Consider the following 127725-nt stretch of genomic DNA (forward strand, 5'->3'; position numbering starts at 1 on the left):
GAATAGAATATATTTTTTCTATCAATGTTTTTTGTAACGGTAATAATTTGGTCATAATTATCCCATTATTAATTGTATCATATGCAACATTCAATTACATATATAAATACACTTGTTAGGGCCCGAGCATTGAATGGCAGTAGCCGAAGCGGCTCCTGGTATGAATTTTAATTACAGTTGTCCACACTATTGTTTATGTAACTCAAAATAAATGTCTGTTTTTGATATTAATACATTAATTTAGCATCATAAATAGCATTACTATTACATATAGTATATGTGTGACATCATGATGCAATATTGTGAGGAGTTTTTTCCCCACTTTTTGTTCTCTAGCCCGGTCCCCTCTTGACCATGATAGCATTGGCCCCCAGAGTTTGAGACCCCTGGTCTACAGTTTTACTCTGTGCCCTCTGAACTTGCGTGACCACTACTGCATAAGCAAGTCTCATCAGGTCAGTCTTGGTTTTGATTTTACAGAAGAACAGGACCATATACACTGTTAGAATATGAACAAAAATCTACAAATGCCGTTCACTTTTGCATGTAAATGTTTGTAATTATTCACTTTAATTGTTTTGGTGTGTGCGGGGGACATGGTTTTGGGTGCGGGGCCCTGGTTTGCTTTGGAAACAAGTTTTCCTTGAAAAAAGGTTGGGAACCACTGCTCTACAACATGTGCGGTTTTAATGCTTATTTGATAGTGTCCCTGTTGATTTTCCAGGCCTTGCAGAATCATAAAATCCTAAAGCTGGGTGATTTATCGTTCCATTTATGGGCCATCACCACTGCTGGAGGAAAAAACACTCAGATTTCCTCTCTGTATCGCCATGTATCGTATCAGTAATATGACATGTAATCCTGTGGACTTAAGATCTCAGACAGTACGTGTCCACAAGTATCAATGTCAGAAAGACCAACATGTGAAATGTGGAGACAAGGTCAAGAGATGGCTGGACTGAAAGAAAGAGAGAGTTGGAGTGGAGGAGGAAGTGATGGATGAAGGGGAGATGGAGCAGGATCAGAGAGACGGAGAGGTCGGATAAAAGGAATGTTATTTGCGTGAGGAAAGAAAGATGAGAATAAGAAATTAGATGGAAAAAAGCCTAAGACAGGGAAGAGCAGAGGAGCGTGAAAAGATAAAGCAAGGGCTCAAAGATCCATCTTAGAAACACACACAGAATTCGATATTTTTCTTTTGACATAATCTGTAATACATCAGTGTATCATGGTCTGGTAAACACTTCAAACTAAATCTGATGTATCTCACAGATGAACAATGTTCTGGATCAAACATGATCCCTATACGTGACAGGCGGCAAACCTATGGTCAGTGCTCTCTCCAAAAATACAGAAAGAAAGAAAAGTGGATATTGTGCTGTGGTGTTTGCAAATGAGGTCTGTAATCCTATTGTAGACAAATGAAATTCCTGCAGTGCTCATTATGAATTTTTTTTTCAGGCGATTATATAAAGATTATTCGCCTGCATGGAAAATCGTATTAGTGCAAAGCTGCAGTCTCTTATTCGTCCTTTGGCCAAAATCAAGTGTGGAAAGTCTAACAATTGTTAATCTCAAGTTTGTGTTCAGTGTTGCAGCTGCAGCTCAAATGAGGTGATGGGTCAATCTATTTGTGTTGCATTAATCCAAACTATTTAAGGCGTAAGTGCTGGTACACAAACCCGTATCAAAACGAACCCACTATATTGCCAGAATAGTATTCCTTTTTATTTGTTCTTACATCTGAATTTAGATCAAACTTAGATATGACATATGAATCTATAGCTAGCCAGGTATCTAGCTAACTAAATGAATATGTGACCAGGTATTTTTTTTTGGAGGGGGGGGGGGTCACTTCTATTTTGCAGTTTCAGAGATAGATAGATAGATAGATAGATAGATAGATAGATAGATAGATAGATAGATAGATAGATAGATAGATAGATAGATAGATAGATAGATAGATAGATAGATAGATAGATAGATAGATAGATAGATAGATAGATAGATAGATAGATAGATAGATAGATAGATAGATAGATAGATAGATAGATAGATAGATAGATAGATAGACGTGTTATTGGGTCTCAAGTTTTTAAAAAAGAAAATAATTCTGAACATCGATCCGGTCGTCCAGAGGAAATTGTAATCTGTAGTTTGCTGTCAAATGTTTGGCGATACTGTATGTGGTATTGGTCAACAAGTTTATAGTTATAGTGATACATGATTCTAATGTATCTATCATGCTACTGCATATAAGGAGTATAATAATCTTTATTTAATACAGTTTATATTTATTTGCTCCTGGTTTCTCTCCCCCATTTCTGTCCCCCTATTTTTCCTTTCACCACAACCGGCCGAGGCAGATGCTGCAGAGCTTTGAGTCTGGTTCTGCCAGAGATTTCTTTCTGAAAAAAGAGTTTTATTTTCTCTCTAACAGCGTAATTCACTCACTGTTCTGCTGCCATTTCAATAAGTGGATGAAATGACTCTAGTTGCACTTCTGTCTTCCTCTGGTCTGCCTGTCAGCGACACTGCCTCGGTCCAAACTCACACCACCGTCATCTTTAATATCGAGTCTAATGCATAGCTTGATCAAAAGCTAAAGTGACGCTCTGAGGTATTGAGTTGGTGCCTTAGTTATTATTAGGAGGAGTCTGAATCTCTAAAAGTCAAAACACATCACAGACACTAACTATATTTATGTAACTTAAGATTAGTGTCATCTTCACGGGCTAGTGGCTGCCATCTTCACCGAGGAAGATCCATTGACTTTTGATTGAAATCCCTCATATGTCCCTGCTCACTCGATCAACCAATGGCTGTCAGGTATTAAAACCTGCATGAAATATTGATCCTCTTAGCTATTCTTAGACAGTGAGAACATGGTTATTGATCAGGGCCACCTGTTGGTGCAGTGGCTAGTGTTTTAGGCTGAATCCCAATTCCACCCCTTAGCCCTCCCCCTTCCCCCTACCCCTTTGTCGGAGTTCCCCTTGACCCTCAAAACAGAGTTGAGGGAGCTAGGGGTACGAACGTTCCCCTAAGAAATGAGACACACCTCCATTACGTCATCACGTCGTCCGGACTTGACGCTCGCGGACTGCTACATCAACAAGCCGATGCGATGCTTGTTGATGTAACAATCCAAAAATGCCGTCCTCACAAGTAATGTCTGTTGCCTGGGCTATTTTTAAGACTGTCAGCTGCTAACCAACAACATCGGCGGCGACGCTGTGAGGAGTGTTCACACACACAATTACAGCGACTGCAGACCCGCTGCATTACCATAGCCACACACACACACACGGTGCAGAGGGAGAAAGCTGCTCGCAGACAGAGCGGAGGAGAGCGGGGACAGAATCTCCTGTTCTGTCCTGAAGACGTAACTGTGCACTCCGGCACAATTTGTTCATGTTAAAAAAAATAGCGATAGCAGCTAGCTAACCACTTACGAAAGGAACGCCGGAATAGTATCGGCTACGACTAGCTAGTAATTCAAAACAAACTTGACTAGTGATTCAGAAACACCGTTGACAATTGAAGAAGACCACAATACAATCATTACACATGACTGTCGTTATTAAAATACTGAAAATACATTTGTGCGAGTCTTTAACGGCCGGCTTTCAAACTTCGCTGACAGGTGACGCAGCGGAAGCTGCGAAATTCCTCAAAGCCCTCCGTTTCAAGTGTGGTCCTGAGGAAGCTTCGTTTCAAGGGCTACGTAGCCCTTCGGCTTGGCCATAGCCCTTCGGTTTGGCCATAGCCCTATAGCCCTTCGGCTTGGCCATAGCCCTTCAGCTTGGCCATAGCCCTATAGCCCTACGGCTTGGCCATAGCCCTATAGCCCTTCGGCTTGGCCATAGCCCTTTGGCTTGGCCATAGCCCTTCGGCTTGGCCATAGCCCTTGACCCTTATGAGAAATGAGACAGCCCTACCCCTCACATGAACGCACAAAAACAAGGGGAAGGGGGAAGGGGGAGGGCTAAGGGAACGCCGAGAACGTCGCTGCCAAACACAGGAGTCTCACAGGAGGAAGATCACCAGTCCCAGTTCGACTTACATGTGGAGTTTCCGTGTCTCTCTTCTTCTCTTATTTGCTCTTTCCAATTCAATTCAGAATCTAATAAACAGTTAATTAATTCATTATTTGTTTTATAGTCTCATTAAAACAGGGGTTTTTTTGTTTGTTTTTTTGGACATTTGAACATCTATTCTGGTCAAGAGGGGGGCGGTCTTGTGAAAAAAAAGTGGGAAATATTAAAATATTTCTATATATATATATATATAATAAATGCGATCACACAATAATATAACAATCAAAAATAAAGTTTAAAAAAAAGCCCTTGTCCTACACCGACAGAAAGAGTCATTTGACCATAGATCGAGTATTATGCCCATAGATTGTAAACACAAATGCGCATATCTGATTTATTTAAAGATTTCAATTGTGTCACTTGCACCATGCAGTACAATATAATTTTAATATTAGTATAGGGATTCACTTGGCAGGTAGTTCACTGGGATTGTGACCTCTTGCCCTTTGTATCTGAGGTCTTCACTGGATAGAACACTTACTGTGCAACATCTAAAAACCTGCTCATTCGGAATCATGGTCCCTTAGAACTGCTCGATGCTGTTTGCAGCTTTAACTTCTCTTTGAACCCAGGATCAAAGCTTACCATTTTGCAAACATGAAGCCTTTGTGAAACCCTGCAGTCATTTTGCTTCTAAAACAGTCGCACACAGCTCAGACTGCAGAGACTTGACAAAGCCTTTAAAGGGGATGTGGAAATGACAAATAGGTTCAGTGAGATCATCAGTGGAGCCAATTTCTGCCAGAGAAATATAGACATGAATATCAGCTTGACCTTCAGGCCCAGTTCAAACATTAGCCAGTTTAAAACATAGCTTTTTCTGCATGTTTTTGGTCTTTCATACACACACAAACATTTTAGGAAAAATCATGACAGAATGAAGATCTTCACAGTCAAATTTTTGGTTTCTCACATTAAACTGAACACCATTGTCTCCACATTTTCCTATTATGTTTACATGGAGCGAGTTGTGAAGTGGCGGACATTGCCAAAGTTGTGCTATTTTTAGCGATGTTAACTGGACGTTTAGCCCGCACTGGGACATGTAGTGCCATTTTTGCCTATCTCTCTTCTGATTGGCCAACAATGCTTTAACATTACGGTTATATCTCTACCTGCTGACTTGGCATATAGCAGACAGTACTTTTGTAAATGACTACTAAATGACTGCACCGGTCACTTCCTGGTTTTCAATAATTCCAACCATGGATGTATTAAATGAACTGGATAGAGCACCGCCCCTTGCTTCCGTTCATTCCTATGAAGCTGCTCACCCAGTGCATATGCCAAAAAAGTTTTGGACTTCCGCGTTTATTTCCGGGTTATGGGACCCATAGAGCATTCGCAGAAGTGTCACTGCCATATAAAGATCTATAAAAGCCCGTGTCCATGTCTCGAGGTGTCCTGTGGACACTTTTACAGGTGTCTCTTTTACTATTGTGGTCAATGGGAAAATTGCTTTTGGGTTCTATGGGGTTTTTTGTTGCAGTACTCACAGTGGCCACCATGTAAAAATTGTCTTCAACGCAGAGGCGGCTGTGCTCTATCCAGTTCATATTATACATCCATGTCTCCAACACACCTGATTCAAATGGTCAGCTCATCATCAAGCTCTGCAGCAGCCTGATAATGAGCTGTTCATTTGAACACCAAAGTCCTTAGAGGATATCTGTGAGTAATCTGCTGGTCTACTGCTGCCTAGTTTGGTTAGTTTGTGTCACCGAGGTAAATCTGAGCAAATAATTCCAAACGGTGAGGTCACCAAATAACACTTTTAAATTTACTGATGGAAGCACCAGTAGATCAGCAGCTCCTGTGTCCTCATGAGTTGTTGTTTTTTTTCTCCAGACTGGCCCCTTCTTGACCAGACTGGTTGCTTATTGGCTCCCAGATCACTTGAGTTCAACACCTCTGATAAAGTCAATTACATGTGTTTTTGCACAGGAACTTTAAAAGTACCCACCTGCACCTGCATGTGGACTCTGCTTGAATCAAGTGAGTCACAGCAGCGTTCATGAAATAAACCCAATAATTTTCCTTGACAGTGAAGTAAAACTCCTGTGACCATAAAAATGGTGAGTCACAAGTAAATGATTGCAACTCATGATGATATCATTCATTTAAAAAAAAAAAAAAAAAATGTATTGAATAAAAAGTAGGTTTATGGCAATAATAAAAAAAAGTAGGTTTATGGCAATTATTCATTTGTTTATTTTTAATGAAATATCAGCGCCGCCTCCTTTGTTCTCCTGATGTCATTTGACTGGACGACCTGGTTGTTGCTGCTGTTTGCATATGCACGCGGCCGGCACCTCAGGATGTGGCATGTCACTACAAATCAGTGGGAAAGTGATTTAATCTCATGAAAAAAGGGGGCTCGTTGGTTTCATAACTTTAATCTCATTACAGGCTGGTTGATATTACCTTAATAAATGATGATAAATATCACAATAATGATTATTAGGAGAGTATGAAAGCATATATCAAGAGCATGTCTTTGGAGGATCACACTAGAGCTGAACAATATGGTTCATATTCATGGTTAATAGATCCAGGACTGGTCATTTTTGCATCTTGAAAAAGAAATCATCAAAATCACTATCATGGGACACGTATGTCAACAAACATACGTATGCATTTGAGTGTATGCATACACTCATCTGAAGAGGAAAATGTGTGAGCCAGAATTTCATCATAAAACATTATTTTGTGATAAACTGTGCCGCCCTAAAGCATTCTGTGGCCTTTCTATGCATTTGTATGATCTTATTATTTGATTGTCTGCTACAACCAAGTAATAAAAATAAGACATTTTCAGTTTCTTGTTATTTTTCTTATTAGTTTTCCCATTTCTGATAATCAATAAGAACGAAATTGAAATTTCCCCCTGTGAATTCACATTCAAAACATTAGGATATGTCTTTCTTTTTCACAGTCAAGTCCACTTAACACCTCAAGAGAGTGAATGAACCAGTGAGGGGAAAAACACATTCATCTGTTTTCATCAATTTTTGTCAATAAAATATACAATCACAATACATTTGATTTTTTTTCAATCATTTTGAATTATTTCACCTACCCCCATAGTGACCCAGACTGATAATGTTGTTTTGAATTTAATCATTCAAACATTACACAAGGACATCCAAGGAGACTGAAGGAAATGGAAACTACTCCACCAAGTGTTGTATATACATTATTACACAACCATGAAACAATTCTGACAAGCTTTAGGTGGTGATGTGTTTGATTTTATTAAAGCATATGAGAAAATCATTTGTATATTATAGTTAATTATTCACTAAAACATTTATGTCCAACGTTTGAACAACGTACATAAAAAGGTGTGATTCATGTATTGGAAATAGCTAGTTTATCTGAAACTGAATTAGGTGCTACAAAAAAGACAATTAGCCAGATTTGCTAGTGTCATGATTTATATTGGGTCATAATGGTTTGCCATCTTTAAAAAAAAACGAGTGCAAATGTAAAAACAAAGTAAACCTGTACCTGCGCCTTAACAGGTACAGGAAAATCTTTGCCCAAAACACAATACAGCACAATAACAACAGATACTCAATGTCTACTTTATTAAAAAATAACATTTAATATGCAATGATACAACACTGTACAGTAGAGTGTGTGCCGGGGAAGTAAAGGTGTCCCACAGAAGACGTGAAGGGCTGCTGGTCAGCTGTGTGTGGACATGCTGCGTTGTCTCATGCTGCATTTATCACATGAAGAGGAATCACAACAGATAATCACGACCTTTCATTTTTATCCTGTTTTCTTTCTTTCTTTTGAAGACAAGCTGAGATAAATTCAGAGTGGGGAAAAGCCTGAGTTTCTGACATGGTGTGATGGCTGTGATTAATCAGACGTTACCTTACTACACAGTATCACAGTGGACAGCCCTCATGTAATGAATGCAGCATTAGTCCTGAGAGGAGAAAGTGTTAATGCAGGCTCTTAATGGGGTGCAGTCAGTCCAAGACAGGCAGAGGAAGATCCTGATTCCATGATAAATCGACCACATCTAAGGCGAATTCAAAAAATAGCTTGCATGTAAATGACCTCTATGGAGTAAACGTGGAGGTGGACATGAATTGTTTCAGACTGAGACCCCTGTGGAAAAAATACTGTATGGCCATACTATAGAGTGAATTTCTGCATCATTTGATAGATGCCCATAGTGCTTGTCATTTAAAAAGAAAGATATAACAATAGGTCTGTCACTTTCTAGCTGAAATTCACAAATATATTCTAAACTCATGGGCAATGTTCAAAATTAAATTTAAAAAACCCAATAAGTTCAAAATATACAGCCGAGAAGAGCATCAGGGCGATCTGTGCGCAGCCCAGTAGCGTATAATACATCAGAGTGGGTTGATGGAGATATGTTGCTTCCTTGCTTCTTCCAAAAATGTAGCTCATTGTGCACTGTGTTGTCTTCTTCCTCTGTTTTGTGGAATTATTTGAATGGATGTCACAATGGAATGATGTCATGCTAATAACGTAGCTGACACAGCTATTATTGGGGTACGTTCCATTTGTCAGAACCAGGATTTCCTACTGGGAAACACGGAGCCACCTCACATATAGGGGTTGTTATCGACTGGTATTACAAACAATGGCTATGGGTTTTTGGCTGAGAAGTCAGAGGTTACTGGTTACTGCCAGCTCTAGATTCCAAGTTCTGATGCAAATGGAACGCAACGTTACCATCTGGTTCACAAAACCTGCAATGAAAACGCCTCCAAAAAGCCCCACGGAAGAGCTCAAGTGCTCTGAACCACATGGTGGAAACTCGGCATTTAAACGTCTGAAATCAGAATATCTCCAAAGGATTACGGTGTCATGTGACATACATTACAATGTAAAAAGTGACAGCCCTACACCACAATATTCTTAAATGTATGACAGGTTGAGAGTAGTGGTATCTTTTTTTTCATTTTTTACAAAGATTTCACATTATTTCACAAAAAAAGTGGAGCAGTCTCGGAATAGATTTGTCCAATTTCCAATGGACAACATGAACGGGCAATGTCAGATGGCAGTATTTAGCTCTGCAACAATAGAAAAAGCACTGAGAATAAAAACAAACTATCATGAGGTCTAAAAATTTAAACAAGTGCGAAAAGAGTCACCTTCTTTGTTAAAAAAATAACAACAATAAAACAGCCAAGTTCACTTGCTTTTTGTTTGTTAAAAATGCTACATAAAACAGAAATACCTATTGGCAGTGTTAGACAAACCTAGATCTCACAGGTTTTACATTCCAATCTTTTTATCGAGCAGACGATTTCACGTACATCGATTATTACTTTTAGGTCCTAAAATAATGTTAACGATACACGCGTAAGTGGTGCAGAAGTGTGAATTTATAGATTTGAAGTGATAGTAAGTGGTGACTATGCTGGACATTGTTGCATTACTTATTACATCTCAGTTTCAAGGCATGTGTGGAAGACTTCATCATGCTAATTATGCGATTAAGGGGAAAAAAAGGCTAGATTATTCAGAGGCTAGCTAATAACTCAAATTGTGTCTTGGAGATTTAATACTCAAGTACAAAATTAAGTAAATCACATACTAAATTGGCTAATACAAATTCTAATGAGGAGCTATTGTGAGGAGAAGCATTAGAATAGATTACAAAAAAAATATTTCTCCAAGAATTGCAGAATCCCACGTTCATGGGATCCAGAGAAGAGACAAAAGCCTTCATGGCAGCCACTTTAGCTTTTTGAAGAAAAGGTTCCCACATCGTTATGATTCACAAACTTGTTGTTGAACAACACACTTGCATCATCATTGCCCTGAGAAATATGTTCCCTCACGGCTATGGGTCTGGAGATGCCTTTTAATTTTGTCGGAGCGGCTGAAGCACTTGCCACACACAGGACAACTGTACGGCTTCTCCCCAGTGTGGATCCTCATGTGAACTTTCAGATGAGCCATCTGTGTGAAGCCCTTTCCACAAATCTGGCAGCGGAAAGGTTTTTCTCCTGTGTGGCTTCGCTGGTGCTCCTGGAGTCTGCCGGAGGAGCTGCAGCACTTCCCACACACGCCACAGCGGTACGGTTTTTCCCGCGTGTGCACTTGTACGTGCACATGCAAGTGGCCAATGTGACTAAATGCTTCCCCACAAACCTTGCAGCAGAAAGATGACATGTGTCCTTGTAGTGGGGATTTCTGATGGGGACACTCTACAGCGTTAGCTCCCTGGTTACGTATGTGAGAAGGCTGTGCTCTGTTTGCTCCAGCTCCCTTAGCACCAACCATCTGTCCACCATTATCCACTCCAATAATGTCAATGTTGTTTTCATTAGAGCAGTTTGGGTTGACTGGCGCGAGAGGCTGAGCGCCACTGTTGGAAGAAGTACAGCCTCTGTGTCCACCGCCACTCTCTGCCTTTACATGCCTTGAGGAGCCTCTGGAGTTGGGATCCCTCTCTCGGTTCTCCACGCCCTGACTCTGAGGGTGGTTGGACGTGTGAGGACCATCTTGGGGATACTCATTTCCAACACGTGGAGTTGTAAACATGTTCTCTGATGTGCTGCAAGATCCGTGACCCCGAAGTTGATCGTCTCCTTGGTTGGCTCGCAGATCTCTTTTGTCCTTAATCTGGATTGGAATACGCTCTTCATGCCCCATGCTGGGACTCCACTCACGCCGTGGATGCTCACCATCCTCCTCCTCTAACAGCGCCATGGACGGACGATCTAAGAACACAAGAGAAAAAGGGTTCAGCTGGAAATGTTCGGCCCACAACAGCAAACACACCTGTGTCCATGACACTGTCCAACTCACGCAGAATGTCATCGGTCAGAAAACATTAGGGCAGAACCTAAAGATTATTTTCATAACCATTTAATCTTTCAATTATTTCCTTGATCATTTGATTACTTGTTTGGTCCTGAAAAGGCTAAAAGGGTTTATGTGCATTTCCCGAAATTCAAAATTATGATGTTCTCTAATGTTTTTTCATCCACAAACCAAAATGATTAAATTTGAATGAAATGAAAATATAAACATCTGAAAAATACATGCTTTACTTACTTTAAAACATTAATACCAATTAATCAATTATTAATATGGTTGATGATTAATAATCGATGAATTGTTGCAGCCCTACAAATTGTAAACATCTCTATAACCAGATAAGTTTCTCCACCGAAGGAGAAGGTAAAGCTGAACTCGTCACTGGTGCTGACTGATCAACAGAAAACGTGTTATTAGTGCTTTAACACCAGTCACTTGGCACATGTTTTCGCGCATTTTGTAAGCATTTGTCTATTTTTGTTAACAAGGATATAGCTTAAATGCAGCTATGCTATATCTGTTGTGAGGTTTTTTGTTGTTGTTGTTTTTATGTATTAACAGTATGTATTTTCTTCTTTACCATCCACCTGCCTCAGGAACTGACATGACATTAGCTGCTGGCAATCTGATGTTTACTCACTGATGTTTATTATTGTGCTACGTCATGGCATTTGCTGTGCTTCAAGGCACATAAGACATGTTGTGTATTGACAGTGTATTTTTGTGTAACATTTTTCCTTGTGTTTTTTATTGTATTTACTTTCACACTTGGTGTTGGCAATTTTGTGACTTTGCCTTCATGTTCTCTTATCTATGTCCCTGATTATCCCGATTTTTTAAAATTTGTTTGTTAAGCACTTTTTAAATTGTGTTTCTAAAAGTGCTAAAAAGGAAATAATGATGACAGCTGTACATGAGAGTTAGTTGGGTATCTATAGAGCTTTTAGATTTAAAAAATAATACAAATAAACAAAAATGTATAGTTTTTTATAATTGTACAGTGTTAATTTGAGCTATAACAATTTTGGAAGCCCAAAGTATTTAAAAGTAAATGTAAAGGAAAAAGATAAAGAAGAGTGGAAGGGAGAAAATGTCTACAGAGCCTTTAAGCATTTATAATTCTTATCTATGCATTTAAATATGTATATTAATTATGTTTTACAATATCCGTCTCTGAAAATTAAGTGTATGATTAACATCATAACAACTAATAATGACAGTTTTGCAAACACTTTAGCAGCGGTTTTATCTGCGGGTCTGTTTGTGTGGATGTTTTTAAAAGAAGAATAACAAACAATGACACGCTTTCCACAAAGTCCGCGTTACTGCTCCAGCCACTGTCAAGTTTTATAATGAATTGTCACGGTGAGTGTGTCAACATTCAGGCGGAGACTTAGAAGAAGCTGGATGCTAACTAGCTGCCGGCTAACCTAGCTGAGCTGCTAACGAACAAAGGTTGCTAGCGCGCTCCCCTGCAATAGTTGCTAACGTCAAGTGGCTCGGCTAAGGCTAACTTGTGTGGAAGTGGGGCGTCGGTATCTTCCAATGCTAGTTGTTGTGTTATTGTGTGTGTACCATACACGTAGCTATTAACCAGCTCTCACTCTGCCTTTAGCATGAAGTGCTTAGACCGTTACTAGCCATCGGCGCAGCTAACCTGGCCATATTTCAATCCCAGCGTCTCGCAGCCTGCGTCTCAGATGGTCGTTCTCCCGCTCCCGGATCGCGATCTCCTCCTGATACTCCAGGATCGTGTCTTCCACAGACTTGTAAATCTCCTGCGCAGCAAGCATGAGGCGCTCAGTCAGGAAGACGTTTAGAAACTGCAGTTTGGTCATTTTCTTGGGTTGCACTGAGCCTCTCTCTCTCTCACTATTATCCAAGATGGACCAAAAAAGATGCTCGACCCAGTCACGTGACCCGGACTTTTCTTCTTCTCGTTCTTCGACCTCTTCTTCCAATCCCCCCCCTTCCCTCCAACACCCCACTCCTCCCCCGGTGTGGCAGATGGGTGAGTGCTATAAACTTCATACTGAACTTTCAACAAACAAAAGAATGACATACACAGCCAATGTATTAGGTACACATAATAACCAAGCGAATCAGCCAGTCATAAGACAGACAGTGCATTTATCAAACCCCCTGGTTTCCAAATGGACAAAAACATTGCAAGCTAAAGTCTTTAATGGTAAAACAAAAAAAAAGACAAAGTGCCCGACTGGCTGCTATTTATATGTGGCATTAGGTGCCCTTATAATTTTGACCCTGTCCCTCCGAATGTCTGTGCACACCACTGCCTCCACTCCAGTCCTCCACTAGTTGGGTGGTTTGTTTATCTTTTTCTTTGAATAAACTTTATTCTGAACATTCAGCAAACAATATACACCCACAGGCCAATGTATTAGGTACACCCGTTTAACTGCTTGTTAAAGCACACACAAAGTAGTACTCAAGTGCCCTCTCAAGTCACAGGAAGCACACAAAAGTACCCTCTAGTGTGATTTTAGTATTATTATTATTATTATTATTATTATTATTATTATTATAATAATTAATAACTTAACAAACAACAAAAAACATTAGGCAGTGCCATACTGGCTGCCATGTGGGCTCTAAAGCAAAATATCAATAGACAAAAAATAATTTAGAATTTAACGAAACGACAGCTTGTCTGACCAAGCAAGGGACCACACAGGCGTAAACATCGAAGAGGGTTTTATTCATCCAGGCATGGAAAATATATATATATATCCCAAATATTTACACGCAGTATATCTTGTTAGTTGATGCACATAGATGGCCTTTGATATTAGAATGTGTTTACACAGCTAGTGAATTATACTGTATTGTTTGCACTCTTGCCTTTGGAGCAAAAAGACCCAGGTTCCCGATCAGAACAAGGACCTTTCTGCATGTTCTCCCCATGTTTGCAGGTTCTCCGGCTTCCTCCCACAACTAAAAACATGGAGAGGTTAATTGGACACTCTAAATTGACCGTAGGTGTGAATGTGATAGTGAATGGTTGATTGTCTCTGTGTGGCATCCTGTCCAAGATGTACTTTGTCTTTTGTCCTATGTCAGCTTGGATTGGCACCAGTGGCCCCACGACCATCATGTGGATGATAAAGCAGTAGATGAGTAAATACAGGCATGAGAGTGTCATATAATAAATAAAGTGCAGCAACAGATAGTTAAATGTAATAGAAATAATATGGGGGAAAAATGTGCCAAAAGTTTTGCTGATTGTACATCATCAGTTTTCACCTCTGCAGGTTCAACCTGGAAGACATTTTATCAAGACAATTCTGATCTTTTGAGAATTTTTTTTTGTATGAGTCCATAAAACAGCAGACATACCACACACACCATAGTTGATTTGAAGTCTCTCCAGAGGAGCGCTATCACTCCAGGTCAACAGGTGGCGCACCACCAGCTCCGAACTAGCTGAAGCGGAAGTGACAAATCTCATACAGACTTGTGCCTTTTTCCACGTGTGTGAGTGTCTCAGTCACGTCGGCCGGACCACAGCAGCACCATGAAACGACCAAGTAAGTACTTATAGCCAGCGTCATTTATATTAAACACGTGTACGCATTTAAAACAGCTTTATTAGTTTTATGGCTTGTGAAATAAAGCTAACGGGCTCACTGCGAACGGCCGTCGTGGTACAGTCTGTTAGCTTCGCCTTTAGCTTTGTTAGCTGTTCAAATGTCGTTAAACTTCTTTTCTGTTTATGTTTTCAGAGTTAAAGAAAGCGAGTAAGCGCTTGTCATGTTCGAAACGTTATAAAATACAGAAGAAGGTGAGTTTATCCACATTTCTTATTTCAAACGGGGTTGGTTAACACATGCCTTCCACACTCTGCTCGTGTAACCTCGTGTGATAGTAGCACTCGTAAATCGTGAACTAAACTTTTTAAGTCAACTGCGTATTGTCGAAAATATGAGGCTTTTCAGGTTAGTAATTTATTAAAATTATAACTGCAACAAACTAATCTTTTATTAGCCCGAAATCCCTTAAATATGAAGATCTGCCTTTTTTTGCCAGCCCAATTTATGTATAAATCAGTAATTATCTATTAGGGGTGAAATAATGATTTATAACTAAGTTTATCGTCAGCTATTTGGATAATCAGTTTTTTTATATATATACATTTTATCACGGTTATCCAATGTCTTTCTTAAATGTGAATAGGCTCTGCTTTCTTTGCTCCATATAACACCTTAATTATTAAAACTTAAAATGAATCATGTATGATTTAAAAAAAAAAAAAATGGAAATATGATACCATAGATGGTGCAGGGTGATTGTTTTTCAGATTTCCCTGTCTTATGTACTTGTTTGTATAATGTACATGAATAAGGTTATTGAAGCAGAACATTATTAAAAGACCCAATTTAAGAAACGGATGCATTTATATAGGATGTGCGTAAAACGTTTGCGTGAAATTAATGGAGTTTGTGTATAAAAGTTAATTGCATAGATGTATATTTAGGTTTTGTCCATAGATATTTTTTAATTGTGTTACATATTTTCACTAAATATTTTTGTACTTTCATGCAATCGTTTTTGTCTATTTTAATTATTGCCCTTATTTAAACATTCTTTTATTCAGTTAATTTATTGGTGACAAGACACTTTTTGTTTCTGTTACTATGCATAGTTCAACCCCATTTGAGTTGCACGCCCTTGTTTTTTTTTGTTATCTGTAGGTCCGTGATCATGTCAGAAAGCTGAGAAAAGAGGCAAAGAAGAAAGGGGTGAGCAAACGAGTGAAAAAGGATAGTGGAGTTCCCAGCTGTGCTCCCTTCAAAGAGGAGGTCCTCAGGGAGGCAGAACAGAGGAGGCTACAGGTTGGTAAATTTTTTTCTCTCCCATACTTTGTCAGAATAATCATCCTTTATTAATAAAATGATATTTTCCTACATGGTGCTGGTCTGTACACAAACCCCAAGGGCACCTTGTGGAAATAAGGCTAGATGGTGTGTTTGTGACCTTTTGTTGGTATTGTCACAACAACTGGTTGTTTGATTGCATGTTTTTGTTTCTGAATTAATGAATCCCCCATAGATTGAAGAAGAAAAAGAGAGAAAGAAACAAGCTGCAAAAGAGGAGCGAGCCAAGAAGAGGAAGCAGGATAAGGAGACTACTACGAAAGAAAAGGAACCCAAGGCCAAGAAAGCTAAAAAGGTTAAAAACAAAAAAAAAGCGTAAACCAAGTGTAAAAATGGTTAAACAATTTTATTTTCAACAATGGATCAAACAACCTTTTCTCTTTAATGTTTAAGGATGAGAAAGGAAAGCTGTCAGGGAAATTTTCTACCCCAGACAAAAATTCAAAACAATTTCTCTGTGGAGAAATAAATAAGGTACAAAAATCAAGCCTGACATTGTTTGACAGTTGAAAATACTGCACTAAAGCTCATGTTAATACTGCTGTTGGTCTCCCTCTTTTCAGGTAATTGATGCATCTGATGTTGTGATTGAAGTCCTCGATGCCCGTGATCCTATGGGGTGCAGGTGTCCACAGCTGGAGGAGGCAGTGCTACAGAGAGGCGGCAACAAAAAACTGCTCTTTGTTTTAAATAAAATAGGTAAATGATGACACAGGATGCCATGTTCGTTGTTGTGCACACAGTAGCTAGCTTTTGCAAATATCTAAGGATGATCCTGATACATGGTCGTTTTTTATTGTTGTCATATTTGCTGTTTTTGCAGAAATTTGTGGTTCCTACAGCAGTGCACGCATGCCTCTTGCTGAACATTTCCTTTGCACTCATTTGCATTTACTTTTTATCAGTTAGCCATGTGTAAAAGCTTTAAGGTGATAATTCAAGACTTATACACATATCTAAATTTGATTAAAAACAGGCATATGGAAACTTGCCTACTAATAAACAGGTTTTTGTTCTGTCGGTAATGTTCTTTGGACTACACTGAACATAAAATCATAAATTTTTTGTTGTAGACCTGGTACCGAAGGAGAACGTGGAGAAGTGGATACAGAGTTTACAAAAGGTGTTTCCAGTGGTGGCGTTTAAAGCAGCAACACAGATTAAGGACAGAGCAATGGTAGGCGTTGGATTACATATATTATTAAAACTAGTGTTTTAGTATGTAAGGAATTTGATCTGTTGAACCTCTGCTGCTAATTTTATTGCAAACATCTCATCACAAGCGTTGGAGCTAAAGTAAACTATACTTGTTTTGCATTATGTGCTACATGACATGTCAACCAATAATTTACACAAGATTTACATTGTCTCAAAGAGCTGCCAAAATGAGTTTTTTAGGCTTACTTACTCAAACAATTGATGCTGTGTCAGTCACTGAAATGTGGAGGACTGAGAAGGTTCAGCAGCTTGTGAAGTGCTGCTAAAACTGGTTATAGCCTCCAAGATTAACCAACAAACCACAAATTTACTGGTTCTGACATAAACGGAGCTGGTGTGTGTGGTTTGTGAACAAAAATAAAATTGAGTTTATTGATATGTTAGGCAGTGTTGGACAATTCAAGCACAGTATTAAGTGTTTTTTAAAATGATTGAATATGTTCCTTTGTTTTGATCAGGAACCTGCAAAGACCAGGATTGTGGCCTCCAATGAAGTCGTGGACAGTTCCAGGGGAGCATTCTGCTTTGGAAAGGACTGTCTCACCGAGCTCCTCACAAGTTACGCAGCTACCACAGAGAAAGATGTAATCAAAGTGGGAATCGTTGGTAAGCACAGTGATTCTCACACACTTCAGTAAAATAGCTGTGCTTCTACGATGGTCTCATAGTTCACATCCGCACTGCACTATACCCAGTATGTTCTATAGAATAATGCACATGCTATGTTTTATATAAGAATTGTGTTTTCCTTCAGGCTTCCCTAATGTAGGGAAGAGCAGTCTCATCAACAGTTTGAAGGAAATCCGTGCCTGCAACACCGGGATCAACAGAGGCACCACAAAGTGAGTGACGAGCATCGGGTTGGTTTAAAACACTGGGCTGCAACACATTTCTTCCCCTTTTTACAGCTCAATGATGACATGTTATGTACCACTCTGCAGATTCATGCAGGATGTGCTCATCTCAACCACCTTGAAGCTAATCGACAGCCCTGCAATCGTGGCGTCGCCGTCCAACCCTCCGGCTTCGATGGCTCTGAGGAGTCTGCAGGTGGAGGAGGGACAGGAGAGTGTGTTAGAGGCTGTTCGGATTCTGTTCAAACAGTGCGACAAGACGCAGGTAGAAGTTTTTCTTGACAACAGTGAGTTGTATCTTGCCTCTCCAGAGGTAAAAACATTATCTGAGATCCTTCTCACTATGCACTCCATGTTTTTGAACCGTTGCCCTCTGGTAGAAGATACAGAACTGCCAAATCATATGCAACCAGACTCGGTAACATTGCCATGATAAATAAATGGTAAATCTTGCTGCACCTTGCACTGCGCTGCACTTTTCATCAGTGGCAATGTGTTTAAGTGGCGTTCATTCCTGGGTCTAATGACTCTGAAATACATGCAAGTTGTATTGTCTTTTGCTCTAATTATCATGGTGAACATGGTTTTGTTTTTCAAGAATAATTGTTGGAAATATTGTATAATATTCATTTTAATGTACACTTCTAATGTGTGATTGTTCCAGTTCACCAGAGTCTGTTACGTTCTTTTACAAATCAAGTAAAAAAAATGAATAGGATGGAATGGAACATAACGCTATTGAGATAATCAAATATGAAATATTAATACTTAAACATATAATCACAATTCGTTAAAGGGTGATGCAGCGGTAAATGGATGAATGTAATCCCTTAGAAATTAAATGTATAATGATCTGTCTTCACTGTTTCAGCTCATGCTTCGGTACACTGTCCCAGACTTCAGAAACTCTGTGGAGTTTTTGACCATGTTTGCCAAAAAGCGAGGTTTTCTTCAGAAGGGTGGAGTCGCCAACACGGAGCAGGCAGCCGCAGTCTTCCTCGCTGACTGGACAGGGTGAGTTTAGTTATATTTCCCTAAAGTTATGAAAGATTGGTAGCTGCGGTACATTAATGTGGAAATGAGGACAAAAACGCATTTCTGCATTTTAATATGGAGACTTCTAATCCAACTCTGATCACATTATGCCTAGAATAACTGCAAATATCTAATTGTAGTTGCTGACCTTGATTTACAGTGAGTTTTTTGCTTTTCTGTTTTTATGTCTCATCAGGCCTAAGCTGAAATACCACAGTAAACCTTCAGAGGACAGCTTACCTGCATACCTGTCAGAAACTTTAATTTCTGACATGCAGAAGGGCTGGGACCTGATCAAACTTGATAAAGGAAATGCTGAAACATTGAAAGGTAAATATTTATATCATATATTTTATTGCCTCCAAATTACTAGTCTCTGCCAGGTACAGAGCTGCACTGAACACCATTTTCTCTTTTAGGTGAACAAAATTATAAAAATACAGTTTGTTAAACTGGTGTTTGAGCTGTCACTATTATTTCAATTATTGAGTATGAAGTTGTAAAGCTGTCAAGCTGTAAAGACCTGCTTGGAATGTATGCGACTTCTCTTAACCTCTTCTTCCCTGGCCCTCTTTTTGGAGTCCCTGCTCGAAAATGACATGCCAAAACTAGAGTAAATCTCTGCAGTTCCAATCTCTATGTGAATTATCTTGATATCAAAATAAAGATAACACTTGTGAGATTCCACCAGAGGTGTAAGTTTCACTGTAGATGCCACTGTGTCAGAGTAAATGTACATGGAACACAGCATAAATGAAGGATTTTTTTCTCTCGCCTAAAAAAATATTGCATTTTAAAGCAAATATCACCTTTAAAATATGCAGTAGGAGCTTAAAAACACATGGAGGTCATGTAACATGTGGACATGAGCTGTGCAAAGTCTGATGCTGCTGAAATGAAGCAGAGTGAAATTACAGAGGTTTTATTAAAGAGATGTCTGGGCGTCCTCACTTTTGGCTCAGCTTGGCACCATCTGTGCCATTTGAGATTTCTTAGGTACCAAATTATTAAAAACCCATTTAATTTTATTTATATGTCACTACAGATCTAAAAAGAACTTGTTTTGAAAAAAAAAAGTATGATAAATTGATGCTCCCTGTGCGGTGCGTTATAACTCTGAGTCTGCAGCACCTTCAGTTACACAGCGCCATAGCTCTGGCTTACCTTGGTCAATTAGGGTGATTGACAGCTCGTTTTAAACATCTAAACCAGTAGAATCAGACCCCGATGTGTGTGTGAATCACTTCATTAGCGAGTCAAAAGGATATAAATGCAACCCTGCGGACATTCGCCCTTCTCTAATCAGAACGATCTAATGTTGCTCTGTAATGATCAATCAGACCGGGATTTGTTCCCAAAGCATGCTGGAAAGTGTAGTTATTCATTAGAAGCTGTGGAAATAACTTGTTTTGATAAACGGAAGAAGAGGTTAAGTGTCCAATTTGAAGTAGTTCCTAGGATCCAGCAGAGGGCGCTCGTAATGAGATCCTGTTTATGGACTTGTATATCTGTGTGTAATCTGTGCACTCTGTGTGTTCTCTTCCATGGGTAATATTTTAAATAACAATAGAACTGCTCTCAATCCCAATCAGGTTCAAAGACCATTGTTTCTGGCAAATATTAGAAATTAAGTCGGGCTGTTTGCCTTAACGATCGATGTAACATTATTACCATTTATTTAAAAGCTCCCCCTGTTCAGATACAGGAATTGTAAACTAGCAAATGGCTACATACTGTTTGTGCAGTGATGGTGTTTTTTGTCTGTATTAAAAACTAAATAATCCGTTCTGTTCCTTTTACTAAAACTGAAAATGTTTGCTCTTAAAGGTGTTAAATTTCCATATACATCCAGCTGCATCAGCTTCATCTCTAAAGGCACGACTGCAGGTCTGCTGAAAGTCAGTGAAATCGTGGAAGAGAAACCTGCAGCCCCAGTCGAACAGAAAATGGAGGTGGAGACTGATGAGGTAATTAACTGCACTATAGACTATTTGTTTTTTTTGTTGTTGACTTAAATGCTGTTCGAAGTACAGCAAACGGACTGGTCAAGCATGGAAGTGAGGATAAAAACGCAAGTCTTGATTTGTTTATGAAGACTAATAATCCAACTCTGATCCTGCTGAATGAACATTCACTTGTTTTCCCTATAGAAAGCATTTTGTATCTGGAAGATAGTTTGAACATTTCTTCTTCTTGCAGCCTGAACAAATTCCAGAGGAGCCAAACGTAACGGAAGAAACAGAGAAACTAGAACCGATGGAGCAGACGGAGGAGACAACACTCATAGGTAATCATTGTTATTGATTTTTGTTCTTCTAAAATCTTAAAACCAGTCTGTCAGATTTTTAATATCTTACCGTGTTTGCAGTAAACCCCAAAAAGGTGCATTTTCCTGTCGACGTCAACTTTACTGCAGCTACAGCTTCAGCAGACGACGCCTACGACTTCAACACAGATTTTGAATGAGCTTCATTTGTCTTCTGACTCGCAACTAACGCTCCTGTGTGGACACGAGATGCAGATTTGGACTTGGGAAAACCCACATTACATGGCTCAAGCTTATTTGTCAGTGTGGTTTAAGCCTGGAAGACACCTGAAGTTTTCTAAATTAAGTTTATCATTGACTGTTGGAGACGATCAGTGGCCTGAAAATACTGATGTCTTTTTCTGTATTTAATTAACGACATCTCCTTTTAAATGTCCATGGGTCATTCACAGCGTCTTGTGTCACTGCAGAATAATGTATATAGGTGATTTACTGTAAATGTATTAAACCCTCTATGTATGAACTGACATCAGTCACTTTGTGTTTTGTTCTTGAAATATTTCTATTCAATTATTCCTACTTGCCTTTCGGTGTGTTTTATGAGGAAACTGAAACACAGGCAACCTTGAACTGCTCAGTCTTGGACTTATAGTACACAAATTCGCTTTGGACATCCTCAAATGGTCCCAGCTGTTAGTCTGGTGGTCTTTTGAAGGTCGCGGGGAAGCTCGAGTCGATCCCAGCTGATGTGGCGAGAAGCTGCACACGGCTCTTAGTCGAACCGGGATCCGAAATGATGGTGACTTTGCAGGGAGACAGCAATACTAGCCACTGCACCAATGTGTGTCCCTGTACAGACTTGGCATTGTTCATACGCACAATCCATGATCGACTTGCGTGATACATCACAATAGTAATTGACTGGTAATGATACGACTCCTGATATAGACCTCTTACAGGTGTACCAAATCATTTTTTCATTTGTGTTGAGTCAATGATACAATTAATAACAATTAATTGTACATGTCATATTTAAAAAAAATAAAATAGGTGTAGCAATAATTGTGCAGAAGTTGGGAAAATTGACTGTTTATCTTTTGTTTCTGTTCATAGGAATGAGCCAGGCAAACTCGCACATTCAAACCAATTTCTTTTCTTTCTTTTTTTCCAAAGAAGACTTTTTGCTCAGGTGTGCTTCAATACTTATGAAAAACATGTATATATAATTTGATCAGATTACCTATTGGTTGTGCTGAAAAAAGGATATAGAGACAGTAAATTACACAGCAGACTAGTGTAACTAAATTTTCCCCATGGTCCAACAAAGACCAATCAAGTCTAAACATTTCTACAAAACACAAATAAATGCTAAATAATGATAAAATGTTACGTTTTATTTATGGACTGTACAAAAGTATTTACACCAGCACGGTGAAGGCATTTCAATGTGTATCAAAACTTGTGATGGTTACAAGATGAAATGTGGAGGACAAAACATCAGGTTTTTTTCTTTTCTGCAGAGACGGTGTTTGCTCAGTGATCTGCAGACAGAGTAGTGATTATTGTTCAAAAACATTATAGCCATTAATTAGCGCCGCACCATTAACCTTTTTAATTTGTAAATGTTAAGGAGAAAATATTTGAGCCTAGTAAACTACTGCGTGTAATAAAGAATAAAAAAAAATCTGCTTTAATGGCAAACTGAGGTGTGTTTTTAAAGCAGGGCCACACAGAGGAGTAGAACAGCCATGTGACCCTGTAGTAAAACTCAGTTAAAGTTAAATAATCTAGCTGCTTTTGAACATAGTGATATTTATGCAAGTGGTATATAGTGATTGGACACATCATCGGTATCTAAATCAGTTTTAATCATTGATAAGTGTTTTTTTTAAATGATTATAACAAGTTTTTTTAGCTGCTTAAATGTGAATATATTCTGGTTTCTTTAAAATCGCTCAAACGGAATCATTTTGGTCTGCAAACAAAACTAGACATTTGAGAACATCGTTTCAAGGTTTGAAAAACGTTGATGAACATTTTCTGGATCAATGAATAGATTAATCAGAAGGAAAGAATCACTAATCTCAGCAAGCACTGGGTTATCAACTTCCATACTTTGGCATTGATTGGCAGATTTTGTCTGTATCAGTTGATATCAAATGTGTTTAAAAAAATTAAATAAAAAAAAGAGAGAAAGTGAGACGAGAGTCCCCTCACACATTTTATCATGAAAGGTTTAAACTGCCTTTTAGTGTTAAAGTGGAAACAAATGCATAGGTGCTCACAGTAGCGCTGAAAAACTTAGTATAAACTTAGTATTGATGTCCAGATATTGATATCATACCAAGCTCTAGCTGTGGCAAAGTATCTCATCACTGCAGAGTGGAAACGATGCATATGTTTGTGTTTCTTCAGGTGCCACAACTTTGTTAACATCAGAATGAAGCAGTGTCGTCACAGGGAGAAAAATACTGTCAATGTCTCTTTAGAAAAGGACTGAATGACGCTCGAGTTGCTGCACCTGGTACTGAGAAAAAGTCCATTCTGCTCATTTAAGGGAAATACACAGGTTTGCACGATCAGTGGATGATAATAATAATTCAAACATAAATCTGTAAGTCTTACACAGTTCCTGAGATATCAAAGTGTGTGTATGTGTGTGTGGTCCTGCAGTAACACGGCTGGCCCAAAGGTTCCGTCTAGCGGTCGTCTGCGTGACGTCGCACAGGGTGAAATTTTCCCGTCGGGTCCGGAATTAACCACTTGTCCCACACGTCGGCGAACGCGGACGTTCTGCCCCACGGTTTATAATGTCCGTTCCAGTGGAGGAGTTTGGCGGCGTTTACAAACTGTGGCGAGTATCGGTTTCCAGCTCCCGCGTTACCTGGAAACAAAGATCAAAGCATAATTAACCACTTCTTCCCTGACCCTCTTTTTGGAGTCCCTGCTCGAAAATGACATGCCCAAACTAAATAGAGTAAATCTCTGCAGTTACAAGCTCTATGTGGATTATCTTGGTATCAAACTACAGATAACACTTGTGAGATTCCACCAGAGGTGTAAGTTTCACTGTAGATGCCACTGTGTCAGAGTAAACGTACATGGAACACTGCATGAGTGAAGGATTTTTTCCTCTCCTCATAGGGCTGTAACGATACACAAACTCACGATTCAATTTGTATCACGATTTTTGACCCACGATTCGATACATTCCACGATTTTTTTTAAATTTAAAAAACATTATATTTAAACCACATTAATTAATTATATAGCAACTTAATGTAACATTTAATAACAAATATTTTGGAACACTGAACAGATTTGAACATAAATAAATAACCGAAGATTTCTCTCTTTTCTGTAACAAAACAATACTGTTGAAAAATACAAAGTAAATGATCAATCAGACTGGGATTTGTCCCCAAAGCATGCTGGGAAGTGTAGTTCTTCATGAGAAGCAGTTTTGTTCTAGTGGAAATAACTTGTTTTTGATAAACAGCAAAGGTAAGACAACATTTCTGCTTGTATTTCTTGAAAGTCAGTTGTTCTTCTGCTCTTATTTTGGGGCTGGATCCGTGAATCTTGGTCGTAGAGTGATAAAAATGGTACGCCGACGCTCCGGTGCCGCTTTTCAATGTGTGCGCTGTAACATTTTTCTTCACTCCTGCTGGTTTGATCCATCGGTGTTTTAACTGTGTTTCGTGAAACATAAGAATGGTTTATATGAGCTTTTAGTCGAGTTTCTGCCCTTTCTGTTGGTATGCAGCATGTCTGTGTTTGTTAAAGTTAGACATGGTTTTATGACGCTTTTGTCGCTGCGTCTGACGCTGCCCCAGTATCGTGGGCAACCATGAAGAAGAGGTTAAATCATTTAGTGTCCAATTATACATGATTCAGTCATTTTATTAAAAATATCAGAGCAGCCAATTGTATGACAGCCACTCAAAGAATTAATAAAATGTCTCAAATAGTAAATATAAGAACATGGAAATCATAGCTAAAAACAGAAAATGATGTTACTGAAGGTGTACTTCCTGTTGCCAGTAGGTGGCAGAATGACTAGCTACGGAGGTTATCCCATTGTCCCAAAAAAGAACAGCGATGGGGCGTATATCTTCTTTAAGCCATCCCTGCTAAGATACTTTTAACCACTACCATTGTTGCCGTGGTAACCGCCACACAGATCTAAGGACATTCCAAAACTCAGCCAAATCGCAATTTCCGCATGTCCTGATGTGCACACCAGGTTGGGTGAGTTTTTGTGTGTACCTAACAAAGTGACCAGTATTGATGACCAGTGAGTGGACAACCAATGGTTAGCCCCCCCAAAAAATCCAATTATATTAAGTAGTTGACAACAACCACAATGGTTGACATTAAATTCAAGGACTTTTCAAGGACTTTCCAGGACCAACACCGCTAGTAATTAAGACGCAATGTTTGTCCTGCGTAGGCCTAGTCTACGTACATCAAGCAATGCAGGGCATGAAACTGTAACAAAGGAAGACTTTTACCTAAATATCAACTTAACATCTTTCTTGCACAAAAGTCGACCACTTTCAAAGACCTATGTCTACTTAGGGTGATTTTCCAAAACATATTTCAAGGATCTGAACAACTCACCCAGGTGCCTGACGTGCCACATGGGGTCGATGTTGGAGTGACGTTTGTAGAAAACGATGAGCAGAGGAGGAGTGGTGATGCTCTCTGCTAGTGTTTTACTGTACAGGTCCTCCCTGCAACAACAAAGACACTAAGCTCACCACAAACGGGACGAGTGAAGTGAAGGAGTAAAACTGCGTTCAACTGGATTTAAACGAAACAGAGATGTTTCCCAGTGTGAGAAACACACTTTGTGTTGAGCTCCATCCAGTGCTCCAGCTGCTGGCTGATGTTCTGGTTCTTCCACTCCGTCAGGTTGGCCACGATGACTCCTGGGTTGAAGGAGCACGTGTTGGCTCTCATCCCCAGCTTTTTGATAGGCGCCTTCTTAAAGTCCAGGAAACCTAAGTAGTTATTCTATTGAAAAAAGTTTTCCTTACATTAAGTGTGGCCATAATACTTTTGACAATGTACACATTATCATGACTGTTTTTAATGCTACTTAAAAAAAGGAGTTTATGTAAACCTGACTTCCTGCTCCTCGGACGATGCCTTTGGCAGAGGCGGAGTCACAGTCTTCTGAAAAAGCAGCTGCGTGTCCTGGTTTCAGGTTGGTTTCAAAAAGCTCCTGAACGTCTCCTGAGATCCAACACAAACAGAAATCTCATCTACAACATCCTTCTTATAGGTTTTATTAATTATACAGTTTGAGTCACTGAATAAAATAGTCAAAAAAAATATATTTTTTTTAATTACAAATAACAAGTAACATCATCTCTATCAGTTTTATTGTGTTGATTATTCTCTTTCTTAGTGAAGAGGTTTTAAAAACAACTGTCCCTGAAGAGAAAAAGGAGGATTTTATTTATTGCTGACTGAGCATATTTATTTGATTGCTTATACTCACTGAAAAATTTGAGTATGTGATGTTGTGATGCATCATGGAATCAAACAAATCTACTCTTAGAGCTACAATGAACTACAATTATTATTATTTTTATTTATCATTGATTAATCAAGTACATATTTGGTCCAGAAAATGTTGATCAACCTTAAAATGGTGATGTTTTCAAATGTCTTATTTAGTCCACAAAACATGAGGAGACTGAAAAACATGAAGCTTGTTTTAATTCTTAAAACCAATCAAATCAATTACCAAATATGGTCATTTTGATGCCAATTAATAACAGATTAAACGTTGCAGCCTGACTGCTTTTATATAGTGTCCTAGTTCTTACCTTGTACAATGATGTCGTCATCCAAATAGATGGCTTTCTCTGCTGTAGGGAGGTACGTAGGCAGGTAAAATCTGGCAAAAGCCAACTGCAAAATATAAAGCAGAAGAACAAGAAATTAAATCAATTAAAAAAGGATAACACTGATAATTATGCTGGGATTACTTTGAGTCTTCAGTTTGCTGACCGGTTGTACAGCCTCTCTCGTTTGAGGATCTTTAGAAATCTTCCCATTGAGAAGCTCAGGTTGGAAAAGAACGATCTTGTACTTGATGTTTTTCATCTTCGTCTTACTCAGCCAAAATCTGTTGGTAAAAAAACAACAACAACAACAACAACTGTGTCAGAATCATCACATGCATGTGAAGACTTGACTTGCTTGTCTCTTACTTCAGGTGATCTGCCGTGTCATTCATGGTCACAATGGTGAAGACAACATTGGCTTTGCTGTTCTGGTACACACTGTTCATGGCAGCAACCACGGCACCGAGCCTCTCCTCAGCAGCAGTGATGAGCACAGGAATCTCCTCCCCTTTCCTCGCCGACTCCAGTCTGATGGCGGGAGAAAAGTCCGCCTCAAAGGGAAGAATCATCCCTGCATCTGCAAAACACAAGTACTGAAAGTTAAAATCTGATTCATTTGAATGTCTGACGGGACACAAGAGTGGGATATTCAGTGGGAAATAGTGACGTCGTCATAGGCACAGAGCAGTGATCGACGCCCTGAGGGGTCTTTGAATTGGTGACATCAAATGCTGAGACTGCAGATTGTTAAAAAAAATGATTTTCCATCAGTGATAGTAACTGATACTTTTTTCCCCAGTACCTGCTCTGGTGAGGTTCCAAGTGAGCTGAGTCAAAACTAAAATGTGACGTGGACAGACAGCCGGCCACTGATTGGTCAGTGTCGTCACTGGAAGAGTCATGAGCGCGACACAGGAATCAAACCAAACAATGGCGAATTGTAGATCAGTTAAAAAGACTTAAAGACCCTGAAAACATGCGCTAATCTAAAGGAAATGTCAAAAATGTGTATTTAGAGACAGCACTGCTGAAAGCCAGCGATCGAATGAGCCATATTTTAATTCAGTGACTGTGTTAGAGTCTGTGCTCTAGTCATACAGGAAGTACTGAAATATTCTGTGAGCAAATCTTTTTAATTAACTGATTCTAATGATTAAGTACACTGAAAACAACTGCTTTGACCATCACTAGTTTGTGTGTATGTGTCCGTGCCATGACGACCACATGGAGGAGGTACTGTTAATTAATGGAAAACAACATGACTGATGCCAAACAGAGTAGCACTGAGTAGCTATAACTGTATAATGGAAAAGCTAAATGGAGGAATCCTCTGTTTACTGCTCTTATTTGCAAGCCTATTAGGGAACTACAGTGGCCTTTGCATAGAAGATAAAATGCCGTTCTTCTTCATTTGAGTAGTTAGCTTCTACACCAAGAGGAGAGGATCTAGACCAGGGGTGTCAGACTCATTTTCACTGAGGGCCACATCAGCATAATGGTTACCCTCAAAGGGCAGATGTAATTTCTTACAGAATAAATGTAACTAAATGTCACCAAATATAATGTAAAATAAAGGGAACTACTCCATAACATATTGCTAAATAACTTTCTGTATTTGTTACTTATTCAAGTTACAAATATGATGCATTATAGATGTAACCTAGTCCACGATGGTGTTTCTTGACAGTTTTAAAAGTCTGTATCTGGTCAGGGCAGACCTGCTCACACACCTTCAGCATGCACTGCTTCAAAAACACACCCCCAGAAAGACTTTGAAGCACAGCTGATTTCTTCAGCCACAATAAAGCTAGCTTTCTCTGCCTCATCGTTTTTTTGGTTGTGGCTTTTGTGAACACATTCTGCTGCGATCACGGTCTCAATCGCTCAATTTCACTCGTCACATGACGCATTTACAATGATGCACTGGGATCTAGTGGCAGGAAATGTAGTTTATGGTCAACGCACGCCTTAAAGGAGCATAGAACTATTTTAATACAGATTTTTAAAGACCAATTAATCACTGCCGGGCCAATAAAATGACGTGACGGGCCACATCTGGCCCCAAGGTCTTGAGTTTGACACATGTGATTTAGACACACGGACAATTTAATAGTTGTGAAATTTCTGTCCTAATTCCATTTTCATTCACAGGAAAAGTGAAGCAACAGTCAAAGGGAGTGAGACAGACAGAGAGACGTGAGCCAGAGCCAAACACTTGTTATTTTCATTATGTAAATGTAAACTATCATTACACCAGGAGCTGCTAAGTGTGCCTTTAGTCAGTCTGGACCTGCTTTTCTGGAAAATGTTGATTGCTTTACACTCAGTAAATACTGTTTCTACTTTTATGGCTAAGCTAAGTTTATGAGCCATGTGACAACCGTTTGTATAATTGTACTATAATTACATATATAATGAGTATCTGTCCTGCTTTTCAGGGATTAGTATTGCTCTACAACTGTGAGGCAAGTCTTGTGCACATTATTTTACCCATATTATTTAGCCTTTCTGAAGCTGTTCCACGATGAATCAAGACATTTAATTTCATGAAACCATACAGACCTGCTCTCAGTGCAAAGACAGTGGAACTTATACTGTACCTGGGTTCTCCTTGTGTAGAAAGTCACTGAGGTTGAGGAGATTTCTCTGAACTATGATGAGAAAAGCTACAGCCAGCAGCAAAAGGATGACCACGTTGACTGGAAGACACAGTGAGAAACTCATGTTACTAAGTAAAAGACGTAAAAACCCATTTTCTGGCAAATTTTATAACAGCAATATTACCAATTTGTCCCAGTTTCAATCACTTAAAAAAAATCCCCATTGACCTGTAATCTGCAACCTACGATTCTCAATTAATCGAGTATTTGTTTGGTTCATCACATGTCAGATTGGTGTTTCGCAGACATGAAAATTATGAGGTTTCTGAGATGTCTTGTTTTGCCCACAACTCAACATTTGAAAGTTATTTTTAATAACAAATTTGAACAAGTTATTTGTCAAATGGAGCAAAGAAACACACAAATATTCACATTTAAGAAGCTGAAAATCAGGAAAATATATAAACTCATCGAATAATCACTGCAGTCCTATCATGACCTGCCACATAGACTTAACTGCAGAGTGACTCACCTCTCCTCAGTGTCATCTTAACAGCCGCATCCGTGTCTCTGATTAAAATAAAAACATAAAACCAGATGTGAACTGGATTAGCTTGATGTCCAGTGATGACACTGCTGCTGCTGCAGCTGTTGCATGAGAGGCAGCATCAACATACAAAAGTCCTCGACTGCAAACCGGTGTCTTTTAACTGCGACTCGGTGCACTTCAATTTAAATGATATACAGCACAAAGCGGAGTCACAACTAAAAAGAAAAGAAAACAAACCAAACACGACAGCAAATAAGTAATTCACGCTTTAGCCAAACTGCCACCTCAACATCTGCAAGTTTATCCTGTATCCTCACAATTGCACAAAGTGATAGCTGCCCGCGCGTTTGCCTGACTTTAAAGGTCGCATGGCTTGCTCTCTTTAGCATTCAAAATTGCTGACGAGTTGTGTTTCATTGCAAATATGTATTATTGACGGAAAATATCATGCGCGGGATTTCTAAAAAATGTATTGAGGAGAAAATACACAAAAACCAAAACAGGCAAGTCATTCTGGCAGATAAATCGTTCCACTGATCACACATTTAACTTCTAATCTGAGCGTGGCACTTAGCCCCATCCCTAGTAGTTATAGATCTATGATCGTGCGACACTAACGGAAGTGTACCTACTTTAATGTAAAAACGGCAGATTCAGAGATTTTAAATAAAATGTCATATCACTATATATTTTTTAAGAAAAGGAAAAAAAGTGTGTTATGATTATGACACTAATATGCATTTTTAACAGGCTTCCATGTAATTACTTTGCCCATGTTACACATCACTACTTCCTTTCACCCTGGCCTTCAAAATAAGAGCCCCCGGCTTCGGCTGTAACTGCCATAACACTCTGCAATAAATATGTCATAGATTAGTTTTTGTAGTCTTTCTGAGAAAAGTTAAATTTTTCATTTTATCTTTCGTTTTAGTAGTCATTCTACATCTGACAAACATTAGCAGTAACGTGACAGTCTGCACATGCGCAAAGCAGGGGTTTCCGTTAGAGTTCGGTTGACGTATCTCTATCAGACCGGAAGTGGAATTGCTTCAGTTTCCACTCGTTTGGACAAAACTGTTAACATATTTACTTTCTTCATGTTAAGTGAGACGATGCTGTCGATATTTAAGACCATACCTTCGCACATGGTAAGATTTAACTCGTTTGTTTTTAATGTGGAGTTCTATTTTTGGGTGTGTAAGCCGCGTTTTATTTGTGTGTTTTTTGTCAAGCTAGCATTAGCCGGCGGATGCTGTGGTTGTATAATGAGAACAGCTGCTAAGAGATCATGATGTGTTTTATAAATAACCGGCAGAGTTTTTTATTCAGCAAAGCCCTAAATCACACAAAGCATGTGTTACACTCACTAATGAATCATTATATATAACTTGTAGAAGTATTCAGGGGAATTTCCATGCAAAGATTCGTGAGGCATCATAGTAGTAGCCATTCATCCACATGTAGTGTCTTTATTTGTTTGGTTGCACATTATGATTAAATATGTCATAACTATTAATATACAAGTTGAATGAATTGTGTAGAGAATATGAAGCGTAAAAGAAGGCTGTGACGTTTTGTTTTTGTTGTCTTTAAAAAAAAATAAAAAAAATCAAGGAGATAGGTACATTCTTTTTTAAATGATTTATTTGTTATATGGAGCAAATAAACATAACATATCACATTGAAAGCTTGTTCTTATTTATGTTAAAAACCCTGAAATTTTCTCAGATTGAGCGGGGTAAAAAAATAAAAAATAAAAATCGTATATCAGCCATTGGCAGCCCTGATTTCTAAAGATTGGCATTGTTCACATCAGTCGCCCTCTATTTAAAATAACATTAAACTACAAAGTGAGAAAGAGTTGAAATTGTTGTTGCAAACGGAAACAAATGAGGGTCACAAATTGGAGTTGATTAGAGACCATTTCAGGTGTGTTCTTCTTGATAATGTAGATGTATCTATTGTAGTGATGTAGACATCCTGTTATAGCTTGGTCTCACTGTAAAAGAGTCAGTGTGATGTCAGTGTAAAATCCCAGTGAAATAAGGATGACCAGGTTTCAGTCCTGTCAAATGAAGGCAAAACATCCAGAAAGTACCTTTTAAAATAAAAATAAAGGTTTATAGTTTAGACACATGGTGTCGGACATGTAGTCATAATGTGTTCTCATCTTATTGTGTTGCAGGATTATAAAGGCCAGAAGTTGGCTGAACAGATTTTCCAAGGAATAATACTCATCTCTGCGGTAGGTAACCGGCCATCATTACACATAACATATGGTACACACATGCAGTAGCAGAGTTTGTCATGACTTTTAACCTTTGCATGTTGTCTCCAGGTGATTGGATTCATGTTTGGTCTGTTCCTTGAGCAGTTTGGGTGGACAGTGTACATAGTCTTAGGTGGCTTTGCCGTGTCCTGCGTGGTAAGTTTTTGCCATATGTTGTTGAGCAAGTTATAATATATACTAGGGATGCACAATATCGGTATGAGCGGATATTGCCTTTAAAATGTATTATCTGATATCGGCAAACACACCAAGATCTGTCGATATAACGAAATACTAATCAGTAGGCTTCATAGGCCGCTACCTCCTTGATCCTACATCTATGCTTGTGCCCTGTAAAACATTTATTTATTTTGCTCATTGAAGAAAATGTATAACTACATCTGCTGGGAAATGAGTAGGCAAAATATGGTGTTAATTTCACTACAGAAGAGGAAAAAAAAAGGACCTCTGCAGTTGGGCACAGTATCGATTATTGCTCGAAGCAGTCGGATATCTGCAATAAGTCCAATATCGTGCATCCCTAATATACAGAAAATTATGGTTGACATAGTTAGGCATAATATCTACTGGTGGTTTTAAGGCTGCAACTAACAATGATTTTCTGTTATTCGTAATCGATGAACTGGTTGGTTGTGGTTGAAAAATGATGATCAGCGTTTCCCTAACCTCAAAATGATGATTTCCTCAAATATCTTGTTTTGTACACAAACCAAAATGATTTTCTTTTGATTTCTTTGTTATATACACAAACCCTTGTAGACCTAGATAAAAAGGCTTAGTAGGGTGACTGGGGCACATGTGGCCATGAGTTTGCCACCTCTGAACTAGGGTTTCTAGGTTACATAACTTGTCTGTTTGTTTCCTCGACTGTAGTTGACGCTGCCACCATGGCCCATGTACAGAAAGAACCCTCTGCCGTGGCAGCCTGCACTGCCAGAGATGAGCAGTGAGCCCACTCAGAAACCTCAGGAGAGCACCAAGAAGAAGAAGCACAAGTAACTCGCATAACTCAACTCAACCGTCTCTGTCTGGCTGTGAATACAACTTTTTATAATAGTGCAAAATATTTCAAGCATTTAGGATGAAAGCTTTGTTACAGTGTTTATCAGTCGATAATGAAATGCTTGTGTCCAAATAAACATCTGATGCTGTCTGCGTCTATAAAGTAGATTTTTTTTGGGAAAAAATAAGTGTAAACGAGAGAAAAAAAATATTGAGAATTTAATACAAATTAAAATGTTAATATCTACAATTAATCTACATTACAATATTTGTGTGTAAGAAAATGCAATAGACCGAAGTGAGGCCGTTTAAAAAAAAAACAAAAAAAAACGGGTGAATCAGTGATTGAAATTCTGTCTTGCATGATAAATAAATGAATATCCAGCAAGTAGAAAGTCAAAGTGCTGTAACACGACTTAAATCATTGCATAGGCATCCTGAAAGGTGTAGGCAACATGTCTGTACTGTGATACAGTGAACAACATTTACATCATTTTACAAGTAAGAGGATTGGTTTCTAAAATGTCTCCCCCCCCCCCCCCACACACACACACACACACACACACATTACCAAGTTTCGACTTATTCTGTCATGTAACTGTGGAAATGATTGCCTCTGCCTTCTCACGTAATATCAACAAAATGGAAAGGTGTGTTCTCTCGCATTTACGCCAGGCTTCTCTAAACTTTGAAGGCGATATCCTCAAAGAACTTTAGCTGCCTAACCATCACAGCATACGCTTGGTACTTCTCGTCTCCCATCTGGTTACGAAGAAGCAGCTGTAGAAACAGGAAGGAGAAAAACAAAAAGGAACGACTGACGTTAATGAAGAAACAAAGGACAGATGAGTAACAGGCAACTATTTACACTGAGCAGGTAAATAGGTTGGTCTAAACATAAAGCTGAGACGTTTGCACAGTGGTGTAAATCTAGGGTTGAGGACACGATCTCTTTGGTGTGTTGCGTTTTAAAACTGTACTTCTCGTTTAGCGTCATCCTCCTCCTCCTCCATGATTTCCAGCACTCTGTCCAGCAGTTTGACCCCGAGGCCTTTCACCACGTCTGTCCTCAGCTGTTCTATGGCTCTCCTGATCTTGGCTGGACCAGAGGTGGAGCCTCCTAAAGACACAGGCTCGGTTAATAAACACAAGGGAGCTCCAAAATGGATAAGACATGACAAAGACAGGAGTGTTTCTCACCCATTGGGATTTCACCGAGTGAGAAGTTCTCTGCTTCCTCTCGAGCCTTCCCATGAAGCACCAGGGTGTCCCTGTACTTCCTGTTCAGTTTAAACTCAGGCAACGCAGTGGAGCCAAATCTGCTTTTGTCCACTTCGTTCACAGGATCTCCGATATCCATTCTCAAAGTCTGGGTCATCATGTGGACTAAATCCAGCATCTCGCAGGATTCAGTTTTCCTGTAGACGAAAAAGTGGTTTATGGGTTTAGTTTCACTTAGGAACGCGTCTTTCTGTCTGAACCCAACAAATATCTGACACGGGTGGTTGTTGGTCTTTATTCAAGTTTATGACAAACGAGAAAAGTTATTGTTATTGTTAACTACGATGACATAATGTGTCAATTATCTTCTCAAAATCCAGTACTTGTTTGGTCCGTTAAATGTCAGAAAATGTCGATCAGTGTTTCTCAAACCTGGAAATGATATCTTTGTTAAATGGAGAGAAAAAAAGAAGAAAATATTCACATATAAGAAGTTGAAAAATCAGAAAGCTTGTTTTAATTCTTTAAAAAAACACTAAAATCAATTATTGACGATCAATTTACTAGTCGTTTAATAATCGATTAATTGAATAACCGTTGCAGCCCTACATCCCAGCATAATGGTCTGTTTTAAGGTTGTTGAAGGAAAAGGATAATGCCCACCGTGAAAGGCTTCAATAGCCCATGTGTTGTGTTCACTGTCCTGTCGTGAATAGTAAACTCTGGTTCTAGACGGAACATATTACCACTTATTTTTACTTGTTACACTGAGATCTATATATTAAATGTTTGCATTGTATTTTCAATTAATTTAAAATTTAAATTCACCATATTTCACTCCATGTTTCACTAAAAGATGTGTGTTGATGTGTGAATTGATCGATGTGCTAAATGACGAAGTAATGTAAAAGAACTTGAAATTAAGTAATTATAATCAGAGGTGAACTCGGAGCTGCCCACTTGTAATCAGCATGCTCAGGACAGGTGCTAACACCGGGTGTTAAAACCAGGTGTTAAATTTGGGTGAGGATAGGATCAATAACGGCATTAAAATGAACGTTCTGAACTCGCCTCTCCCTGCAGTCTCCCTCTGAACGCTCAGTGGAGCTCGTGGATGAGCTGCATTCATCGTCGTCCGACCTTTGCTCCGACTTCTCCTGCTGCAATGAGACACGTCCCACATTCTGCTGTGACAGAATTCTGACCGACAGTAAATTCAGTGGAACCGTAACTCATAAGGGTGAGAGTGATGGGAGTGTACGTACCTTAGTGTTGGTCCCGGTCATTATGTCTGACACAGATCTGGTAAGTGGGCCAATGTTGTGCTCATTCTTAGTGGAAGAGACGTCATAAGATGCTCGTCTCACAGCATCGACACCTGAGGAAAAAGCTTTAAAGTATAAAAGAAAAGGATCCAGATTACTGATTTGGCAGCAATTTAAACTCAACATAGAAGTCCCATTTAATTCCCATTCAGATGTGTATGTCTCAGTGAAATCTTAACAGATCAGGATGAATTTTGTCACATATATGTAAGATGGTAATAGCTATAAGCAGGTAGTTCTATACAGATCCAGAAAGTCTTCAGTATTCAGTGAATCAAAGGTAAAAAAATAATAATAATTCAAGTGGCAGTGTGTAAAACTTGATTATTGTAACCTATACAATTTTTTTGTGTTTCCCATTAAAAGTCAGACTTTTATTCATCAAAAGAGTTGCAAAATGAATAGAAAATATCGTCAAGACATTGACAAGATTAGAAATAATGATTTTTTTTTTTCAAAATAATAATTTTGCCCTTTCGTCAAAGAACCAGCAAAACTGTTTTCAGCTGTGCTAACATCATTGGACAAGGGTTTTCAATGGTTTTCTAATCATCAATAGCCTTCTAACGTACGCAAACACAATGTACCATTAGAACACTGAAAATGGGCCTCTATACACCTATGTACATATTCCATTAAAAACCAGACTTTTCCTTCAAAAATAAGGACATTTCTAAGTGACCCCAAACTTTTGAACGGTCGTGTATAGTTTTGGGGACTGTTGGGATTTGTCCTTTGGGACAAATAACATTGTCTTTTTCTCCCTGCAATAATGACGTGCATGGTGCTGGTACCTGGTTGACAGGGACTCTCTTGGGATTGTCTCAGCCTCCTCCTCTCTCTGGCAGACAAAGGACGATCCTGAAAACACATACAGTATATTACAAATATAAGATTTAGCTGATGTCGTTGGTATTGCCTTCATGTACTTTGGTCATATCTTTCAAGTGTGAGCCACTCAGAAAAATCCTGGGAGATTCTATGCACACAGAATTTAAGTCGTATTCACAGCTAATAGTCCGTAAATGTTTGTGCTTGTAAATTCAGTGGTTCTTGAGCAGCAATGTGGCCGTTTGTGAGTGGGTGAGCTCTCTCTCACCTGGGGCAGTAGGAATAATCCTTTCTTACAGGAGCTCACTGAAGCAGAGGGGAGTGCCACGTCAGCTTTTTTGCTCTCTGTGTTCCTCCTGTACTTCTTCCTCGCTTCCACGGCTGTGGTCTGTGCAGGAGGTGGAGGTAAAGGTCTAGGAGCAGCCGCTTTAGACTAAAACACAACAAGAAAAAAAGATATAAAATAAGCCGTGAATCTAAAAAGGAATGATAACTGGGATTGGGTGTTTTTTCAGGAGATAAAGAAATGTTCCTCTTACGTGTGACATCGCGGGCTCTAATGAAAACTGCTGTGATGGAGTTTCCTCCATTTCAGGTTCCTAAACAAACACAATAACACATTTTTTTTTACCAACTGTGATAAATAAAAGCCAATAAACATGAAAGTGGCGATATATTGGGAGAGCTTGGGCCAATATCTATACCTGTGTCCGACTGCAGGGGTTATTTTGGTTAGTTTCTCTTCTGTAGTGAAAATAACTTATTATTTTTCAAACTCATGTCACAGCAGCTAATTATCTTCATTACGCAAAATTAATACTCAACAAATAATAGTTATAGAGAGCACCAGCGTGTTAGTTATAGTTAGTCATATCGGGGGGTTTTGGCGCATTTGCTAATATCAGATAATACGTTTTAAAGCCAATACTGACCGATACCGATATCGTGCCAATAATATTGTGCATCCCTCACGGAAAGCTTTCTGTAATTTGTCCAATCAGGGGAAAGTTTGCAACTCGTAAAACATTTTGATACTAACCTGCAGGTTTTTTGTTGTTGTTTATTATTCATTATTTATTAATCTGCCAATCACCCATTTTGTTTGCAGAAACCTAAAACCTTATCTTTTCATCTAAAATTCGTTTTTTGTTGTTGTTTCATGAAGATGTTGCAGACCTCAAATGTAGATTGGCGAGACAGACCATTCATGTTGTGCAATAACTGGTTACTGAAGCTCGTTGTATTTTATCAGATGGAGGTTGAAAAACCCCCATTGTTGGACCTCTTCTTACCAGTGTTGGAGTAAATGGCTCTAACAGCTTTTCTGTGGATTCCAAGTTGTTCTACGCAGAAATAAAAAAAAGGAAATTAAAACAGAAAAAAACAGGATAAGGTAAAACTCAGTTGTTCCCATCACTTACTTGAATATCTGAGGTAAGTATGTGCAGTGCTGGAGATCCCTTGAAAATGGTAAGTGTGTCCTTTTTATCGTCCATAACATTGGCTTCCTCCACCACTCCACTGTTTTTTTCTGCATTAGATTTGTGTGTCGGTGAAAAAGCAGCTCCTTTCTCCACGTCTGGGACTGGTTCCTGCATTTCAGCCTCTTGAAGTAACTCCATGGTATCGTCCTTATCGTCCACATCTGACATCTGCTTCTCCACAAAGACGGGAAAAGTATCCCCGGGCTTCGGCGTGGCCTTTGGTCGAATGTCCAACGATCCGTTGGGCGCTCGTCTCTCATCTCCTGCTCTGCTGTTAACACCTGATACAGACGGCGGCGGATGTTTGGCAGGTGAACGAGACGGAGAAGGATCCGGTTTCCCTCTTCCTTTGGCGTCTTTGTGCGCGCAGTGAGTCCCGTGATAATTTACAGCGGGGTGGCGCGGCACAACTGTCGGCGGCTTCTGCGCCGGCCTCTCACTCTCCTGCTGTGGGACATCGATATTGATGTTGCTGACAGTCACCATGGATACACAGCTGCTGCTGAGAGCTGCGTCAGGTGAAGGGGGTTTGGGTGGCGGAGGTTTTTGGACTGGAGTGCAGTCGTCGACGCCGTTACAGACTTTATGCTGCTGTTCTTTCTCTTCTCTCTGAGGAGGCAGGGGAATAAATATAATAAATTAAATTAAATTAAATATACATGCACTGTAGAGAACATTTCTTTATAAAACCAGAATTGCCACTGGACTAATAACTCACCCGTTTCACCCTGAGAAGAGGCTCTGGCTGAGGACTCGGCGGCTGCCTCTCAGGTTTTGGCTGAATTGACGCCGCAGACACAGATTCACAGTTAACTCTACTGTCACCACTGACACTCGCAGCTTTCTTTCTTGACTTGGCAGTTTTTCTAGTGTGGAAAGAAACAGAACGGAAACATCTATAAACAGCTCAGATGTGTTTTCTAATACTAGAAGCAACAACAAATACTGTACATAAATCCAGAGAGTAACAAAGACAATGATGGTAAAACAAAGTAAAACAAAATAATAATCAGAAATAATAATTAACTTTTGCTCTCAGTGACACATACTCTTTGGTGGCCTCAAGGAACATGGCGATTTGTTTTTTGATGTAAGGCTGCCGGAGGATAAGTTTGACGTCGGGTCTGTCTTCAGGCTTCTTACACAACATGCTCTTGATCAAATCTCCCAGCTGAGGATCATATCTACTGGGCATCTGTGGCAGCTGGAAACAGGGAAAATGTTATCATTGTTGTTATTATTGTCAGTGTACGTTCCCATCATATTTCATTGAGGTTGGATCCTAAAAAACATCAGCAAACTTCAGACATATAGACCTCATTCAGACATGGTATTAACATATGTCCTGAGTGATCCAATCACATACAGATTTCAGGTTTGAACCCCAATAACATCCATCCTGAATTTGGCCTCAGATCCAGTCACGTATCCAAATTCCCAAGCATCATGATTGCAATCTGTCCACAGGACAGATTAGGGTCTGGCTGCAGCATTTTCAATGTATTTTTTTATTCTAATCAGTGCCCATACATTGATTTACTGTATATGTATCCACCGTCACAATATTAACACTAACCACCATATTATGTCGTTAATCGATTATCTGTGCAGTCAGACTTGTTGAAATCCTAATTTTGTTCTTGCGAGCAGCCATGACAAGCATTTGTTTGGGAGTTGGAAACCAAATCCATCCACGTCTCATGTGGTCACACAAAATCCAATTTAATGCCAGGTGTCAACCAAATCCAAACAGGACAAATCTATGAGGACGGATGTTAATCCCAGGTCTGAACAAGGCCAAACTGTATAAATAAGTACAACAATATGGTTTATTTTAAATATAAAATCATTTGTGGAAAAACATAATACACTGTTTAATAAGTTTCGCTCTTAACCTGAATTGCAGATTTGACATGAAACCAACCTTTCCTTCAACTATTCGATAAACCAGCGAGTTCATGTCCTTGGCGTTGAAGGCGTGTTTGAGTGTGGACATTTCATACACACAGCAACCCAAGGCCCAAACATCTGACTGAAGAAAACAAACAAACACATCCAGTGTGAGGCAGTTTTCATTCAGAAATGAGCAGCAACATTAAGCGGGATGATCATTTAAATACCTTGTAGTTATAAGGTTTATTAGAGAAGAGCTCAGGACTCATATAGTATGGAGTTCCTATCAGTGTGCTGGCCATGTCATTCTGGTTCTCCAACACTCTCGCAATGCCGAGGTCTCCGACTTTGATAATGTTGGTTTTTGTCAGGAAAATGTTCTGTGTTTTCAGGTCCCGATGGAGAATGTTCCTCTCATGTAGGTACTGAAAAGAAATTTTTTTTTTTTTTTTTTAAACCAGTGTAAAGTAAAATAACTGTCTGACATCTAACCGTGTCTCACATGGAAGTCGTATACCTGGAGAGCCATGGCTATCTGGACAAACCACTCCACCACCTGCTTCTCGGGCAGGAGTTCCCCCTTCTGCTGTTTGAGTCTGTGGTAGAGGTCACCGCCCTCACAGAAACCCATCACGATGTACAGCTGACGGTCATCTCCTTCCCAGGACTCCCTGTACGTCACGATGTTAGGATGACGCAGCTGGGACAGAAGCTGCGCCTCCTGCTCTGCAGCACGCCGCTCCCGTTTGGAGGAGGTGGTTAAATTCAGCTTCTTGATGACATACTGAAACACACATGAAAATGTAATGATAACTGTAACTGAAGATACAGTATCTGTGTGAAATCCAGTGAAGAGAAAAGTACCCTACTGCACTGCTTGCGGACCTGTTCTGTCCTGAGATACAAAGGAAAAGGTGTCATAACAAACAATTTACCTAAATATCAACTTAACTTCTTTCTTGCACAAAATTCAAACACTTTCAATGACCCATGTTTATTTAGAGTCGTTTTCAAATCTCAAGGATTTCAAGGACCCGTGGGAACCCTGTCAAATCAACTTGAAACCTATCCCTAAGTGCCCTGAACTTTTTGTTCTTAATCTGTTCCCAGCAGATTGTTTATTAAGTAGCCAAGAATAAAAAAAAGGTGGGCTTATGTTTAATACAAGCATGACTCTTGATCTCTTTCTGCTGGAAAGATGACAAATGTCTTCTGTCGTTCTCTGACTTAAAGAGCTGTCAACATGTTTGGTCCTTGAAAAACATACACAGTGAAAACGAAATGTGCCAAATTCCATGAGATCTGGAATCCATGTCTTACATTCCTGGTAAGTTGGGGAGGAATTATAGAGACTGAGTGTTGGTTTATTTGTTATGAACACTGATGTTACCTGCTGTTTACTGCTGTATTATTACCATTTCACAGAAAACCATCTGTCTTGAGTTTTTTTCTCCAACTTTTAAATGCCAGTATTTTCTGGATCAGTAGAAGTGAATAATTTTGTTTTTTGTACAAAATAAGACATTTGAGAATAATCTAAAGGTCTGGGGACACAGCAATAGACATTTTCAGACATTTTATGGACAGACAAATAATTGATAAAACAATCTAAAGATTAATGAATTTTAATCGCCATTCATTTTTGATAATGATTTGAGTTGGAGGGGTTTATAATTTAAACAGCTTCTTAAATGTGAATATTTTCTGGTTTATTTGCTCCATATTACAAATAAATCGGTAAAACTGAAGAAATTTGATAACATCATTATTATCATGTTTGAGGAACACAGATTAACTTTTATGGACCAATCAATTAACTAATCGAAAAATCGACAAAATAATTACCCGATTGTAAAAATAATAATGATTGTTAGTTACAACTCTAAACGTGTACTTACGTCGTATTCACGCGATAATGCGCATAAGAAAATCGTATAACAACAAATCTGAGAGGCTTTAGCCGACTTCAGCTAACTCGGGCTAACTCATTGTAGCATCACTCGTGTCCGTTATTGAACGTACAGCGGCTAAAAAGGCGTTTATGGCGAACACTTAACGTCAACTTTACTGCAACATGACACATTCTTGCCATGACTTACCTGTTTTCGGTCAGATTTATGTCTCACCAGGTTCACCTCTCCATAGCTGCCTTTACCAACGACCCTGATGAACACGTAATTATTCATCATCCTTCACTTCATGTCGCGACGTGGGGCGATGTGTAAACGTGACACGCTCCTCCCCGCGAGGTTTTTACGTGTCGTTCTGCACCATCGTCCACGCGTGGGGACGAGACAGACAAACTGTGGGGGAAAAGTTGTGTGAGAGGCAGCGACGAGATTTTTTTTGAGAGCGCAGAAAGCCAGCTCACAGAAGAAGCTTTAGTTTTTCGTCACTAGGCAACTGGCGGCGGCTCAGCGCCAACGACGACGAGAGGGTCCTGCTGGACCAGAACACTGCTGCGTCTGCACCACAGCGACACCCAGCGGCCACATAGAGAGGCACAACTGTAAAGTGTTCTCAGCTTCGAGTACGTTTCACTTTCACAGGGAAAATTAACTTATTAGAACAGCATCTTAAACGAACTATAAGTAATTAAGAACACGTATACATTTAAGTACTTTATATCATATTATCTATGTTTTTGCTGTGAATTTCTCTCTGTAAAACTGTGATATGAATTAAATTCATTATTATTATTACAACAACAATTATTATTATTCATCAATAATGACTTGAATCAGCAATAATACAAGATAAAAAAAAATACAAAGTGGAAATTTAATAAACTTTAAAACAGGGCTAGGCAGGTAAATTTGGCTCAGGCAAAATATTTTCTGAGCCAAATTTACCTGCCTAATCATGTATTGTGGTCTGAGATTAGTTTTTTTTTAATGGTTATTATTTTGTTCATTTCAAATAAATATTGCTGATAATTACTGTCTATATCTTTTTTATTTTGGCATGAATGAAGAGGTTCATTTAATCCATTAGAGGGCGCACTAAACCACAACATGCTGACACTGCACATGGCCATTGAAGGGTCGATGTCAGGAGTGAGGAGAGAACACACACCCATATATATAGATAGATATATCTACATATCTATATATAGATATATATATCTACATATACACTAATATACTTCTTTTTAAATTCTTCATGACCCCTGAGTATAGCTTCACTTCTTATAAACGTATCACTTCTTTAACTTTTTCTTTTGTCTTGTTAGTTTCCTCTTTTATTTTGTCGTTCTTCATCGTGTGTGCACCTTGTAAAGTTTTACTCCCTGTCCTGATGAGAACTGATGTTTAATTTTCTCTGTGCTCCCCAGTGTCTTTGTCAGTTCACCCTATTCATTACCTCCACCAAGGAAGTCATGTTGTCATCAGCGTGGGTTTGTCCTTCTTTTAGCAACTTCCTTTCTACAGTGTTTGACGGATCAATCTGAATTTTTCTGTAATGAGTAGATGATTATCCAAGTGATGTATCCCCATCGATGATGTCAACAATTCCCTATCTCTTATAACGTGCAAAATTGTAAATAAATAAATAAATAAAACCCAGTTAATTTGATCCAGATTATTGGATTATATCTCAGGGATATCTGCACAGCTCAGTTAAAATGACAATAAGCAGCTAAAGTTCTCTCCAGGTCCAGAAAGTTCCTCTGGATTAAAATGCACTTTCCCACAGACCAGCCAGCAATGCAGTCATCCTAGATATATAAACTACAGATTAAAGTGGTGTTCATCTGTGCCAATAAGTAAAATAAACAAATTTAACTCACTAACTCATGAAATGGTTATGGTTAAGAAGTGATACGCTGTCCAAACTTATGCAAGTCAGGGAAGTGTACTAACAAGAATAGCAGGGAAAACCTGTGTGTGTTCATTTTTCTTGTCTCTTTAGGACATTTTCTGGTATAAACACTGACCCTGTCAGGACCAGTAGTCCTCATGGAGACCCAAAGCTGGTCATAATGAGGCAGAACCTCATTTCTGAAGAACTGGTTAAGTTTAGGGCGAAGATTTGAATTGTGGTTAGGTTAAGGTTAGGGTTATACATTAACTGGTTAGGGTAAAGGTTAGGGATAATGCTTTGTTTAGGCTGTCCAAGTGAATGGAACTCAATGCAGTGTCCTCAGAAGAATAATTGTGCAAACCCCTGTGTGAGTGAGTGAGTGAGTGAGTGAGTCAGTGAGTGAGTGAGTGAGTGAGTGAGTGAGTGAGTGAGTGAGTGAGTGAGTGAGTGAGTGAGTGCTGCTGTACAGGAATGTGTGTGTGTATATAAACATTGTTTTTACCTTGTAATAATAATAATAATAATGCATTATATTTGAAGGCGCCTTTCAAGACACTCAAGGTCGCCGACCTTTTCTGTTCATAGACTGACCTTATCAGGACCAGTAGGAGACCAAAACCTGGTCCTAATGAGGCAAATCTCATTTCTGATTTACTAGATTAAGATTAGTAGTATGGGTTAGGCATTAACAGGTTAGGCAGTAATAGGGTTAGGGTTATGGTTTTGGTTAAATTAAGTAAATTAAGTGCCCTAGCTAGAATGGATGCACTAACCTGTGTGTGTGTGTGTGTGTGTGTGTGTGTGTGTGTGTGTGTGTGTGTGTGTGTGTGTGTGTGTGTGTGTGTGTGTGTGTGTGTGTGTGTGTGTGTGTGTGTGTGTGTGTGTGTGTTCTTGTATGTTTATGTTCGTGAGGACCAAAATACATAAACCAGAGGGAGTGAGGACATTTTGTCTGGTCCTCGTAATTTTAAAAGGGTTTTAGCCCTGTTTTAGGGTTAGAATTAGGTTTAGGTTCAGGGTTAAGATAAGGCCTTTAGTTGTGATGGTTACGGTTAAGTTAAAGGTGCATTATGTAATAAATCTAAAGCAACTGGCCGCAAAATCCTCCTAATATGTCACAGAGACTCAGGAATAATGTTCATATAACAAACTGAACTCACCAACAACAACAGTACAGCCAATATATTTGCAGACTGCAAATCCTGTTTATGTTTTGAAATCATGTTTTGGCATGTGGCGCTACCTACTGCCGTCTACAAATCATTGCAGTCAGAAGAGTCTCAGCTGCCGAGCAACCATGGGTTGCCAGGTACGTCAGAAAACGAAACGTAAAATATCTTGGTATTTTGAATTTGAATGTAGTAACCGCCACATTCTTACATATGGCACCTTTAAGGGGCTAGGGAATGCATAATCTATATGAGTGTCCTCAATAAGACCTCTGTACAAGCGTGTGTGTGTATATATATAGACATTGTATTACGTCTTTATGACCTTTTCTGGTATATAAATATTGACCAGTAGTCCTCATGGAGACAGAACCTCATTTCTGAGGAACTAGTTAAGATTAGTTAATAGCTGCACTAACCTGTATGTGTTCTTGTATATGTATGTTTGAGAGTGAGGACATCAATTGTCTGGTCCTCGTAATTTTAAATGTGTTCAAGTCCTGTTTTATGGTTAGAATTATGTTTCGGTTAAGAGTTAAGATAAGGCATTTGGTTGTGATGGTTAAAGTAATGGTAAAGGGCTCAGGAATTAATTATGTTTATGAGAGTGTGTGTGTGTTCACCTCCACGGCGGTCTGCGTCTTTCATCCTACTGTAAGGACAGCACGCGGGGAGTCGCACGCGAGCATCGAGGCGGCGACCAATGGCGTCGCAGAACTGTTTACCTGTGTTCGGCAGCTCGCACGCTGATTGGCCCGTGGGCCACGGTGACGTCAGGAGGAGTGCTCCTGCTGGTGAGGTTGTCAAGTACGGATTCAGTCAGAGTGAGAGAACGGCACACGGAGCTGGAGACACACAGAAACACTCACGCAGACACGCAGGGACAGTCACGGACGGAGAGTGGACGCCTGAAGCCGGACACTGGAGCTCATTGACCGCCTCTTTTCAGGTAGGAGCGAGCGCTAGGGTCAGTTTTGACCCGGTCAGAGCTGGTGAGAAAGATGTCGGAGCGCGGTCTCAGTACCGCTGTTTTTTTTTGTTTTAACAGCTCGTTTAACAGTTAACAGTTATCAGTGACGGTGACGTTTGATGTCGTTAACATGATGTTTACTGTTTACTCTGTCAGTGTGAAGAGTAAACACACACAGTCTGGACTTTCAGTTTTACTTCGTATTTATTTATTTTTTTAAAGTGTGTTGTTGTAGGAGTTAGCAGGAGTCCTTCACTGGTGTCATGGAGATAAACCTCCTCTCACACTACTCTGTCTAGCCCGATACTAAAATCACAACAGTCCCGATTTTCCCTCTTTTATCATCATTTTGTCATAAAACCGGTGGAGCCACATACTCTGCTCTTGTGTTTTGGAGTCAGTCTCTGTTAAATTTTCTCTCAGAAAGTATGTAAAACAAACACATTTTGTGTTGGGTTTGTTCGTTTGTACGCCCTAAACAAATGAATTAAGAACAATAACAAGTATGGGTATGATAAGCTAGTGTCCTAAAATATATAAATAAGGAAGCTGCAGCACAAAACATGAGGAATGAAAAATGCAGCGTTCCATTTATGTTGGAAGTCGGAACCTCATAGCAACATGTCCACAGATAAAGGGCCAATTCCAATTCCTATCTTAACCCTCAATCTTAACCCTCAAGCTCAACCCTTAATCTTAACTGGCCCTCAAAACCAAGTGTTGAGGGTTATTTTGTCACTTAGAAATGGGACACCCCTTAAATGCAGATACGTCTTCAACGCAAAAGCTGCGTCCAGTCTGTCAACTCCAAAAAACAAGAAGAAGAACACATTTACGTCAGGATTATTTATTACGATCCGTTTGTCAGTCGTTATTAGGTTGTCAGTTAGTTAGTACGGCTTATTGAAATAGCTGATAGCAAACCATCGCGTGTGCTCACCGGCCGGCTATTGACAAAAGATCGTAAAATAAAAATAAATGTTACGCAACAATGACGTAAGTAATCCATAATATGGGCCTAAACTAAGATAATACAATGGTTTTCATAATTGTTATATCTATATTAACAAAGAAAATACTTAATTTGTAGCGTACTCGTATCGCTGCCTTCGGCGCCATCTTTGTTATGTGAAAACACGCAATGCATTCTGGGTAGCCCTTGCTCCCAAGGGTGGTCTCAGAAAATCTTAATATTGAGGGCGATACAGCCCTTAAACTTGACCCTCAACTTAATTTTTCGGAGAATCGGGACAGCACTTGCACTAGAGGGAGCGCGTTTTTGAGATTGAGGGTTAAGATTGAGGTTTAAGCAAGGAATTGGAATTCACCCAAAAATTAAACAGTACTATGTGTACAACCCATTTGCTGTGTATATATATAAATTAATACTATTGAGGGTAAAAGAAGCAATGTATATTTGGGGGCAGCTAAGTCAGTGCATGTGAGGTCGCTTCTGCTGTAAATGAACGCACCCTTCTGGTGTTGTCCATTTACAGCAGAAGTCAGAACTCTAAACACATTCCAGGCGAGATGTCGGATAAAAAAACATGGATGCAAGCCATTGTTAGCCACTGTTCGCAATACCACTGTAGCAACATGTCCATGGATTGAACTGGAATGGTACAGTCTGAAAAACTGATTTAATTGGCGCTTCTTCACTACACAGCCCCGCACGCATTACCTCGGCATGGCACATCTCAACTCAACATGGTTTGGAATGGTTTTCCATTATTGTATAACCTCCTCAATGAGGGCGGAGTCATCATAGCACGGCTGAACAAAGCAGCCATGACTTTGTTGTACACACGACACGCAAACTAGCGACTTGTAAAGCAGTTGTTTTTGGTTACTGGATTAGAATCACTGAACTGATCGCCAGTGCTCAGACCTGACTAAGGGAGCGTTTGTGTATACAGCAGCAGCAGTGGAGGGGCGGGCGGAGACATGAAGTATCCTGACTTATCCATAGCGACCACATTTTTTAAGTAGAAGTATTCACTTCTGAAAGTTTTCATTATGTTTTTAGACATACTCTGACATGTTTGCAGTCTCCCCACTTTACTCCTGCAGTGTTGTCGCACTGCTCGTCTCTCTTGACATAAAACGTGACATGAGAACTTAACACCACTATAGTGACAAACACAGAGAGAGTCATGTGGAGCTGATAGACTCTGTGACTATGAATACAACAATAATTTGTTTACGTTTGAATGTTACTCACCGCAGTTTTAAAGTAAGCCAACATAGCTCTTATGATCACTGTAGTATGACAGACATTTGCATTCTTCTCTTAGTTCATGACTGTCACTACCTGCTTAGTGAAACTATGTGGTACTTAGGGTTTTTGGAACTGGTTTTTTGGAAGTTTTCCATTTCAGTGATTTTGACCAGGATGGGACCAGTTCCCCGATACTGAATATCATAGCCACTCAAACATGAGATGCTAACACGTCAACACTACAACACACGATATTATCATAGAATTAGGGAACATTTTGAGGGTCACCTGCATTTACTAAGTCCATGGTTCTCAAACTGTGGTACGTGTACGAGGTGAGGAATTTTGACCAGAGTGCATAGAATATGAAACATTTTTTTTATTTTTTGTAATAGTAATTAAAATAACCTTATCTAATTTTTTTAACTTCACAAAACGTCTTCCAAAAGCGTATAAGTACCAGCTAAACGAAGGTAGTAAGGACTGAATGCTCCACCTATTTTCAATTACAAATATTTAAAACAACTATTTGAAATCATAATTAATACCGATTGGAATAATTTTTTTTTGGATCACAAATATTTTGGTCATTGTGACCTTGTATGTTTTGCACTGAAGTCATACTTCCTGACAACCAGTTGCCAGTAACCACAAATAGATTAAAGAAGGTTTTATGCCCAGTGGTCTGATCATTATTTTTATAAATATCAGTAATTCAATTCTTGATTGCATGTTATTATTATTAATCTTAAGAGCATAAAAGCTTTTGTCGGTAAACATGACATGTCATTTTCCACTGCTGTCCTTTCCAGTGCCTCAAGTATTTTTAGTTTCTCATTTAGTCTTCCCCATTTCTGTTGATCTATTTCCCTTTCAACTCTCTCTCACTCTCCCCCCTCTCTCCATCTCTCTCACACACACATACACACACGCACGCACACACGCACGCACGCACGCACACACAGTTTTTGCTCTTCTTCTTCTTCTACTGAGGACACTGCATGACTTACATTCATTTGGGCAGCCTAAAGAAAGCATAATCCCAAACCTTAACCATAACCAGTCCTGCCTCATTATGACCCGGTTTGGGTCTCCATGATTAAAACTACTGGTGGTGACAGGGTCAGTGTTGATGCCAGAAAAGAGGCAACAAATACAAATACACACGTACGCACGCACACACAACCCTGGATGTTTAAAGGATCATTCTGCTGATCAATTAAAAGCTCACTTTGAGAGGAGATTTGCTGTGCGTCATGGACAGCAGCTGACCAATCAGACAGCTGTTAGTAAATCTCTCTGTGTCAGTCATGCAGGCACCAGGTCGGTGCACAGAGGCACCATCATATCAGGCAGTTGATGTTTGTATATGAGAAGTTAAAGGAAGCTTTAAAAAATAAAAATAATCATAAAAATATTAATAATAATTATAAAAAATGTATGCCCTTGTCAGTTAAAACATACAAGAGGAACCTTTTATTTGTCTGCAAAACGTGAAGTCAAAAGAGAGCTATGTTTACACTTTTTTTTCTCAAGAGAAGCAACTTTTATTTATTATTTTGAAGTGTTTTTGAAGTCGTACTGTGCTACAGTCCGAGAGAGAAGTGGACTTTCTCTGATGTAATATGTTCTAAAATAAAAAGGGGGAAATAAGGACCCGGGATGTTGGGACATTGTTTTGAAATGAGTTAAACCAAAAGCTGAAAAAATACATTTTCACACTTCTGTTGAGAATGACAGAGCCTGTCATTTTGCACACAAGATAAATCTAGGTTTGAGTTTGGTTGCAAGTGAAAGTGTGTACAAAATCAATAAATGCTGCCCTTGTGTTTTCATGTATACAACCAATTTGCAACCTGATGAGGAAGACATGTCATATCCCTATAGTTTGTACATAGAGCCACATCTTCTTCTCTGTTTTTGGTGTATTTCTGTGGCAGCGTTACAGCACCACATACAGGCCTGGCGGATAAATAGTTTGGTGTAAAATAGGCCATTTTGTTTTCTTTTACTGTCCAATTTCAATGCTAAGTCCTTGCTAATTATAGCATCCCTTTTATCTCACCATTGGTACTGATAGTTAAATATAAATTGTATAATATTTTATTTTAATGTTTGGCAACCCCCTGTTGAGGTCCCGACCCCGAGGTTGAGAATGATTGCTCTAGTGAAGAACAGTCTGCATCTGAAGTGCTTTCTCTGTGTGCTCATGCTCTGAAACACACTTTCAGCCTTGGGATCTTTGACCTGATGAATCATTTTTATTTGTTGTGCTGAGAATGATTTGTATTTTAATCATATCATCTCTACTGTGTCTGCAAGAATTATTGCAAAGCCTCAGATTTCCAAAGAGCACGTTTTACAACAGCTGCAGAAGTTTGTGTGTTTGTCTCGTTGATTCTCTGTGTGTTTTAGCGTTGCCTTAAGTCTTAACACCATCACACTGAATGTCACGCCTACAAAAAAAAAACACAGCTGCATATCATTTTGTCACGTCTAACTGTGGTCATGTGTATGTGTATGTGTATGTGTGTGTTTCTTCTGTTCACTGCACATCACAGAGATGGGGAATCAGTGAGTACAGCATCCCTCTGTCTTTTATATCTTTTAATTTTATACCTTTTCTGTTGAAAAAAAAAGTCTGAATGCTGCATGTCACACTGTACAGGGAATGTGGTTATGGTATTGTATCCTCCTGATTTCAAACCTTGTCACTCCTGTTGCTTCTTGAGTTATGACCAGCTTGTCTTTTTGTTTTTTTTTGTATTTGTTTTTTTACACTAGCATCAGTGAACATGGATGTGCTGTTCTACATGTTTATCCATGTCCTGCATGTGTCTGTCCTCTCCTACATCTTTTAACCTCACCTCTATCTGCCCCTGCGTGACTTATACGTGAACCTAACGCTGCTGTTTACAGAAGCGTAATGCTGCCATGCCAGAAAAATATCAGTATCAGTATCACATGGTAATGAGAATAGTTTCACATTACAAAACAATGTCTTTTTTTCATCTTATTTTGGCATACAACCGTAGACCGTGCACTAAAAGTGGAAGTAGTCTTCCAGTTTGCAGGGTGAGTCTAAGCAGGAAATAACAATTTCTTAAATAGCTACTAGGGGACAATACTGCTGGTTGTGAAACAAACTCAATTTGAATTTGAAGCCTGTGGGGAAATTAGCTTTTACTTCTCACTTGATTTGTACCATCATTTAACATTTACCTAAGGAGTTAATGGTTTCAATCAGTAGTTTCAGTTCTTGTTAAGTAGAACATGTCAGTTTTGTAGAGGACATTAAAGCACATCACATATGAATGGTCACCAGTGTGAATGACAGCTGATATTCTTCCATAGAGCTCTGGTAGCTGATGCCTCATGGAACAGTCTGAATCAAAATAACGCCATTTTGGCAGGCAGCAGCATTGTTCAAACCCACAGACTTATATACCAGGCAATGTGTCAGGAAACTCGGCTTTCTGTTGGCTGTTTGCATACAAAGTGAAGGTGGTGGATAGCTGTTATGCCTCGGGATGACACGACACATCACAACAGATCCTGAGTGAAGGCAGAGGTGGATCACTGCCATAAATGCACTTTAAGTGAGCATAGAAGACGGAGTGATGGGAATCCACTGGCAACAGTTTCTGCTTGTGTGGTGATCACTTTCTCCAGAGGTTCTGAAAGTTGAGGATGTCAGAATACTGCAGGTCTGGGATAATGTCTAATCATACTGTTTCCATGCTTGTGAAAAGCATCAGGGGTAGGGCTGGGTAAAAATAATTGATTCAATCAATTTCGATTTCATTTGAATTTTGCAATATCGATTCATCGGGGGGGTCGAGATCGTTTTTTTTCCCCATGAACCCTAGTAGTCTTGTGCGCGATGAAGCAGCGGTGTGTTAAGTCTGGTTGACGTTCACAAGCGTGCATACGCGCAATGGCTCCACTCAAGTTGCTCCAACTTAAGTCTGACCTCTGGAATCATTTTGGATTCACAACAACACAGGGCAAAGAACTGGATAAAACCAAAGTGGTTTGCAAGATCTGCCAAGTGGAGGTCAGTTATTGTAGAAATACTACAAACCACAGAAACCTCTTGACAAGGCATCACGCTACGCTAACGTTAGCTTCCGAAAACAAGCTGTCCGGGACAAAACAAAAGAACTGAGGGAATCACTAACATTACCTGCCCATTCTCTGAGGTCCACAAAGATAACAGAGGCCTTTGCAACTTTTGTTTGCACAGATTTACGCCTGTATTCGGTAGTGGAAAACGAAAGCTTCAAGTGGCTCGTCGTTCAGATGCTCGAAACACACTACGTTATGGTGCATCGTAAAAAACATCTGACTGAACCTGTTATCCCCATGATGTATACATGTGTGTTGTGTATTTGTTTACAGTTCAAGTATAAACAATCCTTAAACTGTCAGTTTGCACTTGTAAAAACCTGTTGTTTATGGTGAAGAGAAAAAAAAGTATATGTATTTTGTAACACAGTTGAGCCATTTTCATTATTGAAGAGCAGATTGAGCAACTTAATCAAAACAAATTGTGATTAATCAATTCAGAAGTATATGAATCGAAATTGAATTGATTTAGGAAATTGGCCATGATACCCAGCCCAAATTTGGGCAGTATAAGGGTCATTTGGGTTCAATCTCTCAAGTTCTACAATATATTGCTCAATCTCTGTGGATTTAATGTGCACAGTAATCTCAGGCGGCTTGAAATAGACACTATTATGCGATACGTATTGAATATTGCAAATAAGAGATTGTTTTACAACTACAGGACTTCATCTACTTTTTATAGACATTCTATGAGTACACTCTTAGAAATAAAAGTGCTAAGTAGAACCATATAAGGTTCTTCTGCTTTCCTCAGGAGAACCATTTTTGGCTCCAGGTAGAACCTTCTTGTAAAGGTTCCACCAGGAACGCTTTTAAAACCCCTTATTCAGGAAAGGGATTTAAAGGGTTCTATGGATCAAAATGGTTCCTGGAACCATTAGTGTTACCAAGAACCCTTGAAAAACCCTATCTTCGGGAAAGGGTTTTTCAGAAGCAAATGGTTCCAGGTAGAACCTCAGCCCTTGTAGAAGGACACTTTTGGAACCCTTATTTCTAAGAGTGTATAACATGAAATCCCTTACATATTTTCTCATTATTATGTTGAGTTTCTCAGTAATTCACTGTTTACGTCATCTGCATTTTGGAAAGGCACAGTCGAGCTATATTCACCAACAAATTTAGTTCATATTAGCACCAATTACCACTATTGGGGCTCACACTCCTTTACTGTACTACGTGACATAGATGCACTGTTAGTTTTGTTGGTGCAGATAGCTCAATATTTATTTTACAAAGTTCAGATGGTGTGACCAGTGAAATACTTAACTATATATTAATATATGAGGGGAAGTCTACCTTCACGAGACCAACTTGCCTCATTATAACGTGAAAATTGTCACGTAATAATGAGATATATTTTGGTTTATGTCAAATAACATGAACATATGTTGTTATAATGTGAAATTCTAAAGTTTCATTTGTTTTTTTTATTGCATGGCAACATTAGACATTCTTGCTTAACTTGTAAATGTTCTGTCTACCTAAGTCTACCTATAGAAACCATACCCAGATGTTTTTTTACATTTAAACACATGTTATTACAGCAGCTCTACCTGCTGAAATGAACCCAGCTGCAGCCAAGCAGAGGTTGACATGCATTTTAAACGACTTTGATGTTCAGCATCACCCATTCTCTGTGAATGAATTTACATGAATCTCCATGAATCACCACCACATGAGCAAAGTGAGATGCTACAAACCAGCAGAAGGATAGAGGTGTTTTCTCCGGCCACGGTTTTGTGCTGCCGCACTTATTTTTAGCCTGAAAGTCGTTGCTTTTTAAACACAACAGCAACTCCCTGCTAAAAATAACACCTGACAAATAGTGAAAACACATAGAGATGCAACTGTTACTTTTATTTGGGATTGAGCCACATAGACACATTTTCAGTGTGTAATTAATAACAATATACCTTAAAAGAAGATATTTCTTGAAAACAACACCATGTTTACATACAAGCATACATCGATGCCATCTATTCATAATCAAACTTGGATCTGGCAGTGATTTCTTAATAGGATTTTGCCCTGATTTGTAATCGTTCAACAATGAGTTGTATGTATGGGTACCGAAAGAGCTCCTCAAAAAACTTAAGCAAGCGTCCATGGTTATTGTCTTCTTTGTCTCTTTCTTGACCAAAAAAACAGTGTGCCATAAACTGGACTGGAATGTGTTGTACTTTAGGAGTGCTATAAAAGAGTACATGTGGTCACAAAATGTAGGGGTGCTAGCATACGTCCACATACGGCATTGTCATGGCAGTGACATGGCAGTATGATTTTGTCCTAAAGTATTTTCTCAAATAGAGTTGACCAGTGTGATCAGTTGATCAGTAATATTTTCAATAATTATCCTGGATTTTTTCCGTATAAGCCAGATAATTTTACTCTTATTTAAACACGAATGCCTCAAAGAGATCAACGATCTCCTGTGCTGGCCAAGACAGGTAGCAGCACACTTAACATGGTAACAAACAAATTACAATGTTATTTACGGAGACATTAGATACCATAAATGTCCATAATCTATAAGAAGAATAAAAGGCATGATTAAATGTGAAAATATACACGATAAAATGTATTCAGCAATAAATCAGCTACATATCCAGTTATTTTTAAGAATCAAATTTCAAATTGTGTGAGAACAAACACACAGAAAATACTCTTATTCTATCCTATTCCTTCCAGATAAACTGTCCTTTATTATCTTGCACTGTGTATTTTCAGACAATGGTTACAATGATCTACACTGCAGATTATTTTTCAGTGACATTGTAGGAAAGAAAAAAAATCATGCCCGGTCATGTATCTTCAATTTACACAGTACAAGACCGGTGTCAAGTTGAAGACGTTCTCAGGAATAGAGTTACAGTCTACTATGAATTGTTTTGTTTGTCCTCTACAGTGTTTTTAGACCTCAGTGGCAGAAGCTGCAAGAGTGTAGATTTACTAACAAAGCTTTTACACAACTTGACTGGACTTCCTCTCACTGTTTCCTCATTCTGCACATTACTCTGCATGTTTTTTCCCCATGTCTAATTACTTCCTTCTGCCTCAACTGCTTTAAACGGTACTCAAACTGTAGCAGAGGAAATTATGTGTTTACTGCCCGTCCTCTGTGCTTTATTGTTCAGTATGTTGAAATCGCATGCTCAACAGTGGTGGTTACTGATCTTTGAAACGGCTGAAGCTCAATTCAGTATCAATTATTTCCAATAAATTCGTTAGAGATTTTACAAATTTCCTTGCTAAATGTTGGAAATTAACGCATGTTTTCAGGATTTTTAAGTCTTTTGTAACTGATCCACAGTTCGGCATTGTTCAGTTTGATTATTGTGTCGGATGTCGCGCTCATGACTCCTGTAGTGACGACACGCTGACCAATCTGTGGCCAGCAGCCTGTTGACGTCACATTTTAGTATTGGCTCAACTCGCTTGGAACCTCGCCAGTTCACACAGGAGACACAGGAATCAAACCAAACAATGCCGAACAGACTTAGACCATTCACTTGTATTTCAGTTCAGTGACTGTCTTTGCTCCGGTCATGCAGGAAGCACTGAACGATCCTGTGAACAAGTCTTTTTAATTAACTGATTGTAATGATTAATTTACACCAAAAACAACATATTTTTGATGTCACTAGTTTGTGTGTTTGTGTCGCATATAAAACGATGTCACAACAGTTTTGTGCAAGCGTCCTATGAAGACCCCGCCCATGTTGAGGAGGGACTTTAGTAATGGAAAACAACGCGATTGAGTTGAGTAGAGCCGAGTAGTGCTAGACCTGTTTAAGGAAAAAAGCACCCCAGCATAGTTGATCGAGTTCCAGCGAACTTTAAGTAGTGAATTGTAAATACAGCAGTACATATTTGACCATTTATTTATGACATTTTAGAGGAAGCAGAGCTTCCTTTGGCGTCATAGAGCAATCGCCTCTGATTGTCATTAATAAAACAGTCTAAGTACTAAAGAGACACTATAGACTGATGTAAGCACATCAACAAAAGTAAGTACGTCCTCTATATTCACTTGGAAGCGTAGCTAATCAGTTGTACTGCATGTATGGAATATACTCGAGTCTAAACCCTTAGCACCTCTATTTTATTTATAAGACAAAACATTAGATTCTTCAGCCAGATGTCGAAGTGACTGAAATTATTTCCACATTAGCTTCCACCTGCCATTAGACGCTGAAGCCATTTCGACTCTCAGATACCATAGCAGGTCCTTTGAGTTTCCATGACAACAAGTATGAAGCTGACTCCTGACATTAGTGAAGGCAGCAGCAGGGCCAGCGGTGTGTGTGTGTGTGTGTGTATGTGTTACCTCTTTTGGTCTTTTTCTGACATATTTACTTACCTCGTCAGGACCGGTAGTCCTCATGGAGACTAAAACCTGGTCCTAATGAGGCCGAACCTCATTCTGAGGAACTGGTTATGTTATTAGCTCAGATTTTAATTGTGGTTGAATTAAGGTTAGGGTGAGGCATTAACTAGTTATGGTTAAGGTAAGGGATTACGCTTTGGTTAAGTTGTCTAAATGAATGGTCAATGCAGTGTCCTTTATAAGATAGCTGTGTGTTTGTGTAAGCGCTACCTCTTTAGGACCTTTTCTGGCATAAACACTGGCCATGTCAAGACCACTAGTTCCCATGGAGACCAAAACCTGCGCTTAATGAGGCAGAACCTCATGTCTGAGTTGTTGGTTAAGGTTCGAGGTAAGATTTGAGGTAAGAATTGTGGTTAGGTTATGGTTAGGGATGAGGTTTGGTTAGGTTGTTCAAATGAATGGAAGCCAATGCAGAGTCTTGAAGCGGAACTCGACCGGAAGTTCCTATTAACACTGTTTTTTTGGTGTGTATCTGCATCATTACCTTGTTTATGAAGCCCTGAAGTTTCGAAACAAACAGTTCAGCCATTGCTGAGAATGCTGTGTTTATTGTAATCTCGGGGCTCAGCGAGAGGGCACTAGTCCGGGCACATCCGGTTGCGTACATTGAACTGCAGAAGAAGAATAACGTCCGTTGTGGAGGTGTTTCACGAGCGACAGTGTCTTCTGACTCTGGGTCTGACTCCGGGTCAAAGTCATAAAAGGGACTGTGGCGGGGAGTCGTGACGAAGCTATTTTTAAACATTGTTAAAACAATGTTTTGATAATGAGTAGCAGTGTATCCACCTTTCCAGAGGGGGGAGCTGTGCTTCTGAGAGCTGGTGTGCTGAATAGTACTGGCCAATCACAAGACTCTGTCTTCTGGGGGTCAGAGTTCACTCTGAAACATCGCGGCTGACGAACAGCGTCAGAAAAGAGGATTTCAATCGGCTCGTTTATAGCAACTAGGAGGTTTTTGACCATAAAAACAAGTTAATATATGTAAGTAGACCTCCATAACTAACATTTATTTGCAACAGGACCACTCTATGTGACCTTTAAGAAGGAACGTGTCCACATGTCTGTAATGTGGTTCGGAACCAATCATTGTTTGTCATTGGTAATTTTGACATTATGAGGAAATTTTATTTTAAAGGTTATCACAACTTTTTTTAGGGTTAATAGTATTACAGTTAGAATTGTATTCAGGTTAGCGTTAAGCATACTCCAGGTTGTTAATGTTTGGGTATTTAGACTTACTTCAAGGTTGCTGATCTGACAACTGGGCACCGCTCATTACACAACTGCATTACTCAATATAAACAGATTTTTAGGTAGAAGATGGATGAATGGATACTGGAAAGCAGAGAAATAGAGCATTGCTCCCATATACTTGTCATTGCGGTAGCCCTCACGACTTCTGCGGAAGGACCGTCCAGTCACAGACAAGATTCACTAGTGCGTCACACGTTTGTGATGTCAGCTTCTCAGTGCCGTAAATCCTAAATCGCTGAATAACTGCCAGATGTAGAAAGTGAAAGTGAAAGAAAAAAGGGGCGGAAGCACTCACTCATTGAACATTTTTGACAATTGTACAGCCATAAAATCTGAATAAATCCAGGCAGCCTTATTATCATGATGGTCATAAGAGGGTTAAAGTTCCCTTAGTCGTCAACTTTGTGTTCTAGAAGATTAAAACGGTTTCTTGCCTTCCTTTATGTGTATACATGTGTGTATACAAGTGTGTATTTGTGTAGTTATGTGCAGCTGCAAGAAGCCATGTCCTATTTATCCTGTTTTCACTACAGCGCAAAGCCAAACCTGTCTTTCCTTTAATGCCACTCAATCATTCACAATTTTCAGAAGCTCAAACTTAAGTTACTATATGGAAAAATTAATAGAAGGTGAGGAAGTGCAAAGGGAAAGATAAAGGGGCAGTAATACATTATTGAAACATCAAGAAGAAACAAACAAATTAACTGAATAATTGTTATTATATCACATTTAACAATACAGCACACCTACAGCCCAGAACAATGTGTTACATCATCTCATATGTAGACAGACTGTGAAGTTGCCAGGCAGGCAGCAGGAACAGAGGAGGAGTGAGGCACGCTGATATGAACAGGGCTATTTTCGTCTCCGAGGTCTTGAGTTATAGGCACTTTCTGCGTTTAGACGATGATAGCTGTGACAGCTAGGTCTACTGTGATCCCTCCCACTCTGGAGAGTGTGCTGAGGAAAAACATCTGGACGTTAAGTTCTCCTCAGAGATGCGATGTGAGCAAGCCAGTCAACAAGTGAGAACGGGAAGCAGCCAGAGTAAACACTGTTTGTGTAGTTTTCTCCCAAATGGAGATGTTTGTTTTTATCCTTTTTATCTTGATATACAGTATATGGGAGTGAAGTTGGGCTGCAACTAACTATGATTTTCAAACAATTAATCTTTCGATTATTTTCTCAATTTATTGAATGTTTGGTCATAAAATATAAAGAAATGTTGACTGGTGTTTCCCAAACCTCAAAATGATGATGTTTTTGTTTCGCCCACAAACAGTTTTAATGATTTATTTGTCAAATGGAGCAATGAAGCAATTAGCATGAAGTAATTAACAATTACTTAGGTTTTATCGGCCTTAGCTCTAAATGACATTAACGGGAACACAAGACCAGAATCAGAATTAGTTTAATGTCACTTCTCAATTTTTGGCAGTGACCCATCAATTCCGGCACAACGCTATGAGCTCGACCGTGTCTTTTTTTTGTACCTTCTTCTCCAATTTCTTCAGTTTGTGGCACATAGTGAGTTGTGACATAACAATGATGTCACAACTCACACACAGGTGATGTAGAGGTGGAAACAAAATCAAACTGACTACTGGCAATGGGAATCGCGTCAATTGCCTTTTTAGCAGCTGATTCAGAGCTGCTAATGTTGAGTGTGCAATAGGCTCTAGTGACATCTATTCTTTTCCCAAGTGCATCAAAGAGCTACAATGGCTTTCACATACTGTACCAGAAAGGAGATTGTTCTTCTTCTCCATTTACGTAGTATGCCTTCAACACACAACACTGTGTTTTGCAGAAACAAGGCGGGGCAATATGACGGCGTTTGTAAAGGTCTTTACCTGAGTTCATATAAAAGACTACAACTACAAAAGCCCAACAAATTCTATTTTAAAATGAATATACAAACATTTATATTGGTAATATACTCAAATTCTGCCAATAAACCTTTCTAAATGTCACTCACTGGACCTTCTACCTAAAAAGCCCTTAAAATCTCAGTGAAGTTACAAACAAATTCCAGAATAGCTCTCATTTCATGGACAATTCAGCTTTGTATTGTGTCTTTTTTACAGCGTATTTTTTCAGACAAAGTTTCAGTCATCAACACCATTGTCACACCATATAAACACATGGGAAACACCTCTGTCTGTTGTTCTTGTCATGTTGAGTAATGTGGTCTGTGATCACAGCACTTTTAAACTCCTATATCTCTTATAGAGTAAATTGTTCTCTTTACTTATTAACCGAACACACACCGGCCATTACTTTTAACCTCTCTGCCATATATTTTACACTTGTTGATTCAAAAGACATTTGAAAACCACTGTGGGGACATGCAGTACTATGCCTGTCTTAGGTTAGCATTAGATTTGTTGTTTTACTAATGCTATAATGACCGTACACTACAGTATGCAGAAAACATGGTTAACGTAATGTATGCAGTTTTAAAATGACAGCTTCTACAGGTTTCGGTGTGAATTATTTAGTGCGACCTTATGTGTATAAAAATAGTATTACAGAGGAAGAAGGGTTTTTACCACATTCTTAACAGAGAAATCTGCAGATGTCTGTTTGTCAAGAGTGGTTCCTTTTTTATTTACTCCTTGTTTTGTATCATGAAAATCATATGATTTGACATAGTTACACATGTATACATACTTCTTCTGCAGGAAGTGCTGCTTGTACCGTAACCATCCTATATTTACCCATAAGGCAGGTGCAAACATCCTTTGTTGACCACATATTGACCTGACGCACAGAGCCTTTCACCAGCTGTCAAATATTGCCCATGTGAAGTCATGTTAACCACATTGTTACCGCTGTGTTTGAAAGATGCTTCACAAATAAACCTGTCCCTAGTGGACAAAAAGGAAACCAGTGCTGTCCAGTCCTTATCCACACCAAAGTAGAACTTTCCCTATATGAACTTTTCTTTTTCTTTTTTGTTCTTTTCTGTAACCCAGTTTAATTTCAAGAAATATTGTCATATACATGAAACACCCTAAAATGACAAAAAACAAGATGTGGAGAGGTTGGGCTGTGATGATAAACAGCTGATATATTAAATATCGATAACACAACCATAAATTCCTAACAATACCAATGTCAGTCCGATAGTTTGCTACCTCTCATCTGTCTTTACAGCATGTTGTCTGTGTTTTGTGAAGCATTTTCTTTATGTTTAAGTTGGTTTCTGGATTGTTTCATATTTTATAGGGCTGCCAAGATTATTACTAAATTAATCGTAAAACTATTTTGATCATCGGTTTGAGTTTTCAGATTTTTCAGCTTCTTAAATGGTTTCTTATAATAATGTGAATAATAATGAAATTATTAAAACTTAATTATTCTGTGGATATAACAAGACATTCATCATTTCCAGCTTTAGTTTACACCAATCAAAATATTTCAAGATTTTCTAACATTTTATGGACCAGTGCATGATAAATCGATAATGAAAATAATAGTTAGTTGCAGCACTAGTATTTTACTTTTCTCCTTTGCTGATATCTAACCCAGTAATTTTGTCTTGTATCAGACCAAGGGTGAATTCCAATTCCTTGCTTAACCCTCAATCTTAACCCTCAATCTCAAAAATGTGCGCTTCCTCTAGTGCAAGTGCTGTCCCGAATCTCAGAAAAATTAATATGAGGGTCAAGTTTAAGGGCTGTATCGCCCTCAATATTGAGATTTTCCGAGACCACCCTTGGGAGCAAGGGCTACCCAGAATGCATTGCGTGTTTTCACATAAGAACGATGGCGTCGAAAGCAGCGAAGCGAGTGCGATACAAATTAAAATATTTTCTTTGTTAATAGAGATATAAAAATGATGAAAACCATTGTATTATCTTAGTTTAGGCCCATATTATGGATTACTGACGTCATTGTTGCGTAACATTTATTTTTATTTTACGATCTTTTGTCAATAGCCGGCCGGTGCACACGCGATCGTTTGCTATGGTTTACTTTTCAATAAGCCGTGGTGTGTGGTAACTGTCAGCTGAATATGTCCGTGGTTGTGGTATTTGTATGAGTATCATCTTATAACTAACTGACAACCTAATAACTTGACTGACAAACGGATCATAATAAATAATCGTGACATAAATTTGTTCTTCTTCTTCTTTTTTGGAGTTGACAGACTGGACGCAGCTTTCGCGTTATTCTGCCCCCCCCAGTCTGAAGACGTAACTGCATTTAAGGGGTGTCCCATTTCTAAGTGACAAAATAACCCTCAACACTTGGTTTTGAGGGCCAGTTAAGATTAAGGGTTGAGCTTGAGGGTTAAGATAGGAATTGGAATTGGCCCCAATACTGACACTGATAAGAGTCCCTTAATATTCACATCATTCAAAACCTGGTTCCACCAAGGGCCTTGTGTGGAGTTTGCATGTTCTCCCTGTGTGCGTTTGGATTTTCTCCAGGTTCTCCAGTTTCCTCTCACAGTCCAAAAAGACACAGAAGTCACTGTATGTTTGCCCTGTGATGAACTGGTGACAGAGTGTACCCCTCCTTTCACCCTGTGTGAGCTGGCTCCATAGGGCTCCAGCTTCTCCGCGACCCTCATGTGGAGGATAAAGCTGTAGATAATGAGTGATTGAATTGATGATGTTGAAGTGTTTGGTATTGATGAGCATTTCCTCTGTGATCTCTTTGTCCTCACAAGTATTGTTCCTGACCGTAACAACAAGAAGATGCCACTGGGTGAAGAGTGCCATGCGTGGAAAAAGAAGACCACAGACGTGAAGGAGAAGTACGACTTCAAAGAAATCCTGGGAACGTAAGTGTGTAAAAAAAAAAAATCTCACTTTCTCACACTCTGGAAGACATTGCCACAGTTTACCCGTGTTTTTGTTAGGGCTGTCAGTGTTTCAGAGTACATCTTTTTTTTTAAGACACCACCGTAAACATCCATCCATTGTCTAGCTCTTTATCTTCCCCCTCTCCTGGCCATGTCTTTAGCTGTAGATCCATGTCCATGCCAGTGGAAGAACAGCCAACAACCCACCTAAAAACAAACGTTTACTTTGCAACAATAGCAAACACGTTTCTTTGCATTCATTCAATTTAAAACCGAGTTAAACGGGTAAGAGTTTTACATTGGCAATATGGATGCAAATGCTGTTGAGAATTGTAAAATAATAGAATTTTGAACAAAATAAGATAAAATTTGTTGTGATTACTCATTCACATTCTGCAATTAATTGCAATAAAGTAAAGAATATATTGTTTGACAGCCCTAGTTTTTAGGTATGTGATTCATATTCTCTTTTGTTTCTTTGCTAAATAGAAGTAGTTTTTAAATAATGATGCCAGTAATGCTCACATTTACAGTAACCATTGAAACCTTATTGCCTGGTGGAGCATCATCATAGATCTAGTTTGTTCATTTGTTTCTTAGGGCAAATCTATAAAACATCCTCTTAACTGGCCAATCAAAGGGCTATTTTACTATCAAATAAACAGGATCATTTGGGAGCAGTCCAGTGTGTCTTTTCGCAATATCCCCTGCTGTAAATTTTCAGTACAATACATCTTTGTGGAGCTTGTGATGTTTGCGTTTGAACGTTTGCAATGCCTCTTAAGGGAATGCGGTTCTCAGTGAAGCAGCACCACTGAATATACAGCCTCATAAAATACCATGGACTTGAGTCAACACCTCTGACACACTGTCAACACAAACTAAACATGAGACAATCAGACTTATTGCCTGGTTGCTATATTAGATTAGATTAGATTCTACTTTATAATTAAGTGATGCACAACAATGACTTGTATTATTTTATACTAGACTTTTGTAGTATTTTAGTTTTTGGTGCTTTTGGGATTTAAACCTCTTTACAACGCCACAATAAGACAAAACCTTTCTGTAACACATTTTGAGGAAAAGGCATTTTTCATGTTCAAAAGATCAAAGGTCAGGATTAGCAGTTGTGTCTCAAAATGGTCTTGCTTGGTTTTTACGAGTGCCCTTCATGATGGTATGCCTGTGCTCTTATCATCTACAGAACTGTAATTCACTCAAACTCTGACTTTTACTGCACTCCCACATGTGCTCTGCTTTATTATCTATTGTCCGCCTGACGGAACATAATTTATAAAATCGAGACAATTTTCTTATGAAGAAAACCCAAAACGAGTGATTGAGTTCATAGACTCCTTGGGAAAATGAGAATTGGGCTCATTTTCCCATCGACTTCCATGCGAGTGGATTATGTTTCACAAACAGTGGATTCTCCCCCTGGGTGGTGATATTTTTACCGGGTTGCCTTCAGGGAGTAATCTTTGAGATTACATACATTTTACATATGGTCTATGATAACATCAGTCTTTTTCTGATGGGCCAAGAGGGCATTCAAAGCACTCACAGCGCCTCCTGCATGTTGTAGCTGACAGTCTGATGCACTTCAAGGCTTTATATTGTCCAGTTCACCAATGGATTTTTTATGGTTTGGATATTGGATATCCCAATTTCAGATAAAAAGTGACAGTCTTAGTGCTTATTATACTGTGCACATGTCTAAATATAACTGTAATTAAGATAAGATAAGATAGTCCTTTATTAGTCTGGCAATGGGGAAATTGACAGTGTCTCAGCAGCAAAGACAATAAAGATAAAGGTAATAAATAAACATGCATTTTCATATCTGTTTATGCACAATATAAAGAAAATACTGACAATACAAGACTATAAAAAGGTAAATACAGAATATTCATTATAGACATTAAGGTAACAGTAATGTTTTTTTTTGCCATATTCCATCATGAAGACATGGCAATTTCTGTCTGGTCTCCATGTCTAAATGTCCCTGTCGTCCATCCCAAAGGAATACTGTATATCTGCCCAACGTCACAGTGCAGTTTGGATCAGAGTTGGTTCTCAAACTGTTAAAGAGAGTGATCATCAGTTCAAATAACACTTTTAATCCCTCTGCACTTTGTTTAATGCCTCTTAATCATGGGTGAAGAGTGTCATAAGACAGGATGTTTATTAAAGGTGGCTTTCTTAAAGCACCTTCCAGATACACCCACATCCTTGTTAGTCAAGGATTAAGTTGTGTGGACAAGAACTGAAATGTCGAGCTTGTCTTGTGAGCTTATAAAAACTCTCCATGCCTATGAAGCGCAAATGGTTTAACAATATTTTTACAATCTCATGGAAGTCAGTAGATTGTTTTTCACCTGTCTTTAAAGGAAACTTAAAATTTAGAAGTTACCAAAAGCCAAAGAATCTGTGGCTAATTTGCAGGAGCGTTGTTTAAAAATGTGGAATCATCTGATATTTAAATTCAACTGACTCAGGATTATTGGCAGCGTATACCTAACACAGACAAACATCAGCAGAAATATGAATAGTTATCATTTAAAATGTTATATAGACGAGGTATCTGTGGATCATTAAAAAACAGTTATATAACAAGTTATTAAAAATTACAAAAGACTACACAGACGCATTTGTATCAAAAAGTCTGTTGTTTGGAAGTTTTTTGGCTTTAAAAAGTCTGAAATGGTCCAAACTCCAATTCACTGCAAATGTTGCTGAGCTGAAGTCGTGGCTGGAGGCGGCAACATGAGTAATTTACTGAGCAGGAAACACGTTTTAGCATAACAAGAAAGTATGCAGCTAAACTATGTATGCAACTGAACTAAGGCATCGGTTGTGATGATTATTATGATAATATTATTATGTTCAGTTATTATGATCAGATAAGCAGAGATATGAAGGTCGCTTTGACGTCTCAGGGCGCTTTCATACCACTAGTTCGATTATTTGATCCGCACCAGGCAATACAATTGTTATTATGTAACATACGACACAGTGTGGTCCACTTTCACACCAGCAAACGAACCAAAATTGGCCCGATAGACATTTCATCAATGTGTATATATCTTTTGGTAGAAAATCGCCAATTTTGACTCACTATGGAGCAACACGTTCGCACATTGCTACTTGCTCTGATCTTCATTTATTACATTCTCTGTATTGGCCATTTTTGGCAAAATATCCAATTTGAGAATGAGTCGCGGCTGCGTCTGGAGAACAATCAGCTGATGCGCTGGAGTCGGCGAAGACGTATAACGTGTCATTTCAGGCAGAGGAGACGTGCTATTTTCATGAATGTGGTCGTGCTAACTATGAGACGAAGATTGCTCCAAAGACCTACAAGGTAGGCTATGTCCATGGCATTTACTGCAGAATATGGTTTGGACCCAAGTTCGCGTTCTCACCAGAGGGACCGCACCAGAGTCTGACATTTGGTGCGGAGTCAAGTGAACCGAGACCACCTCTTTTTGGCGGTATCGGTCTGCTTGATTTGGTGCGGACCCGAGTGCGATTGATGCTTTCACACCAATGAAAACGAAACAAACTAGAGTTTTTGGTTCGAATGGATCGTTTGGTGCGCACCAACTGCTGTTGGTGTGAAAGCGCCCTCAGTCTCCTCATTTTCACTTCAGGTCACTCATGCTCACGTTTTCATCTTCTCTCTCTCCTTCTGCCTTGCTCCTGATGGATGTTCACAAGAAACATCATGGTTTAAGGTCAAAATGTCATGGATTAATGCGTGACAAGAAAAATTAACGACTGCTCTGCTACTAAGCCAAAAAACAAAAATAATTGCAATAAACAGTACTATTGTTATAATGGAAATCCATGGATAGTGGAAATATATATATATGTACATATATATCATCCAACCACTGATACAGAGTGGTAAGCACTGTAAGCTTCCTTAACCCTCTTAGGACCATCATGGAAATCAGGCCGCCTGGATTTATTTTGGTTTTATGGCTGTAGAATTGTCAAAACATATTCAATGATGAGTGAGTTTTTCTTCCCCTTTCTGTCCATTTTTCCCAAGATAACTTTCACGTTCGATCTCTGGCAGGTATTCAACCGTTTAGGAATTACGGTACTGAGAAGCTGACGTCACAAATGTGTGACGCGGTGGTGAATCATGTCTGCGATTGGACGGTCGTTCCGTGGAAGCCCCGAGGGCTACCGTAATGACAAGTATATGGGTGCAAAGCTCTATTTCCCTGCTTTCCGATCCATCCATCTTCTAGCACTTTATCCTGTACGTAAGGGTCACAGGGTGTGCTGTGCCAATCAGCTGACATAGGGTGAAAGGCGGGGTCACACCCTGGACAGATCTCCATTCCATACTTTATGGATCCTGTCATGTCATATATTTTAAGTCACCTAAAGTGCATTATTATGCACAGGTAAACAGGAATATTGTATGTAAAAAATGTTAATGAATCCTTTTAGTCGTGTCACTGTTATTCCTCCAGATCTTCACCTGCCCACAGTTTGGTGCCGTGCTTGTTTATGGAGACATCACCAGCTCACTGCCTCACTCAGCTGTGTGCCACATTCGTTTGCCATTGCAGAGTTGTTGTCTTGGTAACAACAGGAGACACTTTCCATAATGGACTCAAACAGTCACTATGGAAACAAAGTTTTTGATTTGCTATTAATAATCCAGCACCGGGTAAATTGTGCAAGAGATAAACTTGCCTCTCTTTTGCAGGAAAATACTGTAAAACAAAAGAAAAAAATCCTACAGTATTTAATATTTAATTTCCATCATGTCTTAAACATTCATGGCCGTCAATGTACCTGCCCCTAATGTAAAATTCAGTTTTTAAATAAATAATGTTAATGTTACCTCTTTATGTGCATTAAATAGAAAAGTTAACATTTACTGAAAAAAAAAAGGTTATTCAATTATATAAATATATATATATATATATATTGTTTTTGTGCTATTGCAAACAGAGTAGGGCTGTCGCTTTTTCTGTAATACGTTATTTCTACAAAGATATTCAGAGATTCCCCTGCTCGCACACACAAACGTGACGTTATTCATTATTACACCCACTATTAGTAATGTGAGGTTGATCACATGTCTCTTTTGTTGCTTCAGTCGAGTGGAGCTAACTAAGAGTCGGCAGATTTGATCCTTGATCCATTTTTCATTCACGCTGAAGAAGCTGAAATACGCCGCTTTTCAGATGCTTTGGGTTTCACGATTGTTCGCTCTGCCGGAAGGTTTAGTTTGCTTGTGTCCTCCATTTTCTGTGAACAACATAACATCACTTTCTTATTTGTTATTTGCACTATAGTATCAGCACAATATTGTTATCAGCCCATATTGACTTTCAAATGTATTGAAGGACACGCCAAGATCCCCCGATATGAAAAATGACTCAAACAGTTGGCTGAATAGGCTGCTAAACTCCTTGACTTCTCACCAAATATAATTTATCGATGTTAATTTATTTTGCACAATATTATGTTAATTCCACTACAGGGGAGATTAATTTGCCTCTGCAGTTAGGCACAGAAAACAAAGTATATATATTGGTATCTATATCAGCCCAAACACTTGCGATATGGGCATATCAGATATGGGCAAAAAGTCCAATATCGTGCATCCCTAATTCAAAGTGGTTGTAAGGCCAGGCTGCACTCACTGCGCTGCGGGGTGATGTGCTTCGAGCCTGTATATTTTGAACTCAAACACGTTTTTAAGGATTGAGGATTGATAGTTTGAATAGAATGTCAAATTTAAGAAAAAAAGAGACTGCCTCTGTCACAGAGGGCCTGATTTACTAAGATTCCAAATAGAGGGCCTGATTTACTAAAGCTTTGCGCGTGCAAAAACGTGTGCAAACTGGATTGCACACGCAGATTAGCGTTGATGCTGATCTACTAACAGGGCGCAACGAGGAGCGCATCCCTCAGACGGGCAAAATAGCACCCGCAACCCATTTAGCGTTCTTGCCTTAATGCATATGCAATATGGGGCGTTTACACGCTATTTTGCGTGTGATGGGAGGAGAAAATGTAAATATGTTATTTTAGCACGCGCAAAGTGATTTATCAAACCTGAAACTGATTGCGGTGTTTATTTTTGCGTCTATATTTAGCACGTTTGAAAGGCAGGTCTTAACTGGCACAGCGGTGCGCGGCGCGCACATGGCTGCGGTTATTTATAGTTATATATATTTGTAAATCAGGAAATTACGCTTTCCCCAACTACGCGTTCACAGATGACGCACATTCGTTTCTTATTTGGTATATCTGAATAAATTAAATATTGATATCCAGAGGAGAAATGTATGTTTGTACTGGTATGGGCTTACCTTGGTCTGCAGTTTGTGGTTCAAGGAGGGCTCGTACCTATGTTACCCGGTTAAGACCGGAGGAACGGGGAACCCCGCTTTACCTTAACGTGTCCAGCTCTAACCTGGTCTACACGGCGAAGCGCAGGTGGCACAGTGCGCACACGTCACCAAAACCTCACAGGCAGGTTACCCTAACCCTAACCCTTCCAGTTCCAGACACATTTAAATGCAATAAATAATCACAACAATCACTATTTAATGTAATTATATGAATCAGCTATAGATATATCATCTATATCGACTGTCCCGTCGCCTCTGACGTCAGATCAAAGGCTGTTGGCACGCGTAATGGAAACTCAGCCTGACTGAATGAACACAGATCCAGGGACGGACTGGGACTAAAAAGCCGTTGTGATGATCCGCTTTATTTATTTATTCACTTATTGATAAGAAAGTCACTCATCCATTAGAGCCATAAAAACAGCAGAACTCGCTCCCTGGCAGCTGTCAGTGAGCTGCAGGTGAGTCAGGAGGAGAGCGCAGCACCTTCTTTCTTTTTTTTTTACGGCAACATCCATAGTCCATAGTTTTCTTTGTTTGATACGTCAGGTAATGATGGAGCTGTCCAAAATACCGACGCAGGATTATAATAATAATAATAATATAAAAAGGTCCTATGGACCCGGGGAACAATATGTCATATATGCCTCGATCCCAGTTATCTGCTCATCGCAGAACGTCACTTTCTGTTGAGTGGCTTCAAATTTAATTCAGCGCTTCCGTTGAGTCTGCTCTTTCTCCATGTGGACAACTCTTGACTCGCGCAAAATCCTCATTTAAATAGGGCGGTCTTAACCACTTCTGCGCCTGTAGTCAATTGCGGCCGCAATGTTAGTAGTTCACCCGCAAAACGTAATCCAGTAGCGGGCGCAGTCTTTCTGCTCGCGCAAGCAATTTAGCGCTCGCTATTTGGAATCTTAGTAAATCAGGCCCAGAGAGCGCTAAATTGCGTGCGCGAGCATAAAGACTGCACCTGTTACTGGATTACGTTTTGCGGGTGAACTACTAAGATTGCGACCACAATTGACTACAGGCGCAGAAGTGGTTAAGACCGTCCTATTTAAATGAGGATTTTGCACTAGTCAAGAGTTGTCAACATGGAAAAAGAGCAGACTCAAATAAAAGCGGAATGACATTTGAAGCCACTGAACAGAAAGCACAGCTGACGTTCTGCGATGAGCAGATAACTGGCAGCATATGCTCCACGTCAGTGTTGTGATGTTTTTTTGTTGTTTTCGCAGAAGTTAGTAAAGAATCTATCTTCCATTCCCACTCATGGAAACCCTTTTTCTCCCCTTTATTCATTCAGTAAAGTTCAGTTAAGTTGGCGTCCTGTTTCATTTGGATGTAGTTGGATTAAACTACAACAGTAGGTTTATACTGTGGGTTCCAGCGGCATCCACATGTTTTTGCAATTAATGCAGATGCATGAACCAGCATCAGCATTCTGACTGTAATCAACATAAATCCTCTCTGGCTTTCCTTCTTTTCTCATTTTATGTTACTTAAGTTAATCTGTCACTCACTCCATCCTGGCTGGGGGAAATCCTGCTGGAATAAAGCGGATTGGACCACTGTCGTTGTCTGAGGGCGCTTTCACACCACTAGTTCGATTATTTGATCCGCACCAGGCAATACAATTGTTATTATGTAACATATGACTCCAGTGTGGTCCGCTTTCACACCAGCAAACGAACCAAAATTGGCCCGATTGATGTTTCATCAATGTGTATATATCTTCTGGTAGAAAATCGCCAATTTTGACTCACTATGGAGCAACACGTTCGCACATTGCTACTTGATCTGATCTTCGTTTATTACATTCTCTGTATTGGCCATTTTGGCAAAATATCCAATTTGAGAATGAGTCGCGGCTGCGTCTGGAGAACAATCAGCTGATGCGCTGGAGTCGGCGAAGACGTATAACGCGTCATTTCAGGCAGAGGAGACGCACTATTTTCATGAATGTGACGAAGATTGCTCCAAAGACCTACAAGGTAGGCTATGTCCATGGCATTTACTGCAGAATATGGTTTGGACCCGAGTTCGCGTTCTCACCAGAGGGACCGCACCAGAGTCTGACATTTGGTGCGAAGTCAAGCGGACCGAGACCACCTAGACCACGGTCTCGGTCTGCTTGATTTGGTGCGGACCCGAGTGCGATTGATGCTTTCACACCAACAAAAACGAAACGAACTAGAGTTTTTGGTGCGAATGGATCGTTTGGTGCGCACCAACTGCTGTTGGTGTGAAAGCGCCCCGAGTGTACAAGAACTAGCAGGTTAGGTGGTGATGTGCCCCCTTTTCAGCTTGTTAGTATTGGGTCGTTTTCACATTGACCTATTACGTGACTGACCCAAATTGTGGTTAGTTGGTCACATGTTGAGTGCCATTTTTTGTCTTGAGAAAACTGAGAAAGGTTAAATTCTGTCTCCTAATCTGAATTCCTTTGCCATGTTTTCTCTTCTCTGTACCGAATTCTTCTGTGATTGTTGGGTCAAGTTCTGTGAAGTATGTGCTCTACACATTGGGTCCAGTTGAGTATATTCAGTACATCCTTTCGACCACATTATCTAAAATTTGAAAATCTGATTTAGCCCAATTTCAGTCAGACTAACATGTTAACACGTCTTCAGGCATAACCTGACCTGACCTGTTTTGTACCTCACAAGCAGGATTATTCCACTTTCATTCTCTGCATTGTCTTTGCTCTGCATTAATACATGAACTCACTTGGACATTAAAGCGGAACTAGACCGGAAGTTCCAATTAACAATGTTTTTTAGTGTGTATCTGCGTCATTACCTTGTTTAAGAAGCCCTGAACAAACAGTTCAGCCACTGCTGAGAACGCTGTGTTTTATTGTAATCTCGAGCTCAGCGAGATCTCTGAAAATCCCGTTATAGTTACGTAAACAGCCGATCGTCCTGCTCCGGGCACTAGTCCGGGCACATCCGGTTGCGTACATTGAACCGCAGAAGAAGAAGAATGTCCGTTGTGGAGGTGTTTCACGAGCGACAGTGTCTTCTGATTCTGGGTCTGACTCCGGGTCAAAGTCATAAAAGGGACTGCGGCGGGGAGTCGTGAAGAAGCTATTTTTAAACACTGTTAAAACAATGTTTTGATAATGAGTAGCAGTGCATCCACCGCTCCAGAGGGGGGAGCTGTGCTTCTGAGAACGGATGTGCTGAATATGTCACTTCCGGGTTGAGAGATTTGAGTCTCAAGTCTTGCGGCTGGGAAACACAAGAGGATTTCTATCGGCTTGTTTACAGCAACTAGGAGGTTTTTGACCATAAAAACAACTTAATGTGTGTAAATAGAACTCCATAACTAACATATGCAACAGGACCACTCTATGTGAGCTTTAACTGGAGATAAAACGTAATAACACAAAATAATCTATCATGATTGGTATGTGAAGTACAACGACTGCGAGTTTGAGAACCCTGCTTTAGACCGATCATTCCCAAAGACTGGGTCAGGGTCTTTGAAAACTGTTTTATAAAAACAAACCACAAATGACTAATAAATGATTCATTTTACTTTGCTTTTATTTTCCCTTGTGGGAATTTGTGCCAAATTTTCCTGTCGGGTTAAAGTGCAACAATATACAAGCATATAAAAGATGACATTGTAAACAACAACTTCAGTGGAAAACAGATTTTCATTCAGAACAAATCCTCCTAAACAACAAATGCAAATTGAATCAATAAAATTAATTCTTCTCCCAGTCTGAGCAGATACTGAGTAACATACTCGACCTCAATCCCTAATCTCATCCCTAATCTGAATATTTGATCCCTATATTCTGTGCATTTGCAAATAATGTCTTCCTTTTAGTTAAACCCCACAATTCTCACGCTGTATACTTGCTTTTGTTTTTAGGTTGCATGGAAGTTGACATTTATACAGAAATACTAAGTGGAAACGGACTTGGGTTTTCCTTTTTTCTTTTTCTCACTACACTGTTCCCACACTCAGTTTCCGACTTTGAGATTTCTCCACACTGACAAACCGCACAAATGGACCACATTGCCTCTTCTGACATTTAAATGCCCGCACTGGTCCTCATGCCGCGAGCAGTGAAGGGACATTTTCTCTGCATTTTTTGCCCAGAATACATTTCACACAAAACACAGAGGGGGTGGATCCACATGGGAAAGAGTAGGAGGGAGTGAAGAGTAATTATTTAAAATCGTTGCAGCTGATGGACCGGCCCCGGCCTGTCTCTGACAATCACGTAGAACGGTGACCCAGTGGCTGAAACACTCTGTGGTCATGTGACCGGCTATTGATCTGGGGAGAAAAACGTTGCGTCTGTGAGTTTGTGTGTGAATCTGTGCACGTGTGTGTTTAAGGGAGAGAGAGAAAAAAACAGCCCTTATGCCAAATATTCTTAAATCTTTTTTTTTTTTTTTAAGGTCACATAGAGTGGTCCTGTTGCACATAAATGTTAGTTATGGAGGTCTACTTACATTAAGGAGGAGGTTAATACATATATTAACTTGTTTTTATGGTCAAAAACCTCTTAGTTGCTGTGAACTAGCCGATAGAAATCCTCTTTTCTGACAGTGTATTTCTGCTGCGAGATTTCAGAGTGAACTTTCACCCCCAGAAGACAGAGTCTTGTGATTGGCCAGTACTATCCAGCACATCCGTTCTCAGAAGCGCAGCGCCCCCCTCTGGAACGGCGGATGCACTGCTCCTCATTATCAAAACATTGTTTTAACAGTGTTTAAAAATAGCTTCGTCACGACTCCCCGCCACAGTCCCTTTTATGACTTTAAACCGGAGTCAGACCCAGAGTCAGAAGACACTGTTGCTCGTGAAACACCTCCACAACGAACGTTATTCTTCTTCTGCAGTTCAATGTACGTAACCGGATGTGGCCGGACTACCGCCCGGAGCAGAACGATCGGTTGTTCAGGAGAACCGCTGCTTACGTATCTATTACGGGATTTCAGTGATCTCGTTGAGCCCCGAGATTACAATAAAACACAACGTTCTCAGCAATGGCTGAACTTTTTGTTTCGAACCGTCAGGGCTTCATAAACAAGGTAATGACGGAGATACACACCAAAAAAACAGCGATAATAGGAACTTCCGGTCTAGTTCCGCTTTAAATAATCTGTCAACGAGGTAAGCACATTTTTGCTTGGCTAGAAAAGCTGTAAATCTGTCTGAACTTTCAGACTGTAATGTCATTCAAATGGGCCAAAAACTACACAAAATGTATACGTTTTAAGCAAAAGCTCTCCCTTTATTTGATTAAGCTAATTTTGAGAATTTACTAGTTAGAATTTCTTATATTTGCACACGCACCAGTATGTACCAGTGAAATTTACTTCTTTATTCAGCAAATGCTTAATAAACACTTAATTAAAGCTAAAAGGATGCTGTAATATCTTATTACGACAAATTCAGATTTTTTTCCCCTCAAAATTAGATTTGCGAAGTGCAAAACTCAAGTGCTAAGATTACTTTTCTTTTTAATTAAAAATATAAGTAAGTGTGTAGTGTAAGTAAGTGTAGCAGTGCAACCATTTGTTCTGCAAAACAATTTGTTTTCTTTTCATGTTCCAGTCTTATTGTTTTTTTGCACAAGGACGTCAAAATGAGCTCATTTACCTTCCTTATTATCTACATTTAAATAATACACTCCGTCCTAAAAAGACCTCAAAAAGGAAGTACAACTGGTTTTGGCAAGTTCACACGGATCTTTGCAGGATTGTGTTACGGAAAGTGTAGCAATGAGCTAGGGGCACAATGTGGTCGCCCAAGAGGAACCTTTTGCTCCACTTGTTCCCTCTCACTCATGCCTCTCGGGTCTGAACACTGATTTCCCACTCTGCTGAAGGGCTCTCTGTTTCTGAGTGGAAGGTTCAATAACACAGCAACGCCCACTGGGGCGTACATTTGTGTGTGTGTGTGTGTGTGTGTGTGTGTGTGTGTGTGTGTGTGTGTGTGTGTGTGTGTGTGTGTGTGTGTGTGTGTGTGTGTGTGTGTGTGTGTGTGCGTTAGACTGTGTGTGTGTCTGCCTTTGTGTCAAACGCACTTGAATTAAAATATGACATGGTGTGATATTTAAAGCTGCATTGCGTAACTTTTGCTGCTGTTTAGACAACATGACATTATTTTTATGCCGCATCCTTCATTTGAAAACAGATTCTATCAAACAGTACTTTCATACCTGTCTGAGGGAGTGTTTGGATGTATACAGCAGCAGCACAGGGGTGGGCAGAGACAAGAAGCTTTTTTACTGATTAACTGCTGCTAAAAGCAAACTTTTTATTGCTGCGTCTTTGTGTTTTCAGTCATACTTTAACCATGTTTGCAGACGTCTCACTTTACTACAAGGTTGCTGCTGCTGCTGCTGCCGTCTGTCTTGACCTAAAACAAATAACTTCCTGTGTGCAGCGTGGGGATTTCACTGGGTGAAAAAGGATCTGAACACTGCAATAAATGTGTTTATATTTAAAAGTGATACACTTTATTTTCAAAGATGTTAAAAATGTCCCCTTGATGTGAATGCGATATACATAAAAATGTAATTTATAGGCCATAACAGGTTTCAAATTCTATACCTAAGGCTACAGCCTCCTTCTATATTTTAGGATTATTCAACAGACAAATAGTCAAGTGTGAGTATTTAATCATTACTTTGATTTAATCAGGTGTCACTAACTGAGATTTAAAAAAATCTTTTACACAAGAATTGTGGCCAAACGGCACATTTAACAAGGTTACAGACAGACAAAATAAAGTATAATAACATGTGATGTCATAATATTCATAAAATATCAACCTAAAAGAAGAATACAATTAAATATCATAGAATTTCAAAATATATACAACATAGGATCGTCAGCAATCATTTTAAACATCTACAGCCAAATTATTCCATTTAAAAACACCCAGTTAGATTAGGCTCTCTAGTCTCGAGCCACTTATACAAAATAATAATGATAGAGCGGCAAAGTGGATCAGCCTCTTATTCCCAATTCAGTGCAGAGATGTCTATTTTTATGTAGAATCGTACGTATGTGCTGGGAATAAAAATAGCCAGGTGAGGTGACAGATATTACATTTAATAAAGTGCGGTGACACAGTAATGGTAGAAATTGTAGTTCAGTGCTTTTTTTTTTAGGAGTGACCTCCCTCATTTATGCAATTTAAATGGATTAAATCCGGTATATTGTACCAGTCGCAAGTGTCTAGAGGAGACGAACACTAATTATGTCAATTATGTTAAAGGTAGAAGATTATTTTTCTTCATTAATTGAGTAAATGTTGTCGGTGTTTAACAACCCTGGAAATCATGATGTACTCAGATATCTTGTTTTGTTCACAAACCAGAATGATTCCGTTTTAATGATTTATTTCTTATATGGAGCAAAGGAACCAGAAAATATTCACATTTAAGAAGCTGATATATCAGAAAACTTAGTATTCGATTAATAATCGACTAATCATTGCAGCCCTAGAAGCGTCACACTTTTTTCTTCATTGTTTTGTCTTTATTGAACATTATTTCATGTTACTATAACACAACAATTGTAAGATAAACCACTTTACGTTGGACAATGCCTCTAAACTTATGTCGTATGTCATAAAAAGCTCCTGTGACCTTTCATTTTTCTGTCACTCGTGCTCTCGTTTCACTGTGCAGTTTAAAAACTGAGTTGACGTGCAGCCACGGCGATGAGTTTCAAAAGGACTGTTTGTTTTCTTTTAATTCAGTATTTGTTTGTTGCTGAATCAGAATCGAGTGAACTCAAAATAGCGATCAACGGCAGTTGATACAAAAGAAAACAGCTTTATGGAGCAGATGAGTCTCTCAGCATGAGAGCTGTCCCACTTCATCTATTTTTCATCTGTCTCTCACTCTGTGCTTCTCTATTTCGGTCTCTTTTTGTAGCGCTCCCACTTTATCATTCAATCGTTTGGCATATTCATCGTATCACTGACATCTCACCTAGTTCTCTAACCAATTTTTTTTTTCACCAAATTTACATAGATATTTGATTTTTCAGAATGATCTGGTTTGTTTGTTTGAGAGATTTATGGAAATCCATGCACTATCCATCAAATGCTATTCCTTCAAAGATTCCCCTCAGACAGTCTGGTGAACTTCAGTGCTGTATATTTTGAACTTGTTTTAAAGGCGCCAGAATGTGGCCAAAAACGGTTACTACATTCAAATTCAAAATACCAAGGTCTTTTAGGTTTCGTTTTCTGATGTAACTGGCAACCCATGGTTGCTCGGCAGCTGAGACTCTACTGACTGCAATGATTGGTAGATGGCGGTAGGTGGCGCCACATGCCAAATCATGATGAAGACATAATCATGAATTGCAGGCTGCAAAATATTTTTTTTTAATGCAAATATTTTGGCTGTACTGTTGTTGTTGGTGAGTTCAGTTTGTTATATGAACATTATTCCTGAGTCTCTGTGACATATTAGGAGGATTTTATGGCCAGTTGCTTTAGATTTATTACACAATGCACCTTTAATGTTTGAATTTGAAATTCAAATTTACAGATGACTACGATGTTTCAGTTTTGAAGGAATAGAAAAAAAAGTATTTTATCTGTCCCGCAAAAGTTGACTATATGCACGGAGCATCGCTTACAACTCACTACGGCTTTTTTTGAGGTAACTTTATTGATTAAAACTTCCGATGTAGATCGAAAAAAGGGTAATGTTATCTATTTTTTAGTTGTTTTAGTATTTTTTTATTTTTTTTAATCCTGAGGGATTCAAAATGACCTAATATGGAATTTGTGTTTAAATGTCATCAGAAGGGGACTTTAGTGGATCACTGCTGCATCTCTCTCTGCTCAGCCTCCGCTAGATTCCATAGTTCGTCACTAAATATTCTTGGTAAATTCTTCAGACACCGACAATAGAACATCTCTGCTACCCAAAAAAGCCATGCTGGTTTATTAAAAACCACATAGAGACTGTGTATAGAGTCAACTCTTCCTGGGCTTCTTCCCCACCTTCCCACCAAATATCAAGAAAACCTGACAGACCTGGAAACATAACATCCACAAGACGCACTAAGACTAATACACATTCACTGTGACAGTGATCGCCAGATGTTAAAGGATTAAAAAAAAAAAAAAACCTCTTCTGAAGATAATTCTGCCTAATGCCTGATTTTGAAAAATGCCAAGAAGTGGGCTGAGAGCTAAATGAGGGAGATGAGGAGGGGGCAGTGTAGGGAGGCGTTGTCTTGTCGTGAAATCTGACATAGATCACTCTCAATCACACCGTGCTTCAGGTGTTGGAAAGAGAAATACAATGAAGTGGCACCGCTGATGTTAACTAAAAAAAGGTGGAGGAGTCAATGAGCCTCACACTGATTAGAAAGCTTGTACTGGTGAAGCAAGAGAGTACTAAGAAAGCCAAAGGCAAAATGTGCATACAGTAGATACACCTATTTTTATCATGTGTATAATTTCAATACTTTACACTTTACTGTGAAGATTTGCGCCTTGATCAACAAATAACATTATGAGATACTCCTATACACTGGAAAAAATTGCAGTTTAGGCGTTTAGTTACACTTTAATCGGTCCTTGGAAAAATTACAACTTCGTACCGTTTCCAAGTCTGACCCAATCCTGAAAATCCATCCCTCCTTATGGCACCATCAGCCCTTCAGCTCTGCCCTGACCTAATTCGCCTCAGCACAACACAACACAGCTCAGCATGGCACAGCCTGCAGTTCCTGGAATACACGCACACACGCACACGCGCACACACGCACACGCACACACAAACACACACACACACACACACACACACACACACACACACACACACACACACACACACACACACACACACACACACACACACACACACACACACACACACACACACACACACACACAAACACACACGGTGCCCACTGTCTGGCCCACTTATGTGTCTCCATCTGCACACACAGCAACATCCCCCATCCCTCACAGTTTTAAGTAGACTTGCAGGCTTATCGCGTGCATCTTCCCACACTCTTTCTCCATTGTTGTAATCTCCCTTTGTCCATATTCTTTCACAACAAGCTGTTCTCATATCAGCAAAGGACTTTTCTTTTTTTCTTTTCATCTGTGGTCACAGAAATCCTTTGGAAATCCTTAGTCGCCCTGGCTCGGTTCATTCGGTCTCTGTCTCTGTATTGCATACATGGTAATGGACACTTATTTGAATAGAGCTTGATTTAAAATAAAACGATTTCATCACAGCTGCTCAACATCTTCTTTTCTGATTTAGTTTATTTCTGTAGCAGCACTACAGTGTCACGTACAGGCCAGTCATACTGTATGTACTACAGCATTTATGGAACGAGCACGTTTGTGCCCCCACATTTACAAGGAAATGTCTAAAACCTCAATATTATAATAATGGAGGAGTCTGGTGTATTAATCAACAGAGCCAAATCACAACCCGTTTAGCCATATTTGAGTCCAGTGACTCTGTCAGGCCGAGTCTGTGCTCTGGTCGCTCAGGAAGTACTGAACGATTCTGTGAACAAATCTTTTTAATGAACTGATTCTAATGATTCAGTTACACAGAAAACAACGGCTTTGCTCGTCACCAGTTTGTGTGTTTGTTTCACAGATAAAACGACGATCCCGCCCATGTTGAGTAGGTACTGTGAAGTAGGACAAGGACAGTTGAACCATGCCTGAGTTCAGTATATAGTGGAAAAGCACCATTACAGTCGATATGGGGGGTTTGAGTGGATGAAGACATTTCCTGAAACCTAAACGTTTTTTAAAATGACAAAGAAAAGGATGTGTTAATGGTGTTAATAATTATGCCAGATTGTTTGACTAATCACTAAGCTTCTTCTCATGAGCACCCATATGTTGCCAGCTTTTTGCGCAGCACTGTTTCCTTGATATGATCAAGAACTGTCCTCTCAGTGTGGAACACGCTGAGGTTTTTTCAGCCAAGTGTAAACACTTACTGGCAGTGAGTCAAACATATCATGTCACCATGGTAACACTTAAATTAAGGGATTATTAAGATGGGATGTGATAAAACCAGAAGATTATACTTGTTTTATTTTAAAGTCAACTAAACGTGTGCTTTTTATATTACAGTTTACACAAGTATGCACCCTCAATGTGCTTTTGCACTGCTCAGTTGTATTTTCCTAAACATATTAAAAGAATATGAGTTATTTAACTGAATTAAACTAAGTAAACAAATGGCACCTGGGGCTACGCAGCAAAACAACGTTGACGCACAGTGTCACCACTTTGTAATGTGGATCAGCCCAAACTCTGCTCTTCTGTTAGCTTCTTCACTAACTATCTGGTGCTTTGCCTTCTAGATCCACCCATCCATCCATTATATACTGCTTTATCCTCCACCGGAGGGTTGTGGGGGAGTGCTGTGCCTATCTCAGCTGACATAGGGCGATAGGCGGGGTACACCCTGGACAGTTCTGGCTTCTAGATATTCCACTAAATTCACCACACACTACCTGTCTTTGTCTGTTTGTTTCTTGGTGCTAGGCAGATAGCGTTTGGTTTGGTTTGTTTTTTAATAAGCGCATGTTGGCAAAAATGTTTGGCCTGCTGTGTCTGGGAATGTGGTTGATGAGAGCCGTGAGAATGAATCACAACACTGAAACTGAAGGCTGTCACATGACAAAAAACACAAAATCTGTGGCTTTACCAGGACAAGCAACCTCTTACATATTACAGAGTCCCTCACAAATGTCTTTTTATGTTCCAGTATATCACAGTTGGGCATCTCTCAGCTCTGATTGGACCAGATGGTGTTTTCCTGTGCCTCTCTGACCTTTCCACAGTTACCATTTTGTCATCTGTTTACATAACTTCTTGACCACTTTCTCAGCAGGACAGATGGCTCCAATGGCTGTCGTGTGAGAAAACACGGGACTTGATAGGGAAACAAAATGCGTTGTGAAGGAAGGTTGTGATTGCACATTGAAGGCTTTCAGGAATATTTAATGATTGTTTATGGTCTTTATTATCATTGAAAATGGGTTTATCTTGGTGTGTGTCATTATAACCTTTAATATGGTCTGTTTATATATAATTATTTTTATGGTATGTGTCCACGTCAGATTTATAGGGGTGAGCACAAAAGTATGCAAGATGGCATTTGAGATCCCAAGTCTGTGGTTTTGAATTTCCTTCATGTACTGTGTGATGCATTGTGGGACTAAAGTTGTATTGCGTAAGTTTTGTGTATAAACAAATGTCCACGACATTCCAACCTCTGTCAAGTGTGTTCACACAATGCTGTTTAAGCCTATGAACTCCACACCACTGTTTCTCAGTAAAGCTGTGTGTGTGTGTGTGTGTGTGTGTGTGTGTGTGTGTGTGTGTGTGTGTGTGTGTGTGTGTGTGTGTGTGTGTGTGTGTGTGTGTGTGTGTGTGTGTGTGTGTTCCTGCACTACAGACAGAGTGACGCATTTTATGTCATAACTGATTAAGGCGAGACAGAAACACTGAGTTGGACGATAGTTCAAAACAGTGAGAAGCTGCCATGTACGCATAAGTAGTCATTTCAGGTCTAACTATTGATCTTTGTTGTACCGTCAGAAAATCACCCTCAAAAAAAAAAGGCCACAATTCTATAGTATAGCCCACTGCTCCCTTTTAGCACGGCAACTCGCTCTTTTAAATTGGAAGAATGACAAACCCCCTTCCTTTGGCAGATGGATATGTGATGTCATGTTTTTCCTTAAAGGGGACATATAATACCCTATTTCTCCAAGTTAGCATAGTTCCCTTGTGTTCTAATGAACATGTCTGTGACATGCTTTGGTCAAAATACCATAAGGATGAAGCACCACAGCAGTTCAATCACCCTGCTAAAACAACCCTGTTCAGAACGCTCTGTTTTGTAATATCTCTTTAGGTCCATGTTAAAGGGCCACCTTAAAAAAAGTAAAACAAAACTTAAGGGACAGGAAATGACATCAGCCAAAGGCATTTAGAGAAGTGATCATTTGCAGGCTTTAGCGGGCACATTGCTGTCATATATAACATGTATCCACTGGACAGATAAATCCTCTGAGGCTGGAAGTTTGTGTAGAACTCTGTGCTGCACTGTGGAGCCAATCATTTCGTGGACTTCCAGTTTTCAGATACCGTTGCCCTCGCCGTTGCCACTCTCACATGTTTTACAGACAAAGCAGAGCTCCACAAGACAACAATTCCATGAATTTGGCGCAGTGTGACGTCCCAATGAGCGCGGAAGTCAACATTGCATGTTTTATCTCCTGTACTTAGACTGAGGAGGACCACAAAAACATGAGTCATCTTTTTCCACACTTTGCCGACTGATAGGACCTCCAGAGTCCCATATAGATTTTGCATAATATGGGACCTTTAAGATTGAAAAGCTCAGATACTGAGAGGATCAATGGGGAAGTTTGATGTAGAACAGCTGACAATGCACCTTGACTCTGGATAAGATAATGTGTGTTGTGTACAAGATAACTAAGTAACTAACTAACTAACTACTCTGTGGACTTCTTTTTAGGTGTCTTCTACCTTTGTTCTATGTCTTAGACTTTGTCTTCAATTGTTACTTTCTCTGTAAATGTTTGAAAGCTTGATAAAAATACACTGACCCAAAAAAAGGAGCACTCATGAAAAGGCTTAGAAGTGGATTTCACTGTGAAAAGTAAACCTGGACTAGAATAGAATATAAACTTTGTTAACTTAACTAAGGGGTGACAGATTTTTTTTCTTTGACAGGGTCTGTCAAAATTTTTTAAAATATTTACTGAATAAAACCTGAGTAAACAACACACATTGATACTTAAAGAAGGAAAAGGACCAGCAGAAGAACAATTCCTCTGCTTGTTGAGGGTTGTGAAAAGCAGTTGGAATGAATGATTTTTGTAGATTGTTTTTCTGGCCAGTGACTTTATATCTCCTGTCTGATGGGAGGAGACTGAATGAGGGGGTGAAAGGGTTCCTCTGTGATCAAGGTGGCTTTCCTGATCACAGAGCACTCATACAGATAGGACAGTGGAGTTTGTGGTGAACCAATTATTACTACACAATCATATTTCAATCACTATCATGTGCCTCCATGTTCAACCACAGCTGCTGCTGTTCTTGTACCATGCAATGCCAGGTTTGGTGAATTAAGTCTGGACAAGCAACGTTATATTTAAAGACAGATTTTCAACACATGACATGACCAAAGTATCTAAACTAAACTGCTGGAGAAGAGCCCTGTTTTTTTCTCTCCCTGTCTCTTCAGTGTAACAAACCATTGTCAAATGAGTTCACATGATGGCGATTAAGGCCCTCAGCTCCACACGACTCTCTACATGTTTCTCACTTTAGCACAGTCAGCCTGACAAGTCCCGAGGAAGCTGGTGGTAAATCTCAGCCTGACCCTGGCCCTTTCTAAACTCTACTACATACCTCTGTGTCTTTTGCGTTGGTATGGACATTTACACCAATTCTTCCTCTTGAGGACTGAAACACAAGTGAATTTTTTGGCGGTGGAATGTAAGACCACTGAATGTAAGTTGCCCCATTATAAGTTGGGAATATTACTCATCGGTGTTTGGAGATGGATGACGAGTCCCACATTGCGCTGCCAGTGATTGAAGTTGAGTGCCTGGCAGTCACTCTCCGTTTTCAGGTTGCAGGGATGGCTATAATTGTTGAATCATCACTTGTTGAAACCTTCTGCAATTTTAAATAGTCTGTTTATAGACTCTTTTTTTGTTGTCTTCCTGACTCTATACTGCCCCCACCATTTCCGGTGGTACTGCTCCATTTTGTCAGTCTATTTAAAGGGAACATATTTTGCAAAATCAACTTTTTAATCATTTAAATCCTTATATTTGGGACTCTGGAGGCCCTATCAGTTGGCAAAATGTGAAAGAATATGAGTCATGTTTTTGTGGTCCTCCTCAGTCTAAGGACAGGAGATGAAACACGCGATGTTGACTTCTGCATTCACTGGGACATCACAATGTGCTAAATTCCTGGAATTGATGTCTCGGGGAGCTCTGTTTTGTCTGGTGTGGGCAATGGTATCCGAAAACCGGAAGTCCGCGAAGTCCGCGAAAAGTTCTATTCTTGGCTCCACAGTGCAGTACAGAGTCCTACCCAAACTTCCAGCCTCAGGGGATTTATCTGTTCATTGGATACATGTTATATATGACGGCATTGTGCCTGCTAGAGCCTGCAAATGATCACTTTTCCAAATGCTAACTGCTGTTAGCTCCCAGTAGCCTCTGTGGCTGATGTCATTTCCTGTCTCTTAACCACTTCTTCCCTGACCCTCTTTTTAGAGTCCCTGCTCAAAAATGATATGCCCAAACTAAATAGAGTAAATCACTGCAGTTACAAGCTCTATGTGGATTATCAAACTACAGATAACACTTGTCAGATCCCACCAGAGGTGTAAGTTTCACTGTAGATGCCACTGTGTCAGAGTAAATGTACATCGACAGAGCGTATACACAGCATAACTGAATGATTTTTTTCTCTCACCTAAAAAAATATTGCATTTTAAAGCAAATATCACCTTTAAAATATGCAGTAGGAGCTTAAAAACACATGGAGGTCATGTAACAACATGTGGACATGAGCTGTGCAAAGTCTGATGCTGCTGAAATGAAGCAGATTGGAATTACAGAGGTTTTACTAAAGAGATGTCTTGGCGTTCTCTCTTTTGGCACAGTTTGGAACCATCTGTGCCATTTGAGATTTCTTAGGTAGCAAATTATTAAAAACCCATTTAATTTTATTTATATGTCACTACAGATCTAAAAAAAAAAAAAAAAGTTTGATAACTCGCTGTAAATGGATGCTCCCTGTGCGGTGCGTAATAACAACTCTGTGGCTCTGTAGCGTCTTCAGTTACGCAGCGCCATAGCTCTGGCTTACCTTGGTCAATTAGGGTGATTGACAGCTCATTTTAAACCTCTAAACCGGTAGAATCAGGCTGTGGAGATACTTGCAGTGTTTTGGCGACAGGAGTTACACACTGGACCTTTAATGGGTTAAGAAGAATGAAAGTGAGTGTGTGAAATTGAGGGCGCAATTTATAAACTGTTGTGTAACAGCTGTAAACATCCGACATCACTGGGTTGTATTTGCCTTCTGATGGATTGGTTGCAGACTTTCATCTGTTTGCTTCTCTCTTCCATTCTGTGCTCACATTGTTTATAGTATATTCAAAATGAAGCTGTTCTCAATTTCATGTTTTACGTAATACTGGTGACTGTTCAATGGAAAATAAGGCTCACGATTTTCAAGAAATGTGCTTGTTTTTCGTCTCCACATGCTTTTTAGAGAACAGTGGGTCTAAAAAGTCGACATCACTGCCTCTAAATGTCCTCAGTGACATTTAAGAAGACAGAGGTTACTCCTCATTAAACACTCGCACAGCTTTCAGCTGGTTTAATAACAATATCAATCAATCGCTCACTCGTTCACTCACAAAGAAAAAAAAACTGTTGCTCGTAGCTATAGAAACCAAGCATCACAAAGTCAGTATTTTCACAGGCAAACATGTTTATATACAGCTTGTGTACACAGTGGCACGGTCTTAGCTAATAAACACAGTTTCAATTGTATGTAAATATGTACCCTGTTTGAGGCTGCTCACATTGACATTTTTTGCTTTGTGTCCATGTTTAAACGCTTGCGTTTAGTATTTGCATAGAGAATGTCTACAAACAAAGAACACACCTTATTGTTTGAATAGCTGCACTGAGCATGTCTGGCTCGAGGCTAATAACTGCAGTGTGGGTGTGTATGTGTGTGTGTGCGTGTGCACATCCTCTTCATGGACACATGTCCCTTGGTGGTGATAACAATGTCCTGTTAGGAACAGGAACTGCTCAGTAAACACAGTTGTTTACTTAATAATCCAACCAAAACTTGTGCTAGCATTAAGCTGTCACCACACGACTCTGCTGCTCCCAATCTAATTATTCATATCATGTATTTTCCTCATGAGCCTCGCACAGTGTCAGGTTCAGGGTGGCTTTATGGAGGATATATTTTGCCTTTATGCTCGATTTTACTGTCATAGACCAGGTTTTTTTTTGTTGACGTATTAAGTAATTCATAGGAGAGCTGAACAATAAATGGTTTTCAAATCGTAAATTGAAATATTGCACTGAAGAAATCGCAATGACGGCATGTTCTGCAGCATATGTAACCAACATATGTAACCACAATTCACATTTTAGCCATTTCATTTGAGGTGACTGATTAATCGGGCTGATATTTTCCATTCTTTATTAATTGGCATTGGCAGTAAATATTACTTATTCACAAAAAAAAAATTGTTTCTTTTTTCATGACCGCTTTCATATATTCAATATGTAGCGCACTAGTTCACAATGCCTTGTTTTTATTGAATATACTGCATAATGGCACTGAAGCACAGACACAAAATGTGTATTGAGCAACAGACCATTAGTGTTGTTCGATAACAAGCAATTTATGAATTATTTATTATTATTTTGGCTATGGCAAAAATGTCTGCTCTGATTTAAAAAAGTGAATAAAAAAAAAAAAAAAAATTAAAAAAACCTGGCCATATAAACATCTATATTGGTCAACCCTTTAAATTGTTCATATAATATTGCAAATCTGAGAGACAAGATTAGTTATATATATATATATATGTCTCAATTTAAAGCACAAGTGCAATATCTGTCAGAAAAAACACAGGTTTAATTGTTCAAGCCCTAATTCATAATGGTAAACTCTGGTGAACAGGTAGTAATACTCAAGATGGAAATCTCCAATGGAAATACACAAACAACAATTATCTGACTGTCTCTCCATCGCCACGGTGTAAGAGATTAAACTAGGTGTCAGAAAACATGAATATGCCAAAATATTGCAATATTTCACAAATCGATATGTCAATATGCTAATATTCTTTACAGTGTTTTTGAGCCGTATTTAAAGGGATAGTTCGGAATTTTGAACATAAGACCTATTTTCCAACTCAGCCGGTGTGATGGAGACGTCTGGAGGCGTTTTCAAGAAATTTCATTCAGTTCTTCTAGTTGCCGAGTTCGCTGATGCTATGGCTAGCGCAAGTCAATGATACAAGTTAGCATGGCATTAAAAACACTCATACCGACTCCACAGTGCACCCGAGGCAAATCGATTGTAACGGCAGACTATCGATGTACATATCTGTGTTGATAGAATAATATTTGAAACAAAACTAACGTCGCATCGCATGAATTTTTGAGGGACTACTTTCTCAGCACTATACTTCCGGCAGCGGAATCAGTCTGCCGCTGCCGGAAGTATGACGCGTTGCTGCTGCTGCTGAGACATAAATCCTTCAAATTGCAAGGTTGGTTTTATTTCAAACATTCTATCAACACAGATATGTACATCGATAGTCTGCCGTTACAATCGATTTGCCTCGGGTGCACTGTGGAGTCGGTATGAGTGTTTTTAATGCCATGCTAACTTGTATCATTGACTTGCGCTAGCCATAGCATCAGCGAACTCGGCAACTAGAAGAACTGAATGAAATTTCTTGAAAACGTCTCCAGACGTCTCCATCACACCGGCTGAGTTGGAAAATAGGTCTTATGTCCAAAATTCTGAACTATCACTTTAAGCCTCCAACCACTAGCTGGCAGCACGTTTTTGGAAATTTTCTTAAAATATACTAGTTTGGGGGGAAATTGCAATATATCACCTTGATTATTGTATCCCATTGTACTACGATGTGTAAAATACAGATTCTTGCCAAAACACAGCCCTACGTCTAACCAGTGAGGTACATAATTATGATCTCACACATATTATACATAAACATTCTGCAATAAAGAGTTAACCCTAAATAGTTTATTTGGGGAAATGGTTTACATGTGGATTGATGATACAGATAAGACGACTCTGCCTGATCAAAGACACTTCAGTGTTCCCACATTTTCTCAGGGTTTGTGTGAGCCACTGTTGACACTTCGCCACAGCCCCATGGCCCATCAGTGGGCTGCATGGAGAATGTCAACCAAATCCCCCAGACGCTACAGAGGAATTTGCAGCACTGACAAACTCCTCCACATAACTGGACCCCTGCCAAAGCTACAGTGTCCTTTCTGTGGCAGTTTTACCTTCTTGTTGAAATTTGACCACAGCACCACACCTCCCACTCACTCCCAAGGTAGTTAATAGTCAGTGTGATCAAGCATTGTTAGCACTGCGTATAGCGGGCAATCATCATTAGATTATTTCGATGAGGAGTTGCTGTAGGCTAAACACGGGAGCTAAGTGAACTACACACGAACGCATGTAGTTCTCTGTGGCTCTACCATTCTTTTATTATACAGTGCTGCACAGTAGACTCCATAAGGTTCTCATTGAACTCGTGCTAATAACAAAAAAGGCAAATAATACACAGAACACTGACGCCAGCAATCCTTTATCGCCACATACTCCCGTTAGTGACATAACCATCACCAATGTACCAATCCCAAGTGCTCACCAATTCCAGCATCAATCGACACAGAATGAACATATACAACTTACATGTATGGCTCCTACACTGCGTTTAATAAAAGTATGTAGGTCACTTTATGTAAAATCTGTTTGTTTCCAGGGATGAAATGTGATTTCTAAGTAAAGCCCGCCACACACAAGAGGATAATTGGCCAGATTTAGGTTTGGATTTGGTTTGATTAGATATCTGTCTAAATAATCCTGTAGTGTGAGGAGTTGAAAGATTTTAATGTCATCAGATGCATTAGAGTCTTCCCAATTTCAGGAGTATTGAACATAAAACGGTATTACAGCTGACCAGTGATTGGGGGCGTGAGCAGAACTCTGCAATAACCAATGACAGCAAGTTGACCGGGAAACAGATACTTGCATACTTTTGTTTAGAACTACAACTTGTCCATAGCCAGGTTGATTCCATCTTCTCAGCCATCACTTTAGCACAAAACATCCACAGCAGCAACTAACTGACGACGCTGAAAGTCTGCCTCCATGTCTGTTTATTTTCTGAAGTCACGTTAAATCACAAGAGCTTTTGTGAGATCCCAAATCCCTGGAATCTCCTCCTAGAAATAATTTGATTAAACGCCTAGTGTGTGGTTCTGCGTCTTGACTGGATCGTCTAAGTCTGTGCTTTCTCAGGATTAAAACATCAACGAATCGGTTACAAAGTCTGTTGTGTCTGTGGTCTCCCGTCGTCCCACGTTTTTAAAATCAAGTCAGATTGGAAAATCCTCTAGTGTGGAGTAGGCTTAAGGTGTGATATTCAAATGTACAGTGTCCTTATGTATCCGTTGCTCCTCTGTAGCTTCTTTCTGTGCTGTTTAAACTCAAGTATTTGCAGAGGTTTCTCCCTAGATTCCCTGGTTTCCCCTGACAGCCTCCTAGTATCATTTTAGAATAATGTCTAAAGGAGCTCATGTGAGAATGATAGCAGGAGAAACTCAAAGTTTCAAAGTTTTTCAAAGAAAGTCAATGTGTGAGTGTCCTGTTTCCCTGTATGCACTACCTGGATCCTCCAGGGATTCTTCTGCTATTGTGAACACTTCTCACTCAGAGACTGTATTTAAAAAACAAATGGACATAGTCTTCTGGGTTCTTCTTAAAGGTGGTAACTCTGCTGATTGCAAAAATAAGTCAGTTTGAGTGAAGTTCTATGAGGGAATGAGCGATACTTGATTTAAAACATCAGTAAACATTTTCCTGAGGAGTTAATGGTCTCATTTGTCATGTTGATTCCAAAGAGCCCTGTTTGGTCTGGTTGGTCCTCCTTGGTAGCAAATAGTCTTCTTCCCTTTCTCTCCCTAAGTTCCAGCATGTGTGTTTGTGCTGGAGATTAAGATTAAGCACTGTTCTCATATCAGCTGATGAGATAACGACCTGATCATACATGTCATTTTTTTATCATGAGTTGATATAGAATCTGCACCAACAGCAAAAACATAACGAAGTCTGATCTGATGCACAAACTCTCCCTGTAAAAATTAAGTAAAAAAGTGCATTAATCCAAACCTATTATTCCCCTCAGTGAATTCAAAAGCTTCTATCTTTGACTTTGGCCTCATCTGACGGGTTTTAAAACAGCTTACACATAACCTTTAGGGAGGGAGTCTTATTATTAAAACAAATAATATACTGCTGCTGTATTTGTTTTATTTAACGTTTGTTGTGTAATCCTGTTCAGCTCAACTCTGGCTTATTTTAATAAAACAAAGTACTGACCAACAACAACAACTGCTGACCATGAGAAACTGTGAAAAGAACATGTTACTCCTGTTCTTTTATCTCTACACTGATGAGTATTGGAATTGATTTTAAAATGGTGTTAATACCTTTTAAGGCTCTACTGGGTAGAGATTAGGGCTGTAACGATACACAAACTCACGATTCGATTTGTATCACGATTTTTGACCCGCGATTCAATACATTCCCCAAAAATTTTTTAAATTTAAAAAACATTTTATTTAAACAACATTTATTTGTATAGCAACTTAATGTAACATTTAATAACAAATATTTTGGAACACTGTGAACAGATTTGAACATAAATAAATAACCAAAGATTTCTCTCTTTTCTGTAACAAAATAATACTGTTGAAAAATACAAAGTAAATGATTAATCAGACTGGGATTTGTCCCCAAAACATTTCCGCTTGTATTTCTTGAAAGTCAGTTGTTGTTTTGCTCTTATTTTGGGGCTGGATCCGTGAATCTTGGTCGTAGAGTGATAAAAATGGTACCGTTAGAATATGTGTCCAGCCATGGCAAAAGCATTCACAAGTCTACTTCGGGACATTCATTATTTACAGATTCCGAAAGTGTGATTTCTAAGCTTTCCAACAATGTCAAACACATGTCCATCTGATCATTTTTTAAGAAGATGTGGCCATTTCAATGTAGGCACTCCTCAAACTGCTTTAGGGAGAATTTTAGCCTCAAAGATTTACACCTTGTGAGAGCCAAGAGACAGAATCATCACATTTACATAGCACAACCCGCTACACAGAACAATATATATATACAATACATGAAAAAACTGGATATAATATCCTCTTAAGATTTGAAATGAAATAACCTAAAAAAAATGGGGGGGGGGGGGGTAGCTTATTCTGTTATCATTTGTGTAGTCATACAGTGGTATGCAAAAGTTTGGTCACCCCGTAAATCTTCATGATTCTCCTTTATAAATCATTGGTTGTTTGAAAAAGACATTTCAGTTAAATATATCATATAGGAGACAAACACAGTGATAATTGAGATGTGTGAAATAAAGTTTATATGTTTACAGAAAGTGTGCAAGAATTATTCAAACAAAATTTATGATTTATAAAGGAAAATCATGAACATTTACAGGGGTGCCACTACCATACCACGCATACCACTGTATTTCCATCATCTGTTTTTGTTGTTACATGAAAACAAAATATACTATATATACTTAAGAGAGAAGGATCAAAGACAGACACATATTTCTAATATCAAATCAGACACTAATGAAATACATTGAAGTGGCTCTGTGGTGCAGTGTGGTCTGTCACTGAATGAGCTGAGAATGTCCTAACTCACAACTCAAATCATTAGCATCACAGTCAATACTTCACACACAAAGCTGTGTCATTCACACGTAATCCAAGCACTTCAGCACGTTTGTGCTAGAGCTAGTGAAACAATAACAAGAAAAAACGTCCCTGTATGTGACTGAACACTAGCATTACGTATATAAAAACTCACCCATAACAGTATATCGCGGTGCTGGCGTCACGTCATCATCTCAGACAACTACCGTGTGTGTCCTGCTCTCTTTCAGCCGCTGAATAATCCATCTGTTTTTTGTTTTTGTGATGATGAAGTCTGCTACACGTTAGCATAAAGATCGCTAGCTTAAAATGCTAACAGCAGTCTCTGTGCTTTCTCTGTCCTTGTGAAGACGTTCAGCCACAGTTCAGATATTGTCCTGTTCTCTTTGCCTTCCTTTGGTCAACAAAGCTTTGATGATGACTGCTTTGATGATAATCACACTTTAATTTCGCACTGCACACACACACACACACACACACACACACACACACACACACACACACACACACACACACACACACACACACACACACACACACACACACACACACACACACACTGCACACACACACACACACACACACACACTGCACACATACGCGCAGCCCAGGCACTCTATCTCTCCCCCTCCCCTCCCTCTCTCTGTGTGTGCGTGCATATTAATTAGCCATGTGTATTCTCCGTGATCGTCAGCTGATTGGCTGAAAAAGCAACAAAGGCTCTGGAATGTGAGATCGCCACAACCAAACTAGGAGTGATTCACAGCGATAAAACAACCTTAATTCAAACACAAAGTTTATGGTTTTAAGACCCACAATACTGTGATTTGAAGCATGTAGTGGCTTCTTCAAAACTTCAACTTGTGTAATTTTGAAAAAAACGGAAAACCCTCATTTTGAAAAGAAATTTTTTTCCTGTTTTTTCTCGTTTTGCGCTTTGCCGACTTGTTCCCGCTTGGTCCGTGGCGGGTCACATATGTGAAATCTCCGCTGTTTACATAATCACGCTGACGCTCCAGTGCCGCTTTGTGCGCTGGAACGGGTTTTTTCCGCTCCTGTGGGTTTGATCCATCGGTGTTTTAACTGTGTTTGGTGATGGTTTATATGAGCTTTAAGCTGAGTTTCTGACCTTTCTGTGGGTATGCAGCATGTCTGTGTTTGTTAAAGTTAGACATGGTTTTATGACGCTTTTGTCGCTGCGTCTGACGCTGCCCCTGGTAGCGGGGACATCAGTTAAGAAGAGATTAACGATTAAAAAACATAACGCCTTAATGATGACTGTAATTAATTAATCACAACTAAAGCAATAATTTGACACCCCTAATAAAAATAAGTTTGGTAGCTCTAACAGCTCATATCATGTGGCTGACTGGAAAAACAACTGGGAGTTAGAAAGGGCGTTTTTTGATTCTGTTTTCTCAGCCACGACACAGGTTCGTGGCTCTGAGTATCCGATTTCGATACGCATATAGTTACAGCCCTAGTAGAGATGCTACCTGTATAAAATGCAAAAGAGTTACCTATACTCTTATAATATAAATACGGGTTTCAAGGGTTCCTTCTACAAGGGCTGAGGTTCTATCTGGAACCATTTGCTTCTGAAAAAAAATAATGGTTCCAGTAAGAACCATTTTGATCCAGAGAACCCTTTAAAACCCCTTTGTTGAATAAAGGATTTTAAAAGGGTTCTTGGTGGAACCCTTATAAAAAAAATTCCACCTGGAGCCAAAAAGGGTTCTTCTATGAGGACAAGCAGAAGAACCTTATATGGTTATACATAGCACTTTTATCTCCAAGAGTGTATGAGCCAAAAGTCATCTGAGATCTTCAAGTGCACGTCTTTTAAAACTCACTTTTTTTTAAAAAGGCCTTCCTATAATTAAATATTTGTTATTTTTATTCTGTTGTTTTATTTGATTAATCTTGATGTTCAACTGTGTTCAAATGTCTGTACTATTGTTGTTTTTGCATTATTCTATGGAAAGTGCTTTGTAACATTACTTTCAAAAAGTACTAAAGTAATAAAATGGTTATTACTAGAGCTGCAACTAACGATTATTTTCGTAATCGATTAATCTGACGATTATTTTCTCGATTAATCGATTAATCTGATGATTATTTTCTCGATTAATCGATGAATCAGTTAGTCCATAAAATGTCATAAAATGTTAAAAAACGTTGATCAGTGTTCGTCAAACCTGGAAATGACGATGTTCTTGAATGTCTTGTTTTGTCCACAGACCAAAATGATTCAGTTTTAATGATTTCTTTGATATATGGAGCAAATAAACCAAACAATATTTACATTTAAGAAGCTAAAACAGTCAGAAATCTTGTTTTAATCATGAAAAAAGCTTCAAACCGATTATCAATTATCAAAATAGTTGCCGATTAATTTAGTAATCGATTAATAATCGATTCATCGATTAATCGTTTCAGCTCTAGTTATTACTGTAATATAAAGACCTATTGATCTGAGGCGAACAGTGGTGCACAGAAAACACCATGTTACATGTTACAAAAACATGGAACAAAATAAACATTTAAAGGAATACACATTTCAGAACAGCTCAACGTAAGACACTGGTGTCTTGGGGAATCCACCTCCATTTCTTAAGCACCTGAAAAGAAAAGAAAAAGAGTGTTTCTGAGTGCTTCAGTTTATGTACTTTTCACAAATTGCTGTATAAATATATTTACTTTCTTCGGTAGATTTCACCTTCATATGCCCAACTCTACTTCCCCACAACACTTGTCTGACACTAAGCCTTGCAAGTCATTAATGTGAGAATCTTTTCCATCTCTGAAATCCATCACTGTAGACACAAACACACCATTAAATATTGTTTGTGGGAACCCAATGTTTTTTGCATTAGCACTAATTACTGGAATGTCCATACAGTATATACACTTGAGTGGTCCTTCAATCTCTGTTTGCCCCGAGGGTCCATTATTACCAAAAGTAAATGTAATAAAATAGAGTCAGCAGAAGGAGGTGTGTGGAAACTCTCCTCTGAACAGACAGTGAAATATAGCAAATAGTGCAATAAAACAAATAGTGTGCATGCTATGCTTAAATAATAATGATAAATCGTTAATTGTCTAATTGCCAGCTGACATAGGGTGGAAGGCGTGGTACACCCTGGACGGATTACAGGGGAAACATATCGAGACACCAGTTTAAATGAGTTCAAGTCTTTTTTTTTATTTATAATTTGCATCCCAAACAAAAATGTTTTCATTGTGAACTATTCATCATATTCTATTAAAGGGACACTGTGTAGTATTTATGGGTTTATATAACCCAAAATCCATCTTTTTATACATATTATGTGCTCCTGCATTGTCTAGTCGCTGTATAATAGTTTGTGTGTCATTTTCGTAGTGTTTCAAAAAGTCATGTAAAATATAGGGGTGGGAAAAATAATCGATTCTTCGATGCATCGCGATTCTCTCTAGAACGATTCCGAATCGATGCGGATAAGTTAATAATCGGAATTTTAAAAAAATTTAATTACTTCGCCTACTGCAACATTCTGTTCGCTTCGCTCGCTGCAGAGCCAGGGTTTTCCCCAGTGTATTAAAAGCCTAGCGGGTTGCCAGGCTTTGCCTGCCCCCGCCAGGCTTTGCGTTGCTTGTTTATTTATTTAAAATAGATTTTTTTTATACACCACTGCTTTTTCTATACCGGGGAACAAGAGCGCACCTTCCCCCATGTAATCAGCGCAGCACACGCTTGTCCAGGTGCAGATTGAAACCCAAGTCACACTATCAAGTGCGTCATTATTACAGTTACATCGTTCTTGTCAATAAAGATGTTATATTTAGGGATACACCGATAATTCGGCGGTCAAAACACAGCTACAACACGGGGGAACAGCTGTTAAACGCTGGAAAGTCTCTGCGCAAAAGCGAACCTTGGCTAAGTGCGGTACAGATTATGAACTCCCCGCGATATTGACTTCACACCAGAGAACGAGGACGACATTTGACCGGCTGCGGACACTGTAGCGCTCAGGGAAGGGAGGGGGTGAGCAGAGGAGCAGTTCTTTGTTGTAAATTTCAGCCTCTCCTCTAGATGGCACTATAAACTACTTACTTCACCTTTAAATATCGTCACAAACATCGTTTTGCGATATATTGTGAGTAAATGTTACGCTCATTGCACCCACCCTTACTGAACACTTCACGGACATTCAGTGACTGAATCATTTTGGTTTGTGTACAAAACAAGACGATTTTAAAACATCAATATTTCAAGGTTTGGGAAAATAATGGACCGATTAATCATGAAAATGACAAAGATTATCCTATTATGAAAATAATAGTTTCAAAAACTCCACAGAATCATAAACATGTTTGGTCCAGTGTCTAAATTTAACACGGAGGCAAACATTAAATTGGATGTTGTTTCCAAATCATCCCACTGAGTTGTAGCCTCTCCAAACCTTGACTCAGCAGCAGGGCAAAGACTTCAGCAGGAGGCTGAAGCTAAAAATATACACCGCCTGGATTCAGTAGGCTACAATTCTTCCAGCACTCATTTTTGAGTGGCCCATTTATCATCATTTCGCATCAAAACAGGATCCTTCTTGTTATCATTTATAAGAGATCTGCCTATAAATGGACGCTGTCTGAGAGACTGGTCTGTGTGTATTTGTGTTTCAGGGGAGCGTTCTCTGAGGTGGTCCTGGCTGAGGAGAAGAGGACCCAGAAGTTGGTGGCTATCAAGTGTATCCCCAAGAAGGCATTAGAGGGCAAAGAGAACAGCATTGAGAATGAGATAGCAGTCCTGCACAAGTAAGTGGACTCGACTGATTTAAGGCCACATTATACTTCTCTGACTGCGTAATGCGTTATCCGGCTGCATCACCACAGAGACCCCTCGAGCCTTCATACTTCTGCGTCGTGGTGACGGATACGCGCTGCAATTTCCCGCCCGATCAGTAGGGGTCGATGCGCAAGGTTGTTGCGCTTCTGGCTACAGTGAGCAATGACGTCTGAGAGAGAAAGAGAGACAAAGACTGTTGTTGTTGAAACAGTGGCCCTTTCTCACTTTTCTGTGTCACGGAACGCAGTTTAAGATAATTTGAGGCGAGAAATTGGCCATTTAGAGTCTAAACATGTGCTGTGTGTGTTAAGATATGACGTATTTATAGTTTGGCAGCGACGTTGTCGGCGGTGATCAGCTCCTCCTCTGTGGACGCTCGGTGCGCACTGTGAGACGGCACAGAGCAGCTTCGCTCGGCCTGTCCTGAGGACCAATCGCAGCTCTTGGCCTCTCCCTTTGTCCCTTGACGGAGTGACGGACACTTAAAAATATTTTGTGCAGTCGGAGACGACGCAGAGGCTACCCGACAGGCTCTCCATCGACGCAATCTCCATCAACACACCTGATTCAAAATGGTCCACTCCTCAGCAAGCTCTGCAGAAGCCTGATAATGACCCTTTTATTTGAATCAGGTGTGTTGGAACAGGGAAACATCTAAAACATCCCCAGGATCAGGGTTGTCTGGTCATTCTCCCCTGACATCAACAAGGTCTTTTATCCCAGAGAAACTATTGCTCACTGGATATTTTCTCTTTTTCAAACCATTTAGGGCTGCAATGATGACTCGATTAATCGATTACTAAATTAATCACCAGCTATTTTGAGTGTTTTTTCAGAAATTAAAACATGCTTTCAGATTTTCCAGCTTCTTAAATGTAAATATTTTCTGGTTTCTTTGCTCCACATAACAAAGAAATCATTAAAACTGAATCCAGACATTCGAGAACATCCACATTTCCATGTTTGCTAAACCACAATCAACATTTTTACAAATTTTCTGGCATTTTACAGACCAAGCAAGTATTCAGTTAATCAAGAACATAATCAATTGTGAAAATGATCATTAGCTGCAGCCTTAAAACCACTGTCTATAAACTCCAGGGATGGTTGTGCATGAAAATCCCAGTAGATCATGCCATGTTCAAAGCCTCTTGAATCAAGATTCTGCTGATTTATGATGCTCACTTTGAACTTCAGCAGGTCTACCTGCCCAAGTTGTTACCATGTGACTGGCAAGAAACAGAAATTTGCATTAAAACTGTTTTGTATAACTTTTAAATATAAACAAATGTCTGTTACACTCAAATGTGTGGCATGTGTACTTCTCATTACAATAACTCCTAGACCGTTTGTGATATCTAGAAAATTCCAAAACTATGGACTGGCGATCTGTCCAGGGTGTGACCTAGCCTTTTGACCTCTGTCAGCTGGAATTGGCACAGCACCCCCGTGACCTGCATGTGTACGATAAAACGATTGAATAACTGCGAGATATTGAAAGTGAAAGTTATATTGAGAGTATGAAATAACACCAACAACCAAAGTCACACACTGCAGCTTCAAATTGCAGTTGAACCTCATAAAGTTGCAGGTGAGTGTATTTCTTTCCAATGGGACTAACAAAAAACAACACAAAAAAAACCACACACAATGTTCAGCATTAGCCTGCATCTGAAATACTGAAATACTATCTACAAGGTGCAAGATGGTAAATTTTTCATCACTGTATCTCCATTTACTGCAGCATGTATGTTGTATCACATTACTACATATACTGTACATACAGGACATGACTGTCGTAATATAATCAACCATGTTGCATTTAACCGGCATCAGATCCAACCTCTTACTTGCCGTTATATTTATAGATACATATTATATTTAGTTCCTTGGTTCGACAATAAAGACAGTTTTCTCAGGGGATATAGTTAAAGGGCCAGTGCACCATTATCACCCCTGTCCAGTCTCGCTATTCGGTGCTTCTTGTTTTTTGCACTGGGCACAGGACTTTTTTTCTTTTCTTGCATGAATAGCATTTTTGAAAAATCCACTACTTACATTTCAGGATGCAGTTTCCTGGATAATCTAGAAAAACCAGCAAGATTTATTTTTTTTTTTTTACTAAAAATAAAATGTTCTGTGGATTAACCTGATTAGCAGCTTCTGTGTGGGAAAAATGGGCTCCTGGTAGTTTTTCATGTTATCATTATTGGAAAAATAACAACACTCCTGTAAACACAATTCACATATATTGTATTGGGGTGAGAATAAGGTCTACTGTTTCTCTATATGATAAAATACAGCAGTTTATTAAGAACAATTGACATATTAACATTAAATAAATATTGAACAATATTGCCATCTGTTTCTCCAGTCAGCATTTTGTGTCTGTACTGTACTACATTTACATATTTCAAAAATATATTCATAAATATGATTGATAAAATTCAGAACAGGTCATCAAAAAAACTCAACTCTGATAAACAAAGTATGAAAAAAGTTCTGAAATATGCAAAACATGAAAATAACAAATAAAAAGTAATTGGAAAATAAAGCTGAAGTGATTCAGTAGCGGTTTTTTTTCAAGTGAACAAAAACATAAATCTACAGATGTAATAACTAGACCATGTCAATTTTTATAAAATGGCAAAAATGATTCTGATCAATCATTGTGCCTCTAGTTTTGCACATCAATCATATTAGTTCTTCAAATATCAAATAAAATTAGCCTATGAAGTTTAAGGATGTAATATATAATATATTTCTGCATTAAAATGTCTTAACACACTAAACTAATATGATAATTTTTTTTAGTAGTTTATACTTACTTGAATTTATTGTTTATTGTATATTTATTATAACTACGTGTGCTGTTTACCTCTTGGCCCTAAATAAAATCTCGATCTCAATGGTTCTTTAACTCGGCAAATAAATTAAAATAATAATACGAAAACTTAGATGAACCAAAACAGTCCCAATGATCTTTAAATCCATAGAAATTATGCAAACATTTTTGTGGTCCTCCTCAGTCTAAGGACAGGAGATGAAACATGCGATGTTGACTTTCGCACTCACTGGGACGTCACAATGCGCTAAATTCCTGGAGTTGTTGTCTCGCGGAGCTCCGCTTTGTCTGTAAAACATGCGTGAGTGCTGGTGAGGGCAATGGTATCTGAAAACCAGAAGTCCGCGAGAAGTTCTATTCTTGGCTCCACAGTGCAGCACAGAGTTCTACACAAACTTCCAGCCTCAGAGGATTTATCTGTCCAGTGGATACAAGTCAACTCAACTCAACTTTATTTATAGAGCGCTTTAGGCAGCTATAGCTGGTACAAAGTGCTTAACAGTACAATAAATAAAACATGGCACATAAAACATAGGAGACAAAATAAAAACAATAAAACTATTAATATATATATATATATATATATTTATAAACAATAAAACTATAAAACAATAGCAATGTTTAAACAATAAAACACAATAAAACTAGAAAACAATAACAATGTTTAAACAATAAAAACAATAAAACACTAAAACAAGAGCAGAGTCTCATGCTGAGTTGAACACAGAAGAATAAAAATGTGTTTTAAGATGAGTTTTAAAAATGGACATATACATATATACATGTCATATATGACGGCAATGTGCCTGCTAGAGCCTGCAAATGATCACTTTTCCAAATGCTAACTGCTGTTAGCTCCCAGTAGCCTCTGTGGCTGATGTCATTTCCTGTCCGTTTTTTTGGGTTTTTTTAAGGTGGACCTAAAGAGATACTACTAAACAGAGCGTTCTGAACAGGGCTGTTTTGGCAGGGTGATTAAACTGCTGTGGTGCTTCATCCTTATGGTATTTTGACCAAAGCATCACAGTCACAGACATGTTCGTTAGGACACCAGGGAACTAGGTTAACTTGGAGAAATAGGGTATGTGTCCCCTTTAAATGATGTTTACCCCTCAGTGCTGTGACCTCTGGGTCAAACACCCTATGCAACATTAGAGAGAGGAATACAATTTTGTTTTTTCATCTTAATTTTGTGTATTTGTCAGAGGTGGAAAAAGTACCAAAATATTGTACTCAAGTAAAAGTACCAATACTTACTCAAGTAGAAGTAAAAGTAGTCATCTGAAAAAATACTCAAATAGAAGTAAAAAGTAGTTAATTTGTAATTTATAAGTAAAAGTTACCTAGCTACTTTGCGTGGGGTGTGAGGGTAGTAGAAATATGACAAGGGCTCAGAAATCCCAAACTATTTTGGAGCTCACGCACCCGGCACGACACAGGATATTTCGTCACTTTTGGCGCGCGCCCTCTATGTTCACGCACCAGTGCTGGTGCTAATCACATCATCATTTGTCTGGTTCTGGTGTATATTTTCCCCCTGTAGGTCTTCGTTGTGCTTTTTATTTTTACTCAGTAACAGATAGGATTTATAGGATTTAACTAAGTACAATACTTGAGTCATTATGTCCTCAAGTAAAATACAAAAACCTGTTTTTAAATTGTACTTATAAAATACAAAATACACAAAAAAAGTATTTAAAGGGGAAATAAGTAGTTTATAGTGCCATCTAGAGGAGAGGCTGAAATTTACAACAAAGACCTGCTGCTCTGCTCACCCCCTCCCTTCCCTGATCGCTACGGTATCCGCAGCCAGTCAAATGTCGTCCTCGTCGTCTTTCTCCGTGTCAGCAGATGAGGTTCGTGAGGCGAGGGAGAGGGCGAGCTACCGCGGCCGTAGCAGACGCAGCGGAGAGAGAGGAGGCGGGACTTCCGCTACAAGTAAAGAGAGGCTTGTTTTGTTCTCTCGCGTTTGTCCTTACAGGCTCCGGTAGAAACATGGCTTCTCGCTGCTAACAGTGGCTATGCAACCGCGGTCCGCGGTCATGTTATTTTACATGACTTTTTGAAACACTACGAAAATGAAACAAAAACTATTATACAGCGACTAGACAATGCAGGAGCACATAATATGTATAAAAAAGTGGATTTTGTGTTATATAAACTCATAAATACTACATATTGTACCTTTAATACAGTAACTTGAGCAAATGTATTTCGTTACTTTCCACCTCTGGTATTGTCACAACGACTCATCGCTGTTTGCTGCCAAACTGTCGCCACCAAACCTCTCCCCATAAAACGCAAAAGCACAGGGGAACCAAACAAAAAAGACAACAACCATGATCCAACACTGCTTCCTGACATCATCACACTAAGTATTTTGTTATTGTTTTGACTGAGAGACTCATAGCGGCAGACACTGCAGTATATTACTGTGCTTTTATTTGTCGGCCCGTAAATTTGAAAATACAAATACTGCACCTTTATCCCTTGTGTCTATACTTGTAAAGTTTGTTTTTTATCTGCACTTGTATCAGATAAAATGGGAATAAAACACGTGATCGCTCGTCACTCTGTTTCTGCTCGAGTTTGCTCTCTACCTGAACAATGAATGTAATATTTTATTATGTGAAGACAAGTTGCACTGTGGGTAATTGTGACGTGTACTTCTCTTCAGATGTAGGAATTACAGTCCACATTGAAAATGGCTGATCTACATTGGGTCCAAGTTATTTTTAGAGCTCTTGTTGCCTGGGTTACAGGAGACACACAACTCTCTAAGCCAATATACAGCTATGATCCCTCCTGAGGTGAGGGCGGTGGAATGAGAATAGTGTGTGTTAGTTGCCAGTTTGGAAAGAGGGTTTTGACTAATGGGGTTAACTGAGGTGAACTTGGCCTGAAATTTGTAGCCTGGCTCTTGTTCAGTCTGAAGTTTAAACAGACTCATGCAAATGTTTTATTTCTCATTTTAATATGTCCTCATCAGTGATTGCTCAGTAAACAGAACATGGGCCAGGGTTTGAACAAACTCACTTCAGGCAACAAACAGTTCCTGTTTGCTGATTTTTCTTTTAATTTAATCATCCCAGTTTTTTTTGTTTTTATTTCAAAACCAGTTAACCCTCTTATGACCATCATGATAATCAGGCCGTCTGGATTTTTTACTGTTTTTTTATGGCTGTAGAACTGATCAAAAAAATGTTAAATGAGTGAGTGCTTCTGCTCCTTTTTCCAGGATAACTTTCACTTTCAATATCTGGCAGTTATTCAGCCATTTAGGAATTAGGTACTGAGAAGCTGACGTCACAAACGTGTGATGTGCTGGTGAATCTCGTCACTGATTGGACGGTCATTTCTCGAAAGTGCTGTAATGACAAGTATAAGGGTGCAAAGCTCTATTTCTCTGCTTTCCAGTATCAATCCATCCATTCACTACTGCTCTATCCTCCACATGAGGGTTGTGCGGGGTGGAATCTCAGCTGACATAGGATGAAAAGCGGGGTCACACCCTGGACAAATCACCAGTCCATCATTTGTTGTATTTTTGTAGTATTTCTGATTCCCCACCCCACCAAGTATCACCACAGTTGTATTGTCCCCATAGGGAATAGTTTTCTATTGGCATGACCACAGAAAAACAAAGAAAATAAACACATAACACTTCAGCCAGCCAACATACAGTGTGTACCTGTGAAATCACAGAGACCAAACATGAAGCCCGACATATGGCTGGTAACACTCAGTCACACAGTAATGCACGCAGGGGAATAAATAAATACGCGTTGAGATAAAACGATCCTGGGTTCGAGCCCTGATTGGAACAAGGGCCTTTCTGCATGGATTTTACATGTTCTCCCCGTGTGTGTGGATTTTCTGTGGGTTTTCTCCGGCTTCCTCCCACAGTCCAAAAACATGCGATATGGGGATTAGGTGAATTGGTCACTCTAAATTGACCGTAGGTGTGAGAGTGTGAGTGAATGGTTGTTTGTCTCTATATGTGGCCCTGTGATGGACTGGCGAACTGTCCAGGGTGTACCTCACCTATCACCCAATGTCAGCTGAGATATGCACAGCACCCCCCGCGACCCTCTGGTGGAGGATAAAGCGGTAGATAATGGATGGATGGATGGATGGATGTGAGAGTGAGAGTGAATGTCTCTATATGTGGCCCTGTGATGGACTGACGAACTAGGGTGTACCCCGCCTATCGCCCTATGTCAGCTGACATAGGCACAGCACATATGAGACCATAAGAATGTGCAATAAAGAGTGTTTCATTTTTTCAGCACGACCTATCAATCTGATAAAAAAATATAGGTATATTCATTATTTTCACCAACTATAAACACACATGAAAGTACTGAGCATCGGATTGAATTTGTGAACTTTGGAAATATGTTACAGTTCAAAGTTTGCTACAGCTCAAAGTCTATTTGAAGTCTGTGACTTCTGTACAATTGTTATTATAACTTTGACTCAACAAATGCATTTTTTCATCTTCTTATATTATAAGAAGATAAATGCATTTTATAAAGCCTGGAGATGTGACCTATAAACACACACCCCCAGGATGTCCATATAAGGAGTTTTGTATTATGCCCACGGAAAGGGTGTACCTGCAGCATTGATCAGTGCCGGGTGAGCACTAAGGGTTCATGTCTGTAATTTGGGATTCTTAATCTCAATCAGAAAACAAGTCACTCTAACCATTTGCAGCCATCTCAAGTTACCAGTTGTGACATGAAACAAACCACTTCCTGTGCGCAGCGTGGGGAATGTCGAAGGGCAACATGAGCTCATGAGCTAAACATTGCTAAAGTGAGAGACACACACACACAGAGACAGTCATGTGGAGCTGATGGACCTAATCTACATCCTGCAAACCCGTTTGACACTGGCTCACTCATTAAAGCTGAGGCAAGTAACTTTTAAATATAATCAAATGTCTGTTATAGTCAAATGAGTTCACACAAAGCTGATTAAGCCTGTCAGCTGCACATGGGTCTCTCTGTTTCTCACTATTTACTGTAGATCTTCTGTGGCCCGACGACATTCCCACACTCTTCATAGGAAGTGATTTGTTTTATGATAAGACAACGAGAAAGGCAACAGCGACGTTGCATTATGGCACTTTTCCACTACCCAGTCCCGGCACGGCTCGACTCAGTACGACTCGGCATGTTTTTTCTGCTTTTCCATGAGCAATAGTACCTGTTACCTGGTGCTTTTTTTGGTACCTGCTCTGGTGAGGTTCCAAGTGGGCTGAACCGATCCTGTGACTGCCGGCCACTGACGTGCCGTGCCGTGCCGTGCCGTGCCGAGCTGTGCTGTGACTGTATCATGGAAAAGAGTTATTAGTTAAGCGAAATGGCTATAAACCAGGGCTGTCACATTTTGTTCAAAATGTGAATTTATATTTGAACGTGGGATAAAAAGTTCATGTTCGAAATGTTATTATGGTTATTTACAGGTCATTATTATTATAAATTACTTAATTTTTGGAAAAAGTGACATCACTACTATAAATAGGTTGGAGTCTGACTGAAAACGCAAAGAAACAAATATAAAAACTTAAACTTAATCTTCCTACAATTCATTAATTAAGAAACTCGGCAGTAGGGCTGAACGATTTATCGTTTTAAGACTGAAACCGTGATTTCAGAAAACTTGATCCTGTGGTCGTCAAAGTGCTCCTTACTGACCCACAGCCAGGCTTTTAGCCAGCAGGGTGTCTGGGCGTCCTGGGGACATACTGTACTGAAAATAATAAGAAATTAGACGCCCTACTTTTAGGCAGGACGTCCTATTTTTTTTCACCCGTTTCCCCCGGTAACTTCGCTCTGTGTGATCAAAATAAGCCACAGGTTTGTTTGTTTTTATAACCGGAGAACAAGGGCACTGCGCCCCCATGTAATCGGCGAGCCAGGTGCCGATTGAACCCCGAATCACACACAAATACGTCATTTGGATCGCTGCCCTGATCCGCCTGTCAATCTCACGCTCCATCCTTCCCTCACTCGTGAACAAGACCCCAAGATACTGAAACTCCTCCACCTGAGGCAGGATCTCTCCACTGACCCGGAGGGGACAAGCCACCTTTTTCCGGTCGAGAACCATGGCCTCGGACTTAGAGGTGCTGATTCTCATCCCAGCTGCTTCGCACTCGGCTGCAAACCACCCCAGCGCACCCTGGAGTTCCTGGTGCGAAGGAGACCACATCAAGACCACATCATCTGCAAAGAGCAGAGATGAAATCCAGTTGCTCCCGAACCGGACCCCCTCCGGCCCCTGGCTGCACCTAGAAATTCTGTCCATAAATATAATGAACAGAACCGGTGACAAAGGGCAGCCCTGCCGGAGTCCAACATGCACTGGGAACAAGTCTGACTTACTGCCGGCAATGAGAACCAAGCTCCTGCTCCGGTCGTACAGGGACCGCACGGCCCTTAACAAAGGGCCCCTAACCCCATACTCCCGGAGCACCCCCCACAGAATACCACGAGGGACATGGTCGAAAGCCTTCTCCAGGTCCACAAAACACATGTGGACTGGTTGAGCAAACTCCCATGAACCCTCGAGAACCCTGCGAAGGGTATAGAGCTGGTCCAGTGTTCCACGGCCAGGACGAAAACCGCATTGTTCCTCTTGAATCCGAGGTTCGACTATCGTAATATCTGCCAGAAAAATCGCAATTAAATTTTTTACTAAAATCGTTCAGCCCTACTCAACAGATTCAAGTGGACTTGTCAGTGTGGACAACACTCCTCTCTAATTTGCTGACGTCTGTGCTCTGAAGTCGTGTGAGACCCCCAGACGGAGGCAGAGGTCAGCGAATGCCTCAGCATCCTGACACAGACATTTCCACACACTGACAATCACCGTCATGGCTGCCGTCAAACAACGCTCTGAGTTCATCACCCACAAAAACATTGTACTTATATATAGACATATAGATCCATATAAATTAAATGTGTGAGAAAAGAGCATTAAGATGAATTTTTGTGGTGCTTCACGGATTCAGAGGCTTGTTTCTTTTATTTTTATGTTTTTTTTATGATAGGAAATTTACATTTAAATTGCAAAAAGTAGCAGTGTTTATTTATTTATTTATTAATTTAAGCAGGGACATTCATTTACGTCAACATGTAAATATGACAGATTTAAGATATTGTGACGCAGCAAAGCAAACCAGGAAAAAGGTTTCATAAGTTTCAAGTCGAGTCATCAAGTTCTTACTTTAGTGCACATATAATTTTAAAAGAGTTTAAAATATTCTATTTTTTCTTAGATTTGCACATTAAGTTCATCAATATCACAAAGGGCTTGTTGTGGAAATTCTCTGCTGCTGGTGAAGAATGAAATAGAGAACTTCTGCCGGCCGACAAGTTTTTATTTTCGTTGCAGGGAAAAGGTCAATCTTCACAGGAGTGATTCTTGCTGGAGAAAGAGCAAAGTGAGAACTCCACATTTATATCTGAGCAACTTCCCTTTTGCATTCCTCCAATAGACAAGAGTCTGCCATTCAAGGCAGTATTTTCACACCTCTTTGTCTACTAGAGGTATTGGGGAGCTGACTCCCTGCGGATGTTGTAGGAATGTGTCAGTTCAAGCTAGACACAATACACAATATACAATACACAATACACAAAGGACCTATACTATTCTGTACTAGACAGGTATAGGGTGATGGGCAGTTTTAACTCTGAGTCAGTGAAATTGAATTTACCATTGCAGGCTGCAGTGATTATCCATCTAAATGATGATTAGTCACTCACTAAATTAATTGTCAACTATTTTGATAATTGTTTGTTTGTTTTTTTCCGAACACATTTTCCGATTTTTCAGTTTCCAATATGTAATTATTTTCTGGTTTATTTGCTCCATATGACAAAGAAATAATTCAAAACTGTATCATTTTGGTTTGTGGACAAAACAAGACATTGATAACATTTTATGAGATTTTACGGACCAAACAAATATGGATTCATTGATTTTGGAAAATAATTGTTAGTTGCAACCCTAATATCGTAATCTGTAGTGAGTGTGTGAGAAAGTGCAAGCTTGCGAGCTCACTCAACAGGTTTAATCCATCATTCATCCTTCACTCCTTCCACGCTGAGCTAAGCAGGTGAATGAAGGTGCCTGTGCTTCATTGCAATCTGGATAAGACTAACTGCTGTAATCCAGCATGAGCTGAGGCCGACTCATCCACAGTTACATCCTGTAGAGCTTTGTTCTGAGTGAATGACACCTCTGTTAAAGCCTGAGCAGGTCTGCATCATCACCTCTGGTTTCAAGTTCATGACATAAAAAGAACTACAACATTCTGCCTTACGGCATATATAACAACCCATCTCGTTGATGAATCAAATTATTCTAAAAATCTGCATCCAATCAAGGATGGATCACTGCGCCCAGGGGCCCAGTGGCTCGTAGTCAATCCCAGCATACTATGAGCAATAGGTTCCATAGCTCTGTTATTCACAAACTAAAGCACTATTGTTTCCTTGTCCTTTTTTGAAAAATTAGCCTCCATTTCTAATATCTTGAAAGACAGGATGTAATCATACTGTATATGATGTAAACTAGACTACTGTCCCTGGTTTGAAGACATGGTTGTTTGTATATTAGAAGACTTACTCTGAATGATTCTGTGAACAAATCTTTTTAATGAACTGACATTGAAAACAACTAGTTTGTGCGTTCGTGTCTCGTATAAAATGGCGTCACAGCAGTTTCCTGCTAAGAGGACCCCTGCTTGGTAGTCTTGTTGGTATGGTCTGCATACCTCTGCAATTTATTAATTTCTTACTAATTTTCTATGCCTCCTTTTAACTTTTATATTGTTTTGTGAGTTTTATATCTGAAATTTCCTTGTCTCCGTAACTATGTGCACTATATATACTGCTATCTATAAAATAAGACTCAATTAAATTCAACAATGTACAATTAAGAATCAAAGTGTCTCCATGCTACTGAATATAAAAGCCATTCTAAATAAATATGATTTAAGTTAACTTTTAAAAACTCCCCAATCGGTAATTGAACACAAATCCGGGGCTGAGCTGTCCCAGAGCTTGGGAGCAACAACAACAAATAAACACAATGATCGGGGCAGGGAAAGATGATGTGAAGGCTGTGGAATCGCTGTCATCCCACGGGTCTCAGGGGGCAGCAGATCACAGAGCTCAGACAGTTAGGGAGCTGAATGCCACCACACTCTGCTGCAGCCAGTAAACAATACATGTGACTGCTACATGACGCTGCATGCTGGGAACACACACACACACACACACACACACACACACACACACACACACACACACACACACACACACACACACACTGTTCCAGTCATGTCTCTAAGATTTAATATAATACATTTTTCTATATTATTATAGATTTCTATAATAATACATCTATTGCTACCACTAGTACTTCAGACTCCTGTTTAAATTCAGTTTATTCTTTTAAATCACACATTAAATCCCACTTTTGCAGACTTCACAAGTTGTTTTGCTATCTAAAAAGGTTTTTACTGTTAATTTTTATTCCTTTATTTGCTCTTACTTACTCTTGTGTAATATTGTCCTCTGGGTTTGATTTGGCTTTTATTTGCTTCTTCGTCTTCTCTCCCAAGGATTGTATTTTTGGCAGCTTGCACAAAAACTTTTGACACCTTGTGCAATCTGCCGTGCACAACTCTATTGTTTCTGTCTGTGTCTAGTTCCCCTGTTTTGCTTTTTTTTTAAAGCACTTTGTCAACTTATGCTTGTAAATGTACTTTACATATGTATATAACATATATATTTATTTATCGCATTTATAATGTGATACTTTGTAAGAATAAGAATTATTCTTATGAACACCTTCAAATGTGGTCTTTCTTTCTCTGTTCTGCAGGATTAAACATGCCAACATCGTGTCTCTGGAGGACATATTTGAGAGTAAATCACACCTCTACCTTGTCATGGAGCTGTGAGTACACACACACACACACACACACACACACACACACACACACACACACACACACACTCACACACAGGCGTGTGTGAAGCTTTTTGTGGTTCATCTCTGTGTGATGTTAGTGTGTTTCATCTCCCACGCGCTGCGTGTCACATCGCATGCCATTAATTGCACACTGTGACACACCAGCATGTGTAAGAAGTGAACACACACGCACACTGTCACATACAAACACTGTACTGTTTCCACTCATGAACACCAGTGGGGGAGTTTGCCCTCACACCTGCAGCCTGTCAGACTCCCACCTAACTCACCTCCTGAAATGTCAGCGAGAGAGAGAATCAGAGAAGGAACAGATCAGGATCAGCAGCTACTTTAACCGAGAGGTTAATGAAAATATGAGCCATTTATGCATCGATGAAATCATTACCTGAAAAATCAAAACAGTGGGAAGTGTGCGGGAAATAATTTTTCCTTGATCTCAGCGAGATCTCTGAAAAAACCCGGTCCGGTTACGTAAACACCGGTTCTCCGGAACAGCAGATCGTCCTGCTCCGGGCACTAGTCCGGGCACATCCGGTTGCGTACATTGAACCGCAGAAGAAGAATAACGTCCGTTGTGGATGTGTTTCACGAGCGACAGTGTCTTCTGACTCTGGGTCTGACTCCGGAGCAAAGTCATAAAAGGGACTGCGGCGGGGAGTCGTGAAGAAGCTATTTTTAAACATTGTTAAAACTATGTTTTGATAATGAGTAGAAGTGCATCCACCGTTCCAGAGGGGGGAGCTGTGCTTCTGAGAGCGGGTGTGCTGAATATACTGGCCAATCACAAGACTCTGTCTTCTGGGTGAGAGAGTTGAGTCTCAAATCCCGCGGCTGGGAAACACCGTCAGAAAAGAGGATTCGTATCGGCTATCGGCTCCTTTACAGCAACTAGGAGGTTTTTGACCATAAAAACAAGTTAATGTATGTAAGTAGACCTCCATAACTAACATATATGTGCAACAGGACCACTCTAAGTGACCTTTAAATTGTCTTGTTATCAATATAATATAATATATTGAATTAGGTACTCATCTGATCATGAGTAAAATAAGTCAAACTTGTGCGCTGAGTGGAACCAGTGGGCTAATACACTCTCGCCTAAACAAATTAAATAATAATAATAAAGAAATGTACATGTGATGCGAAATCATAATAGATTATATAAAGCAGGAAGCTGCAGCACAAAACATTAGGGATGAAAATCAATTTGATGTCCTATCAGACAGAGAAGGAAGTCACAGTTACTTATGAGGCACCCACAAAAACGGACAATAAGGAAACAGACAACTAAAAACAAAAGTTCCACATGTCTGTCAGGTATTAGTCAAGACATTGACAGAGTCAGAACCTTATTTCTGAGGAACTGGTTGAGAAGATTTGAATTGTGGTTATGGTTAAGGTTAGTGTCAGTGCGGAAGAATAACTGTGTCTTATTGTGAAGGTTCAAAGAAACACGCCCCAGTTTGCTGATGTCTGCTGCGCAGACTGAAGTCTCCATCTAGTGGCTTCACAGTTGTATATCGAGCACTCATGATCCGTCCATGATTGTGTGCCCTGTGTCCAATCATCTCTATCTGATAAACACACATCAGAATCCACATGTAAGTTTACTGTGGCTTAAACAAAGCAGAAGGGACTTTCATAGACTCGGTCAGGACAGTGAAACATATCAGTGTGGGGCCGTCAATCACAGAGGCAGGAAAACAAACAGAGTACAAGGAAATAACCAACAAAGTTAAATGGGATTGGGAAACTTTTCCACATCTAAATCCAAGGTAACAAAGTTGGTCTGTCTTTGGTCAGAAAGTCCGTCTTTGACCAGTGTGAACTTCCACATAAACAAAGAATCCTCTGCAGTGTCAGTGTCAGTGTGATATGTTATTATCAGCGAGACAACACACAGTTTAAATCTAATCAGTTCGACAACCAGTTTAGGAAAGTGATTGTTCAAATTAATTCTGGATCAATAGTCTCAGCTCTCTATCTGAATACACTTTTGGCAGTTAGTTGCAGCTAGGGCTGAACAATGAATCGAATTGAAAATCGCTGTAGGCTGCACTGCGATTTTTAAATCGCAGGAGGCGCAATACTTGCAAAAGCGTGTGTCCAAAATATAATTTTAAGTTAATTGCTGTCTCGATCTATACATGTCTTATTCTACACACTGAAGAGAACATCTTTGTTTCTCACAGATCTGCACACATATCACACAGTCATCATTTAAAGGTGCCATATGTAATAATGTGGCCAGTGGTTGCTCGTCAGCTGAGACTCTACTGACTGCAATGATTTGTAGATGGCGGTAGGTGGCGCCACATGCCAAAAAAAATAAACATGATTTGCAGTCTGCAAAATATTTTTTAATGCAATATTTTGGCTGTACTGTTGTTGTTGGTGAGTTCAGTTTGTTATATGAACATTATTCCTGAGTCTCTGTGACATATTAGGATGAGGATTTTACGGCCAGTTGCTTTAGATCTTTTACATAATGCACCTTTAAAATATGTTTTTTCAAAAGAAAATAAGAATAATGATGTAAAAATAACCATTCCCTCAGATATCGCCAACCAAAATCGCAATTGTGATTCCTGTCAATTAGATACTTATTAAAAATTATTGAATAGTTAATCCTCACACTTGTCTTTCTTCCTCATCACATGAAAACATCCTCACATGGTCTGTGTGTGTGTGTGTGTGTGTGTGTGTGTGTGTGTGTGTGTGTGTGTGTGTGTGTGTGTGTGTGTGTGTGTGTGTGTGTGTGTGTGTGTGTGTGTGTGTGTGTGTGTGTGTGTGTGTGTGTGCGCGTGCGCGTGCGCGTGCGCGTTTGTGTGCGTGTGCGTGTGCGTGTGTGTGTGTGTAGGGTATCTGGTGGCGAACTCTTCGACCGCATCATAGAGAAGGGCTTCTACACAGAGAAAGACGCCAGTAAGCTCATTCAGCAGATTCTAGACGCTGTCAAATATCTCCACGACATGGGCATCGTACACCGTGACCTCAAGGTCAGTCAAGAGTTGCAGATTCCTGCTTGTGTCGGGAACTCATGTGTTCATCAGTAACCCTTACGTCACAACCCTGCACCCCCCCCCCCCCCCCAAAAAAAAGAAACAAACGATCAGTAATTTTCCATGACTCAGTGTCTTTGCTGAGAAGTAAACACATGTGGGATGTTTTCTTTTTTTCACTGTAGCCAGAGAATCTTCTGTACTACAGCATGGACGAAGACTCCAAAATCATGATCAGTGACTTTGGTCTGTCTAAGATTGAGGGCTCTGGTAGCGTGATGTCGACAGCCTGTGGAACACCTGGATATGTTGGTAAATAAATCAACACAATCCATTAGATTAGATTAGATCAGATAGGCACATTCACTGTCCATTGTTAAAAACTTCTTAAAAACTATCTTAAAACCCATTTTTATTCTTTGACTTTTGACCCAATATGAAACGTTTTTTCTGTCTTTTAGGTAGTATGTTTCTAAATTTTATTTATTTTATTAAGCACTTTCTTTCAGCTGTCGTTGTTTTAAAAGTGCTTTGTAAATGAAGTTGGATTAGATTAGATTCCTTTATTGTCATTTGGAACAATACCCATCAGCAAAAGCTCAGTTTAAAATATAAGATAAATACAATAACTACAGCAATAAACAATACTATATAACAATAACAATTTAAAGGTTATTAAGGTATTAAATATCAATGACTGGCACAGAGAGGTAATTATATTATGTACATGATAAAGTGAGAACCACATATTATTTCCGTGAGATGAATATTGCACATTTATAGCAGTTTGTATGTAGCATTATATTATTAAATAATAATAAGTAAATGATGTGTTTTAAATGGCAGGAAAAGAATAGTGCACACAACAGGAATCTAAGTTTTGTAAACATTCTGTGTATACAATGTGTACCTAATAAAGTGGCCAGTGAGTGCACATTACTTACTCTGGCTGATGATTTTCAAAATAAAATCACAATTTGCAAAGGATGCAGTTAACAATATAAGGTTAACACTTATTCATCCCAGGGTTTGTATGTTATCTACTTATTTATGTCAGACATGGTTTACGGAAAGGATCGATCATATTCTTATTAATTTTATTTTATGTATTATTTTATTGAACACAGCTACAGCTTTTGATCATTTTTCTTTTATTATAATGAACACATCTGATGCAGAAGGATCTGCTTTGCTTTAACAGAGTCAGTTGTTATCTTTGAGTTGTTATAGCTGACTGACTTTTACTTTAACTGTTTATTAATTAGTTCATACATTTTTGCATTTTTGCACTTTCAATGACTAAATGCTGCTTTTGAGCAGTGCTGCAAACACAGTTTTACTGTAGTTTTAGATATCTCAATTGTGTTTTAAATCTTTAACCGGGTGAAAATTTAATCGTGACAAAATGACATCACAAATCAAACTGCAGGACAATCACAGCTGGATATTTTCCTCCAAGTCGTGACTACAGGTCTTTTGTCTTTTTTCTTTCAGCCCCTGAAGTGTTGGCTCAGAAACCCTACAGCAAAGCTGTGGACTGCTGGTCTATTGGTGTCATATCTTATATTCTGTGAGTAACACACACATCTTAAATAGTTTCAATAACCAAATCAATCACGATAAATGTCTCCAGATGTTGTCACCAAACACCGAGGAGGAAATCTCCTACATCTCCAGCGTCTGCGTGGAAACATGACACTTTTCCTCTCCTGTGTTCCTCAGTTTGTGCGGTTACCCTCCTTTCTATGACGAGAGCGACGCCAAACTGTTTGAGCAGATCCTGAAGGCAGAATATGAGTTTGACTCTCCGTACTGGGACGACATCTCTGACTCAGGTATCCATTTCTCTCTTCTGTCGTCTTCTGCTGACCCGAAACAGACTTGGAAGTGCAGGTGTTACAAAAGTGCATGGACTCAGTTTTATCTAAATATACTGAATTAATCTGCATTCATTGTTAATAAAGTGTAAGAAGTCTTTGAAAGGTCTCCACTGGGTGACTTTGTAGATAGAGAAAATTTGTAATATTTACATAAATTACTTCAAAATGCTGTTAAGCTCACCAACATACAGTCTTAGGGATTTATTTTGTAACTGTGCAGTCATCCCGGGACTTATAATGATTTATAATGACAATATTAGCTATAAACAAATGATTTGGGTTATTTTTTTAGCGAAACATTAGCTCCTGTATCCATAAGATTTCTGTTCAAGAATAAAGTAAAACTTAGAAAATCACTTTTTTTCCCCCACTTATCATCATCTGTGTCCTCTGTTTATGTGAGGTTTCAGAAAATGTGGGGAAGAAAAGATTGTGGACAGGAGGCACCACTCTTCACTTTCAGAATTTTAAAAATATACATTTATGAAAAAGCATATATTATACAATTATTTCAATAATATTGTGAATGACAATTATTTTTCATAATGCTCCGCGTTTACTGCCGACTGCAAAACAACCTTTCCCTTAAGGGACAACTGAACGTCACTATATTTAAGTGGATTTACTTTGTAAACTGGTAAAATAATTGTGCAGTTTTTTTCCGCAGATGACTTCATGACTTTTATAATCTTTGTTTTTCATCACAGCGAAAGACTTTATCGTCCACCTGATGGCGAAAGACCCCAATCTACGTTACACGTGTGATCAGGCTCTGCAGCATCCGTGGTACTGTCCTGTACTCCTCTGTCATAGTGCACACCTTTTCTACTTAAAACCATCAGACTCACACTTTAAGGGATTCTAGAAACCTCATAAAGGGATACTTCAGGTTTTCCAGTGTGGTCAAATGGGTTTTTGAAACATTATCAACACTGTTTTATTGCTGTTTCTGTGAACCAGCTTCAGACCTGAACATTCGCTCTCTTAGAGAAGAAGATGGCTGTTGGCAGGGACAGAAGGGAAAACAGCTGCTAAGAAAATCTTCACCACTATATCTCGCCTTTTAAGTTTGGAAGCTGAAGTTTGTTAAGGACTTAGGGCCAATTCCAATTCCTATCTTAACCCTCAATCTTTACCCTCAAGCTCAACCCTTAATCTTAACTGGCCCTCAAAACCAAGTGTTGAGGGTTATTTTGTCACTTAGAAATAGGACACCCCTTAAATGCAGGTACGTCTTCAGACTGTGGGGGGCAGAATAACGCGAAAGCTGCGTCCAGTCTGTCAACTCCAAAAAAGAAGAAGAAGAACACATTTACGGGGGTCGTACCTATGTTCCCCGGGTCCTATGTTCCTTGATCGGGGAGCATCGGAACTTTTTTTTAAAAAAAGGGCCCTATGTTCCTCACTTTGTGGAAGCCTGGATGTGGAGCTCCAGGGTAAAGGGTTAGGGTTAGGGTTAGGGTAAGGGTAAGGGTAAGGGTTAGTGTAAGGGTTAGGGTCCTATGTTCCCTGGGTCCTTTTGGGTGAACAGCGGGTTAGGGTTAGGGGTTAGGGTTAGGGTTAGTATGGTTTGTATGGACACATACAAAGCGGGGAACATTGGACCCGGGGAATAAAGATTTGGTCGCCATTGACGTCAGGATTATTTATTACGATTTGTCAGTCAAGTTATTAGGTTGTCAGTTAGTTATAATATGATACTCATACAAATACCACAACCACGGACATATTCAGCTGACAGTTACCACACACCACGGCTTATTGAAAAGTAAACCATAGCAAACAATCGCTTGTCCGCACCGACCGGCTGTTGACAAAAGATCGTAAAATAAAAATAAATGTTATGCAACAATGACGTCAGTAATCCATAATATGGGCCTAAACTAAGATAATACAATGGTTTTCATCATTTTTATATCTCTATTAACAAAGAAAATACTTCATTTGTATCGTACACTCGCTTCGCTGCTTTCGACGCCATCTTTCTTATGTGAAAACATGCAATGCATTATGGGTAGCCCTTGCTCCTAAGGGTGGTCTTGGAAAATCTCAATATTGATACAGCTCTTATCCCTTCACCCTCAACTTAATTTTTCTGAGAATCGGGACAGCACTTGCACTAGAGGGAGAGCATTTTTGAGATTGAGCGTTAAGATTGAGGGTTAAGCAAGGAATTGGAATTCACTCTTACTCTTCCAGACTGAAGTCCATAGAGTAAATCTGTGTTTTTAGCTCCTGGGAACGCAGTAAGTGCTGTTCTACTGCTCACTTATTTGTTAAGTTTGTCACTGAGATAAATCTGATTTCAGAATACGAAACACTGAAGTCACAAGATAACACATTTTAAATTAACAAATGCAGAAGGAATGGATTAAAAACTCCTCTGTTTTATGATGTAAAATGGCTGACTTTCTCTGTGGACTTTGGTTTAATCAAATGAATTTGATGTGTCAGTATCTTACAACTCCACTTCAGAAAGGTTATGTATCACTTTCAGGGTCATATTATTTTGTCTCGTCAACAGAAAAAAACCCTAAAGTTTGAATATCATCATCTTTTATAAAAAACCTGAGCCATCCCTTTAATGACGTGGTTTACTGTCGTGTCATACTCGTCTTGTCTAGTCTGTGCTGACGTTGACACATGTTTTTAATGTTTGATGTTTTTTTCCAGGATTGCTGGAGACACGGCTCTGGACAAGAACATCCACGAGTCTGTCTGTGCTCAGATCAAAAAGAACTTTGCTAAAAGCAAATGGAAGGTCAGTTATACAAAGAAGTCTGTTTCCTATATATTCTGCTTTGTTCAAATATACGCTCACCGGCCGCCTTATTAGGAACAAAGGACACCAAAGAAAGTGTCTGGTGTGGTTTGCTGCTGCTGAAGCTGTAGTTATTTGAGTTATTGTTGCCTTTGTATAAATTCAAACCAGTCTTTCTCCTCTGACCTCTGGCATCAACAAGGTATTTAAACACTTGTTTAAAGTTGTGCGTGAAAATCCCAGTAGATCAGCAGTTTCTTGGCTGATTGGCTGATTTGATATTTGTATTTAGAAGCAGTTGAACAGTGTACCTAATAATGTGGCAGGTGAGTGGACATACACAGAATATATTTAAGCCACAGTTAAAAGTCTGGTTTTGGTCTGAACTTGAAGAGAAACTTGAAGCAAGTTTAATAGGGCTGTAACATATCGAAATCGTGATACTCAGAGCCACGAACCTGCGTCGCGATGTGAGAAGGCAGAATCGCGACACGCCCTTTCTAACTCACAGTTATTTTTCCAGTCAGCCACATGATATGAGCTGTTAGTGCTACCAAACTTATTTTTATTAGGGTGTCAAATGATCGCGTTAATTGTGATTAATTAATTACAGTCATCATTAACGTGTTATGTTTTTTAATCGTGTTAATCTCTTCTTTACTGATGTCCCCGCTACCGGGGCAGCGTCAGACGCAGCGACAAAAGTGTCATAAAACCATGTCTAACTTTAACAAACACAGACATGCTGCATACCCACAGAAAGGTCAAAAACTCAGCTAAAAGCTCATATAAACTAGAGCAACTAACGATTATTTTCATAATCGATTAATCTGTCGATTATTTTCTCGACTAATCGATGAATCGTTTGGTCCAAAAAATGTCAGAAAATGTTAAAAAACGTTGATCAGTGTTTGTCAAACCTGGAAATGACGATGTTCTTGAACGTCTTATTTTGTCCACAAACCAAAATGATTCAGTTTTAATGATTTCTTTGTTATGTGGAGCAAAGAAACCAAGAAAATATTCACATTTAAGAAGTTAAAACAATCAGAAATCTTGTTTTAATCATGAAAAAAAGCTGAGACTCTACTGACGGCAATGATTGGTAGATGGCGGTAGGTGGCGCCACATGCCAAAACATGATTTCAAAACATAAACATGATTTACAGTCTGCAAAATATTTTTTAATGCAATATTTTGGCTGTAGTGTTGTTGTTGGTGAGTTCAGTTTGATATATGAACATTATTCCTGAGTCTCTGTGACATATTAGGAGGATTTAATGGCCAGTTGCTTTAGATTTATTACATAATGCACCTTTAAAATGTGTTTTTTCAAATGAAAATAAGAATAATGATGTAAAAATATCCATTCCCTCGGATATCTCCAACCAAAATCGCAATTGTGATTCCTGTCAATTAGATATTTATTCAAATTCATTGAATAGTTAATCCTCACACTTGTCTTTCTCCCTCATCACATGAAAACATCCTCACAATGTTTGTGTGTGTGTGTGTGTGTGTGTGTGTGTTGGTGGGTTCAGTTTGTTATATGAACATTATTCCTGAGTCTCTGTGACCTCATAGGAGGATTTTATGGCCAGTTGCTTTAGATTTATTACATAATGCAACTGTAACATTTCTGCATCTTGACTATGAAAACATTTACCAAAAATCATAAAGATTTAACATTTTCTGGAGTTTGTCAACAAGCAACATTTTTTATTTGGAAAAGATGAAAACATGTATGATCTATGATGGATATTTAACGACAATCTACAGTAATTGATATTCACCGGTGTCTGTGGCCATTTTGTTTTTCTTTTCCTCTGCAGCAAGCGTTCAACGCCACAGCAGTGGTTCGTCACATGAGGCGTCTGCAGCTCGGCACCAGCCACGAGGGACCCAACCCCAACCTGCCCGATCCCTGCAGAGGTCACCTGCTGCTGCCAGTGGAAGACGCAGGTACCTGCTTCAACCAGTCAACCCAACTTTATTTGTACAGCACTTTTCTTACACATGTAACAAAGGGCTTCACATAAAAAAAACACATCAATAGTGACAGTCATCCTCCTTATTCTCCGTGTCAGGCTGAAACACAACAAACCTGATTTTCACTGTGTAAACAAACTTAGAGAAATAAATGTTGCTTGGTTAGTCATGTTAATGGTACCAAATATTTCCTCCCTCACTCTGATGTTTCTTCCTGGTTTTGCCTGGCAACAAACAACAGAGATGGTAAACCAGGTGACGGCATTAGAAGTCGTTTAAAGTAGAAACACAGATTTATATTGAGTGCTAGAAACTTTGACTCACTTTAGCTAAGAAAGAAGTCTTGTTCTTTATGATATTTTCATATTATTTTCACAAAGAAGGAAATCAAGCACAATTAAAACTATAAAAGATAACCAAGAATAACCTGAGAACTATTAAAACTAAATAACAAATAAATACAATTGGGATTGGTAGAAATGTAATAAACTTATATTAAATACTTTTAAAATTCAAGAAAAACAAAGAAATAGCTTAAGAAAAATGCTTTATCAGTATTTATTTGGGGATACAGTACACAAAATATGAGAAAGTATAAAAAATTGTGATTTAATAAGACAAGGCAGCTGAATTTGTACAGCACATTTCCTAGATATGGGCAACTTATGTACAGAATAAATTAAATTTATCATAAAAATATATAATATGATTTAAAATTATATATTGATAATGAACAATAATGCCTATAATAAACCCAAACATTTTTTTTGTTTCTTTTACATGACTTACATGAGTTGAAGTTGTGACAGCAACCAAAAACAATAAGAAAACAATGATGACTCAGCATTATCAACTAATCATGACACATGAAACGCTTGTTCTCTCGGAGTCACTGTGTCTTCTCTGTCACACAGAGTGTAAATATAGCCGAGTCACACAGCAGATAACATGACTCGTCTCTTCTCTCTGTGTCAGAGGCTTGTTGTGAGGGCGACTGCTCCCAGAACGTGGACGGCGGCGGCGCCGACTCTCTGACCAACTGCAGCTATCGCTGCCACCCAACCAGCAGGGTGTGACCACAGCAGCTGCTCCTCTCGCCCGTCCAATCGTTCCCAACGACTTTCCACTTTTAACCCCCTCCCCGCGGTGGAACCAGAGGCACCATCTGCCCCCCGTCATCTGGTCAGGAATACAGCGTCATTCCAACCTCTCGCCTGCAGGGGGAGCGAGTCTGTCCTGCCTGAGAAGGAGAGGAAAGAAACTGGGTTTCATTTTTGTTTTGTTTTGGTTTTTTTAAAGGAGGAGAAGGAGGGAGACTTGATGACAGTGATGATGATGATGAAGAGGTGATTTTTTTCAGACTGGGCTGTTGTGGGAGACGATACAAAGGAAGGGAAGATTTAAAACTGGTGTGTCAGGTGATTTCCTGCAGCAGGACAGAGCTCGTTGGACGTTCATGTTTTTCTTTTTCTTTTTATTGTTATATATTGTTAAATATTTTTTTTGCTTGTGTTGTCTTTTTAACCTCCTACCGTTAGACGTTTGGACAAACAGTAGCTGCATGATCAGGAGCTAATGCTTTATTTTATTTTTTATTTTTTTTACCTCATGCATGTATTCGCTGTCATTAAACTACGGATGGCTCCATATGACACCGATATCACAAGCAACCATTCAGTCCGATTGATTACTTTGGGACAAATGAGCTTTTAATAGAAAATAGTCCTGATGTGTTTACCACCTCGCTATTTTAAACAATATAATCCTCCAAATGTCTTGCAGTCATATTTACCTTGACAGATTATATGGGATTTCCTTTTTTTCTTTTTTCCGATATCAAATCCAGTGATATTTGCCAATATCGGCCCGATACTAAATATTGTATCAGTTCCTCCGGAGTTATAACATCAAACGAGTGAAGACTGCAGAGTTAATCCCGGGTTAAAGGAAGATAATTCAGGTTATTACATTCAAATTGTGTCATTTTACGGACAATCAGTGACCTGATAGTTTATGCCAGTGTTTCCCAAAGACTGGGTTGGGACCCACAGATGGGTCGTGCAAGATTTTTTTTGGGTCCCCATACAAATTTGGTAAATAATGATATTTCATTTTTTTTTACAGATTTGGCTGTAAATGATGCACACATTTGTTTTTGTCATGATAATTTGCCATTTTCAAAGTCCCCATATAGAAAGTTTGGGAAACACTGGTTTATGCAATGAAAACTTCATGTATCTACGATGTAGCCTTCTCCTGTGGTGATGTAGTGTTTCCGTGTCGTAGTGACGCTTTTATGAAAGAGAAAGACTTTTCCCCCTAAGAAAAAAAACAAAAAAAAAACCTCTTCAACCACTAGAGCACAGGGATATATCTTTGTCTAAGGTGCCTTTAGGATATACAATTTATATATTGTATATCCTAAATATATATATATATGAATCTAAATATATATAGTACAATGGTTTATTTTCAGGTAGCTTCTGAAGCTTCTTGCGTCTGTTTCTGCCTCGCAGCACAGACTCTTTGTATGTATCACATCCTCAGCTTTAATTTATATAATATACTTTAATCACAGAAGAGATGATCTGCTCTAAATTCAAACCACAACTAAATCAAAATAATAAAAATTATCAATGCAAATTAAAAAAAGAAAGAAAAGAAAGAAATCTACTGAGTTTCATCAAGAGAATAATTTTTTGTTGTTGTTTTCCCAGAAATTATTTTCTACAACTTTGTCTTGGGTAGTTTCGGGTAAATTGTGTGATTTCAACAAAAAAAAAAAGAAAGGAAATCAAAATTAGAATAAAGTGAATATGCATCATCTTTGCAGCACATTTTACACTGATGAACATTTATTTTACTTCAATTTATGCATAGACAAACACACAAGGCAGCGTTGGTACTTTAAGTGTTTTGTTTTGGGGTTTTTTTGCAAAGAAAAGTGTCAAGAAACTAGAGAAGTGGATTGGGGCCACATGTGAAATATTGTTTTGGAAACTATAAAATAAAAAAGCCAGAGTTTTTTCTGACTTTAATCTAATCTTTATTTATTTTTCATTTTGTTTACCCAAAAAATGCATCACATGTGGCCCTCAGAAACAGATTTGGAGGAGATTTTTATGGAGACAGTCGCTCCATTCCAACTTTACCATGATTTATATTTGAAACGTAACTGTTTTATCTGCTACAAATCGCAACTCTCTACTCGGGGTTCTTTGGTACTGGTGTGATTTCGGATGTGTTTGCATGATGTGGCTTGAAATTTCTACGGCATCCATGGATTGCTCAGTAGTTTGCGTACACGTCTTGTGATGATGTTAGAGGTGAGCGCTGCAGAAATTAGGGTATTTTTCTCTGTCTTTAAGAAGTTCAGAATGATATCTGAAAGACGTCGTAGGAGCAGCAAACGTTGCCGTAACGTCTCAACATGTCAAAACAAGTTCAATGTGCTGCTTAAAACAAACAAAAAAATTATTTTGGGACCTTTATTCCGGGTTAGTTGTCGTGTATTTGGACAGTAATGTAACTGGTGACTGCAAAGTGTAACGTGTAGTTCAACGAGTGTTTGTTCAGTAACGAGACACAGATAAAGCTCACACATGGAGGCATCAACACTTATTTGATAGAGGCAGACTGATGATGATTAAAGGTTCAGTGTGTAGGAATTAGTGACATCTAATGGTGAGGCAGCAGACTGCAAAAAATTGAGGACTCATTCATTCAGGGACGTCAGGGAACTAGCATCGTTTGGTTTGTTCATGAACCGTATATCAATAAAGACAAAACGCATTGCAAAATCCACAATTTGACGCAACCAGGCTCCTATTGGACGATACCAGCTGTCACCCACACTTTATCGTCTATTGATCGTCTTTAAATGGGAACATGATTTAAAAAAATGTACATATTCTGTTGAAGACGTAAAACTAGCTATTGAGGACTTTAATTGCTCAGGGAAACATTTACTGACGTTATAAAACAAGTGAGAATTAGAAGCTGATTTGTTTCCAAAGACATCCATTCAAACTGACTTTTTGCCACCAGCAGAGTCGCCCCCTGGTGGCTACTCAGTATATACTTACATCATGATTTACTTCACCGAGGAAACTGGATGACTCTGCCTTTTTTTAAAATACAGTCTGTGGTTTCAATGGGTACATTTGATGTCCTTATGGTGACGAATTTAACTATTCGTTTTACACAGTGTATTATAGACATGTCATAGGAACTGAAGGTGAAATTTAAAATGTCACAGAAAATACTTCTGAGGTTGAAAAATGTTCACGCCCATAAAACAATGTCCTTGCCTAAAGCACATGTTGTGAACCCTCCTAAATATCACACACTGGACCTTTAATTCATTTCCTGATTATATTATGTTAGATTCTATTTCATAACCCCAAATTTTGACTCTCGGCCGTGGCTTTTACTTTCTCACTTGCGTTACTTCTCCAGTAATGCACTCAAAACATTTATTCTACAACAGCTGACAGTAAAAAGTAATAAATAAATGGTAATGGAAAATGGAAATTAAATATTAAAAAAAAAATGTTTTTGACTGTCAATGTTTGATTTTGCTTTGTTTGTTTTATTTTTCACATAGGCAAAGAACCAGGAAAAATAAAAACTCCAGATTTTTTACATTCCACTGCAATGAAACAAGTCATTATGATCGATAACCATATCCTGTTACCTCAACGCTCAGCCACCTCCATAGGAAAACAGCAGGGGTAACATAAGAATTACAGCTGTGGGCAAGTTATACCAACCTTTTCCACAAAGTTGCCTAACTACAGGGTATTTTATGATCAATTTACAGCATCTCATTTATGGATTTTGCAGAGCATCAGCCTAAAAGAATGTGATAATTTAGTGTGAGGGCTTCTCCTTTTGATTGCTTTATTAACCACTTTTCAGAGGTTTACCAGTGTCTGGTAAAATTTGTTGTACAAATAAGTATTTGTACCATAAATATATTGCCTTTTAATAAATGCTGGTTTCGGGTTACTATACCCATGTATGTGTGTACACAGACACAATGCATCGTGGGTCGTCGCAAAGTGATTACTGCTCAGTGTAAAAGCCCGTGACTTGTGCTTGGAACAGATTTGTAAGTGAAACATACAATAAAATCCCTGCCTATGCACCATGAAGCTGTTTGAGTCTGTCTGTAAAATAAAATGGAAATTAATTATTTTGCAAAACCAAATAAAGGAGTGCAACATCTTATTTAGACATTATTTAGGACAAATTAAAAGTTTTGCAGGCCCTCGTCCTATGCCGCCAGTAGGTGGCGCTATGCCCATGATTCAGTTTTCATGTGTTGATATTTTCTGGCCGGGACTCTCGAGCAAATATGTCGGCAAAGTTACAGGTCACTTCCTGTTTTGTGGCAAAACGGTGGCTAAATTCGAAATGTCGTATTTTCTGTTGGGTGAGGTTCACGTGTGTAGACATGTTCAGGGTCGGTCTCTCCTGTCACGTGTGAAGTTTCAAGCAGATCGGTCAATATACGGCGCAAGTTACAGGCCACTTCCTGTTTCGTGGCGAATGGTCGAAATTCCCCCAAATTCCTATGGTTGCTGTGGCCACACGCCCTCACCCTTTCACTTTTCATCTTTGATTTTATGTTGGCACGATAAACGTGATAAACGACAAGTTTGTTCATTTATAAAACATGAACTTTACCAAGGTGGATGCCAAATTCAAAATGTTTGACTTCCAGTTGAGTTGAGACCGAGGCACTTTTTTGTCCATCATGGCCTGGGACATAATTTCCACAAAGTTTTGTGAAATTTGGTGCATTGTAGTTTTGACTTTGTCCTCCTGGGTTCCATCTTTGGGGGCGCTACTGAGTCACTTTTACATATTACCCTGATTTCATAAAATGCGGTTGGAGAAAGCCTAAACTAAGGGTGCTTTCACACCTGCATCATTTGGTGCGCACCAAATGCTTCGCGCCATTCTCTGCCCAGCTTCAATCCCCATCGGGCGATTGGTGGAAACATGTCGCAGCCCAAGACGAACAAAAAAGTCCATCGGGAGCATAGCCTCAACCTCAGCTTCAACAGGAAGTCAGCCTAATTTGTTGAAAATTATATTTTTATGGCTGTAAAACACTTACTAAAATAAATCAGATTCTGGTCTTACCTACACTTTGACTAAATGTGCAGTTAATGCGTTTTGGCAGTCAGTGACAGTTCGGTTCGGTATCACAAAATATACACATATTGAGTTTCAGTCGCAGGGATACTTCTCTCAGTGCTGTAATTCTATAAGTGTTGATCTCATGAAATTGTTTTGCGGCTGAGAGGTTTGTCGTGAACGTTAATTTCAAATTCTGCTACTTATGAGGCCTCTCTCTCTCTCCCGTCCTCTCTCTGAGGAATGCTGGGTAATTGGAGGCTTGTGGTTTGGCTTCTGGAGCAGAGCAGAGCGAACGGGAGTCTGGTGGTTGACCTCATTCAGGAGACAGTAGGTTAAAAAATGATGTGGTTAAAACCAGGAACATGGGACTGGTTCAAAATAATGGGAGAAAAACTGCACGTATCAGACAGGTTTCAGGAAGTGTAAAATGCGTTGAAACAAAATGGAAACAAGGATGAACATTTGGTTTTTGCATGGGACTAAACAAAGATGGGACAAGGAGACAGAGGGCCCACATTCTTAATCCACATATTTAATGATCCTCCTCCTCTCAGTCTGAGTTTACAGTGCTGTTGTCCATGCGTGAATGGAATGTGAATCAGAGTCTTGATTCAGTGACGAACCAAAAGCAAACCACTGTTATGACTGTATGACTCTGACTTATCTGAGCAGTGTATCAATCTATCTATCAGAGGTGGAAAGTAAAGAAATACATTTACTCAAGTTTCTGTATTGAATACTTTTTTTGTGTATTCTGTATTTTTTAAGTACAATTTAAAATCAGGATTTTGTATTTTTGAGTACGTATTGACTCAAGTATTGTACTTAGTTACTTTATAAATCCTATCCGTTACTGAGTAAAAATAAAAATTCAGACCTACAGGGGGAAAATATACACCAGAACCAGACGAATGATGATGTGATTAAAAAAAATATATAGATATATTTTAAGCACATCCTATTAATGTGTTTTTTACATTTTATAATACAGCTATTTAATATTTATAAAGATAATCCAAACTACACAATCCCAGTAGAGATGAACATAAGGCAAAATGCCCCATCCTCCCACTTGGTCTCTCCCGGAACCTTAAAGGCATTATACCCTATTAACCCAAGTTAAACTAGGTCCTGGTGCCCTAATGAACATGTCTGTGTCATGCTTTAGTCAAAATATCATAAGGATGAAGCACAATAGCAGTTCAATAACCCTGCCAAAACAGAACTTTTCAGAACGCTCGGTTTTGTGCCTGGTCATTTACATGTGAATGAGACCCAGGTAAACACACACCCACTGCTTCAAGGGGAGTGTCGATCTAACTTACTATCCACAGCCATACTGTCGCCACTTATCACCTATTGGCATGCACCGTTGTCACAACCCCCGCTCCATATACCCCATAGTAATGTCCGTTTACCCGTTGTTACTGAGTTTCACCGTAATGCATAGAGTGACCACGATTTTGGCTTCTCGCGATCATAAAAACATTAGAATCGAAGAAAAACGATTAATGCGCCGCGCGGCGCGGCGTGAATGTAAATTCCTATGCTAGAAAAACACCTTGAATGCACCAGTGTAACTGTGGCGTCAACTGACGTGTGTGGATCAATAACATGAGGAGAGAACGTGGAAACACGACAGAAAAGCAGCCTTTGGTTGAGAAGAAATGTAGGACAACATCTGCTAACTGGAAACACATTGACGGACGTCGAGCAAAAGGAAATTGTTTGCCAAGTCTCTCGCGCTGTCGCGTCTGCTCCTGAAGGCAACACGACCAACAATCTCGTCAGCCAGCGCCACCACAACACGGTCCTCGCGGCAGACTCTTTACAATGCTGCCCCATATCCCACCACGACATCAGGAGATAACGGAGGCTGTGACATTTATGGTAATGAAGAACGTTAGAATGTTAGAAGAATGTTAGCATCAGTACCGTAAGCAACCCAGGATTCAAGACACTTGTTCAGACTTTGGACAAGCGTCACGTGTTTCCGTCACGTAAACGTTTCAGCAGAGTTGCAGTCCTGTATAAATGTTGTGCTGAGGGAGTATATCACTGTTTTGTTCTTTGAAAAAGAAGAGTATTTTGTTTTGTGTTATTAGTGTATTTTGCATGTTGTACATTTTTGCAAGGTGTGCAGCAGTGCAGGTAGATTGGTTATTTACTTTTAGTTATTGTTTTTATCGCTATCATTATTTTAATTTACTATTATTATTTTTTTACTTACTAATTTGTAGTAACAATACACATATATAAAT

The 127725-nt window shown here is 39.2% G+C and overlaps 6 protein-coding genes across 6 annotated transcripts; 3 read left to right on the forward strand and 3 right to left on the reverse strand.

The window, feature by feature from the left end:
- Positions 1-9739: 9739 nt before the first annotated feature.
- Positions 9740-12763, reverse strand: LOC310929879 (uncharacterized protein; the record flags this gene model as incomplete). The annotated part of the gene is made up of 2 exons (XM_083892739.1): positions 9740-10825; positions 12583-12763. The coding sequence occupies 2 exons, from the start codon at positions 12761-12763 to the stop codon at positions 9912-9914; spliced, it is 1095 nt and encodes a 364-aa protein (XP_083748865.1). The 3' UTR covers positions 9740-9911.
- A 1645-nt stretch (positions 12764-14408) lies between these two features.
- On the forward strand, positions 14409-21698 carry gnl3 (G protein nucleolar 3). The gene is made up of 15 exons (XM_083892456.1): positions 14409-14473; positions 14669-14727; positions 15638-15778; positions 15996-16115; positions 16214-16294; positions 16384-16519; positions 16894-16997; positions 17497-17644; positions 17793-17880; positions 17980-18157; positions 18764-18906; positions 19124-19257; positions 20755-20894; positions 21127-21214; positions 21296-21698. Exons 1-15 carry the CDS (start codon positions 14461-14463, stop codon positions 21391-21393), a joined length of 1671 nt encoding a protein of 556 aa, XP_083748582.1. The 5' UTR covers positions 14409-14460; the 3' UTR covers positions 21394-21698.
- A 2193-nt stretch (positions 21699-23891) lies between these two features.
- On the reverse strand, positions 23892-30268 carry glt8d1 (glycosyltransferase 8 domain containing 1). The gene is made up of 9 exons (XM_083891864.1): positions 30187-30268; positions 29655-29753; positions 27421-27631; positions 27218-27335; positions 27034-27118; positions 26322-26434; positions 26046-26212; positions 25817-25929; positions 23892-24077 (listed from the first exon to the last, which is right to left on the reverse strand). The coding sequence occupies exons 1-9, from the start codon at positions 30200-30202 to the stop codon at positions 23893-23895; spliced, it is 1107 nt and encodes a 368-aa protein (XP_083747990.1). The 5' UTR covers positions 30203-30268; the 3' UTR covers position 23892.
- Positions 30269-31222: 954 nt separating this feature from the next.
- spcs1 (signal peptidase complex subunit 1) lies at positions 31223-33889 on the forward strand. Its single transcript, XM_083892732.1, has 4 exons — positions 31223-31352; positions 32390-32449; positions 32543-32629; positions 33368-33889. The coding sequence occupies exons 1-4, from the start codon at positions 31302-31304 to the stop codon at positions 33491-33493; spliced, it is 324 nt and encodes a 107-aa protein (XP_083748858.1). The 5' UTR covers positions 31223-31301; the 3' UTR covers positions 33494-33889.
- Positions 33890-34138: 249 nt separating this feature from the next.
- nek4 (NIMA-related kinase 4) lies at positions 34139-40896 on the reverse strand. Its single transcript, XM_083891959.1, has 15 exons — positions 40768-40896; positions 40478-40675; positions 40282-40389; positions 39407-39561; positions 39076-39223; positions 38295-38966; positions 38166-38216; positions 37413-37472; positions 37142-37306; positions 36837-36903; positions 35983-36095; positions 35789-35877; positions 34697-34914; positions 34477-34616; positions 34139-34276 (listed from the first exon to the last, which is right to left on the reverse strand). Exons 1-15 carry the CDS (start codon positions 40879-40881, stop codon positions 34178-34180), a joined length of 2397 nt encoding a protein of 798 aa, XP_083748085.1. The 5' UTR covers positions 40882-40896; the 3' UTR covers positions 34139-34177.
- Positions 40897-46065: 5169 nt separating this feature from the next.
- Positions 46066-120390, forward strand: camk1b (calcium/calmodulin-dependent protein kinase Ib; the record flags this gene model as incomplete). The annotated part of the gene is made up of 12 exons (XM_083892967.1): positions 46066-46172; positions 62868-62981; positions 96658-96789; positions 109572-109646; positions 112543-112681; positions 112870-112996; positions 114179-114254; positions 114407-114519; positions 115272-115350; positions 117238-117325; positions 119158-119287; positions 120290-120390. The coding sequence occupies exons 2-12, from the start codon at positions 62896-62898 to the stop codon at positions 120388-120390; spliced, it is 1146 nt and encodes a 381-aa protein (XP_083749093.1). The 5' UTR covers positions 46066-46172; positions 62868-62895.
- Between the last annotated feature and the right edge of the window lie 7335 nt (positions 120391-127725).

This window comes from Microchirus variegatus (genome assembly GCF_963457635.1).
Source record: "Microchirus variegatus genome assembly, chromosome: 7".
Lineage (NCBI taxonomy): Eukaryota > Metazoa > Chordata > Actinopteri > Pleuronectiformes > Soleidae > Microchirus > Microchirus variegatus.

Coding starts and splice junctions, on each gene's coding strand:
- gnl3 (XM_083892456.1), top strand. Junction 16,116..16,213: donor AGGCCAAGAAAGCTAAAAAG/GTTAAAAACAAA, acceptor TTAATGTTTAAG/GATGAGAAAGGAAAGCTGTC. Junction 16,998..17,496: donor AGATTAAGGACAGAGCAATG/GTAGGCGTTGGA, acceptor TGTTTTGATCAG/GAACCTGCAAAGACCAGGAT.
- glt8d1 (XM_083891864.1), bottom strand. Junction 27,336..27,420: donor GACACGGCAGATCACCTGAA/GTAAGAGACAAG, acceptor TTTTACCAACAG/ATTTTGGCTGAGTAAGACGA. Junction 27,119..27,217: donor CGAGAGAGGCTGTACAACCG/GTCAGCAAACTG, acceptor TATATTTTGCAG/TTGGCTTTTGCCAGATTTTA.
- spcs1 (XM_083892732.1), top strand. CDS start 31,302: ATGTTAAGTGAGACGATGCTGTCGATATTTAAGACCATACCTTCGCAC. Junction 31,353..32,389: donor AGACCATACCTTCGCACATG/GTAAGATTTAAC, acceptor ATTGTGTTGCAG/GATTATAAAGGCCAGAAGTT. Junction 32,450..32,542: donor GAATAATACTCATCTCTGCG/GTAGGTAACCGG, acceptor TGTTGTCTCCAG/GTGATTGGATTCATGTTTGG.
- nek4 (XM_083891959.1), bottom strand. CDS start 40,881: ATGGGTTTCTGTGAGGGCGGTGACCTCTACCACAGACTCAAACAGCAG. Junction 39,562..40,281: donor ATCGAATAGTTGAAGGAAAG/GTTGGTTTCATG, acceptor CCCTGTTTCCAG/CTGCCACAGATGCCCAGTAG. Junction 38,217..38,294: donor TACTTACCTCAGATATTCAA/GTAAGTGATGGG, acceptor ATTTCTGCGTAG/AACAACTTGGAATCCACAGA.